Source organism: Oryza glaberrima, chromosome 8 (assembly GCF_000147395.1).
Source record: "Oryza glaberrima chromosome 8, OglaRS2, whole genome shotgun sequence".
Taxonomy (NCBI): domain Eukaryota; kingdom Viridiplantae; phylum Streptophyta; class Magnoliopsida; order Poales; family Poaceae; genus Oryza; species Oryza glaberrima.
The window spans coordinates 22,564,608-22,695,655 of NC_068333.1; the positions used below are offsets into that span (position 1 = coordinate 22,564,608).

A 131,048-nucleotide genomic window follows, 5' to 3' on the forward strand; every position below is an offset into this window, starting at 1 on the left:
TCTTGTATAAATTTTGGGATCACCTATACACTTGTCAATAAATTTTCTTTAAAAATTTGACAAATATAATTATAGTACAATCATAAAGTAATTACACTGTAACTTGCATGTAACTACAATGTACGTGTATATAGATTTCAAAAATCTCTCTGTAACATGCTATTTCGATGAAACAGATGTCCTGAGAACGAATCGTCACATCACACATGTGTGCGTGTCGTGATTTTTTTCCTTCCTCACTTGTACAAATCTTGAAACAAATATAGCAGTTCGAAAGTTACATACAAGTTACATGCAAGTTACAGTATAATTACACTGCGATTATTATATATGTTAAATTTTTAGAACAAAATTTGCTGGCAAATATATTGCAAAACTGTAAATTTTTTCCGCTCTATCAATATCAACTCCACACTGTTTGATGCAAGTCATTAAAAAAATATTCCTATATAAATTTTGAATATAAAAATATTTATATTCAGGAACAGATGAAGTAGTTGAATCAACTTAGACTGTGTTCGGCGGCGTTGATTAAGAGAAAAAAAAACTTATTCGTTCTTCGCGCACACGTTTTCCCAGCTACTAAACGAATCTTTTAAAAAAATCTATAGAAAAATTATTTTAAAAAATTATATTAATCCATTTTTTAAATTATAAATAATTAATAGTCAATTAATCAATGGCTTACCTTGTTTTGTGTTTTTTTTTCTCGTCTCAAACACACCCTTAATGACGCATCATAGCTACCAGAATAGTAATTCTTTTTATAAATTCCAAAGCATCTAGAATGGCCAGTACATACAAACGTTGTAAAATGGATGACCACAAATACACTCTTAACATACGGTCAGTTCTGCTGACTTCACTTCACTCCAGACAGTACAACGTCAGGCCACGAAATCGTGGATCCGTTCCACCTCTTCTCCCGGTGGCCAGCCGGCGTCCCATCGCGACACACCCGTTTTCTCCCCCTCTTTTCACGCGAAATCACGGCAAGCGTCTCGTACGTCTCACACAGCCCGTGCCGGAATCACGCGCCGGGCCGGGGAGGAGGGGAGGGCGACGAAAGCGAGCTTTTGCTGTTTTTTTTCTCCGTCGGCTGGGCTGGCTGGTGGATTTGGAGAAATTTTTATCGATCGCCAGTTTGTCCTCCTCCACCCAAGTCAACAATGGCAACATGAGCGTTATCTCACCAGCCATTACGCATTTACGCAACCCAACGGGGGGGATGGCAACGTACTATGTGTACGTCCCTTTCCGTTCCAAATCTGTTCGAGTTTCAGTCGTGACCTTTGGCCCTGAAGCAGCAATGCTAGCTGTAACACTTGCAGAAAACTGCATTATATAGTAGTGCTAGCTGAACGAGTTGCCTGCAGCCAGGTGACAACTGGCTGGCTGGCCGGCCCTCATACACTTTGGTGCTCACACAAGCATATGCCAAATTGCCAATGCCGAACCAGGGCTTATTTGCTTTAGGTCCTGTTTAGGGGCTGTTTAGGTCCCAACTAAAAATTTTTGACGATGTCACATTGAACATTTGAACACCTATATGAAGTATTAAATATAGGCTAATAAAATAACTAATTGTATAAAATGCAACTAATTTGTGAGACGAATTTTTTAAACCTAATTGCTTCATGATTTGATAATATGGTGCTACAGTAAACATTTACTAATGACAGATTAATTAAGGTTAATAAATTCGTCTCGCGGTTTACTCATAGATTTTGTAATTAGTTTTTTTATTAGTGCCCGAACACCCCTATGTGACACCCTATATAATACCCGATGTGACACGCTAAAACTTTACACCCCTTAGTTACAGGGGTGAAAAGTTTTGGCATATCACATCGGTATACGGATAAACATTTGAAGTATTAAACGTAGTCTAATAACAAAACAAATTACAGATTCCGTCTGTAAACTGCGAGACGGATTTATTAAGCCTAATTAATCCGTTATTGGCAAATATTTACTGTAGCACCACATTATCAAATCACGGCGCAATTAGGCTTAAAAGATTCGTCTCGCAATTTACACGTAATCTGTGTAATTAGTTTTTTTTGTCAATATTCAATACTCCATACATGTATCCAAATATTCAATGTGACAGGGTAAAAAGTTTTTGCGTGGGTACTAATTAGGGCCTTAGTTCTCGTTCTTTTCTAATTAAGATATATATCATACTAGTCTGTCAAAAAAAAAAGATAAACTCTAGCTATGAATCTGGACACGTATATGTCCAGGTTTATAGATAGGATTAGGTTTTTTTGGATGGAGGGGTATACCAGTTTCTGTTTTAGCATACCTTTTAAATGGGATAATTGCTTATTTGATACTGTTCTAAAGCCTAACTACTAATTTGACCTCAATTTTTCAACGTGTGTGTGTGTTGAAGTGACAAAAAATAACCCTGAGTACACAACATCATATCCCTAAATTTATTCTTATCCATTCATCTCTCCGGGGGAGCGGCGTCGCGTTGACAACGACGACGCACTGGAAGTAGCGGCGGGAGCTTGCTAGCGTGCAGGGAGGAAGGCGGAGGCCAGCGCATGGGCGAAGGGAGGAAGGGGGGCCCTGTGAGGCGTGGGAGCTCACCGGCATGCGGAGGCCAAATGGCCGCCGGCGGCGGTGCATGCAAGGAGGGAGGCGGAGTCTAGCGCACGGAGGATGGCAGTGGCGGTGACCAGCGAGCGGAGGATGGCGCGCGGCGAAGGGAGGGATGGGAGCCCTATGCTGTGCAGGAGCTCGCCGGCACGCGGAGGACGGGCGGCGGCGCGGGAGCTCGTCGGCTCTAGGAGGACGGGCGGCGGCGCAGGAGCACACCAGCGCGTGGAGCCCGGGTGGCGGTGGCGTGTACGCTCGGGGAGGGAGCGACGACCGACACACGAACGGTGGGTGGCGAGCGACAGCTAGCGCCGGAGATCTCGTTGGCGCGGGGAAGGAGGCGGAGGCGCCGGCACGCAGACGGCGGGCGGAGGCGCGAGCGTGGGGAGGACGGAGCTCACCGGCTCGCGGAATGCGGGCGAAGGCGCGGGCATTGGGAGGATGGAGCTCGCCGACTCGTGGAGGGCGGGCGGAGGTGCGGGCGCAGGGATGGCGGAGCTTGCCGGCTCGCGGAGGCTAGGCGGCGGCACGGGAGCTCGCTGGCGTGCGGAGGCCAGGCGGCGGCCACGCATGTGCTCAGGGAGGGAGCGACCATTAGCTTGCCTTTACAGAACAGGGTTAGATCTGATCTTCATTTTTAAAAAGAAGGGTCAAATGAGCAAACTTAAAAATTAGTTACACTCTAAAACAGGGTCAAATGCGTAATTGCCTCCTTTTAAATTGTTAAGATATCAAAATGATATATTTTGTGCGAAAACTTTTTTATAAAAGTTGCTTTAAGATATCAGATAAATCCAATTTTTATATTTAAAATAATTAAAACTCAATTAATCATACGCTAATGATTTGCTTGTTTTACATGTCCTATGACCCTTTGGTAGTTCAGTGGTAAATGCGGTACCAGTCCTACAGGGTCTTGTTTGGGGAGCTTAAAATTATGAAAATCTATTGTTTGGTAACCAGTTTCTGAAAATCTGGAGAAGTTGAGTTTTCCAGTTTCTTGCTATAGTTCAATTTTTAGATTCTACAACTACATATTCTCAGAATCCAAGTGATAATCTAAACTGTTTAGAAAAATTGCAGCTGTTAGAACCTCCTTCAAACGGACCCTAGATTTGGCTAGACCAAAACGTTGTGCGTGTTTCAACGATCAGGCCGTATTTGCATCCAAAGCGTACAGTACTACTAGTGGTACGAGTACTACTGCTAGCTGTCACACGTACGACTGGTGGTAGCAGGCGACGCCGACGCGTAACGTGAAACCGGCCGGATGGATGGATCGCGGCATCGCGCGGGCGGGGGGGAATCAGCGATACGATGCGCTGTGCGCGATGCCTGCCTCTCGCTCTCGCGCGAGCTGTCGGCCGTCCGCGCTCCCCCCACACGGCGCGCGTGCCGATCTCGCTCGCAGGGGGGCGTTTGCGCTCGCGGGAAGCGAAAGCAAGCGCGAGACGAGGCGAGGCGTTGCCGTTGATTGATCGCAACCGAAACCGGGGGGTGATTGCGCTAGCGCCGTAGTACGTTGCGCGCGGCCGCGCGGGGCGGGGGTGTGGTGGTGAAACACGGCGAAAGCGACCGAAAGGGTGGACCACAGGTTCTCGTCATCCCCCCCCCCCCCCCCCCCCCCCCGGCTCGCCCGCCCGCCTGCGCGATCCGTGTATCTTTTGCCGGCCACCAACGACGACCACGCAACAAACTGCACCATCTCACATCTCTTCTTCACAGAATTTTCTTTGTTGTTTTTACAAAAACAGTATGAGCGTAAATGTTCAGAACACGTCCTCCCTCCGTGTCATATTATTATAAGTCACTTTACTTTTTTTCGTAATTAAACTTTATTAAGTTTGATCAAATTTATAGAGAAATTTAGTAATATATATAAAATATTAAATTAGTTTTATTAAATTTAACATTTAATATTTTTTGATAATATGATTGCTAAAAATACTATTATATTTTACTGTAAACTTAGTCAAACTTAAAAAAATAACTAGAAAAAAATAAAACGACTTATAATAATATAAAATAGAGGAAATACTACACACTAATCCCTCTAGACACACGCATACACTTTACTCCTATTAACATGTTAAAAAAAACACCTATAATAAATTTATCACATGAATAATTAACCGTAAATAAATGTGAGTCCCCGTCTAAAGTTTAAAGACTTGAACTTGAAAAAGGCAAGTTTAAAAAACTAATCAATTGACGTACTACGTTCATTCCGCATCTCTTTGCAGACTGTGTGCTAGCTACAAGCTTAGCTGCACTCCTGAATATGTATATATCCTGATGATTAAAGCTCTTTTTTGTTAGGTTCGGTTCCTCTGCTTTGGAAGATTGCTTCACCATGGGGCCCGGCCAGTGTGTGCATTTTTTTTTCTTCTTCATCTTTGCGAGGAAATGATGCGCGTAATTAATTACGAATTAACGGTTGTGGGTTCTAGATCTGCGGCATTTGCATCTACCTGTGCTCTCACTCACGGATCACTCTGGCATGCCGATGGGCTGGGCCCACCGTGTCTCCTCTTTGACAGATTTGTGTCGCATTACTGACGATCGATGATGCCTGATCCCCTCCTCTGTCATTGCATCTATGATCTATAAGCAGTTTTTTTAAGGGCCTATTTAAGTACCCAAACAAAATTTTTCACCATATCACATCTGATTGGATGTATCATAGAGTATTAAATGTAGAAAAAAACAAATTACACAGTTCGACAGGAAATGCGAGACGAATCTTTTAAGCCTGACTGCGTCATGATTTAACAGATGCTACAGTAAACATTTACTAATGACAGATTAATTAGGCTTAATAATTTCGTCTCACAGTTTTCTGGCGGAATCTATAATTTGTTTTGTTATTAGACTACGTTTAATACTTCAAATGTGTTTCCGTATATCCGATGTGATATGCATGAGTAAAATTTTTTGCCAACTAAACAGACCCTGAGTGAAATCATCAGAGAAGAGAGTTTCTCCACCTAAATTTTCCATTGATATATATGAGTAAGAGATAGTTCTACAAAGCTCTAGCACAAAGCGCGAAAGATACATTTAGGAGATAGGGAGGGAGAAGACTTGTTTCCAAGTCGTTACAACATGTCTCTCAGAGATTTTCATCACTGCATCGATCAGCAGTGATGAATGCCAACGATTTCTTATCATTTTGATCGATCGATCGATCACTTTTGCTTGTCGTTGTTTGTGTGGGATGACAACATTAGCCGTTCGAAGATTGCCATCGTGTGAGGTTTTTAGTTGAGGCTTACAAGCGATTAAGCTTTTTACAGATTACGTGATAGGAGTCAACAATGATGTTACAGCAGAGATAGGCACATGTATATACAGGGGGTGAAAACCAGTTCCACAAGCTAAACACGCCTATGAATGGTGTCGTGATATGATGATATGTCATTTTCTATCTCTCACTTGTGTGATTGGAAAGGGATAACACGCAATAAATCTTTACCTAGGATATAATTGAATCTCTACATATATATTATGATAGAAAAAGAAGTTAAAACTAAGAAAAATAAATCTGATCTACCAATTAATCAATACTCATATTGCTTTGTGTGAGTGGTACTATTTGCATAATGAATACAAATGGAAGTTCACTTGAACTCATATTGTTTTCTGGAATTGCTAGATTATAGTGCAATTTTTTTCGTTTAATTTCAATCATTTTTATCCTTATATAATTGTCTCTCTTCTATATGTAAGTATACTTCTATCTCTCCTATATCCTCTTTTATATAGATAATAAATTACTTTTAGTCCTAATTATTTTATATATAGTATATTAGAAAAATCATAATGCAAGTATTAAAATCTAAATGTAATTACAATGTAAAATTCAAAATTTATAGTGTAGTTACAATATACAAGTATAAGTGCAAAAATATAGTGCCAAATATAGCTATTCACTTATTTTTGGGGGTAAAGGATGTTATTTTTATCAGGAGTTCCATGTAGTTCCAAAACAGACAATAGTTATCTAGAAGGTGAACGGATATTCGCATCTACTCCTCAATACACATTTGATGGAGACGGTGACGTACAACCAAACAACTGGCAGGTATACTTCACCATTTTACATGAACTGATGATTTAAGTTTATTTGTACATCGATCAAAAGGTATTGTACAATTTTGTGCAGTTCATCTGTCGTTCCTTTTTCACGCGCAAGAAGAATTACATGGTTTTGTCGGAAAAAAAAATACTACTACGCAAGTAGACGTGTTGTGATGGTAAGTGTAACATATGCAACCAGATATATGATTTTCAAGTATTAGCAATATTTTAGTTTTAGAATTCTTTAATAGTCCCTATCATGGTTGGGCCCGCTAGCTTCTTGAACCATTTCCTCTACATCACAGTGATATCTTAAAATGGCCTTGGTGACAGCTGACAGATAGGCTTGGCCTACACTTGATCTAAACACCAAGCACACTGGCCAGCACTATATTTATTGAATTCTCAATGTGAGTTTTTTTCCCAATGAAAGAGGGTATATTAATTACCGATGAATATTAGTACTCTACAAACTAAGGGCATGTTTAGGTCCTGACCAGTTTTTTCACCTTGTCACATCAAATGTTTGGAAACATATATGAAGTATTAATATATAGACAAAAAGAAAAACTAATTATATAGATTGCGTGTAAATTGTAAGACGAATCTTTTAAGCCTAATTGCGTCATGATTTGGTGATGTGGTGCTACAATAAACATTTGCTAATGACGGATTAATTAAGCTTAATAAATTCGTCTCGCAGTTTACTGGCGAATTCTGTAATTTGTTTTGTTATTAGACTATGTTTAATACTTTAAATGTGCATATTCTATCCTGACTATTGCCTTATCATCTGCAAACAGCCGAAAATAATATTAACGAACTGCCCATTATATACTCAGCAATTTAAAGGGCTCAAATTTTGAACAGTTGGATCAGGCCATCTAGACCTGTTGAATAGTACTCCCTCCATCTATTTTTGATAGTCATATTTCCAAATCTGGAAAAGGTATTTTTGATTGGTATATTTCAATCCAACCACCTATCATTTTAATGATTTTCTATGATTTAATACATGACTCTCCATTCTTTCACACAAGATTAACTATATGAGCATTGAGAAATATAAAAGCTCATTAATAACCAATAAATGACTATCAAAAATAGATGGAGTGAGTAAATAATGACTTACAATAGAACATATTGATCGCACCAAAACTCATTAATAACCAATAAATGACTTAAATTCGAAATTACAATATAAATGTTTTTTTAAAATAAGAGGGTAAAATAGTAGTTATGTAGTAATTTATAAGTTACATCGTAACATTACAGTATAAATTACAATATTATAATGCAGCATTACAATTTAATTGCAACCCCTTCTCTCATTCACCTCTGTCATCTTTATAGTCCATACACGGGAGGAGAGAAATGCCAGAAAGTTGCACTAATCGACGTATAAACTTGGATGCAAACGGTGGGACAAGAAAAATATAAATCTAGACATATAACACAAGGGTGAAAATTCCGATAAATTTTGGTGGAAAAACATGTAGGCGCATGCATAGCAAAGCCGGTTAAGTTTAAATAACCCACTCAACCCTTGCTTGGGGAAAGTGTGGGAAATAATTTGATGCCACTTTTAATTTACTTTCCCATTTTAATGTATTAAAAACCAACTATAGTGGCACCAAACATATTTTCGCGCCCAATTGTCGTTTCCGCACGTACGTCCTGCATGGCAAAGGTTATGAGGACACACGTGTATTAACATGACTTGTGCACCTTTTAGCGCCAAGTGCTTAAAACACACCAATAAGATAAAACTAAAAATACACATAGGCACAACGTCATCGCCAACAAAAACTTTAGTCCAAAAGAGAAAACAACTACGTATTTTATTTGGTCCATCTATCATATAACAACAACACAATGACACAACACTGGATAAAAAGAACTAACAAACCTTCTTATTGTCGTTACAATGTCACAATATATATCATTATCATTTATCAACATTGTTATTATTACAATTAAACAATTAACCAAACAAACTAGTAGTGAGAAGCAAAATAAAAATAAAAATAAAAAAAAGATAAACCCACCAACGTGGTGGAGGCGTAGGCAGATAGGAGTAGAGAGGGAGGGAGGAAGGACGATAGATAAAAGGCGAACAAGACGAGTCCGCACTCCACCCCCCGCGGCACTCACCAGATTGAGAGAGAAAAAAAGGCCGAGACAGATCCAATCCAAGCGCCGATCTCCGCCGCGGTTTAACACTCTCGCCTCTCTCCTCCTCCTGATCGCGTCGTCCTCGTCTCCGGCGAGGCGTCGGCGGCGAGCTGCTCCCCGATCCGCCTCTTCCTGCCGTCTCCGTGAACCGGTAAGCCGCCGCATGTGCCGATCTCATCGTCATCATCTCGTGGGGGGGGGGGGGGGGGTTTGGGGGGTTTTGATCTGATGATTGTGTTTTCGCGTGTAGGATCGGGACGCAGTTGGGGGGCAATGGCGGCGGAGGAGGCGGCGAGTAGCGGCGGCGGGGTGGAGGTGCGGGAGGCGGAATTGGCGGTGGAGGAGGCACCGGCCGCGACCTCGGAGGGGCGCGTGGGCGAGGCGGTGAGCGACCCGTTCGTGGTTGCGGGCAGCGATCTCTCTGGGGAGGCCTCGAATCTGGAGGCCAAGCCAGATCCGGCTGTCCTCGGGGAGGGCGGGGAGGCGGTGGAGTCCAATGCAGCACCGGGTTGTGCCGAGACTGTTCATGAGGAGGATGGTGTAGATGGTGGATGTGAGGCTGGGGCGGTGGAGGAGGAGGATGCTCCCATGGCGATCGGGCATGTGCTCCCCGAAGCTCCCGTGGCGAACGGGCATGTGCACTCTGAGGCGGCGCCTGCTACTGAGACAGCTGAGATCGCTGGATCGGTTGAGGATGGGATGAATGGTAGGATAGCGGATGAGCATGATCATCCTGATACGAGTATTGCGGAATCCAAGGGTTGTGTGGTAGAGAAGGTTAACGGTAAAGAGGCTGCCCCTGAGATCGCTGATAGTTCTGTATTGGTAGAAGAAGGCGTGGATGGCCAGGAGCTGGAGGGGGTGGATGATAGGATAGCTGGTGAGCATGATCACACCTATACGAGTACCGTAGAATCCGAAGTTCATGATGACAGTTTGATTAAACAAGTGGATGCGGATGCAACTGGGTTGATGGAGCAGGAGGCCATCAGTAGTGAACAGGATGGTTCAGATGTTCCAATAGAAAATGGGCACACTCATGTAGGCGTAAGTGCTGATTGTGGTGAAGGTGCAAAGTCTGATGTTCAAGTTGATCAAAGCAACATTGAAGAAGCTAATGCCAATTCTGTGAAACCAGTGGAGGAGGTAGCTGCTCTAATTCAGGATGGTTTAGGTGGTCCCGTGTCCAATGGGCATGGTCACGTAGATGCAAGTGGTCATGGTTATGGGACTGGTGCGGATTTAGATGTTAAGGGCAGCAATAGCAAAGGGGAAGACACTGAAACATTTGAGGAGCTGGTTACAGCTACTGTAGATTATGACCGGTCAGATATTGCTATGGCTAATGGACATGATCAAGTGGAGAGGAGTTTTGATTCTGGTGAAGTTGAGACCAAGTCTGAGGTATGTGATAGCAAGGAAAAATCCGGAGAATGTGCTACTGATGCCATGGAACTTGTCAAGCAGGAAGCAACCACTGGAGAACAGGGCACAGAAGCTGTATCTGTGGTCAATGGATGTGATCATCCAAACACAAATGCTGATTCTGATGAAGCTCCTATGCAGATTTTGGTTACCTCCAAGGAAAGTGGCATAGTACAAAGTGTTGTGGAGGTCGTGGAAAGTGTGCATCTTGAAGGAACCCTTAAGATTGATCAACAAACAGAGGGGGATCAAAAGGTAGCTAACAAGAAGGTTACTGAAGAAGAGATCCTTACTAATGGGTATGAGCAGGGGGATGCAAAGGTGGCTAACAAGGAGGTTCCTGAAGAAGAGATCCTTACTAATGGGCATGAGCATGTGGAAGAGAGTGCCGGAATTACTTCAGTGTTGGAACCTTTGGTTGGCGATGGACAGCAGGATTTCATAGCTGTTAATCTGTTGGAGAATAGAGCTGATGACAACAGGGAAGACGCCTTGGAAGACGCATTTACGTCTGGGATAGATGAGGCTGCCATTACGTCTGGGGTAGATGAGGCTGCCATGGAAGCAGATGCTTCGACTGTAGAGAAAAATGATGACACTGCCATTGACGGTACTGAGACAAAAGAAAAACATGAGAAGACAAACGGTGATATTCTACAAGGTCTTGATTTGTCCAAGGATAACGTTGAGTGTGGTGTCAATGGGGATGAGGTCAGCACTTTTCAACCCGTAGAATCGATATCGTGTTCAACTGTTGAAATTGAGAGAGAGGAGATCAGTGATCAACAACAAACATCTGCTTCCTTACAAGACGCTGAGCAGGCGCTCTCAGCTACAAATGGCAATCATCTATCTGATAACAGTGAACTGAAGCAAGAGTCTGATATGGAGGATATTGATGGTGCTAATCTTTGTGCTGATCCTGGAGTGGTTCCTGCTTTACATGGTGAGACAACATCCTCAGATTTGCCTGATAATGATGGGGCTGAAGTTGAAAATTCAACTCCTGCTTGTGATTTGGGAGCTTCAAGTGGTGCACCCACAGGAGATAATGATTCTAAAGAAAACTCTGCTGCTGCTGTTGCTCAAGTTGAAGATGTCCCTTCGCAAGATGATGCTCAAGTTGAAGAAGATGTCCCTTCGCAAGATGATGACAATTGCCCTGCTGATGGGGCACCTGGTGAGATTTGCTCTGAAAATGCAAATGCATTCACTACATCTTCTTGTGTGGCTGAAACGGAATATGTGCAAGGTATGTACTGATTATTTTATTCATTTATTTCCTAAGTTATTAAGTTGTACAATTAAATTAACTATACTTTAAATTTTGTATGGTTACAGATATAGCATCTACAACTGTTGACATAATTCATGATAAGCACAATGATGATGATGAAAACATAAACACAGATATAACTGGAAACCATAGTGAGCCGAAATTAGAAATCAATATCGATAATGAAGACAGAGGAGATATACAAGTTATTAAACCATATCCGGTTTATCTGATGAAAGTTCCAAGATTTATGAGTGAATCTCATTGGGAAAAGATACAAGATGCCCAAATTTGTCTGGATGAGTTGACACAAAAGCGAGATGCAATTAATGTTCTGAGGCAAAAGAAGAAGGTAGAAATGACTTGACTTTCTTTCTCTTCTTCATTTTACAACATGCTTCCTGTTTTAGAATTTATTTATTGTGTTTATAGGCTTTGTGTGATGACTACCGAGAGAAACTGGAAGCTGCACGTCAAGAAGAAAGAGGAGCTAGAACTGCACATGGTGATAAAAGAAATGATTTAAATAGTGTGCAATCAATGATCGGAAGGATGAACAGAGCAAATTCAATTCAAGAAATTGATGACATGGTTAGTCATCTGCATACATTCCTTCAATTTCACCAACATTTTTTTTCTATATATATATAATTATGGTGTAGTTTTTCTTTTGTGCATCTTTTAGCAATTTGTATTCTGGCTAGTGACCAGTGATTATTCATTTTTTATGATTTAGATTGCAATGAAGGAAAGGATCATAGCACATGAATCTATTTCTTTGAAAGAAGAGAAACGTCTTCTTCAAGATATCAAAGAACTAAAAGCTCAAAAAAAGCAGCTGTCTTCCAATATGGGCTCAAAAGCAGAAATGGGTGAAGCATTCGAACAGAAAGAGCATATTCATGAGCAGCAAAAGGTATTATATGAGACACTCTATTTTTACTACTACTCATTTTCATTATTTTTGACACTAGTACTTTATTTTTTTTCTCATTTAGATTCTGAAGAAGGACTCTGATGTACTTCTGACTAATTTGAAGTCCCTGGAGGATAAAACAAGATTTATTAAGAAAGCTTTTGATGATGAAAGAGATGCTCTTAGAAAATTAACTGAAGAACACCAAGCTGCTCATGAAGTACGTCAAAAGGCCTATGATGAGTGGTTTGAGCTGAAAAAGGAACCGGGCAGGAAGGTACGATCCTCAATCAAGTGCCTATGTCTATTGCTTGTATTACCATTCCTTTTGCAATTTTGTCATATGGATTGGAGAAACATTTGAGAAAGTTTAGATTGAATCTTAACCAAATCTTCATTGAAATAGCTACAACTCGAGTACACCTTTTTGATGCTTCACAGTCCACAATTGGTGTGTTACTTTGGTAGTCTGTTAAGACAAACACAATAACTAGTCAAATGATGGTACTGAATCTTGACACACATTATTACACACTGAAACAGATCCCCTTCAGTCAATAGAAGGCAGGGGTACTCTGGTTCCTCACATGTCACCTTAAAAGTTGTAGGCTTGTAGCTATAGAAATTCATCCCATGGTTATATACTTGTACCTTCCAAAAATGTGAAATGATAATAAACTTGAGTGTTGACATATGGAGGAATTGTTCTGAAATTTATTGATCTATCAAATTAACCATTATCTTTTTGTCTGTGTAATTTACATGTGCCATCCCCTATCCTGCATTATGTTATTATATAAATGGATAAATACACTGTACTAATGTTTTACAGAACACAGTGTTTACCAGCTGACGCCACCTAAATGTTCAGTTTGAAATTCCAGTCCTTTGCTTGTTGCAGCACTAGACAGAGTAAAACTGTCTTAATTATGTGTTAAATACAGAAATTGATCATCAAGAGTCCTCTAATGTACTGAAGCAAAAGAAATGTTTGACGTAGATTTACATCGTCTTTTTTTTCTGGGGAGAATGGTGGTTGGTATCATGTGATAGGAAACAAATATTGCCCATTTAGATAAGAAAAAAACATGCTTTATACATTCTCCTGTAAGGCAATTTTTCACACTTACAGAAACACATCGGCACTCCATGACGTATTATATTGACTGCATCATGATACCTGTGCATCATACATTTTCCACTGTTCAGAATATTTTTGGGAATACCACGACTGATGTGCCAACATGTGGTGCATTTTCACCTAAAAGGAATCGAAGCTCTTCTATGAAGCTGAGTAGCTTTCTTCTTATTTTTTGTTTTGCAGAACAAGTTCTTTTTCATGTACAGGAAGGATAGTAGAGCTGCAAAAGAGTATGTAGACAATGGTGACATGAAAGGACTTGTGTTATTTTGCAACAATCAGGTAAGACAGTTGTTTCAGTTTTCTTTTGCTTGATTTACTTTTTCTTCGTCCATTTTGTTGTGATCCAGCGCATCAGGAACAATATTTTAGGAACTCAGCCTAAATGCATGAGGTTGCATCAAATTCACATCCATTTCTGTTTCATTGATTAGTCAATTCCCAACTTTACTTTGTTTGGCAATTTGACATACATCAACTTCAATGTCTAACGAGAGAGATGTCTCTCAAGAAATGGCTACTGATATAATGTTCTATAATCCTAGTATACAATCAGCAGTTCAGCACCAACATTTTGGGGGCCCTTGTTTGACCAGTATTTGCCAATTTTTCTCATACTGTCACCTTCAGGTAGAAAGTTTCATGGTGTTGTGGAACAAGGATGATGATTTTCGCAGGCAGTATGTTGAATCAAACAAGAATAGCACGCTGCGAAGACTAGGGACCTCAGATGGAAGAAAACTTGGCCCTGATGAGGTTCCTCCAGAAATTCCAAGATATTCCAACAGAATGCAGAGCAATCCACCTCTCCTGCCTGTTCCAAGCACACATGCGTCCGCTTCAGCTTCAGAAGCAACACCCGCAAAGCCTGCTTCACCAGTAACAGTTGTAGAAGAGAAAACATTTCCAGTTTTGCAAAGTTCCCAGAGCAGCAAGCCTTCTAAGCCTAAAGTTGTTGGTAACTCTTCCAGTAAAGACACACCTGGAGCTCCAATTCCTGAAAGAGAAGATGTAGAAAAATCTGAAAAGGAAAAGAAGCGTAGGACGGAACAGGAGTTGGAGTTGTCACGGCAGGCGGCAGAGTTGGCTATCAGGGAGGAGGAATTAAGACAGGAGAAAGCTGCAACTGAAAAGGAACGTCTCCGATTGGAGCAAAAGGCAAAAGCTAAGGAAGCTGAAGAGAGGAAGAGGCGGAAAGCAGAAAAGGCCCTGGAAAGAGCTGAATTCAGAGCAAAGAAGGAAGCGGAACTAATGGAAAAGGTATGTAATTCGATTTACTACCATGGACATAATTTTCAATCCTTTTGTATACTCCATGCTTTCCATTTGAGCTATCAAATTTTCTTAACATTTTTTTGTTTAATCACTTGCAGAGGAGAGCAAAAAGGGATAGAACAAGAGGATCAACATCTGCAGACTCCGGAAGTGGTAGTGGTGAGGCCAATGCGGAAGCTACAGTGACTAATGATGCTTATTCTAGCACCATAGAGAACAGTCGAGTAGATCTTTCTCAACATAGAGCTCTGAAGAAGAGGCCCCCTACACTTAAGCAGCTGAATAAGATGGAGCCGATGCCATTGCCACTGCGTAACAAGGGCAGAAGGAAGATGCGTCAATATATTATGGTGGCTGTGGCTGCAGTGATCTCGGTGCTTGCTTTGGTTGTGGCAAGCAAATATGTACCCTCCAATTTTAGGGCATCATCGTCCTAAATATGGGTAAACATGATGACCGCTCTTTTTGCAATTAGTCGATGGGTTGGGGGGGTATATTGACAGATAGCAGAGGGTAATTCGTTTGAGTAATACCCGGTTCTTAGTATAGGCGCTGCTTGCTTGATTGGATTGTTGGTGTCAGCATAAGTATTTATTCTCCTATATAGATTTCATACCGGAAGAACATCGTGTTTACCTACAGTATGGGATGTTTGGTGGAATATTCGTTATTATTATAGTACAAGTACAATAATGGTAAAAGAAAGATTTTACAGATGTGTTTTACCGTGTGTAATTATCGTTTATTCCTGCATCTCCATTCTGGGGAGAAATATGGTTCGGTCATGATGCCTTTGCTGCCGAGTTCTGCCTGGTTCCCTTGAACGTCTGTGGGTCTCGTAATGAAGAACCCCATGACATCCCAGGTTTTGGTTTTTTCTTCAGGAATGTATGCATTAGTTCTGTCATATGCTGTTCAATGACCTTCAGAAATGCACCTCCATTGATGACGAGAGGCCAGCAGAGTGCCGGTGGGGCACAAAATACGAAGGCCATGAATAGGCTCCGTTTTTCTCCTTCTAGATTAGTTTGGACTCAATTATATTTTCCTTACATTTTCATGTTCTATTTGATCCTATTTTCGTTGCTGACATATCATGGATACTACTCATATCTCATACTAGTGTATCTCTTGCTTCCTTCAGTTCTTTCTGTGCCAGCTCTGGATATCTGGATGCTTGTGTTCCATGTGCGCTTGCTGCAGGTATCAAAATATTGTGCCCTCCATATCTGCAGTTAGATCAAGCGTTTATTATTCATTTTAGATAATGGATTATTACTGCTTTTCAGATGATATTCTGGCTGACGTAGCGTCCTCTTGATTTATATTGCACAATCTTTTTAAGATGTAGCTTTGGGAGACTGGGAGCAAAATCCAAACGAATTAAGGCTGCAATCTTTTTAAGCAACTTGTCGGTATGGATTTGTAGAGTGTGAGAGATTCTTTAATTATATACATACTACTCTTGATTAGTATATAAATATACTACTATGACTCGCGTGATCTACATTAGCACCAACTAATGTTGATTCGCCAATTGAACTATCATCACAATATACGTGATAGTGAGGTCCATATGACACGAGCCATATAGACACCTGTCACACAGCTACTCGCCAAATGCGTTTTCTATTTGGTTGGATGCTCCCTGCTCTAATTTTCTTTTTTCTTTCTGGATACATTTAGCAGGTTGGACAACGGTCATCGGCTGACCGATTCCGGGAGCATGTGAGGGGGTACTACTATCCCAAGCAGCAGCAGCAGCAGCAGGCATGGGCATATGCATCTCGCAACATGCCCTCCATTTTGCCCAGAAAATGTGTCCTTTTGATGCTTACACCTCCTCCTCCCTGTCTAAGCTCTAGCTCCATGTTACATTTGAGAGCGAGAGGTTATAAGAGAGATTGCTGCTGCTGCTCCATGTAATGGATTATGGATTATGGATGGACTCCAGCCTTGCCTATCAGAGGGATTTGGCCCGATCCCCACCAGCTCAGACCTAACATGCTACTTGCTACTACACCTCGAGTACGGCTGATTTGTTGGCGGAAAGCCTCAGGCAGGTGGCCTCCCGTGTACGACAACAAATTGAAGTTGTAGTATAAGGGCCTACTTGGAAGTCATTTTCTGAGATAATCAGGTAAAGATACATTGAAATTATAGGAGATGTTTCTTTTCCACTGAAGATGAATATAGAATTAGAATAAAATAAGAAAGTCATTAGCGCATTGATTAACCGAGTTTTAATTATTACAAACTTTTAAAAATATTGATTTATCTTATATTTTAAAACAACTTTTATATAAAAAATTTTCTTACGAAATATAATGTACCGTTTAGCAGTTTGAAAAGTGTGATAACGAAAACCAAGATAAATTGTGTATCTTAATAAAAAAAGAGCGGGGCTAAGATTACACACACATACATATACACGTTTGTAATCTTTGCGGTTAAGAAGGCAAAATAACCTAACCAATTCTAAAAGGCAAAATTTAGAAATACCATCAGAAAGATACTTGAGTTGCAAAATATCATTGTATGTAAGAATACTGACATGTATTTATTCCAACTCTATGATATTTATGTTGGTATCAAGCAAATTGGCTCGTTCTAAAATTAAGTCCTAAAATTACAAATTGCTATGGCTTCAAACAGTCGGACCCTAAAGAGGGTATCATGTAGTATGTCATTGGGTTGTAAATTGTTGTGTATCTTTCATCTTTTAGGGGGGTCACGATCATATTACTGTTCACAACTTAGATTGAAGGAGAAGTCATTGGTCCAACATGCAGGAACATTAAACATCTAACATGATATTATAATAATCCACCCCAACACCAAATGAGCCTTAATCAATTGGACAAGGATGCCCAATTGCCAACAGACCAGTTCTGATTGGAGCAACTTTGTCCTCTACTCGCACATGTTCTTGGAGAGTTTCCCACATGTTTTTGGAGAGTTGCCATGCATAGGGCATGAAATTTGTTACACCTAGGCTCTGGACCCTTTGGTGGAAGCAATTTTCAGACTCTGATGTTTCACCTTTAGGTCTTTTTCGTCCTTGGAGTTATGTAGTATGTTCTCTGCCTGCCATCCACACTTGGGAGTGGATGCTACCATCGAGTCGAGAACTTCGAATTCTATGGACCAATGTCCAACCGCATCTAATAACCTATTGCCCATTGGCCAACTTCCACATCTTTAGGTCCTTTATATGCACATTGATGTGGCTTGTCCAGCAAATATGTGCATATAATATGTTAAATCGTAGGGAGTCCTTCCAATTAATAAGTTAAGCTCGTTACTTTTTGTTTTACCAGAATTGACTACTTTCCAGTGGAATATATATATCATGTAAAAAATGTTAGGATATGTATCACGAAGTCCATGTCAAGACACTTGGAGCAATATTTCTTCGAGGATACCCAATCACAAACATGCATATTCTTTTTTCCCATGATGAAATAGGATATAAGAATACGCATGCTTTCCGACTCATGAAAGCTATAGTTTTTGAAAAAAAAACTCTATACATACAAATTTCTTTAAAAACTGTTTTAATTAATATTTTTTTAAAAAAATCATAATAGTCAATTTATTTGTTTGCACTCTCGGATCATTCATCTATTTAGCACTTCATTTCATTACATAAAAAACATAGATAGAATGACAAGTTCGTCGAAAGAGTTCTTAATTCTAGCCTATGACCATTTCTAAAGGGGGTAGTATTTAAAAAACTACCGTAAGTTTTTTAATAAAAACTTTCAGATGTAATTATATTATAATTGCATTGTAACTACACTGTAACTATGATATAACTTATATAAAACTTGTATTTAACTATTATTTGGTTAGCTAGTACCAAGATCTTACGAATGACATGTGAAAAATTCTTTTTAGTATTTTTTTCTCTTCATACACAAATCTTGACGGGATTCGATGATCACAAAACTGAAAGTTTTGAGGGTAGAAAACTTGCAGAAGATTTCTAGCAATTCCGTTTTTAAATTGGTTCTAGATGGAAGAACGGAGGTGAAAACAAAAGCAAAGTACGGCTATGTTTAGATCTAAAGTTTGGATCCAAACTTCAGTCCTTTTCTATCACATCAACATGTCATACACACACACAACTTTTCAATCACATCATCTCTAATTTTAACTAAAATCCAAACTTTACGCTGAACTAAACACAGCCTACAGTTTTTGGTTCACCAGAGTTGAATTTGGGACCAAATCTACTCTCCTTCCGGCTTCCGGCGTCTATATGGTGGACTCCTTCCGAGCCGCAACAGTGCTTATCCATTCACTGTTTCAGGATGTTTGACGTCCCACAAAAAAATATCTTTTTTTTGTCAAGTCACCGAATTCCCAGGGTCCCACCCACAACCCGCAACGTCAACGTTCAAAGTGCTTGTGCTTGCCTAGCTGTGTTTCGCTAGAAGTAGAACGTACGACACCCCAATGGTGGTTTGTGAAAAAAAAAAAGAACAAGCAATCAAAAAATAATTAAGATACATTTTTATTGAAAATATTACTCCATTATTCTCAAAATAATTAACATTGTTTTTTCCTCATCTTGTTCGTGTCTTCCGTTTTGAACAAGTATATGCACTTGAGTTTGTAAAAGTAAAGAAATGATGACAATTGCATTGGAAGTAGAAAAATTAAGAGTATAAATGTAACTATACTATAGATGTAATTACATTTCTACTTTTTCTACATTACCAAAAAAATGAGGACAATTATATTTGAAATGGCATCCATCTGAACAACCCCATAATTATAGTATTATAAATCAAATGTAATTACATATGTAATTTTGGAACTTACATAATTATAAATGCACTAAAATTACATTTGTAGCAATACATACTGACTTTTTTTTATAAAAAAAATATGGCGATACATTCGTAGCAAATCCAAATAAAAAAACTCGAAAGTGTTAATTTTGGGTGCCCCCAAAGTCAACAAACAAACTATGGAACTCGTCTCTAGGAGAAGGTATATGCACAGTTGCACAGATGTGTCCTCTACGACGCCGAGTGAAGAAATATCCATCACACTAGTAGCACCACTAGTACGTGCATGCATGTGGCTGGTCCGGGCAAAAACAATACGAAAACGGTTCGCGTCTCATGCATGATTGCGCCTTGCCCACCCCCGCGCGCGCGGCCACGCGAAACCCGCGTGGGCTTCGGCGCGCGCGCGCGCCGCGATCCAGGCCGAGACGTGCCGTTCCGTGTCACGAGACGAGCACAGGCACAAGCTAAGCTAGCGGACTGCGGACGCGCGCGTATCCGCTTGCGACGCCAACGCCCGCGCGAGCAAGCAAAGCGCACAGAGGGAAGAGACCCAAAGCGTAAGCGAGGCAGCGCCCGCCCGCTCGCTAGCTCACGCGCCCAACCTTGCACCGTTGCACGTCGTCACGCGCGGCACGGCGCCGCAGCGGGAGCACGCGGGTCGCGATGCCGATTGCTGAGCTATACAGTAGTACGTAGTACTAGCACTAGTGTACACATACACGTCGTACGCGTACGCCAAATTGCAGAGTTAGTTACAAGCAGACAGCGACACACGTAGCAGGACCATACTACTATATCTATACGCTTTCTTCGATTCTCATCGGTTTTTTGTTTCTCCGATTTTACCGCCGGTCGCTGTAATTCTGTAGTAGTACAACAAAGCTTATAGTTGAGATGATATTAGAACTGTATATGTATCATTAATGGTACTAATAGGCTGGTGATATTTCAAGGAAAAAAAACGTACGGCGAGACGGCGCTGTCGACATGTCGTACAGCCGGATGGAAAGTTGAGGCCACCACTGGCTGGCGCACGGTCAGCGATGTGACCGCCGGGGCGAATCCACCATGCACCATGGATGTGTGTTGATCCGATCCGTTTCAAGATGCACTTGTCAGCGCAGTGATTAGAGCAATTTTAATAGTATAGCCAACTATTAGCTCCAAATTATCTATAGGTAATGTAATAGTCAATTTATACAATATTTGTTTACTATATTATTGATATCTAGTCCTACCTGTCATGCACACATTACGTCTTAGAGTCCGTACTACAGCTGGCTACAAATCTGTAGCCCGTTGTTTTTCTCTCTCTCCCTTTATCTCTTTGATTATAGCTGGCCTATAGCGTGCTATTGTACTTGCTCTTAGAGATGTGTAATTTTGATCTTAAAATTCCATGTTCAATTTTTATCATGCTTACAACTTATTTTTTAAGAATGTTTGGAGCGACATCTCTCCCTCCAAATCTCGTCTTTTTATCTGTTCCGTTTCAGCCTTTCAGGATCGAGTCGAGGACGCATGGTGGGCTGCATGGCATGGCGCGCGCAGAGGATCGGCCGAGGTAGACGACGGGGACAGCGTCCTCGAATCGGATCGGATCGGATGCGGACCAGATTCATAACCAACCCAGCTTTCGGAACAAACCATCGACGATCCTGGTTGACAAACGTGACTGTAACTTTCATCGTGCTTAAGTACTGTCTTAATAACACACCAGTACAAAGAACCATTCTGTAAATTAGATTGGCTATTAAAAGTTTGGTTCAATTTAGTAACCAAGCGGTGTAAATGTGCAATCATGGTCATCGTTTCCTTTATATAGTAAGTACTACGGTTCAAACATCATAGACGTTTAGGTGGTATTCTTTTCTTCTGAAGATGAAGATTAAGTTTTTTAATAAAACGATGTGATATTAACGTATAATTAATTGAGTGTTAATTATTACAAACTTGAAAAATAGATTAATATGATATTTTGGAGCAACTTTCATATATAAAGTTTTCACGCGAAACGTATCGTTTAGCAGTTTGAAAAACGTGCCACGAAATCTTAATCTTCATCCAACTCTTGTTGGAGAAAAGAACAAGACCGAAGGTCACCATTATTAGGGACTGTTTAGATCCTACCCCAAAATTTTATACTCTGTCACATCGAACGTTTTAACATATGCATGAAGTATTAAATATAGGCTAAAAAATAACTAATTGCACAGATTGTGACTACTTTGCGAGACGAATCTTGCAAGCCATAATTGCTCCATGATTTGATAATGTGGTGCTACAGTAAATATGTGCTAATGACGGATTAATTAGGCTTAATAAATTCGTCTCGCGGTTTACTGACGGATATTGTAATTATTTTTTTATTAGTGTCCGAACACCCCATGTGACACCCTATATAATACCCGATGTGACACGTCAAAACTTTATACCCCCGGATCTAAGCACCCCCTAAACCTTCGAGACATTGAGATCGTCGAATCGGCGCATATTTTGAGATTGATAAAATCACTATAAACGCATCAATGTTAATGGATACAACGTTATACCACTAAAAAAAGTTAATTAGTCGTAAATATCAGTATCCGTGCAAAATTTATGACATGAACCTGAACAAACAAGATCCATTATAAAAGAATCTAAAGTTACGGTCATTTTACGGTTATCTATGTTAAAGTTCCAGCTGAGGGATAGAGCAAGTAAAACATAAACAAGTCTATGGTTTAAAATTGGGCACTTAATTTTAGGACAACAACATCCTTATACTAAAAAAAAATGAACCACGTAGTCAATCGCTAGGAAACATCCGCACGAGTAAATTGTCCAGGTCATGAGGTAGGTTAATTTGTGGCACTACCGATTCAAAGCCACGCACACGCAGGAGAAAAAAAAAGGCTACCACACGTCCACACTGAACGTACAGACAGGCTACTAGTCATGGAAATTCTACCCCAGATAGAACTCGACAATAAGAAAAAAAAAAAAAAAGCTGTTACGCTGATCTCTCCCGTTTATGGAGTACGTACGTAGCATCAGAATCTATCGCCTCTGGAGCCACACCTATAGCTGATGACACACGAGGGGAAGGCGTTGAGGATGGGGTTGTTTAGTTAGGTGTTACGTGTGCACCGATCACTTTCCTAACTTGATCCGTTGCTACTATACTAATCTACTATACGATGTGCGTGTATTATATCTGTAATTAGTGTGTAGTTATATATAGGCTGCGTTAGTTAGCCTATATTCCTAGGAACAATGCGCACGAACTATACTCCTAGAAACAGTGTGCACGAAAAATGGCGCGGTCCATTAGCACGTAATTTTAAAAGAATAATCAATATGATTTTATTAAACAACTTTTATATATAAACTTTTTTAGAAAAAGAATATATCGTTTAACAGTTTAGAAAGCGTGCGAGCGGAAAACGAGACGGAGGGAGCTGGTAACCAACACGAACGAAAGAAGCCATAGTCTGGTTATTGTTACTCGATCCCGTGGCCAGCTGTTGGCAACGTTGAAGAGTAGCGATTTGACGTTAGCCGTACCGCGAGGAGGAGGAGAGGAGATCGGGAGGAAATGGGCCGCGCGCGCGGCGGCGTCGGCGTCGACGTTTTCCGTTTCACGTGGGAGAGATAACCGGGGCGGACGGGTGGGGATCCGCGATGGAGGGGTAAGAGCTAAGCACGACGCGCGCGTGATGAGTGACAAAGGCGCGCGACGGCCACAGGCCGATGGACACATATTTACCAATTTGGTACATTTTAGACGTGGTAATTAAGGGTATTTTCAGATTGTAGCCTAAATAGATTTTACCAGATTTTAGCAATACCAAAATTTTGATAGTACTTTTTTAATGTATTTATAAGAGTTTGGTAAAAAAAAACTAAACGGATGTACATATTAGAAACTTTACTAAAATTTAGTAAGGTTTATTTTGGCTACAATCTAAACATGCCCTAATTATTTATTATCTACATGTACATGTTATTAACATATGAGAGTCCACATGTCATTGACATATAAGAGATAAAATAGTTAAACGATAAATCTATAAGAGATGCAAACAGTTAAATGTCACGTGGATCAATAGAGAGCCTCGCGCGTGTATGCTGGCTGGCCGGTATGACCGTGATTGAGATCAGAAGGGAGAGGTTGGTGAAATATTGGTTACCATGCGTTGCGTCTGTTTGTTCCAAAAGATCAACAATGATAAAAAGGTAGCACATGAGATCTAAAAGATGGATGTATTCAAAGACAATGAATTAGACAGATTCAGGACATCCCAATGAGAGGCAATACTCTATTGTTGTTTAGGCAATCCGCCATGTGCTGTTTTGATCTGATAATATGATTGTATTTGGGGCTTATCTCACTATTATTCCTATATGCTCTTGGAGGGCTCTCTGCCCACCTTATATAGGTTAGGAGATAGGGTTATAAAGAGAGGAAACCTAGCCGAACATGGTATCGTTTTCCTAATATATTATATGGTAGTAACCGGTTGAGGCTATAGATCCTGCCATATAACACAAGACAACATTGTGGCCGAGTCCTACTCTATTACATAATATATGGATTAAACCCACTTCCTATCTCTAGTTGAATTTGGAGGTCGTGTTGGTATCAGATACCCATATTCTCCACAGTTCCGTTGCACGTACGCTTACACATGTATCACTAGGATGCACCTGTAGTTATGCGTGGGACAACGCTAGTTGAAATAGGCACGAAAATTACTAGTTTCTAGAAGTGACAATTCCGTGTTTTGTTAAGTTTTGTTCTCATTTCTCAAATACACGGTCATATACACAAATTAGCCAAATATAGGTAAGCTTGATAAAATCAGCATGTATTTCTCATTGTCAACCACCATGTATACGTTGCCTATCATAAAAAAAATAGTTGTAAATTCGAACATCATATCGAAAACTCGAACCTAGATGAACAGGTTACACCACCAGCAACCTAATCATAGTTTAAGTTCACCCATAACACGTACAGTTTGTTTGTGCAATTTGGATATTCCACATTACAAAATGCAGTTTTACAAATGGAAATCAAGAAAATGTGTACCATACTAAAGCGTTCCATCCATATTGTCATGTTCTCCTCATCTTTCAAAATTAAGTTTTCCTTATTTCCCCTGAATTAGCGACAATTCTAATCTGATGTCCAAATACCGGCAACATAACACGATTACATTATTTGCTTGGCCTCTCATGTGTATCTTTATCCGCTGAAACATAAATGAAATCTTATGATTAGCCTTTTGTCTTTACTATACTATTCACTTTCATATCACACTATAGTACAAATCGATCAGCTAAACGAACTTGGATTCCAATACAATGCTTCACCTTTGACCTTATGAATCCCCATAGCTACCCATGTACGTACTGCTGCAAAATACTAGGAGGAATTCGTTAGCTATCACCTTGCCCAGCTACTGCCTGCGGTTTGCACCCACAGAAACTGACGTGAGAAAGAAAATAGAGGGTACGGACCATGTCCAGCACTGTACTTTTCTAATCCCCGGTCTCCAAAACCCTCTATCATTGCAGTATAATAATACAAATGATAATTATAACCATGTACGCGCGGTACGATCTTTTGTTTATTGCGCCATGAAGAGCTAGGTGCACAATGGTATTGCACACAAAACAAATCCACATGCTACAAGGACAAAGTCTAAGAAATATATGAAGGATCCAACTGTTTTGACTTGTTAATTAAATTCTATACAAAATAATATCACAAAACAACAACATAAGTTAGGATGTGTTAAAGACTAAGAATTTTATTGGAGCTCATGTTTGAATTTTTTTTGTTCTTTCATAAATATGCACAAAGCTTCATGTATGTATAATTTCTTTATTAGTGCAATCCTATGAGGCTACAATCCAGACACCACGATCCATGACTATATTTGTCGTGGTCTTTTTGGAGCCATCGCACTAGAGGTCCCATTTGTGTGGTGTTCCTGCCGAACTGGCTTCAATGGTTACGGCGGTAGCAAGATACAGACGAATGACTAATTTACAGCTCAAAATTAATCGGCATAATGATCGGTCTCTGATTTCACAAATTATATTTCCTAGTTTGAGGAAGACAATAACTATATATATTTTTATATAACTTGCAAGTTGTTGGGTAAACAACGATTTTGTAGATTCCCATTAACTATAGATGGAGGTTTAGCAATTTGTTAGCTACTCCCTCCGTCCCATAATATAAGGGATTTTGAGTTTTTGCTTGTACTATTTGACCACTCGTCTTATTCAAAAAATTTGTGCAAATATAAAAAAACGAAAAGTTGTGCTTAAAATACTTTGGATAATAAAGTAAGTCAAAAATAATAATAATTCTAATTTTTTTGAATAAGACGAGTGTTCAAACAATAGAAGCAAAAACTCAAAATCCCTTATATTATGAGATGGGTGGAGTATATATTTAGGCTATTATTGTAAGTAGTTTTCTTATTTTTAATCAAACTGTGATTATGTAATTCATAGTTATTGGACCAACAAACTGTAATAATAGGTTATACTTTTTGGAAACAAAGATCAAAATAAATTTTATTGTCTAAAAAAATTATGTTTTATTGTGGTTCTCCATTTCTCATCCAAAACAACACATGTCAGTTTCCTGTCTGAGTACAGAAAAGAAAATATTGCGTTCAAAACAAGAAATGCAACAATTATCAATGTATTTAAAGGGTGCTTTTGCCGGTAACCTAAATCACACTCTTCACAACCAGTCCTCAATCTACAGTCTTTTTGGAAGATCAATCCCTCAATCTACAGTAACGTTGAATGATCAGTCTTTTAACCTACAGCAAGTTCTACACTCTGCAACGATCGTGTCACGATCGAAAAATCTGTCACATCGTTAGCGAGACATTTTTTCCACAGTGCTCTCCATTAGCAAAGCAAGATGCGATCGATCCACCTACAATTTATAAAAGCAGAGGACTGTCCTGCCCAAGAAAAAGAAAACATGGACGAAGCTGTCCTAAACGTACTTGTATACTCTGCTGATTGATACCCAATTTTTTTTTTCTTCTAGACAATGGTGTGTGTTTGCATCAATTGCTGGTGATTAGTCACATGGACATTGTAAACGTGCACATGGAACCATGAGTGAACCCAAGGCCCAGGCTTAACGATGGACCAGTACTGTTGATAGTTTGCATTACTACCGTACGATCCATGTCCGTGATTTTCATTTTGAAGTATAATTTGCCAGGCTATTTTCATTTATATTTTTGTCAAGGTTCTAGAAAAAAACAATGATTGTAGAACTAAAAGTCCCATCGGTTAGCCTAATAAGCCAAGCAGAAGCCAAAATTTAAATTTACGAACTTGATTTTGAAGTTGATTTAAGATACTTTCAACATAATTTCTTTATAGCATTGAATTTTAAATTGCTACGAACAAATATATAAAACTTTTATCTATAAAATAATTTTTATTCTCTCATAAGCCGTTTTGACTCATTAGAGAATATAGGCGGTTTACCACGTGATCATCTATTCAGGTTTGGTAGAATGGTACTGTCTCCACTTTATTGAATATTAGTTCAATCCAAATTGAAGTTTCTTTGGCTGTCAATTTTTTGGGAGTTTCGTCATCATACCTCATGCATCAACGAAGATTATTAGTGATCTGATAAATTATCAGGAAATTTATATTCTTCTTTTTATAGCATCCCTGTTACCACTCGATCGCTTATACTCCATATATCCTCTCGTGTTACTACCGATGATTCGCCTATCTAATCCTAAGCACCTAACCTCGATGAATCACTTCACTCGTCAAATAAAAGGCAAAGGATTAGGCTTTGCCCGCTAGTCCTAATGAGAGGACAGTTCGCCTCTGGATTATTAGATGCACTCATCGTGCTAAGATTTACTGATAACGCTCGTCTTACCATAATATCCATGCTAAGATTCTCGCAAACAAAAATGTAGTACAAGATCGTATTGTAAAGCGCATCTTTCACCTTAATGGCGCGAAAAATTTACATGCAATCTGGCACAAAACTGAATGGTAGAGCTCATAATTAATTAAATATTAGCTATAAGAATTTCTAAAATAGATTAACATAATATTTTAAAGTAATTATTTTTACAAAAAGTATGTTTATTTGTTTTAAATGTATGTGTGCGAAAAGGAGAGAGTACAAATAAGAAAAGTGGACAAAGAACACACATGCAAGCTCAACCAGTTAGTTTCTTGTGGTGCGACTAGATCAACCAAGTTCAAGTTATAGACTTAATATGGGGAGCTCACGTTTACGGCTAATTATAATTTTAGTGGTAAGCGACATACCCATCGTCATCAGTGAGACGTCCGTGGTAACTTCGACATTCTTAAATTATACCAAGTCATTTGGATGTGCTTATATGGGTAGAGTGGTTAATCTATATCGTCGTAGTTTTATAAAGATACTCATAGAGTAGAGTTTGCGTTACGGTTTACTTTATCGTTTTTTAAAGTAAAAACTACTCTATATTGGTTTACCGAAAACCGGTAAAAACCAACGGCTCTAGGTCCGCACGGTACGGCTAATAATGACCAGCTTCCACAAATCGATAAGGCGATAACCAGCAGAAAATTTATAGTCTTTGTAAATTTTGGTGTACGTGTGTTTATAGCGATGAGTAACAAATTTTGGTGTACGTGTGTTTATAGCGATAAGTACGGGTGTACTGTGGTAAATAAAGAAAAAGGCACACCGCAAGCTGGTCCAGTCCGTAAATAAACCAACCGCACGGCCACTGCTGACCAGACACGCGGTACGTACGGGCGCCGAGCCGCGCAGCGAGCGAAGCCGAATAAATAAGGCGCAAATGGGAAGCGAAAGGAGGCAGGCAGAGAAAGTAAAAAAAAAAGAAAGAAAAAAAACGGTGGCGCGCTGTAGCGGCGTGCGGGTGCGGGATGCATCATGCATGGTGGGATTGGTGGTGGTGTCGTACTACTGCTGTTTCGTTTCGTACCGGAGGAGGGAGAGGGAAGGGAGCCGGGCGTCCAGAGGAAGGAATCCCAAAGGACAGCAAATAATTGAGGCGAGACGCGAGCGTGTGGGCCCCACCCGACGTCGTCCTCTCATCTCCCCGTTTTACCCTTCACACAGATCCCATTACCTGCCTGAGCCTGGCCCAATCCGGTCAAACCTTTTGCCTCACGTAGTATAAAAAAAATAATACTGACCCGTTCATCTCATTTCACGTTAAAATTAAAAATTTAATTAAAATTAGAACGATATGATGAAAAAGTTGAAAATTTATGTATAGAAAAGTTTTGATCTAATGTAAAAATTAGAAGTTTGAAGAAAAATTTTAAAACTAAACTCGGCCTCGGTTAAACTCGAGGTGTACGAGCAGTAGCAGCGGGTTGCGTCATGGTGGTGGTGGTATTATAGCAGTAGGACTGTAGGAGTACGTACAATAATGCATGTGCCGTGAGTCACCGTGCACCATCTCCCCGGTGAGGTGCACCGGGACGAACGAACGAACGCTGGTGCACGCCGCGGTACGAGTACGAGTACGTGTGGTGGTGGCCGGAGGAGCGGCCGCGCCCCCACTCGTACGAAGCACGAGTGGTGCTGGGTACTACAGTGATTCGCACCACCACCACCACGCCCCTGCCTCCTCCCGCTAATTACCCGCCGCTGCCACCCCGACTCCCTTACGTTGCCGCGCCAGGACGCCACTACTACGCGAACCCAACCTCCCTCCCTCTCCCGTGCGTGCGTGCGTGCGCGTGCGCGTGCGCGAGATTGCTTGGCTTCCCCTTCCCACGCGTCGCGTCTCCTCTCGTGCGCCGTCTCGGCCTCGACTCGATAGTCGATACCCCCTCTCCTCCTCTCCTCTTCACCTCGGTCTCCGTCTCCTCTTCACACCTTCCTCCACCTTCGTTTCCCCCTCTCCCCTTCCCTCCCCTTCTCTCTTCCCCAGCTCACGCCGACCGCGCGATCCCCCTGGTTGGTTGGTTGCTTCCTTCATCCACTTCTCGCCGCCGATTCTTCCATTTCTCGATTCCGATGAGGTTGACGTGAAGAGGAGTTGAAGAGAGGCTGCGTGAGGTGCCGTGCGTGAAAAGGTAAACGGGGGGGGGGGGGGGGGTTTGTGCTCGAATCGATTGCTGTGGATGTTGTGTGGAGGTTTTTTTTGGGTTGTTGATGCGGTTTGATTTGATCGGGGTGGTGTGGTGGTGGGGTTTGCAGATCCGGAGAGGGGTGGATCGGGTTTTGGCCGGCGGCGAGCGGCGGCGGCGGCGGCGGCGGCGGCGGCGTTGAGAGATGCAGAGGGAGGTGGGGCCGCAGGTGGCCCCTCCGATGTTCCTACACCAGATCCAGCCGCTGCCTCCCCATGCCACGGCGGCGAAGAAGCGCGGGAACCCGTGGCCGGCCGCCGCGGTGGCGGCGGCGGAGGCTAAGGGAGGAGGGAACTGGAACCCCAGGATGTGGGACTGGGATAGCCGCGCCCTCACCGCCAAGCCGTCCTCCGATGCGCTGCGCGTCAACGCGGGGCTGAGTCACCACCAGCAGCAGCAGCAACAGTCGCCGCCGGCGGTGGCTAAGGCTGCTGAGGCGCTGCGGCAGGGCGGCGGGGGTAGCGGTGGGCTGAACCTTCAGCTCGGCCTGCGGGAGGACGCGGCGACGCCGATGGATGTGAGCCCGGCGGCTACTACCGTGTCCTCTTCGCCTTCTCCGCCTGCGTCGTCGGCGCCGGCGCAGGAGCCAGTTGTTAGGCCGAGCAAGAGGGTTCGGTCTGGATCGCCTGGAAGTGCCAGTGGAGGAGGAGGTGGAGGCGGAGGCGGTGGAAACTCAGGCGGTGGCGGCGGAAGCTACCCGATGTGCCAGGTGGATGACTGCAGGGCGGATCTGACCAACGCCAAGGATTATCACCGGAGACACAAAGTCTGCGAGATCCACGGCAAGACCACAAAGGCGCTGGTTGGCAACCAGATGCAGCGCTTCTGTCAGCAGTGCAGTAGGTAATGATAGCTACAGCTCCTCTCGAAAATTTTCATGGCAAGATTCCTTCTCATGATGCCACGTTTAGGAATTTATGTTTATGGTGTGATCGATTGCTACGGCGTGTGTATTGGGCCAGAGAAACTCTCTATCCAATGGTGGTGCTGATGTTTATGTAGGCTAAGAGCATTTAGTTTCTAATAAATTGGTTCTTCTGGTCAATCATTTAGATTTCACCCGCTCTCCGAGTTTGATGAGGGTAAGAGGAGCTGCAGACGTAGGCTCGCCGGTCACAACAGGCGGCGAAGAAAAACCCAGCCAACAGATGTTGCTTCGCAGCTGCTGCTACCTGGAAACCAGGAAAATGCAGCAAATAGGACACAGGATATTGTAAATCTGATCACGGTTATTGCACGCTTGCAAGGTACGTACATCGACTACTGAACTTGACACACTAAGTTATTACCTTGTGATTTTAACCTGGTTATTTTGTTTTCTTTGTCATGGCAGGCAGTAATGTTGGTAAACTGCCCAGCATCCCTCCGATACCAGATAAAGACAATCTGGTCCAGATTATAAGTAAAATAAACTCTATAAATAATGGGAACTCTGCTTCAAAGTCTCCTCCATCAGAAGCTGTTGATTTGAATGCGTCACATAGCCAACAACAAGATTCTGTTCAAAGGACAACTAATGGATTCGAGAAGCAAACCAATGGATTGGACAAACAAACGAATGGATTTGACAAGCAAGCTGACGGATTCGACAAGCAAGCTGTGCCATCAACCATGGACTTGCTAGCAGTTTTATCAACTGCCCTCGCGACATCAAACCCTGATAGCAATACGTCTCAGTCCCAAGGGAGCAGTGACAGCAGTGGTAATAACAAGAGCAAGAGTCAGTCAACAGAGCCAGCTAATGTTGTAAATTCCCATGAGAAATCTATCCGGGTATTTTCTGCCACTCGCAAGAATGATGCTCTTGAACGGTCACCTGAAATGTACAAGCAACCAGACCAAGAAACCCCGCCATACTTGTCACTACGGCTCTTTGGTAGCACCGAGGAGGATGTTCCTTGTAAGATGGACACTGCAAATAAGTACTTATCTTCCGAGAGTAGCAATCCTCTGGATGAGAGATCTCCATCATCATCTCCGCCTGTAACACATAAGTTTTTCCCCATCCGTTCGGTAGACGAAGATGCTCGTATTGCAGACTACGGGGAAGATATTGCGACAGTTGAGGTTAGCACAAGTCGGGCTTGGCGTGCACCACCACTTGAGCTGTTTAAGGATTCAGAACGGCCAATTGAAAATGGTTCACCACCAAATCCTGCATATCAATCCTGTTATACCTCAACCTCTTGTTCAGATCATTCGCCATCAACTTCAAATTCAGATGGACAGGTAAATTTACATGGAAATTTTACAATTGAATGGACTATTATGTAATTAGCCACTGCCTTTTATTACTTTAGTCATGCATTCAATCTGATCTTGTTTGATTTGCCTCTTTATAGGACCGTACTGGTAGAATCATATTCAAACTATTTGGCAAGGAGCCAAGCACAATCCCTGGGAACCTTCGTGGAGAGGTATGATGAAGATGAGTTTCTAAAATGATAAATTGCAACCCCTGTCCCATCCCATTTCATTTCACTCATGTAATTGATTTTTTTTCTTCTTCAGATTGTAAATTGGCTCAAACACAGCCCCAACGAAATGGAGGGATACATTCGGCCAGGTTGCCTTGTACTATCAATGTATCTTTCAATGCCTGCTATTGCATGGGATGAAGTAAGTTTGTCTCTTCATTAGCTACAAAAAGGTATGCAATATGGTTACAGCGTACATATCTAATGTTGGACCTATGTAATGTCTATGCAGCTTGAAGAAAATCTTCTCCAGCGAGTAAACACATTAGTCCAAGGTTCCGATTTGGACTTCTGGAGAAAAGGAAGGTTTTTAGTTCGAACTGATGCCCAATTGGTGTCATACAAAGATGGTATAGATAACTACTGTTGTGTTAATTTTGTTATCTGTTCCTGCTCATTTTTTGTTGTTTTGCCAATGATTTCATTTGGTTGTTTACAAAATGGTGTTTCTTGTTTCAGGAGCAACCCGCTTATCAAAATCATGGAGAACATGGAATACCCCAGAGTTGACCTTTGTCTCACCAATTGCTGTTGTTGGTGGGAGAAAGACCTCCCTCATTCTTAAGGGCCGTAATCTGACAATTCCTGGCACCCAGTAAGTTCAGTTGTAAAGCAGTGGTAGTTTGACTAGAATATCGCCACCCAGTCTTTATGACTGACTGTGAACTGATCAAATGCAGAATCCACTGTACCAGTACGGGGAAGTACATATCAAAAGAAGTACTGTGCTCTGCATATCCAGGAACAATATATGACGATTCAGGTGTTGAGACTTTTGACTTACCTGGAGAACCACATCTTATTCTTGGACGCTACTTCATTGAGGTTTGTATGATTTGAATTTCTCGTTACCATTGAATTGGCTTTGTTCGCACTAGAAGGTGATTCAACTTTCAATGTTGATATATACAGGTCGAGAATAGGTTCAGAGGGAACAGCTTTCCTGTTATCATTGCCAATTCAAGTGTTTGTCAGGAGTTGAGAAGCCTTGAAGCTGAGCTTGAGGGTTCACAGTTTGTTGACGGCTCTTCAGATGATCAGGCTCATGATGCTAGGCGGCTAAAGCCAAAGGATGAAGTTTTGCACTTTCTAAACGAACTTGGATGGCTCTTCCAGAAGGCAGCTGCCAGTACATCTGCTGAAAAATCTGATTCTTCTGGTTTGGATTTGATGTACTTCTCAACTGCACGCTTCAGATACCTTCTGCTGTTTTCAAGTGAGCGGGACTGGTGCTCTCTTACTAAAACTCTTCTGGAAATCCTTGCCAAGAGGAGTTTGGCCAGTGATGAACTATCACAGGAAACTCTGGAAATGCTCTCAGAGATCCATCTCCTGAACAGGGCAGTGAAAAGGAAAAGTAGCCACATGGCGCGCTTGCTTGTACAGTTTGTTGTCATGTGCCCTGATGATTCCAAATTGTACCCCTTCCTTCCAAATGTAGCTGGCCCAGGTGGTTTGACTCCATTGCACCTGGCTGCATCCATTGAGGATGCAGTGGATATTGTTGATGCTTTGACAGATGATCCTCAACAGGTAAGCAAAGTAAATGCTAGTCTGCGTTAGTTTTTAGTTTTTTCACATTTGTAATCCTTCTGATTTTTTGCTTAATTCACTACAGATTGGTTTGAGCTGTTGGCACTCAGCGCTAGATGATGATGGTCAGTCCCCTGAAACTTATGCCAAGTTGAGGAACAACAATGCGTACAATGAGCTTGTAGCACAGAAATTGGTGGACAGGAAGAACAACCAAGTTACTATAATGGTTGGCAAAGAGGAAATTCATATGGATCAATCCGGGAATGTTGGTGAGAAAAATAAATCTGCAATTCAAGCATTGCAAATAAGATCTTGCAACCAGTGCGCTATTTTGGATGCTGGCTTGCTAAGACGTCCTATGCATTCACGGGGATTGCTCGCTCGCCCCTATATCCATTCCATGCTTGCGATAGCAGCAGTCTGTGTTTGTGTTTGTGTATTCATGCGAGCTTTGCTGCGGTTTAATTCTGGTAGATCCTTCAAATGGGAGAGGCTGGATTTTGGTACGATATAATCTGCAGAGGGTGCTGTATTGTAATCGTTTTGTGGTGTTATCAAGGAAATACCTTGCAACAGCCAGAAGGTTTGAAACCAGACAACTTTTGACTGTTTGAATTTCCTTGGAACTTTGATAAGAACGGGAGAGTATATAATTGTAAGGATGAACCCCTCCCAGAAAAGAAGTGTGGATGGATGGGGGCAGAGCATTTGGGGGAGCAGAGAAACCCTGACAAAATATTGGATGAATCTGCGCTGAGTTGGCAAGTAGTTTCTGTGACAAGGAATGTATCAAGTGTGCCCTCACAAGGTGAGATGGGGACGCTATTAGTTCTGGGCTAAAATGAGTAAGTAACCTTGATTTCTTTTTTGCTGGTGCAATTGTGAATCTGCTGCTTAATGTATCACAAGATGGTGTTTAATTACATCGATATGTCTTTACCTCTTTTTTTTTTGACATTTTTGTGTATCTATACGGTGCTTTAGCATGAAACTGTCTTTTGTCATCTTTACATAGTAGCAGGGATAATTTGGAAGGTACCGTTGACAGTACCCATGTAGCTAAATACAAATGAGGCAGATTACAGGTTTATCCTCGTCTATTCTTTTTCGTGGACCATCATCACGACGCATACGTTCTACCCTTGATTAGTAAACCCTCGTCCCCTTTTCACTGTTTGTTTATTCCCTCTGATGAATCTAGTTTCTGTTTTTTTTAATTCAGTATAATTCTGGTTGATTTCTGTTCATGAATGATACACATGATCTGCTCTCTTGTCAATTTTTTTTTGTTGATGTACACTGCAGTGATATTACATGTTGATAAAACCAGTCCAGAAATCAGTGTTGCAACTTGCAGCAAACCCCTGACTCGGCAAAAATAAAGGTATGGTAGGGCAGCGTTGAGGTGTGGCCTTGGCATCGTTTCTGGCTTTGTGCTAAGCTGGGCTGTGCGTTATCCTTGGTCTGGTGGGGCGTCGTGGCGAGAATGAGATGCTTTCCTTGGCGCTTTCCCGGTGGCGCCGTGTGTGTGTGGATCGCCGTGGGGACACGGCGGCGATATTCTGGCGAGTGGCAAGCGGTAATCCTCAAGCCGAGGGCTTGTGCCGCTGTGCGAGCCGCGGCTCCCGAAAACCATGCGCGATACGCTCAACTCGGACGCCTTTTTGCCCGGGCACTTGCAGCGTGGTGCGTGGCCAATGGCTTTCGCTGCCTCCTTCTGGAGTTGGACGCTTTTGCTGGCCACATTAATGGTGATGATGATGGTGCCAACCACCACTGGAAGTCAAATAGTAGCCGGCTACAGCGACCGTCCGGCGAGAGGGTGCACACGTACGGACGGCCCGTGCCCGTGTCGCGTGCCTGGTTTCGCCTTGCCCGTTTCAACTTTGCCAAAAATCATGCGAGAAAAGTCGTCCTTGCTTTGTTTCTGTTTCAGGGTTCACAAATTCGTTCGAGTTTTTTCTCTCAAAATTCGGAGCTCTAAACTGCTAGGTTTGTTTCAGAATTTTGCGAAATCTCTGAATTTCACCATTAAGATTTATGGAAAAAAATTACAAGAAAACACTTATCATTTGAATAGCCTTCCTTGGGTCATTAAATAGATATTCGCCATCTTAGGTCCTGTTTTATTATTTAAATCCAAACTTCAACTTACTTGTTTTCCGTTAGCACGCTTTTTAAACTGTTAAATGAAAATTTTTTAAAAGAAGTTTATATATATATATGTGGTTCTTAAAAAAGCAAATAAATATTTTTAAATTTATGATAGTTAACAATTAATTAATTATGTGCTAATGAGATTTTTTTCTTTTGTCAGCAAAAATTTATCTCCAAATCTGGATGTCGAGCGGGGCTTATTGGGATTCACATTTTGACCCTAAAGTGAGATTGTAAACCCTAGCTGCTTTTGGACGGCTCAGATCACTCGAGACTTTTCTGTGTGAAGTTCTATAATAAAAATCTTAGTAACATTTTTGCGTTGCAAAAATGCCTCACGGGTGTCTCTGGTTCGATCGATCAACAGCGACGGGGTGTGTGATGGTCCAATGGTCCTTAAGCCTTCACGGCCTGAATGGTGGCGATGCGCACACACCCCTCCTCCAGCTGCCGGCCGCGCCTAACAAGATGGACCACGATGCGTACGATGACGACGACGACGTTGCGTGTGGATGCCAGCCAGGCCACACATCCACGCTCGCGAAGGACGGACACATCCGGATCACGACGACGACGACGGAGGAGGTTACGGCTCGTAACGTGCTTTGCTTTTTCCGCGCAAAAAGCGGCCGCCATCTCCGTGCGCCCGCCCGTCCCATCCCATCCCACCCGGGACAAGTAATGTGCAACCGAAGCGAACCTCACCCCTCCTGCCCGTGGGTTGCGACGCAACCCCCCCTGATCGAGAGGCTCACACAGGATAAGCACGAGGCGACTGGGTTAGCTGTGTGCGTCGACACACAAAAAAAAAACCAAGGGATGGACGGACGACGCATGCATGCACCCATGCGTCGGTAGGGAAGTTTTCTCCGTTCAAAGCGATTGCTGCTGCTGCTGGTGTTTGATCTAGATCGATGGAGTAGGAGGAGTACGTGGCTAATTGATTGATTGATTGATTAACGCGAGTGATGGACAGGTAGATCTAGCAGTGGAGGAGCGATTAATTGCACGGTCGCGCAGCCGGAGAATGACACGTACTCCCTCCGTAAAAAAAAAAAAAACAAACAGTAGGTTCTCGTGCCAACATTTGACTGTCTATCTTATATAAAATTTTTTATAATAGTATTTTTATTGTTGTTAGATGATAAAATATTGATTAATATTTTATGCGTGACTTATCTTTTTAAATTTTTTTATAATTTTTTTAAATAAGACGGACGGTCAAACGTTGGATGTGAAAACAGGGTTTATTTTTTTTTTTTACGGAGGTACGTACACGCGGGCGGTGGCAGTACAAGGTCCCGGGCTAAAAACGGGTAGTACCGCGTGTTACAGTAGCAGTGCGGCCACTAGCGCGTCGCGTCGCCTCCTCCACACATGGGGGGCGGGCGATGCGCGCGCCGACACGGCGGGACACCGGACCCCGCCACGGTGAGGCGCGACCGGGTGATGGGCGGTGGCACGCGAGGGAGACCGCCCGGCCGCACGGGGAACCCGCGCGCGTGCGGCGACGTCGCGTCACTCACGCCCGGGAGCGGATCGGATCGGAGGGGACGTCGCGGCCTCGCGGTCGCGGGTGCGGGTGGCTGAGAAGGCGTTTGCTCCAAACAGGCCGGGCCAAGCCCAACCGGTCCATCAAAATATGGAGGGTGATTGTGCCATGGGCCTCACCGTCCTGCTTCGACGACAAACGGTCCGGACGATGTAAATGTTTGCACTTTGGCCTGTTCTTTTCTTAAAAATAAAACTGGATAAACTTTTTAGATAAAAGTGGCACGCTTTTTAAACTGCTACATGGTGCGTTTTGTGCGAAAATTTTCTATATGAAAGTTGTTCTAAAATATAAGATTAATCCATTTTTCAAGTTTGTAATAATTAAAACTCAATAAATCACACGTTATTATTACATCGTTTTGCGTGAAACACTTAATCTTTATCTTTATCTTCAACTTCAGGAGATTCAAACACCACCTTACTTTATTAACTAGATACTGGATCTGATTCGTATCCTAGAATCATGATAGTAAATATCTCAAACCTTTAACTATTAAAACGGTAAAATTTGACTTCCTCGACAGTTTTTGGAGGATGGTTTTGTTATTTGGCGGTGACAAAGAGAAGGGCAGAGAAAGAGAGGACGGCATGTGTTGTACCATGTGTCAGTGGGTCCCATAACATTCTTTTTTTTTATAATAAATGGGTCTTATATTTTTTTTAAAATTCTAATATCACGTCAACGCCATGTTGGATGAAGACCATGTCAACACCTCCACGTTAGTGCCACATCAACAAAATCATCCTCTAAAACTGCCGAGCGAGTTAAATCGCACCAGTTTTAATAGTTAGAGGGTCGAGATACCCAGTATTGTGGTTTAAGGATACGAATCAGATTTAGTCACTAGTTAAGGGATTTAATGTGGACTTAATCCAAATCTAAATCAGCCCAGGGATATTTGGGTCTTCGTCCTGATCTGCGGAAGGAGGCAGCCCAGCCCACACAGATTGGTTCGCACCTTCAAGGTGAATCTGCTGCATAGTCGAGGGTCGAAAGATTTAGCCCACTGGCCATCTCAAATTCAGAGATATTGCCATATTGAGCATTGGCATTTCCATGTGCCCATGTGATTTGGGATTTGGTGAGTATTATAACTGTACTTGTTTCAGGACAACGGTTCAAAATGTGCACATAACAGCTTGAACTTGCTGGCCAAAATGGAGCAAATTGCATTTTCAAAAATACTGACAGCTTAACTGCGCTATAAATATGCAAATTAACTTGCAATAGTGGTATGCAATGCAGAGTAACGTGTCTACTGACGCGAGTGATGAACTTGAAACGAGCACGTTTCTTTCCCCCAAAAGGGATGCATATGCTAGCTTTCCATGTACAAACTGAATTTGTGAACAAGCGAATTACTGTTCAGAGTAATCCGTGAATGCTAACATGCATGAAGAAACTCCTCGCAAAAATATAATAAATAAATAAATAAATAAAAAGAAACATGAAGCAACCATAAATTATCTGCAGGACGGACATCTGTTCTCTCCATATTTCATATTGTACGGTTTGTACCTGGACTGAAATAGGTTCTGTTTCATGCAAACATTCACATTCTACAGATTTTGGATGTACAACAACTGTTCAGATATATAGATACCGTCAAACAAGATGTCGCGCTTACGGGCCTGTTCACTTTGATGAAAAAAAAAACTTACCAAATTTTGGCATTACCAAAATATGAAATATTTATGTCATGCTTAAAGAACATTTTATGATGAATCAAATCATAATAAAATAAATGATAATTACATAATTTTTTTTTGATGGTCACTCTTTCTAGATGGTCACTCGTATCATCATATAGACTATGGAATCGCACAACATAACAAGATTGCTTTAATAATCTGAACGATATCTCAATTTCACTCTTTTTATTTTCCTCCAAGCTTGTCCATGGCTATTAAGTTCCATCGCACTTTCTGAATCTTAATCGTTAAGAGTTCTTGCCATCCTGGAAATAAAAACCAGCAAAATTATGGGACTACCCAAGTCTTATATGGTTTAATCTAGCATCTGATATACACATCACGAGGCAAATTGCGTTCTCTGAATGGAACTAGATAGCAAATCTGAAAAGGATCATGATGAAATTAAGCTCCGTGCCAAGGTACGCCGCACCTTAGCTGGTTCACGACTTAACGAAGGCGACTTGGGTTGGCCGAGTCAAGAACAAATATCCAAAACCGAAAGCAAAAAAAATACTAGTACGGCAACATGCAGGGCAAGATCACGTCGATAACGTAATTACGTAACATTTCAAAATTGGATCGGGATCCTCCGCATTAGAGTACAAAATGAGGAAATTTGCATTAGAAAAAATCTGCAGCATCCATTCATGGTTATAGGCATATGATCAACATCCACAGTATAAATGTGATAGTGCTGGATATAAGGCAAAATATTGATGCTATAGTACCAGATTGATCTGCACCGTTCATTTTTAATCTGACTACTCAAGCGAAACACTGTAACGCATTGCATTAGTAGTTCAACTGGAGAGGATCTGGATCCATCCAAATGTGTCAACCACCGTTGCAGAATGCAGAGTGGACGACAGCGACCCATCCATTCCGGCAGGTGCCAAATAGAATACCATTAAATCAATAATCAAATCATATACCGTAATACTGTATTGACCACTTGGTCCATTGCAACCATTGATCAGCTTTTCCTCGAATTAGCTATCAATAGAAGTTTATGACTTTAGGCGTCTGATGTGAACTGAAAACGTGGGGAATTTCTACCATTGGACCGGACAGCATATAGGGTGCTACTATACCATTTTTTAACGCAAAATATTCCATGAATATAGCTGCTTGTCAGTGTCATAGGGATGCATATGGGCAATCATGCTACCACATAAAAACTCATCTCCATAGTTTGTTTTCTACAGTTAACAGTATAAACAAAACAGACGAGAATTATAACAAGTGGGAAAAAAACTAAGGGCAGGAGAAAAAGACCAGTGGAAATGTTACTCTAGTTCTCTAAAATCACTTGTATAGTCATTTTCTTTTCAGATTTAAAAAAGACGTGAATATTACAGAATGATCTAATATATTCTTAAAATCACTTGTATAGTCATTTTCTTTTCAGATTTTAAAAAAGACATGAATATTAGAGAAATGACCGAATATCAAATAATTAGAAGGACTTGGGCTTCGAAACCCGATCGTCTAGCCCACCACCATGTGGAGCTAGGCGGAACACCCCTTAAACATGTCTCTTCCCTTTGTATGCATATACCTGTGTCGTGTCGTTGTCAATTAGCCTGCACACTGCACGTTGAGGAATTTCCGAATTTGCCGAGCAGCTTCGGTTAATCACCGGTCGCCCAGGCAAGATATACCAACACACCAACTGTTCGACGACGACGACGCCGCAAGATTTCCCACCGCGACCTCGCCGCCTTCCGCTCTCTCGCTCGCTCGCATTGCACTCCGTCACGACGCCCCCACGCGGCCACGCGCCGGCGCGCGCATGCATGGCGTCCGCGTCGCCGCGCCACGTCGCGTCGTGCCTGTGCCTCCTCCTCCTCGTCACCGCCGCGGCCGCGCAGCGGCTGCCCGTGAAGAGCTACAGCTACGGCTCGTTCTACCGGGACGACCCGTCGGTGAGCTCGCTGCTGTTCCGCGGCGCCGCCGGCGTCAGCAACGGCGCGCTGCAGGTCACGCCGGACTCCCGCAACCTCAACAACTTCCTCTCCAACAAGTCCGGCTCCGTCCTGCTGCCGGAGCCGTTCACCCTGTGGCGCCGCCTCGACGCCGCCGCCGCCGCAGCCGGCAATGGCAGTAGTACTAGTACCCGCGTGGTGTCGTTCAACACCACGTTCTCCATGAACGTGTACTACGACAACGAGAGCCGCCCCGGCGAGGGGCTCGCCTTCGTCGTCGCGCCGACCGCCGACGGGCCGCCTCCGGGAAGCCACGGCGGCTTCCTCGGCCTCACCAACGCGACGCTCGAGGCCACCCCGGCCACGAACCGGTTCGTGGCCGTCGAGTTCGACACGTTCAAGGAGCCCGGCGGCTACGACCCCGACGACAACCACGTCGGCCTCGACGTCGGCACCGTCGCGTCGAACAAGACGGCGAGCCTCGCCGGCTTCAACATCACCATCGCGACGAACAAGACGGCGCCGGCGAACTACACCGCCTGGATCGAGTACGACGGCGCGGCGCGGCGCATCGCCGTGTACATGGGCGTGAGGGGCGCCCCGAGGCCGGCCACCCCGGTCCTCGCCTCGCCATTGGACCTCAGCGAGCTCGTCCCGGAGCGAGCCTACCTCGGCTTCACGGCGTCCACCGGCGTCAGCTTCGAGCTCAACTGCATCCTCGACTGGAACCTCACGATCGAGACGTTCCCGGCCGACAAGAAGAGCAAAGGGTGGGTCGTCCCCGTCGCCGTCGCCGTCCCCGTCGCCGCCATCGCCGCCGCGGCCTTCGTCGTGGCGAGGATGGCGCGCGCGAGGAGATCCATGGAGCGGAGGAGGCAGGAGCGGCTGGAGCACACGCTGACCAACCTCCCCGGGATGCCCAAGGAGTTCGCGTTCGAGAAGCTGAGGAAGGCGACCAAGAACTTCGACGAGCGGCTCCGGCTGGGGAAGGGAGGGTACGGCATGGTGTACAAGGGCGTCCTCTCCGCCGCCGCCGTCGACGACGACGACGGCCGGCCGCCGGCGGCGACGGAGGTGGCCGTGAAGATGTTCACCCGGGATGACGCCAAGTGCGTCGATGACTTCCTCAAGGAGGTCCAGATCATCCACCGGCTGCGACACCGAAACATCGTGCCTCTCGTCGGTATGTCCAAAATTTTCAAATTACATTACATTACATTTGCTTAATTTCATCTTATGCATTGAACAAATTTGAATGGTTGTGCTGATATGGGTTTGTAGTTGCTTAAACAAGTCTAGTTTGAACAATCAACTCACATTAGTGCGTTGATAAGTCAACTCGCATTCTGACGCGCTTATGAAATCCTTTGCGTGCCAACAACTTAGGACTCTTATCTGCTTAAGAAAAAAGACAAAAACCTGAAAGCTGGTCAATCATCTAATCTATCTAGTACTTCAAAAAAAAAAAATCCCCCTCTGAATTTTTCAAACTAAAATCATTATTCTCTCTCCGATACTTGCAGAAATGGTCCATTAATTTAAACTCCAGTGATTGAAATTCTCTGATGAATTTGAACCGACAAATATATGCAGTTTTTTTTTAAACCGAAACCAGGCTAAGCTAGTGTTATATTTAGGAGAAGATAAAGTATTTACAATGTCACCAAGAAAGGTGAAAGAAACAAGGAAAACACAAAAAAAGCACACTAAAGAAACCTAAACGGATATTCTCGCAATGTTTTTTTTTGCTCCAGACATTGCAAATACATGCAGTTTCTGAACTTATTTTGTGCGAAAACTTGAAAAAATTGTTGGTCAGGTTGGTGCCACAAGAAAGGGCAGCTGCTGCTGGTGTACGAGTACATGCCCAACGGCAGCCTGGACCAGCACATTTTCCGGCGAGGCGCCGTCCACGAGCAGCGGCCGGCGCTGAGCTGGGAGAGCCGCCGCGACATCGTCGCCGACGTCGCCGCCGGCCTGCACTACGTCCACCACGAGTACGGCCCCATGGTGCTCCACCGGGACATCAAGGCCAGCAACGTCCTCCTCGACGCCTCCTTCCGCGCGAGGCTCGGCGACTTCGGCCTCGCCCGCGTCCTCGACCTCGACCGCAGCTCCTTCACCGACCTCGGCGTCGCCGGCACGCGCGGCTACATCGCGCCGGAGTACTCCGTCGGCCACAAGGCGACGCGCCAGACCGACGTGTTCGCGTTCGGCGTGCTCGTGCTCGAGGTCGTCACCGGCCGGCACGCGCTGCTCGGCGACCCGGCGTGCCCGATGCTGTCGGACTGGGTGTGGCGGATGCACGGCCGCGGCGCGCTGCTCGGGGCGGTGGACCAGAGCCTCGGCACCGACGGGTTCGACGCCGGCGAGGCCACGCGGCTGCTGCTGCTCGGGCTGGCGTGCAGCCACCCCAACCCCGGCGACCGCCCCACCATGCCGGAGGTGCTGCAGATCCTGTCCGGGTCGGCGCCGCCGCCCGAGGTGCCGCAGCTCAAGCCGTCGTTCGTGTGGCCGCCGGATGGCGGCGCCAGCGCGCACTACGACCTGATCGACATCGGCGCCCTCACGAGCGGCAGCCTCGCCGCCGGCGGGAGCAGCGCCGCCGCCGCCGCCACCGCCGCCGACGACGACTCGGCGCGCGCCACGCGGGACACCGCCTCCGCCGGGTTGCGGCCGCCGAACAGCACCGGCGATTTCTTCCCCGCGCTCTCCTCCGGCCGCTGATGACGTCATGATGATCACACGTGTCCATGAATTTAGAAATTTGGACCGCCTTGGCAATGCATTTTGTCGCCAACTCGCCATTGTAAAAGCAACTTATAAATAAAGTAATACAAGTAGAATGCTTTTTTTCCCATAGTTTTTGTGTGTTGTAACATAAAATGTAGATAGATATTAAGATTGATTTTTCTTGTTCTGAAATTTTTCTGTTGTATCATACATTCATACTAGTTAGTATAGTGACCAACCAAAAGTTTTTCTTACAAGGTTGCACCACCAAACTGTGCGGTTTGTGCTACTTCAGATAACTGATCACAGATGAACTTAATGACTACGAATGTGCCTTTTATCTGCAAAGCACTTCTCTGCATGTAACATCATGTGTTCAGACTTCAGATTAGGCTATAAATACCTGGATGGCTGAATAGATTGGAGAAAGTTGATGCTGAATTCCAACATGGAACTGTTGCTTTCAGAGAGAAAAAGAAGAGGGTGTTTTTGCCTTTGGATACCAACCATTCTGGTCTCTAATGATCTGATCTACTAGTTATGAGTTATGACTTGTGACAATGACAACCCCTTTCGCTAATCCCTTTCATTCCATCCCTTGATATGTTCATGGCCCATTCCGGTAGCACTTGCCACTGATCGGTGGAAAGCAAAAGGGACATGATCGATCTGTGCTAGCTCCTGCATTGCTGTTTTAATTATCATGTCTGATGATGGTAATCATGGGGCCTCCAGCTTTGCATCTTTTTCACCAAAATGATTCTCGAGGCTTTGGATAGTTCACATTGCAAAGCAGAAATGGATTGGTCTTTTGATCTTCTTTTTTAGGTGAAAAGGAAGTGCAATGAGCTGAGCAACTCAAGGCTGGTACGGCTATGAACTGATGATTGTCCCGCCATGTACAGAATGCATGCTCAGCGCGATATCAGGCTGGAGAAAATGTCTGAACATGAGCTAGATTTTCCGTCAGAATTGCCGCTCCAATTCTGAATTCAGCCGGAGCAGGAGTATCTTGTTCAGGTACGGTGCTATTAATTTTTCGTTGTAGCAATGTACGTACTAGCATCAAGCTGCTGGAAAATCACAGCGTATGTGCAGAGAAAAAGGAGAGGAAATGATACTGCAAGTTGGATTTGGTTTGGGGGAATGCATGTGCTCTTGAACAGTCCAGTCAGTTGGTGACCAGCGTCCAGCGACCATTTTTAGTCACCCGTGAACGTATGTCTTCCGGCTTCTGTCACTCCATGTCGATTTGTTGTCTGAGAAACACTGTTTTTGGCCGGATCAAGGAGGTTGGCTACGTTCTTTTCTTCGATTCCAAACTCTAGACTTCTCATTTTCTATTAACACGTTTTTTAAATTGTTATAAATGAATGTAGTTTTTTACAAAAATTATATATATATTTTTTTTACAAATTAAACAAATATATTTTAAAAATTTATAATAGCTAATTCTTAATTAGTGACATGCTAATAAATTTTCTTGTTTCTCATGCGATGAAAATCTCCTCCAAACTGAGGGAACCAACGGGCCCTCTGAAAATCTCTCCTTTAAAGAAGAGAATTTACATTCTTGTTCGAAACAACATTTCAGATGCAGCCATTGTGAAAAAAAAAACAAGAAAAAGCGTGTCCTATCCTGCCTGCCCTTGCACCTTCCTCTCTGCAAATTCTGCATCCCAGACTCTTGAGATCTGAACGCGGCTTTGCCACTGCACTAATCTTTTCTTCCTCTGCTTTTTTTCTTGTTTTTTTTTAACTTTTCTCGTCGTCTCTACCGCTAGAAAGACCAACGCGAATCTCACAGGAAACCTGGTCGAAATAAGGGGAGGCGACCGTGCAAACACAACACACACAGTAGCAGTAGTGTGGAGGTCGGTCTCGATCGCCATTGATGGCCACTCGTTTCCTCGTACTCCTCTTCTTGTTAGCCACCTCGGCCTCCTCCTCCTCGACATCCACGTCGCTCGCCACCAACACTACCGACGTCGGCCGCGATGGCGGCGACAATGCCGTCAGCTTCAGCTTCTCCAGCTTCCACGCCGAGGCGCGCGGGGTCAACGTGACGGTGGTCGGCGACGCCAACATCAACGGCGGCGCGCTCCAGATCACCCCGGACTCGCTCAACGACGCGTCGCGCTACCTCACCAACAAGTCCGGCCGCGTCCTGTACGCCGCCCCGTTCAAGCTCTGGCACCGCGAGAAGGGCGGCGGCGAGGCGGTGAACGGCTCCACCGCCGGCAAGAGGGTTGCCTCGTTTAGCACGGTGTTCACCGTCAACGTGTTCCGGCCCAATGGCACGGTTCCCGGCGAGGGGTTCGCGTTCGTCATCGCGCCGTCGGCGGCCGCGCCGCCGGCCGGGAGCACCGGCGGGTTCCTCGGCCTCACCAACGCCGCCACCGACGGCAATGCGACGAACCAGATCGTCGCCGTGGAGCTCGACACGGAGGAGCAGCCGTACGACCCGGACGACAACCACATCGGCCTCGACGTCAACGGCGTCGTCTCCGTCGCCACCACCTCGCTCAAGCCGCTCGGCATCGAGATCTCCCCCGTCGACCCCGTCAAGTACGACGTCTGGATCGACTACGACGGCGCCGCCCGCCGCATCGAGGCGTACATGGAGGTGTCCGGGAAGGCGAGGCCCGCGTCGCCGGTGCTCGCCGCGCCGCTGGACCTCGGCGCCACCGTGGCCGAGTGGTCCTACTTCGGGTTCTCGGCGTCGACGGGGCTCAAGTACCAGCTCAACTGCGTCCTCGCGTGGAACATGACGGTGGAGAGGCTCCCCCGCGACGACGACGGCGGCGGCGACCACGGCAAGGGCCTCACGCTCGCCCTGGCCATCGGGGTGCCCGTGGCCGCCGCCGCGCTCGCCGCCGCATTGGGTTACCTGTACGTGGCGAAGCGGCGGCGGAAGGTGAGCGGCGGCGACGACGGCAGCGGCATCACCGGGACGATGATCCGGAGCCTCGCCGGGGGGCCGAGGGAGTTCGAGTACCGGGAGCTGAGGAAGGCGACGAACAACTTCGACGAGAGGATGAAGCTGGGGCAGGGCGGGTACGGGGTGGTGTACCGCGGCGTGGTGGTCGGCGACCACACCTCCCCCGGCGGCGCCGGGAGCGCGGTGGAGGTCGCCGTCAAGAAGTTCTCGCGGGCGAGCACCCAGGGGCAGAACGACTTCCTCGCCGAGCTCAGCATCATCAACCGCCTCCGCCACAAGCACCTCGTCCGCCTCGTCGGTAAGCAAGCGAATCCTTCCTCCCTCCTCGTCGCCGGCGGCGCCGGCCGCCGGCGACGCCCTTGGCTTAATTAACACTCCATATTACTACTAATTAATCTGCTAATTGCTAATCTTTATTAGATTATGTTTTTTAAATTATTCATCTCGTGATGCTTGCACATGGGGGGTGTGGATTAACAAAGGCCAGTTTCGAGCGCGATTTAATTTAATTACTCGGCTTTTCCAGGCAATGCACATGCGCACGCACATAACAAAATGTTTAGTTTGACCCTTCACTTTTGAAATTTGATATATAGTCTTCAGTCTTCACGGTTCAGTCACTATGTTCATACTTAAACCAACCTGGCAAACTGCAGCCAAGTATAGTTAAGTAGTAACCAGCACTGTAGTACTGTACTTTCGCTAATAATCAACACCCATTTCAACGGATACACCACATTCCAAGCAAGCACAAAGCAGCCATCATGATTAATTCAGGTAGAATTGAATCTGAACAGTGATGAGGTGCATGTTATAAGGTACACAGAAAATGCACACATTGTTGGCAGTTTACATTACAATTACTGAATCCAATCTCTCTTTGGAATAATAAGTACAACCTTGTCAAGTCAAGTAACACACAATGTATAGTACTTCCTCCGCTTCACAGTGTAAATCATTTTAGCATTTCCCACATTCATATTCATGTTAATAAATTTAGATAGATATATATGTCTAGATACATTAACATCAATATGATATGGAAAATGCTAGAATGACTTACATTGTGGAACGGAAGGAGTACAATTGAGTTAGAAATGTGAAGTTGTAGCATGAGGTTAATCTGGTTTAATTGCCTTGGTGAATGCAAGGATTACCACTCGGTTATTGGGTTTTTGGCCTTAGAGCAAGTTTAATAGTATAGCTCACTACTATCTCCAATTTATCGATTCATATAATAGTTGCTTAGGACAAGTTTTATAGTAGAGGTGACTACCACATCCAAATTCATACATGACATATATAATAAAATTAAGAGGTGACATGTATAATAGGTTATCTCTACCAGACTACCACACAATCCCCAATATCTCTAACACTCTCACATGTTTATTGAAGTTTGTGTAGGGGTTGTCCCTTGTATGAGAGGTGTCTATTTCTCTCTCATCTTTCTTCTCGCCCCACCTCACTATTTAGTTCTATGTGACATCTTGGGGCTTGTGCTTGGATGCCCACAGTACTTGTCCTTACTATACTATTAATACATGGTCCCACTTGTCATATGCACATTGTGTTTTGTAGTCCGTGCTACAGCTGGCTACAAATCTGTAGCCCGCTACTCTTCTCTCTCCTCATTTATCTCTTTAAAATATGTTTGTAGCTGGCTTATAGCCTGCTATTGTACCTGCTTTAATTATTGAGCTTATTCTCATTTTGAAACCTCTCAGACCAAGTTCAAGAAAAAAAAAATCAATTTTCTAGCAAAATTTCGTTCAACTTTAATCGATTATCGTGGTCATTTGTAAACTGAAGTGGACGGTGTATATGCAGGGTGGAGCCACGACAATGGCGAGCTGCTGCTGGTGTACGAGTACATGCCGAACGGGAGCCTGGACCAGCACCTGTTCGGCGCGGCGACGACGGCGGCGGAGCGGCGGCTGCTGGGTTGGGACCTCCGGTACAGCATCGTCGCCGGCGTGGCGTCGGCGCTGCACTACCTCCACGACGAGTACGACCAGAAGGTGGTGCACCGCGACCTCAAGGCCTCCAACGTCATGCTCGACGCAGCCTTCAGCGCGCGCCTCGGCGACTTCGGCCTCGCCCGCGCCATCGAGACCGACAAGACCTCCTACATGGAGGAGGCCGGCGGCGGCGTCCACGGCACCGTCGGCTACATCGCGCCGGAGTGCTTCCACACCGAGAAGGCCACCCGCGAGTCCGACGTCTACGCCTTCGGCGCCGTCGTCCTCGAGGTCGTCTGCGGCCGCCGCCCGCGCTGCGACATCGACGGCTTCTGCTTCCTCGTCGACTGGGTGTGGCGCCTCCACCGCGACGGCCGCGTCCTCGACGCCGTCGACCCGCGCCTCGACGGCGCGTTCGACGCCGGCGACGCCGAGCGGCTGCTCCTCCTCGGCCTCGCCTGCAGCCACCCGACGCCGGCCGAGCGGCCCAAGACGATGGCCATCACGCAGATCCTGCTGCGGTCCACGCCGCCGCCGGAGGTGCCGCCGTTCAAGCCGGCGTTCGTGTGGCCGGCCATCGACGGCGGGATCGACACGACGACGTCCACGGCGTCGAGCCACGTCAGCACGAACATGACGTCGACGTCGACGTGGAGCGGCAACTTCATGAGGGGAAGCCGGAGCCACGCGCCGCCGCCGCCTGAGCAAGACGCCTCGGACTCCGTGGTGTGACGGCGATGGCGGCCGCCGGCGCCGTGACACGTGGCGCTTTGACACGTCGGATGATCGTTGCTGCCGTGGAGTCTAATTGTCTAAACCGGGGTAATCTCCACGGTGGCAAGAATGAAGTGCTATAGTACAGCTTTATTCTTGTGGAATTAATTGTGTTTTATTTTGTTCAAAATTTACTGTAACTACGTTTTCAGTAGAGTTCATGCTGATTTTATTCGGAAATGATCAAATTAAAGCTCAGATTTCAGGAGCCTTTTGATCCTTTCACCTGAATCTCGCAACTTTTCTCCGGATTTTTTTCTTAACCGGCTGGGAATGCTGAAAGTCCCAAACTATTTTTTTAACTGCAAAGTCTCAAACTTAACTGCATTTTCATCAAAGGTTTTGGTCATTGTACTTTGCAGTGTACACTGTGTTCATTCGCTTGATCGCCTCAGGCCCATACACCGGAAAGCTATGAGTTCCAATCAGCTGGCCCATTTGTTCTCATATTATTTAAACCAAAAGATAAATCCTTACTAGTTTCAAATGCTCACTAGTGTAGTAGCTAGTTGGTTGACCAAACAACAACCTTGTAAAGCCTATATGATTCTCCTGTCAAATGATTGATTAGTGTATTCGTTTATCTTTATCTGCAAGATCTATAACATTCTAACCAATTCAGCTAGCTCATTGCGGAGCTTTTGTTCTGACACAGTTTTTCAAATATATTCCACCTCCTGTGCCAGCTGATGATGTCGCCAGTTGGAAAAGTTGGGTGGCTCTTCTGTCAAGCATTTCATGGTTAGCCAGCTAGGGATGCTTAATTAACTTCTTTTTAGCTAAGTAACCGTAAAGTAATCAGCATCCAATTAATCGAAGGGTCACCAATCGAATTGTGGTCAGCTCAGTTTTTGGCACTTGACAGTTTGACATGATAATGGTGAACAACTGAACATGGCATGATGACAATGCCTTAAACACGTAAACACGACAAATTCTTTTTTTTTTTTTGCCTGCACGGCCCGAGGTTAATCGGGCCGGCATGGCCTAACCTACATGCCGAGCCGTGTCGTGCTAGCCCATAGGCTACACATATGGCCCAGGCACGGCCCAATACGACTTGGGCTGTGCCGAAGGCACAACAGCCCATCATGCTTCTCCACAAAATAAGTCTATTTTCATCTCTCAACTCTGTTGGCTATGCCCATATGACTAGAAAATAAGTACATTTTGTATTCCTTTTCTTTTTGGCCTTACCTTATATGGTTATTTAAGTCTATTTTGCATCCCTATACTATTTTTCTTCGATCGTGCTGTGTCGGACCGACCCACCGTGTCGAGGGTGCAGCCCAAACATGGCCCGGATGTCGGGCCGAGCCGGCACGGGCACGACCCTAATCGGGCCATGCCATGCTTGGGCCAGACCAAAATGGCGTGCCTTGGGCCGGGCCGGGGGTCTCAGTCCATATGGCCATCTATAGGTGCAAGGTTAGCATAGCACGTACTCTCCTTATCACAAAACAAACAAATCTAGTAAAAGAGATAATACACCTTAATACTATAAATTTGGACATGAACAGATTCTTACTATTCTTCACACTATAAGCCTGGCCGTACACTCATTCTTACGATTTCCATCCCAAATCAGCAGAATTCTGTTCTTGTGATTTCCTCTGTTCAAGGTTTAGGGCCCCTTTGAATCGCAGGGATGGAAAAACAGAGAAATAGGAAAAACGTAGGATTCTGACAGGAATGCAGGTGTAAAACAGAGGATTGGAAAATACAGGAAAAGCACGGGAATGACCGTTTGATTGGACCACAAGAAAAAGGCAGGAATCGGATGAGAGAGATAGACTTAAAGGAATTTTTCCAAGAGAATGGACCTCTGGTTAACTTTTCTCCAAAATCTCTATAGGATTAGCCATTCCATATAAATTAATACTACAAATAGAATTAATCTCGACCGTTTATTTTAAAGGGTAGATTAGTAATCTAGTAATATATATTAGGGGTAATTTTGGTAGGAGCTGATTTATCTGTCTTAGTTGGACGCAATCTCGCCCGACGCACGACCACTGATCGCGAGTCCTCCGGCAGGCGGCGGCACGGCGTGGCGAAACCCTTCGGCGGCCCTTCTCCCCCACCCCTCACCTATCTATCCGTTCCCCTTCCTCTCCTCTATTCCACGCCAGCATCCCGATTCACCGCCGTGGCCTTCCGCGGAGGAGCACGCCCTCTCCAGCGCCAGAGAACACAGGAGCTGTTGAAGTAGCACTTAATTTGTAGCCAACTAAATAATTAGTAGCACTAATAGTACTGGATGCCTATATCACCATACTACCTCATGCACGTGCAGCATGCAGCTGTGACATGCTTGATCTGAAGTTTCTGAACTTCTATCTGAACCGGCCAGATTTTATTTTAGAAAATAGATTAAAACGGGGACTCTACATATAAAACAGATGTACACAGCCAATCTGAACTGACAATGAGGTGCAAGATGCCAAAAGCACAAACTTATCTCTCCATTGTTCAGAGTTGCAGATGAGGATGAGGTCCATGAGGAGGAGAGGATCCTGAATTCCTGATTCCTCCAGCCTCGGAGATTGATGCACGAGGGAGGCCACCATCGCCATCACTATGCTTTGCTTGGCTGCAGGAATGTGCGCGACAGGAATCTCCGTCATCCTCCTCCTCCTCCCCTGCGTCGTCTACGTCCTCTTCGCTGCCGTTCCGGTAGGACGCGGCAGCGCCCGAGAGGGAGAGAAGTCCCTGACTCAGGAGCGGCGTCTGGGTTTGAGAGTGAAAAGTACAAAAATACCCATACACATATAATTTTTCTTGGACTAAAATATCCCTCCATAATTTTACTACCATCAAGTGTGCTGGTAGTAGAAATATATCTGAACCGTTATATCAAATACGATCAACGGTTCAGATTATTTTCTACTACAAGTAGAAAGCACCGGAGTGAGACTCTTGTTTTGTTTCAAAAGCTTTCATAGGAATTTTTTTCCATAGAATTGAAATCCTTCAAATTTTCTATACTTTTCATACAAATCAAAGGGGCCTTAGTGGGCACATTGTTCTTGTGATTCAACGAAGAGAGACCATTTAGGCATATGGTAAGTGACCAAACCTCATTTCTGTTTTTCTTTTCTTTTCGATGAGCTAGGTTGAGAGCAATTGCTCGGCTTCTTGGATTGGTATTGATGTTGTGCAATGTAATATAATGCAGGTTCGGTCCGGCGATTCAAGAGAAGTAGCCGCGGTGGCTGAGGCCTCTGCAGTCGGCGAGGTATATATACTTCGCGCAGTGTGGCAAGTGCAACATGTTCTGATGCGCCTACTGTCTCCAACGAGGCCAAGATCGTGTTCCTCCTTTTAGTTTGAACTATGTTGCCTCTTGTAAAGCTGGAAACCCCAGCATTCTGTATTCTCTGATATGCTTTATGAAAGCTGGGCGTTTGCCTTTTCTCCAAAAAAAAAAAAAAAAGATCGTGTTCCTCAACGAGAGGCCGCCGCTGGCCGGTGCTGCGAGGTGTGTGGCCGTGGCCTGCTCGACTCCTTCAGTTCGGCTTCTGCTCTCCCTCGGATGCAATACGTGCTCTGACGACTTCGCATGAACCACCTACCCACCGACGAGGCGACGATGCACAACTGCAGTTTCGGCCTTGATTTCATAATTTCACCATTTGAATTCTATTGATTCATTTGGTTAGTAACAAAACTTTGAATCTTTTTCAATCGCATTTATGCATAATTGCATTGGAAGAAGAACGAAAACACTCCGAAGTGGCAGTCAAAACCGTGACAGTAGTACGAAAATAACGGCCACGTATTGTTCAATTTATGACGTTTATGCAGCTTGGAGGCAATGAATAGTAAGCTGGGCTTGGAACCCAGAAAGGTCTGGAGGACGGCGGCTGGCCACGCGGCGAAAGAGAGCGCGGCCATACTAGTCCAGCCATGAGAGTAGGAGACCATGATATCAAAATTAAATCTTACGGAGTAGGTTGTTTGGTTCATTTTTTCACTTTACCAAACTATTAGGTAGGTGTTTGTCTAAAAAATATTTTAGGCTCGCAAGTTATTTTTTTACAACCATATCACATTATGGCACACTAATTCATAGTCACAATTTTATGCCATGTTACACTTTACGATTAGTTGTGGTAAACTTAGACACCAACTAAACAACTTTTTACTCTCGTGTTAAAATGTAGCTATCTATAATACAATGGAACTGGTCCACTGGATAGATTTTAAGTAGGTTTTAGGCGTTTTGGGCGGTGCAAATGAGGCCCAAAATTCATTAATATTTCTAGCCCTTGAATAGCAGAACTCTAGGGTTTCCGACTTGGCACTCTCCTCGATTGTCGTCTGTGGTCTTCTGCAGGTAATGTCATTTTTGGGGATCTGCTGGGAGTGTAGTGTGGCTTTGCCTCATCTCTCTGATTTGTTGGAGTAGCTTTTTTTTTTTTTTGAGTTTCTTTTCCTTTTGGTTTTATCTTTCTTCCTCCTGGCATAGGCCTATCTGGCTGATTGCGTTGTGTAACAAAAATTTTTTCTTCTAATATATTGACGTGCAATTCTTTTACGCGTTCGTAAAAAATTCCAACCCTTGGACACAAGAAAAAGATCGCTTTTTATTGCAGTGAGCGATATAAAATGTTCCTACTCTTGCGCAAGCGTGCATACAATGGGACATAGTTTAAATACAAGAGATTCTGAAGATTATTGTACTTTTACACCGGAGCACACAAAGCATACATGTAAAAGAAATAACAAATATCAGATTCAGATAATCAGAAGGTGAGACCAGATCCTTTCAGCTTCTCCTCAATAACGGCATCTAATTTCTTGGCCATCTCTTTGGTCAAGTAGTTTTTCCAGTCCCCCACTTTACCCTTCCTAAAAAACACCGAGTTCTTCATTGGCCGCTCGTCGACGCCGACCCGACCTGCCACCCCGGAGTTCACCGGCAGGCAGCTCAGCTTCTCGAAGCTGCACAGCCTCACCACCTCCTCGACGACGCCGGCGTCGGCCTCATCGTCGGTGAACGGGACGCGGAGGAACTCGGCGAGCTTCTTGACGTGGCCGGCCGGGTCGGCCATCATGTCGTCGTACTTGAGGAAGAGAACTCTGTCGGGCTCCTCGACGTGCTTGTTCCAGTAACCTAGGCAGTGGTTCCAGATCGGCCCGAAGGGGGAACACCCATCGACAAACAGCTCGAAGGCCTTGTCGAAATCAATGGAGAATCCTTCTATTACCTTGTTCATGAAGTGCCACGTGGAGATGACGACGTCCTTGGGCTCTCGACACAGGTAGACGATGCGGCAACCGACGCGCGGGGGAAGAAGATGGTGCGGCATATGGGTGCCCAGCAGCCTCGGGGAGGAGATCGCATCGAGGGCCGCCGCGAGCGGGTGGATATGGCGGAAGGGCAGCTCGATGAACGGCACGAGGTCATGCGGGCTTTGGGTGATCAAGGGGTGGTCGCCGGCGCCGACGACGTGGTGGCGGCGGCGGTTGGTGATGGCGAAGGCGAGCGCCTTGAGCCAGGTGGTGCCGCACTTGGGGTAGGTGGCGAGGAGCACGTCGTCGTCGCGTGGCACGAACTGGGCACGCACCAGCGACACGCTCATCGCTGCCTGCCGGTCCATCCAGCAGCCGTCGTAGAGGACGAACGTCGTCCACCATCCTTCCCTCGTCTGAAGCTTATTGGATGATGATGACATTGACAGGAGGAGGCTCTCATCTTCCTCTTCTCCGGTAAGGACGCTGTCCGCCTCGAGTTCAACTTGAGCCATGGCGGCTAAAACTCTTTTCTCTGTTTACGTAGCTAGCGATTGGGAAATTTATGGTAAGAACAAATTAAAGAAGCTGGGTAGCTCCTAGCTAGTGATGGGGAAGAGCAAGTCTATATATATAGGGAGTATCTATGCATCTTTCGAAAGATTTTTATGATCGTATCACACAGATTTTAATAGACACAGTAAAAGGCAAAAAAACAACTAAGAAGCACTATAATAGATACTAAATTACCATATCTTCAAGAAAAAGACAAAATCCAATGCAAATTTCAAAATTTATATGTGAAGATTCAAAAATTACACTGTAAATTACAAAAGTTACAATGTAAGTTTCATAAATTACACTGTAACTTACAATAAAATTCACCGTAAATTTAAGTGAGAAAATCAAGTGAGAGATAAGAAAAAATCATTCGAGTGAGATATAGCAAAATCGATATATATACTCCAGTAGAGCTAGATGCCACATCTCCTCAGGTCACTTCTTTAATTTCTTTAATTTATCTCGACCTACCTGATGACAAATTAAATTTGTCAATATTAAAGAAGCGACACATTATATCATATGTCAACTACAGTGTATTAATTCCAATAATTTTATTTTATTTGGTTGTTCAATCTACTCTTCCTTTTCTTGCAGTGTAAATTAACTTGAAATGGAAACAAACAAAATAAAGAAGAACGCATGCATAGTACGGTTGTATTCCAGAGTAGTACGCATGCTGGTATTGAATTTGAATGCAATAATTGCACACGCGTATCATGCGTAATTACTTAATATTACTTTGTTTCATATTATGCCACGTAAACAATTAGATATTTAACTTATAGTTTCATCGAGTACAAATGAAAACGATGTACAAATGATTTCATCGAGATAAAACCCACTTTATCTGTCTATTAACATCACCCTATCTCTATAAGTGAAAGGTTAATCTAAAAAGCCATCTGATTAATCAACGTATGAAAGAAAATCTAGATCATCCGATGAAAGTAAAAAAGAAAGAAAGCGTAGGATTTTATCTGTAAAAAAAGAGGTCCTGGATAATTCCAGCACGTCCGACGTCTCCGGATGAGACGAACGAGCGACGGAGCACTGGTAGAGAAACCATATTTGGTTGATCGGTCCAAATTCATAATAGTCCCGGTTCCATTAAAAACCGGGACTAAATTTTTAGTCCTGATTTATAAGAGTAACATGACTAGAGGATCTTTATTCCCGGTTGGCAACATCAACCGGGACTAAAGATGATCTTTAATCCGATGATCTTTAGTCCCGGTTGGTTTCATGTCAGACCGTGTCAGGCGCCTAGGATCTTTAGTCCCGGTTTGTAACACCAATAGGGACTAAAGATCTAACTTCAATCCCGGTTGGGATACTAACCACCAGGAATAAAAATCAACACGTACTATATAATCCCTATTACTTATCCTCTTCTCTCGTCCACACAACAAACGCTTTCTATCTCTTTTTTTTATCTCTATCTCCCTATCTCTTTCCCCTTATCTCTTTCTTTTTCACAGAGGAGCTGGATTGGATTGGAGTGATAGCGAGAGCGGGCCGGCCAGGCAGTGGCCGGCGTGGGGCGCGGCGGCGGGCAGCGGCGCAGAGGGCGGCGTGGCAGCGGGCAGCAGCGCGAAGGGGAGGCGGCAGCGACCGGCCGGCGCCTCTGGGGATTATTTTTTCTTTAGAATTTGTGATTTATCCTGTGATGTATTTGATTTGTGTGTGATGTGAACTTGTGATGTATTTGCGATGAATTTTGTAGAACTTTTGATGTAATTTGATTTGTGTGTAGATTTTTTAGGATTTGTGATGTATTTGATTTGTGTATATAAGTAACTTTAAGATTTGTGATGTGGATTTGGGATGTTACTTTGATTTGGGATTTAGGGTTTGATCTGGGGATATGCATGCCACTTGATTTGGGAGAAAATAAAAGGAGAAAATAAAAAAGAAAAAAAAGGGATTAACTGGACTGCCGCCTGCTATCCTCACCAACCGGGACTAAAGATCTGTTTTTAGTTCCGATTATTTCATCCGGGACTAAAGATAGCGATCTTTAGTCTCAGTTGGATAACCGAGACTAAAAGGAGGTTACGAACCGAGAGGAAAGATGGTTTCTCCATCAGTGGAGCATGACCGAGATCAAATTGGCATGGGGATAGATATATCAATGTTGTTTTACGTTTTGATCTTCTGTACAATTCATTTTACAAATAAGTCCTTAATTTGATACGTTCAAATTGTAAAACTTACTGATGCATGAGTTATACTTTGGATAAGACTTGATAATTAGTGTTTTAAAAACTTATATAGTTTAAATTATATAAACTTACAAAAGTATAATATACTAAATAATATTTTAAAATGTAATACAGTGCATGACATCAACATTTTAAAAATTAATTAACTTATTGTAATAAATTATCCTTTTGTACTCCCTCTGTCCCATAATATAAGGGATTTTCACATTTTGCTTGCACTATTTGACCACTCATCTTATTCAAAATGTTTGTGCAATTATAAAAAATGAAAAGCTGTGTTTAAAGTTCTTTGGATAATAAAGTAAGTCAAAAAAATAATTCTAAATTTTTTTAATAAGACGAATGGTGAAACAGTGCAAGCAAAATGTCAAAATCCCTTATATTAGGGGACGGAGGGAGTATATAAATAGCTTATAAAGTTCTTATAAAAAAAGTCTTATTGTGGCAATATAAGATTTCCAACTCTTACTCGAGCCGTCGAGCGTGCACATATTTAGACACGGCTTGATTACAATTCTGAAGGTTGTTGTCCTTTTTTACAAAAAAGCACACTGAGCCTACATGTAAAACAGACCAACAGATATTAGATTCAGCTAATCAGAAGGTGAGACCGGATCCTTTCAGCTTCTCCTCAACAACGGCATCCAGTTTCTTGGCCATCTCTTCAGTCAAGTAGTTCTTCCATTCCTCCACTTTACTGATAATTGGACACAACTCAGTTACAGCTGAAGATTACTGTTGTACTTTTACAGGAGCAATGCATGCATAAACAGCAAGCACGAATCCCCCATACTCAGAAGCTGAGACCAGATCCTTTCAGCTTCTCCGCAATAACGGCATCAAGCTTCTGCGCCATCTCTTGAGTCAAGCTGTTCTTCCAGTCTCCAACCTTCGCCTTCCTAAAAAACGACGAGTTCTCCATCGGTCGTCCGCCGATCCGATCAACCACCCCGGAGGAGTTCACCGGCAGGCGGCTCAGCTTCTCGAAGCTGCACAGCCTCACAACCTCCTCCACGACGCCGGCGTCGACCTCATCGTCGGTGAACGGGACGCGGAGGAACTCGGCGAGCTTCTTGACGTGCCCGGTCGGGTCGGCCATCATGTCGTCATACTTGAGGAAGAGAACTCTGTCGGGCTCCTCGATGCTCTTCCTCCAGTAGCCTAGGCAGTGATCCCAGATCGGCCCGTAGAGGGAACAGCCATCGACGAACAGCTCGAAGGCCTCGTCGAGGTCGAGGAAGAAGCCATTGCCTACCTTGTTCATGAAGTGCCATGTGGAGACGACGACGTCCTTGGGCTCCCGGCAGAGGTAGACGATGCGGCAGCCGAGCTCGGCGGCACGCGGGGGGAGGAGCTGGTGCGGCAGGTGGGTGGAGAGAAGCCTCGGTGACGGGAGCGCGTCGAGGGCGGCGAGCGGGTGGAGGTGGCGGAACGGCGTCTCGATGAACGGCGCGAGGTCCTGCGGGTGGGTCGTGAGCAGCGGGTGGTCGCCGGCGCCGGCGCCGACGACGGGGTGGCGGGAGCGGTTGGCGATGGCGAAGGAGAGCGCCTTGAGCCAGGTGGTGCCGCACTTTGGGTAGGTGGCGAGGAGCACGTCGTCGGGGCGCGGCGCGAACTGGGCACGCACCAGCGACACGCTCGTCGCGCCCTGCGGCGTCATCCAGCAGCCGTGGTAGCGGACGAACGCCGTCCACCATCCTTCCCTCGTCGGAAGCGACGCGAGGACGACGTCGTCTCCGGTAGCGGTAGGGACGACGACGACGCTCTCGGCGTCGGGTAGACGACCTAATTGAGCCATGGTTGCTTACACGTACGCTTGAATTGCTGGACTGGCTCGAGCGGAGCTTAGTGGTCTGGAGCAACAACGTACACAGCGGCCCCAGCATGTGAGCATCCTGTGTCTATAATTATTATATCAATCAATTATTATATCAATCAACACAAGCATCCAGCCTAAGAGCAAGGCTAATAATACAGCCGACCCGTTGGCTATAATGTTTTTTTAGCCTTCTCTCAGCCTATCTATATACTCCCTCCATCTAATCTTGATTGTCATATTTCATCTTGGCACACAAACCAAAGATAAGTAATTTTTACTTATCATCCATTTAAACATGCTACTAATTATTCCTCGTAAACAAGCAATTCATTTCTCGATGCCCATATAGCTAATCTTGTGTGAAAGAATGGAGAATCACGTATTAAATCTAAGAAAGTCATTAAGATGATAAGTTGTTGGATTAAAATATGTCTATCAAAAATAAAATTTTCAGATTTGGAAATATGACTATCAAAAGTAGATGGAGGGAGTAATAATTAGCTCTTTATAATTATTATAGGGCCCACTTGTCTCTCTCATATAGTTTCTTGGTTCTTGTGTCCAAGCCGGCTTATAGCCTACTACTCCCTCCATTTCACAACGTAAGTCATTCTAGCATTTCCCACATTCATATTCATGTTAATAAATCTAGACATAAATATCAATATTTTTTCGAGGGGACAGGCAGGGAGTTCCTGCAATTCACTATAGAAGAAGAAAGTTGATCCAGTTTATAAGGAAAACCGGACCCAAAAACCTTACAACGGCACGGTTAATTTATGGAAAACCAGCGAAAACCCCGGCATTGACATACTGAACCTAAAAACTAAGAACAGCAGTCCGACAAGGGATAAAACTCCTAAAACGAAGCCTTCAAGAAGGATACGCCGATAGAACGGCGACAACGTCCGATCCTAACGAATCTAAGGTTTTCACCCGGAGAAATCCCTTGAAGTGGGGTTTGAACGAGGGCTCCAATAGCAACGCCTTCAAGAAGGTAAACGGCACTCAAGGGTGTCGCCGTTGCTAGCATCGGCAAGCCGAGCAAGGCTTTCGCCTCGGAGTCCCATCCAAACATAGCGTCCGCGACGAAAGCCACCAAATGCCACCTGCACACCGGGTACCTATACTATGCACACAACCACCTGCACAATGGCCGGACAACATCGATGATGACCTGCTCAGCCACCTCACCGGACCGACGGAGCACCACAAGCTGCAGAGCTCGTTGGCACCACCGGACCGTCGGCGCCACCCAGGCCCACCTGTCATCGCCACCGCCAACGAGGTCCGGTCCTCACCTGACCCCAGCTTGGACATGCCGGATCTAGACCTAGAGGGCCAGATCCGGCCGTTCCCCATCCTGCACCTTCGCTGCCGATCGGCCTTTCGCGTCGGGATGCGCGGGAAACTGCGGAGCTCGCCCTTGCGCAACCCTCATAGCCGCCGCCGGTCCGGAAAGGGCCGCCGCCGCCGGGCCTCTCAGAGCCCGGATCCCATCGGAGACGCGCCGGATCTGGACCTTGGGAGGTCAGATCCGGCCGTCCCCCTCGTCGCCTGCCCTGGACACCGGCGCCGGACATGGAGGAGGAGGAACCAAGCCCGGGCCGACGCCTCCCGAGAAGCCTCAAACCTAGAAAAGAGGGGAGGGAGGAAGGAGAAAGAGAGAGGGAGAAGAGGGGGAGGGGGAGGAGGGCGGCCCCACCGCCGCCGGCCACCACCGCAGGCGGTGGCGTTGCCGGCGGCGGCGAGGCAGGCGAGGCGCGGCGGGGTTGCCTGGGTGCGGCCTTTTCCTCTCTTGGGTCGCCTGAGAGGCGACACGGGAGTCTTGCCTCTCAAATCCTGCAGAATTATCGATCGAGTGGATGGATGGATAGTACTAGAATGACTTACATTGTGAAACGGAGGGAGTATTATACTCCGTCTATACTAGTAAAGGAAGTCGTTTAGGACAATGTTTAAGTCAAACCTTAGAAATATAAATCATGAATAACTCTCAAGTTGTTAAGTTTGAAAATATAAAAATTATATGAATAGATTTGTCTTAAAAAAAATACTTTCATAAAAGTATACATATATCACTTTTTAATAAATATTTTTATAGAAACAAAAAGTTAAAATTGTGTTTTGGAGATCGTGTCGCTGTTCTAAATGACTTCTTTTACGAGTACAGAGGGAGTACTTGCTCTAAGCATGCACTATCCATGAAGGTATAAAAGAATTATATCTGGTGCTACAGTTTCGCTTATTCTTGATTGAACGTAATATAGTAGTTGCACTCGTGCACTGTGTGCATGAATCTAAGAACCTGTTTGCCACAGCTCCAGCTACAGCTCCACCCCTCCTGGAGCTGGAGCTCAGCCAAACAGTTTCAGCTCCATTAAAACTGGGAGTGGAGCTGGGTGGAGCTATCTCACAAAATGAACTAGAGTTGTGGAGCTGGGTACTCCACTCCAGACCTAACTCCTGGAGCTAAATTTAGGAGTTGGAGCTGTACCAAACATGCCCTAATTATCTAAAGCTGGGGCTTGTGGCGCCAGCTGATTGGTTTAAACGTTGGTCCTTCAATTTTTTGACACGTGGAACCAAGAGATGGGCGAAGGCCTTCTTTAGTTACCAGAATATAAACTTTTTACCCATCACATCAAATTTTTGGGCACATGCTTGGAGTATTAAATATGGATAAAATAAAAAAACCAATTACACAATCTGCGTGTAAATTGCGAGATGAATCTTTTAAGCCTAATTGCGCCATGATTTGACAATGTAGTGTTACAGTAAAATTTTGCTAATGACGGATTAATTAGGCTTAATAAATTCGTCTTATAGTTTCTAGGCGGAATCTGTAATTTGTTTTGTTATTAAACTACCTTTAACACTTCAAATGTGTGTCCATATATCTGATGTGACAAGCAAACCCAAAATTTTTCCCAACTAAACAAGGCCGAAGTATTCGCGTTGCGATAGATCCTCCATCGGAGAAAACGGAAACGTTCGCGGAATAAGTTCATTTGAGGTCCCTTAACTTGTCAACGAATCCGATTTTCGTCCATCAACCAGGTCCCTCAACTGTCAAAAACTGGTGCAAAAAAAGTCCCAAGGCGGTTTGGATGGCGGTTTTTGCCTACGTGGCTAATTTGACTCGGTCTTCATCTCACATGACATTGACATGGCGCTTACGTGGACAATTAATTAGGAAAATAATAAAAACCGTCGGGCCCACATGTCAGTTACACAAAAACAATAATTAAAAGAAGGTGGGGCCCACGTGGGCCCTACATGTCAATCTCACTCCTCTCTTCTTCCTTCTCACTCCCCGTCTCCCCTCTCTTCATCTCTCTCTCCCCCTCTCCTCTCTCAGACGCGATGGCCGGTGGGCGGTGGCAGGCGGGGAGAAGGGGAGGCGTGCGGCGGTGGCCACCGTAGGAGGAGGAGATGCGGCCAGGGCACCAAGACGAGCAGCGGCTGGCGGGGTGGACGGTGTAATAGGTGGCGAAGAGATGGGCGACTGTCGGTGAGGAGGATGGCGCGACGGGTGACGACCGGCACGGAGAAGGGGTGGCACGCGGTGGCCGACTGGGAGAACGGGAAGGGAGAAGGGGCGGCGTCGGCAGCCAATGGGGAGATGGTGCTCCGGGACAAGTGGCGACCGGCGGGGAGAAGGGGTGCTGGGACGGGCGGCGACCGGTGGGGAGAAGGGGCGCCAGGACGGGCGGCGGCTAATCGGGAGGACGACCGACGAGCGGCGGCCAGCGAGGATAAGGGGTGGCATGCGTGAAGACCTGGGCGGCACCCTTCCTGCTTTGAGCGAGGACAGCGAGGATATAGCAGCCGGAGCCCTCACACACGACGGTGGTGGCGAGGTCGGTGAGGTCCCCTCCTCGAGGGGGATGCGGGGCAGCACGGCCGTGGGCGGCAGCGGCTGCTGCTGGTGACGGCGTCGTCGTCGTCACTCCATCTTCCTCGCCGCCGTCGCGCTAGCTCCTCGCCGTTGTCGACTACGGGGTCAAGAACTGAGCCGTCGAAGTGCCAAGCTCCCGCCATCGCTGCCATCGGTTCCTGTACAGGTCTGCCACCGTGGCCGCCGTGGACACAACCTGCGTCCACCACTACCCGAGCTCTGTCAGTTGGAGAGAGAGAAGAGGGTAGTAAAGATGACGTGGGGGTCCCCGTGGGCCCACCATTTTTTATTATTTTGTATGTGCAACTGACATGTGGGTCTCACATGTTTTATTATTTTTTAATCTAATTGTCACGTGCAATCTTTTTACTCGTTCTCGGACAAAAGAACTGATCGTTGGGTGATTCGGTCGTCAGTCACGTTGCCTTCCTTTCCCCACCCGCCACCGACAACCGCCGGCACGCGCGCGCGGCCGACGGCGTGGGACTGTGACTCTATCCATGAATGCGTGCGTGCGTGCATGGCTCATCATGAACCACACGCGTACACTGATTACCGTTGCTTCCTCTCACCCAGAAATATGCACAATTAAGCATCATGAATGCGCGCATAAGCTGCACATTGTGCACGCACGCATGCGTTCGAGTTAATTTGACCGAGGGCTCAGCCACACGATCGATTATTTCACGCATATGCGTCCTTCTACACACATTCAGAAATTACTAACAAGTACTAGTTCTTCAATCATATGACCCCCTCTTTTCTTTCAAGAAAAAAAAAAGAAGAACTAATGTGATCCTCCCAAAAAGTTGCTTCACACAGTCACGTGATGCCAAGTTTTTTGTTTGTTGATGACGAGACGACGCGATGATCACTACCAATTCACCGTACCAAGCACGCGTCCGTGTGTCATGTGTGTGGCCCAGGGGGTCACATGCGGTTTGGGCCTTTGGCGCGTCGTCGGCCGGCTGCTATTAACAAACTCGGAGAAACCGATGGACGGGCGACCGCCTCGCATCGCACGCGCGCGTCCGTCCATCCATTCGACCCGGTCGGTGATGCGTGCCCGTCACCCTATATTTTGTGCCCGTGACCCCCTTTCTTCCATCGATATATATACTCTAGCTCCATCATATGACAGCAACACTTTGCATGTCTCTGCTGCATTTGCACCCGTATAATATATATAATGCCGTGTGCCGTCGTGCACTGTACATGCATGAACGGATTCACCTATACACATTAATTAGATGATACATACTACTTGAGTTTTCTTTTTCTTTTTTAGGGAGGGGTAGTGGTGGTCGATTTCGTGTGCACTGTAGGATCGAGTTGTGCCTAATTGCGATGTGTTCGAATGGTGGTCGATTCGGGGATGATTCTGATGGCGAGGCACCGATGATGCCTTGTGGTCATGGAGAAGCCAAGTGCCTAGTAGATCGAGTAAGAAAGCTGTAGTCCTAGATATTAGATATGTCGGTCCAATCTTTTATAGGTGTTTATAAATATGGAGGAGTAAATTGCGTCTATGGTACATAAAATTGATAGGTCGATGCGATCTAATAAAAAACTTAAAAAATAAGTATATAGGTGCAACAACTTAGCTAGTGTGCACGTTTTTGGTTAAAAGATCAATATTCCACATCATACTTTTTATGCCATATAAAAAAGCAGCCACTCACGCCATCTCCAAAATGATCTACATGTATTATGTATTGCTTTTAATTTGTTAGTTATAATAATAAAATAATCAATCGATTTGAAACCAAAGATATATAATTATCAAAAGTAAGTGCATGCAAATAACAAAATTTCCGAGCGATTTGATTAATCAACGTATTCATTATAACATGAACATGACAAAACATGAAATTGAATCCATGAACCAATGGTCTAGTAGTTAAGCTTATAATACCAGGATTAATCAAAGGTATGCATCAATATTTTTGACTAAAATGCACGTGGTTGTCAAGTTTATATACCAGTCTACTTATTTTTCGAGTTCTTGCACTAAATCACACGCACCTACCAAGTTCTTGTACCGCGGGTGCAATTTACTCAAAGACGAGGTATGTGTGTGTTTACAAGATTGAATATACACGTGTTGTGAGCATCAGGAGTGGATTTTGACCCTCGAGGGGATATCCCTTTGTTGTTTGCATGTCGCTTAATGGTTATGAAAAAATTTGAGAAGATGTATTAACATGTGATATATCACTCCACAAACAATTCAATTTCTACATCTTGCAACGAAAAAACAAATTTGACTCTGAATATACGTTAACTAGCTGCGGTTTATCTTTTTTCATTGCGATATGTAGAAGTGGAATTTGAACCTGTATGTTTGTGGAGTGTTATATCACATGTTAATATATATTCTCATTTTTTTTTCATAACCATTTAAGTGACATGTAAATAACGAGGGGATATCCTCTCCAGGGATTAAAATAGTTTCCCGTGAGCATTTGGGTTTGTATTGTATTTGTACTGTGTTTCTTTAAGAGAAAACAATTGACACGTTGCTGCTAGCTGCTGATGTTGTTGTGATCATCGTCGTGGTTGTTGGCGAAAAGCAAGCGATGCGAAGGCTGCTTCTGCCGTCGTCTCTGCATGCGCTGTAAAGTGTCGGCAGGTCCAGCCCCCTCCAGCGCCGGCGCACATCAGATGCAGGACGGCTCGCTCGTGCGCGCGCACCGTTGAAACCCCGCTTGGGTTTCATCGCGTTTTTGCCGTTGCCGTTGCGGCTTTTGGGCTCTTTCTTGGACTCGTTGAAGGCGCTCGCTTCCCGGCTTTTAGCAGCAGCTGCTGCTGTGCTGCCTTGCTGGCCGCTGCTGATCTTTCGCCTTTCGCTCGATTGCTGCCTTTACCCTCCTCAAGTTGATTAGTAGTAGTAGCTCACTCCGTCCCATCCATCTGCTCTTTTGGCCCCCCCATGCATCCCTGTAATTCGATCCCATCTTTGCCTGCTTCTTCTTAATTTAGTTAAAGTTTAATTTAGTTAAGTTTATGGGCACCGTCACAGAATCTGTTTGAAGAGCTTTTGGTAGCTGCAATAATTAGGAGCTAGCCTCTTCTACTGTTTTTTATTAAAAAATAGCCGCAACAAATTTAAGAATATACAACTCTTCTGAAACGTCCAAATTCTTGCACCAAGTCAAGAAAAATCCATGTCGCGGCTACTCGCCAAAATACAAGACGAAATCAAACTATGTAGCATGTGTAGAACAAAAGACATTGCGAGAATATTCGCTTAGGTTTTTGTTTAGGGTGTAGTTCTAATTTATGTTTTTTTTTCCTCGCCCCCTCTGATTTCTTTCACCTTTCTTGGTGATATATACTTTCTCTCCTCTTTAATATAATTCCAACTTAAGCTGGCTTCGGTTTAAAAAACAATTATCGCACCACATTTTAAGATTTAGTAGTTTTAGAATTTAGAAATTAATAAGCATAGAAGCTAGAAACTAAAGAAAACTATCTTTTCCAAAATTTCACCAATTGGATACTTACCATTTGTTTGTTACAATAGCATAAACAGGGCAGTGGTCTATTAATAATTGGAACAGGCTTACTACGTATACGAACATAAACAAAATGCATGTCCTATTAGGAGCTGCTATTATTTACTGACCACTTTGACTTTGGTTAAGCAAGAATGATGTGGTTTTTAAGAAAACAATTGCATATGAATATATTGATGACTGTATTAGGGGAATCTTCCTTTGATAGTTTGATTGTTTTAGTTTAATCCAGGTTAGTTACTCTACCTAAACCCGACATGTGCTTTAAGATTCATATAGGAGCAGAGTAATGTTTATTCCTTTAAAAGAAAGTTTACAGAAGCAGAAACCTACTTGTAAGTATTCGATGGTCAATGCTATGTTTTTGTAGAGCATAATAACCAATCAACATACCCTAAAAAAAAAACTTACTCCATGAACCATATACTGCAGGACCAGCTATGTATACATGAAGTACGTACCCATAGTCTAAGCCATTTTGATTGCCCCTTTTCCAGCTCTTTCGATCAAAGAGAATCCAACCATTGGACCGGCGAAAAGGGAATCCTACCATTTGTCGTTTTTTAATGTCACCTCACCTCTCAATCCATGCATATGTATGATGTTTATCTTAGACACCATATGATATGCGTGATATATCGACGTCGGCGACGTGCTATTCTAGCACATCAACTGAATTCTAACCGATTCAGACAACGGCACATCACCTTTTTTTTCTTTGTTTACACAACCATCAATATTTATGTTAATCATGCCACGATCACTTTCGGTGTACCAACCAGTGTTCACGCAAATCGATCAGAAATTTAAACGAATTGCATGAAGACGCAAGCATATGCTGAATAATGCAGCTAAATCACACGCACGCAGATGACTGACGATGGCACAGTTGTTGTGGTGGTTGTGGCTTTATTTGCTTAAATGGACCAAGAAGGAGGCCAAGATGGTAGCAACGGGCAACCTAATTCTCATCTGCCCGTGCAGCCACCTACTAGTAATCTCTACTACTTGTTCTCATATCCTTTTTGATTTTTTCTGTAGAACAGCGCTGCGATTTCATCACCACTAAGCCATCATTATCGCCACCACGCCATTATTGATAGCAGCTCGGCTTTCTTTGTTCTTTTAATGGAGGAAAATAGGCAAGCAGCTGGGAGGGACAGAGGGACGACACACTTGATGCCATTGATCGATTTTTCTTTTCTTTTTTGCTTTGCTTCCTTTTAAACTCTGCTTTCTTTGGTCATCCTTTTCCTGACCATATCTTCATGCAGGTTTCATTTGCTTTCCTTTGCTTCTTTGGCCTTGTGGGTCACCACCTCTTCTTGCTACTAATCCTACCCTTCTCATCCAGTCTTAAATATCAGCTTCCTGGCCATTATTATCTATCAGCATAGGTTGGAGAAGTAGTACTGGCAACCAGGAGTCCAGGACATCTCCTGCCCATCATTTCTGCTGTTCTTCATTATTCTTGTTGTCTCTAGTACCAAGGAGAATTTGCATTCCCTTCTGTTCTTCAGACCCTTTGCTGAGTTCTGTAGAAGCTGGGGGATTGGAGTTGGGAGAGAGAGTGAAGATTTCTCATCATCCAGACCAAGCTGAATCATGGCCTTCTTCTTCTGTTCTGCTCATTGCTAGCTACACTGCATAGCAACAGCTCATGATATATCAGCCTGGTAAGTTCATTAGTTTCGGTAATTGGATTATTCTTCTACTTCTTCTTCAGTTAGCTATGGAGAACTGAATAGGATTGCAATACTTTCTTGCTCTTGATTGCTGGTAGGTTCTTGGTGACTGAAGCTCAGTCTAGGAATCCATGGAAGACACAGCATCAGAGGTGTTCATGGAAACAACCATTTGTTGTGCAGAAACACCAAGAGCTAGCCATTCATCTTCTTATCTGCAGCACCTTCACTCGAGAAGGTTAGCAGGCATACACAATCTTTTCAGCAGGCTGCTGATAAATTTTGTTCTTCTAGGCTCGTACAATTTCTGCAGAAAGCATTTGTGAGATAATAGCAGCTAAAAGAAAGCAGAATCGATTAATGTATAGATAAGCAGGGCAACTCTAATCGTTTTTATCAATTTCCAATATATTGTTCATCACCATTTGGTTGCATCATAATTCAGAGGCAGCAGCATTTTGCTGCATCAAGCCTCCCTTTTTTTTCTGTGTTGCGGTGCTGTGTCATTTTCTACACCAACTCACTTGACAAACTGTCAGGTGAGACCGTGAGACATGTTACTGTAAATGATGTTGAAAGTTGCTATTCTAGAAACAGCAAAATCCCCCCTTTATTGTGAGCGTGAAGAAGAATAGCAGCGTACACAATTGTACTAGCAAATCATCCAGCACACTATCTGTTCCTATTGTCTGCTATCTTTGACTACAAAACATCTGATTCACTATTCTCAGCTGCTTAGCTTTCAGTTTGTTTGAATGATTATTCTGATTAAGCAGTGTTCTTACTTTCATTCTTGTATTTTCAGCGTTGTAAGCACACATGGAAATATATTGGACATATCGCCTCGATTCTCTTATCACAAACCTGTGGGTAATTTAAATTCCCCATTTTGTTAGTTCTTTTGTTAATAACTTTTCCCCGGTGTCTTGTTTCAAATAAGCAAAAGTTACTACAAACTTCAATTACTACTTTCTTACTGAATTTTGCTTTAATGATATTATTTTCATGATTGTGCAGACAACCAACAAAGATAAGATGCTCTGCAGAAGATATTCTCTTAACCTGCCAGAGCATGGCGTGATTACAAGTCCAGAACAAAGTGAGAAAACCATATCAAAGGTTTGCTCCACATCCTCATAAGTTGCATAGTATTTCATGATCTCAAGGTCCTATTTGTTTCCAAAAGCTGAAGAAAAGCTGTTCAGTTCAGGTTTTATACCCGTACTTTTGTTCTAATCATCTTGCTTTTTTTCAAAATAGCTTGAGGCCTTAAGAACAGTAACAAAGGTCATGTGCCAGTGCCATAATAATGATACTCTGAAAACAGTGTTCCAACTTTAAAATTCAAAACGAAGTGAAAAGGCAAATGAAATTATAAACATTTAGTTATCAATATCTGATCACTGACCTTGTGGTTCCTGCAGTCTGTTGCAGACTTAGTTTGGGAGATAGCAGCCCTTGAGGAGGAAGTTGTTCGCAAGGAACTGCATTTGCTTTCCCTCTACAGGGCAGCATTTGATCAACACCTAGGTGTATCCCCTCGTGTTTCTACCCAGGTACATGCCTTGCACCTTGGATGGATCAATTTTCAGAACTATACTGCACATAAATTCAGAGTATACAGTATATTTAGGTTTACAATCATGATCAGGTGGATCAAGAAATACACCATCAGAAAAGCAGAAAGAAAGCTGATGAAGGTGCCCTCCGATTGAGAAATATCAAGGAGTCTGCATCCTACAACTTGCCAACAGTTTCAACAGTTTCAGATTCTAAACGTGTATGAACAATCTCTTCTTTTAGTTCTGATAAAACCTACCAGTTTGTGCCAGTTTCAGTTATACCTTTTCCCCTTCAAAGTACAGGTTTTAGCTCAGGCAAGAACATATGTTTTGTGTCAAAATCTCCCAAACTGAGAAATCTATCTTTCATGTTTTTCACAGGGGCTGTCGAGATCATCTTCAGGGCATTCTAGTCTTGCAAATTTCTTGAGTGCTTCGATTGCTGAATATGTACCAAAAATCTCTTGCAAACTTTCAGAGGACATCGTAAGATGCATTTCTGCAGTATACTGCAAACTTGCAAGCCAGTCATCACAAAATTCGGCGGATTTTGAGACTTTATCAACTCCTTCATTCTCCTCTTCATCAAGTACATTTTCTTTAAAGCACCGGGTTGATAGTTGGAGTCCCCGATGCCATTACAATGTCAACACAAGCTCTGACAAATATGATTCATTGAATGAGAAAAGTGAACAATACAATGGGATGATAGTATGCCCAAGGATATATATAGATGCAGAAAAGTTTGAATATGCCTCTAAAATGCTAGAGACTGTCAGGTAAGCAACTCTGCAATAAAAAAAAAATCCTAGAAAGCAGGAAGTGCTATTTATTTACTTATTTCACCTTTTGTATCTCAGATCGCTGATAAAACGGCTTGAGAAAATTGACCCAACAAAAATGGCACATGAAGAGCAGCTCTGTTTTTGGATCAACATCCACAACGCTTTGGTGATGCATGTATGCACAGTAGTCACAACATTTTTTTATGACTGACAACAGTTGTCACCTTCGCTATGTTCTACACTTCAGTGTTAAACCCAGAATGCATGCACACCTAACCTGCAGTCTTTTCTGAATATAACAGGCTTTTATGGCTTATGGACTTCAGGAGAAACGCATGAAAAACACAGACATGATTCTGAAGGTACACAAATATCAAATTTGAACAATGATACTGTCATCATTTGAAATGTTTTGATATATCTTACATACTTGAACAATCTGTTGTCAGGCTGCATATAATGTGGGTGGGCTTTCAGTAAACGCCCAAATTATCCAGAACTTAATTATTGGATGCCAATCCCATCGCACTTCAGTGGTATGGTTTACACCTGCACAATATTTTCCACCAATAATACAAAGACAAACACATTTAAGGAGGAAAGACACTAACAAAACAATTGACGTGCAGTGGGTATGGACTCTATTTACTCCACTGAAAAAATCGGCATCAGGGAGCTCCATACATCCATATGCTCTTCATCCTCCAGAGCCACTTGCTCATTTTGCTCTTTCCACTGGAGCAATTTCAGATCCACCTGTAAGTAGAATAGATATGCTAAAATTTTGACTGCAAAGTGATCACAATATTCTTACTGTAAAAAGTTCTGCAGGTGAGGCTGTACACTGCCAAGAAAGTGAATCATCAACTGGATCAAGCCAGGACTGAGTTCATTCAAGCTAGTGTCATAGTCAGAAAGCAGACAATCTTCCTACCTAAAGTTCTCCATCATTATGCGAAGGATGCTGCTCTCGAGTTGCCTGACTTGGTTGAGATGGCATGTGAGATCATGCCTGAAGCTCAACAAAAGGAAATCAGACAATGTCTTCGGAGAAGAATAGACAAGTGTGTTGAGTGGATCCCCTTCAAATCATCTTTCAGATATACTATACATAGGAGTTTGGCTGAGTAGGCACTGTTTTCCCACTTTCCCCAATTGTGCTTGTAAGTAATGAACAAATAACAAATGATTGGTGTATATGTGTAGTGTAAATAGGTGATTGTGATAGTTTCCAAGGATAGCAATGCTGTAGTAATGTCTCCCCCTTACTGCTGTAGTGGTACAACTCACTTGGGCATTTCAACTGAGAAGAGCATGCCGACAAGAAAATTCATATGCTTTGCATTGCTTTCTCTTCTGCGAATTGATGCAAGGTTATACATTAATCATGACACTAAAAGAGGCAAATTTGCACTTGACATTCCAGAAAACACCCAGTAAAGCAAAATGCTTTGAATTCTCGATGTCCAAAATGCTAGTACATAAGGAAAAACTTTCACCTGAAAAATAAACATGCTACATGGGAACTGAAGAGATGATGCATGCCTAAACTGCTGCATGCAAACCAAATTTCATGGCAAACTTCTTCTGATTACAGTCAAGCATCTCACTGAGGCTGCACCTTGAATTCATCTGCTTGAGCACCTTGTGGCGGTACTCCAGGCTCCTCTTGAGACCATGGCGAAAGAACTGGGGGTAATCCACCACCTCACCCATGTCCCGCCCCATTTCTTCAACAAGGAACTTCATCCTAGGCTCCAGGCAATGCTTGACACTCTTGATGAGAACAGGAGGGTATCCAGCCACCAACGCCATGACCTGATCCTTGCTGAAACCGCAGCTCCGTAAGAATGCCAAATTGGGCCGCAGAATCTTATCGACATCTCGCGACAAAATATCAGGAAAACTCATGATCACCCTCTGAAGATTTGACCCCTCAAGCCCGACCGCTGACTTGAGGAACTCGGCAGTAGGACGAAGGCGCTTGTCAACACTGTAACCCATGATGTAGGGCTCCTTTGCCATGATCTTGCCAATCATGCCCTCCTTGTCAATGCCAAGGCCAACGAGGAAGTCGACCGTCTGCGAGAACTTGGCCTCAATGCTGTAGCTGATGAGGCGCGGGTTGACCATGAGTAACTTAGCGAGCTGCTTCTCAGAGATGCCAAGCGTCTGGAAGAAGGCGAGGAGAGGGCAGAGCTTCTCCTCCACGCTGTGGAACAGTATCTGGGGGAACTTGACAATGGCCTGCGCAACCTCCCCGGGCTTAGCCTGCAGCGTGGTGAGGCACTGCACCGTGGGGACGAGCTTGTCGTCGACGGACAGGGTGAGCACCTTGGGGCACTTGGTGACCACGTACCGGAGCTTCCGCCGCTCGATCTTGACGACGTTCAGGAGGTAGTCCCACACCCCGGAGGCCTCGCCGGCGTCAAGGCCGTGCAGGTTCTTGCACCGCCTCGACATCCGCCCGATGGCCTCCTCGTCGAACCCCTTCTCCCTCAGCCACTGCGTCAAGCTCCCGGCATTGCTGCTCCCACCACTCGCCATTGGACGACCTCCTCTGCTCAACAACCATAAAAAAATCACTCAAATTTCTCAGCGTGTGTTCGGACATCTAGTGCACTCAGTGCAAACGGTACCCTAGCGTACTCAATCAATCAAGAAACTATCCATTGCGGCAATTCATCGAACAGGAACAGTGCAGGTCGCCAACGAAACCAGAAATTATCCGAGCAAACTCGGGTGCAAGAATGGAAGTGAGGCAGGATGTCAAAGATTGGGACTCACCTTGTTGATCCAGACCGAGGAAGGCAGCAGAAACCAGGAGCTGGTCGTGTAGCCGGGGAGGAGGAAGACGAAGGGAGGGGATAAGAGGAGAGAAGAAGATGAGGAACCTGAGCAAGCGAGTGCGCTAAAAACGGCTTATCTCTATGACTTTGTCCTCCTGCTTGATTACGTCTCGGAATCTTGGGCCGAGATAAGGCCCATGGGCTCAGGTCGATCAGCGAGTCATGTTTTTTGGTCATGTTTGATACTCCTCCCTCTCTCTTAAAAAAAAGAAAAAAAAAACTCCCTATGGTCAAAAATATTTTTTTGACTTTTTTTTAAAAAAAATTATACTACAGTAGTTGAAGTTAAATCTTAATTTTAAAGATAGCTCCATCCATTTTTAAGTAGCTGTCAACAGAATTAGTCATCATCAAACTTTGACTACTCCTGGGAAAGAAAAGCAAACACTTATGTCATGTTTACAGTGTATTGTATCTTAGACAAGAGTATGAAATTTTGTTCATCGTCCTCTTTAACTAACAAGCGGTCGAAATGAAATACTAATAGTCACCACTAACAATAATCTGAAAACGGAGATAACAGTATTTTTTTCAAATTTATGTTTTGGATACACGAACAATACGTTTAAGGTTTTTTCAACAAGTTATAAATTCTTTTATATTACATAATCATCTCCACTTCTTCAGTAGCGCACAACCTTCTCTGACACAGAGACACATTTTTCCTGTGTGCAACTGATGATTCTAGCTACAGCTTCATCTTTTCGTCGGGGCATACCCAATTTCTGAATTCTGATAAATTTGTCGTCAATTGTCATGGTACGCTGTTCAGCAGGTAGCCGTGAGCTCTGAGCGAGTCGACGGCGTCGTCGAACATCTCCTCCACATCTCTGAACTTCATGCCCAGCTCCCTCACCTTGGCCGTGCTGAAACCATAAGTCTGCTCCCCGTAAACGCACGGCAAACTACAGATAAATCCCAAGACAATGTCATCTTCAGAAACACAGACACAAACCAATGAATCGATCAATCAGCAGAAAAAAAAGTTCCATTTTGCCGGGAGTTCTTGACCTCTTTGGGATGGGGTACGAAGGGAATCGCCTAGCGAGCAAAGTGACCAGCTCGTTGACGTCCAGGACAGCCGAGTTGCAGATGTACCTCCCGGCTGCACGGGGTGTCTCGTAGAGCAGGATGTGGCAGCTCGCGACGTCGTCGATGTGGACGTACCCCATCCTCCCGTACATGGTGAACTTTGTTGTCTCACCTGCAATGCGATTTCATGGACATTCACTCAGAGGACAGAATGCAGAGAGCGTCTTCGTAGAAGTGCTTCTGAAAGATTACGCTCCGTTGAAATGCAGGAGTTTCATATGAGACAGTTCATGATTCTAACTGAAATCGAAGAAAATTATTCGTATTCAGGGTTGCGTTTCACGTACCTTGGAATAGGCCGAGGATATCGGTGGTAGTGGGGCTTAATTCATGAGACAGATTGGGTCCAACCACGAAGGTTGGAAGAACAGCCACAAGGTCGATGCCGTTCTCCTTGGCAAACTCCCAGGCCGCCTTCTCTGCAAGTGTCTTGGCAATGGCGTACCATATCTATATGCAAAGATAGATGTTCAGAGCAGCTGAAACTAAGCCAAAAACCTGCAAATGTATATATCGGATTGTGCTGTGTTCACCTGCAGACTCTCGCAGAACTCCATGGAGCTCCATGCTGTCTCATCCAGCAACACGTTAGGTGGCAGGTCAGCTTCATCTTTGAGCCTCACGGTTGATGATGAAGAGGTGAGGACTACCCTCTTGAGGGATGGGTTCTTCTTACATGATCTCAGAACGTTCAGGGTGCCGTTTATCGCTGAATCAAGCACTGCTGCCTACAAATGAAGTAGCATCACATCTGTTAAAAGTTAAACTTACAACCAGATGGCATCTTATATCTAGAGAAACGTTCAGGGGTCTTCCGGCTAGCTCCACAAGATAGTGGGCTAGCCGACCTAGGTTCAAAGCCTCACTCCTTCTAATTATTTGATATTAGGTCCTTCCCTAATATTCACGTTTTTTTTTTCTTTTGCATCTTATATCTGAATTCCAAGATAAAAAGGAGAGTTGCATAATTGCAGGGTGAAAGTGGTCTTCACAGTTAGTGTAGCATGCCTTGCTGGAGTCAGTTTCGGTGATGACAGGTGATGCAGTATGGAAGACACCCTCACAAGCCATCACAGCATCATCAAAGCTCCCTTCTTCCAAGAGGTCAGCTCTCACAAGCTCCAGCCTTTCCTTTGCACCTGCTAAATTCCACAGGTGCCCTACTTTCTTGTGATTGCCTGCCAAAGTAACCAAAAAGAGAAAATTTAAGCTCAAATTAACAAGTCCATCCATCACCATGAAATAAGTAAACTGAACTCAATTAGAACAGAATGAAAGATGGACCTGGGTCTCTGACTGTCCCAAGAACATGATACCCTGACTCAAGAAGTCGCTTCACAAGCCAAGAGGCAACATAGCCAGAAGCCCCAGTGACACACACCTTGCCCTTAGTAGTGTTCTCCATTCTCCCAAGCTGAAACTGGAATTGCTCCTGAAATTTCACCCTCAAGATCTTTATATGAACTGTGTAAGTGTATATCAGGAGTACCAAAGGCAGAAAAAAAAAGCATACTAAAATGTCACTCCCTTTTGGTGATTATATTTGGCAGGTAGAGAGTAGGATAGATTTCACAACGGCCTGTGAGGTTCACAGCTTCTTCATGCTGAAGCAACAACTCTATAAAACAGTTCTTAGCTAGGAGTAACTTTCAACACATACTCAATGACTCGATGTGACTAGTTGTGCAATGCAGAAGAGAGTTTATTTCATGGATAACTTATACTGATTACATTCCGATGAATGGCATTTACTGTAGCTCAACCAAAATTACCACAACAACAAAAGAATTACAGTCTTAATGTACACAAAAATGAGGGGGAGACAAACTCCCTGAAGATTTTGAGTACGCAAAATGGATGTTATACACTTGCTGTCCCCTAGGAACCTCTTCTCGATTTAGAGCAGATCCCAAATGCTAGGAGGTAAGGAGGAACAATGAGGAAGACATGTATATCTGGAGATAAGCTTTGATTGCAGCGCAGATGTTCCCTCCAATAGGCAGCTGTCGCTGGCAAAACTCTACAAACTGTAACAAGCATGGTGGCATGCAAGTACGGTCAAAGTTTGCTTCTAGGGGGATAGACCGAAAGAAGACGCAATTTCTAGCAAGTGCTGCCCTGTTGAATTGGTTATGAATACTATAGGGACTACAGGCTGAAACATGATTTCGTTGTCGTCCAGTTCAAGGTCATAGCATGTTTTTAGTTCCATTGCTTTAGATTCTGCAGCTTCAGCTTCTTTCCGCAGAACCTCAACCTCTTCGCTATCATCTGTTTCAGTTGCAGCAGTCAATTCTGCTCTAGCAGCAGCAGCATCCAACCTAAGTCTTTTGTAACTTGTCATGGCTGATTCTTTTTCTTTGAGTATAATAAGCCCTTCGCATTCCTGTATTTTGTCAGTGGTAGCTGTGATATCCTTTTCGATTACCTCCAGATCAGTAGCAGCTTTCTCAAGTTTAGCATGAAGTTCTTCTTTTTCAGAGTTAAGCGCTTTAGCCTCTGCAGCTATCCTTCCAGCTTCCTTGAAATTCCTTGCAGCGGCAGCAACTCTCTTTTCAGCCTCTAGTTCAGGGCCCCTTTTGTCAATAAAGCTCAATTTCTGCTTAAATGTAGCTATATCTTGCTGAATGACAGCCTTCCTTGAAGATATCTCCTGCAAGTCATCAAACTCAATAAGTACAAACAAATATTTGTGTTCTTACTTACACCATGTCCTCTAAAAATTAAACATGATGATCTGTTTTATCAACATGAAAAAGGATTAATGTACCTGAAGACTGATTCTTGCATCTGATGTTTGTTGCCTGAGCACTTGGATATCTTGCAAAATTTCCTCCTCCATTTTTAACAACCCAATTCTGTCCTCCCTTGACTTCAAAATTGACGATGCAAGCTTCCTTCTGATTTCTACTGATTGTTGGCAAGCTTTTGCTTCAGAGGAACAGGCATTGATACTTTCCCGTAATTTTGAGTCTTTCTGTTCTGCTAAGGAGATGAAACTATCAATTTCATTCTTTTTTAGGGCAAGTGCTTGAGCCTCTGAGTCCATTTTAGTTTGTGCTTCCTGAAGGGTTTTGAGCTTTAGGTCAATATCTGTCTGGGATCCATAAAATCTGGAGACAACGGCAGTGATCCTTTCTTGAACCTCCTGGATCCGAGCATTGTTTTCAGCTATCTCTGCTTCTTTCAACCTTACCAATTTCAGGAGCTCAGTTAACTCCTCTGCAAGGGTATCTCCTTTCTTACTCAGCATGTCCTTTTCTCTTTTGTCATCTTCAACCAAATGTTCTATCGAATCTTCCAATCCTGAACGTGCTGCCAAAACCAATTCACTTTCTACTTCCGTCTCTAGTTTCTTTGTTTCTAGCAATTCCATTGATTCTCGCCACCCTTCTATTTCTTTCAATGATATTTCTTCTGCCTCCTTGCTTACTGAATCAGTGTGATCAGTAGCATCCTAAAAAACAGAGTTTTCATGTTGATAAGTAATAATCAACTAGAAGAACAGAACACAATGCACTGATACTTTGAAGCATACAGTGCTGCTTTTTATCACTGAGGTTTAACTTACAAACTTAAGCTAAAATATCTTTTCACGGCATTTTCAGTTCTTTTTTTTATGTACTTACTACTACAGTCTATAGTTCATGATGATCAGATGCAATGCCACAAGACAACTTTTGTATGAGAATATGACAACTGTGCAAATGAATTTATGACAGTGAACAAGATATTCAGCATAGACTAGGATATCGTAAAATTTGCAAATGCTATCATATCTGGAAAATGAAGCCTTATTGCCTTATTGGACCATGCGTTTAAAATGTATTCTGCAATGATTCATTACTAAGCACTAAGAATTAGGTCATGCTTGAATAGCTATTTGAAAATATTAGAGTTCAAGTAGGGAAACTTCAGGTGGGTATCGGTTTCCAAGCAATGGCTGCTTGCAGGTGAGCCTGGATTCCAGGATGTACATATCTTGTCAAGAGTCCAGACCAGAGTCTCATGCAAAGTGCGTAAGAAGAAATTCAGCTAAATTACCTTTGCAAAATGCTCCAGGAGTGAAGCAGCTTTCTCCTCTGCGGCAATGCGGGAATCCAGCACATCCTGCAACTCCAAATCCACCGAATCATAATTGAGCTCCGCATCACGCAGCGCTGTCAACAACCGATCCTTGTCCTTCTCCAATGCCGCAAGGGAGTCGCTGATCTTCTCGGCCCTCTCAAAGTCCTCGGCCTCGCACGCCTCTTCGAGCTCCCTCTCCAAATCCTTGTGCCTGGATGCCGCACACCCCACATCCTCCGCAACCTTTCGCCGCCTACCAGCTAGCTGCCTCCTCTTGGCAGCCACAGCAGTGGCTCTCTGCTGGATCGACTCGAGCTTACCGGAGATTTGGGATCTAAGAAGAGCCAATCTCTCCTCAATCCCCATTGCTTCAGCCCCCGCACCTCCATCCTCCTCCAATTCACCATCCTCTTCTTTCACATGAAGAGAATTCTCATCCGGATCCACCACCGCTACCGCTGCAGCCAGCTCAACGCCATTATCAAGGTGTTCGAGGTGGTGGACTGGGATGGTCGGAGCGGATTGATGATGCATCGAAGCATCGGGGAGGATGCTGCCATGGATTACACTAGCGGTAGCAGCTACGGTGGTGGTCGTAGCACGAGGGGAAGGAGGCGCGGGTTGAGGCGAGCGGCCATACCCGATGCGCACGGCCCTCTTCTTCTTGCGGAGCGACGAGGAGGCCGAGGAGGACGCCTGCCGGGCCAGGACGGCCACGGGAGCAGCCGGAGCCGGCACCGGCGAGGGGGGCGCGGCGGCAGAGTGGTCCTGATCTTGACCTTGGTGGGCGCCGCTCAGGTCGACGGGGGACTGCGGGGAGAGGAGGGTGAGATCGGAGAACAGGTCCTCATCCAGAGGCGGCGGCGGCTGCTGCTGGGAGGCCGCCCCGTCAGCTCCGGCGGCGGCGGCGGCGGCGGCCTCGTCGCGAGGGGTGGGCGGCTTGGGGTCGGGGGCCTCGGCGACGGGCGGCTCGGGATCGGGATCGACGGAGAGGGACGGGGTGAAGAGGACCATCCCCTCGAAGAGCGAGTCCCCATCGCCGCCACCCCACGCGCCGCCGCCGCCGCCGTCGTCGTGGGACTCCATCGGCGGCGAGGTGACGTGTCGGGGAAGAAGACGAAGACGAGAGGAGGGTGGAGTGGGGAGAGGAATAGCAATGGATGCCACTGCTTAGATCAGCTTAGAAATTTTTAAGATGATCAAAATTATTTTTGGGTTGATCTGTTCGATTTGTCGCGTTCCAGCGAGGAGAAAAGGAGGATTAGAGAGAGAGAGATGGATTAGATGATGAACTTTCTGCGTGATCTCTCCTCTTCTCGGCGAGAATTTGTTTAGAAAATGCCAAACGATCCAGACGTGTAAAGTAGAGCACGACGATCATGTGTAGTATTTCTACTCGAGTACCGTATTTCTCAAATAGTTTACATATATTCGAATTCGAATTTGGAAAGCGAATTTGCTAAGAGTTTTGGGGATTTGAGACTTTGGTGCATATGGGCTGAAGCCCCAGTCCATGATGTATTATGTGCAGTACTTCTGTATTTCTGAATTCCCCTGCCTAGAGAGCTATCCTTTCGTATGGAAAATATATTGTTTTTCGTGCACATCATTTCCTAACTACTAAAAAGTTTGTTTTTTAAAGAAAAGTATATACAAAAATTGCTTTAAAAAAAGTCTTATTGATCCATTTTAAGTTTAAATTAATTAATCATACACTAACGGCTTATCTAGTTTTACGTCTCTAATCATGTTCGCTCAAAAACTCCATAATGTATCATGTCTATATACCTTCTCTTTCTCTAAAAAAATATCATGGTTTTGCCATAAATTAGGCTCCCCTAATGATCAGGGTGTTGGCACTAAATTATGCCGCCACACCTTAAACATTTTGCATGCGTGCAACCCGCAACAGTATCCAGAAAGGCACCCACTGCCGTAGAAAAAGGTATAAATCACCGAACACATAAAAGAAACCCCGTCAAGGTGAATGCATGTCAATTTGTCAATTTGTCCTCAGCTCGACAAAGCTAGCTAGGATATCCTCAAACACCAAATAGATGAGAATCGACAAACAATTTAGGGATTATATAGTAAAAAGTACCAGCACACAAGTAGATATCCCGATATACGCATATCCCTAAAGCCAGGGGCGGAGACAAGTATGGGCAATTAGGGCTTGGGCCCTAGGCTTAGGACCAAATTCCCATTAAAATCTTATGTAAAATACTTTAAAAAGCTGAAGATATAAAGAGTTTTGCTAAGAACACATCAACTTAGCCCTGCTCAGCCCTAGACGTGATCAATTGTTGGCTCCGCCACTGCCTAAAGCATAAATAATATCTCCTTTCGCGATGTCTACTTGTGTGCTGGTAATTTTTTTATTAGGACTGAACTTTTTTCTAGCGGCCTTAGAGTGGATCCAAGGTAGGGGAAAGACGCACTCTTTAGGTTGTTTTGCGACTAGGAAACCACGGGCGGCAAACAGCAAAATATCTTCATTATATTGGGATGAGGTTACAACGCCGAACAGCGGCTTACAAGAAGTATATATATGAAGGTGAAACCCTAAAAGGATAACGATGCGTACCGTGGGGGCTTCGCCCCGCACCCCCTGGCGTCCCCGGGTGCACAACACAATGGCCCAGTTTCGGTTTCTAGTTCACTCCATCCGAAGTTGGCCTTTATACATGTGCAAATAAATTTGGATTACAACTCAATTTCAAGGTACGCAAAACGCCACCCCAAATGCAGAGAATGTTCTGTGATCATGAACTACCTCATATGAATGAAATTCGTGTATTTCAATGGAGCGTAATCTTTCAGAAACACTTGTACGTTTACGCTCTCCGCATTCAAAGTCTGACTCTGAATGTGCATGAAATGAAATCGCATTGCAGGTGAGACAACGAAGTTCACCATGTACGGGAGGATGGTTTAGTTTACGTCCACATCGACGACGTCGCTAGCGGCCACATCCTGCTCTACGAGACACCCCGTGCAGCCGACAGGTACATCTGCAATGAGCTGCTGGTCACCTTGCTGTTCTTCTTCTGTGATTTGTTGGTTGTGTTTGTGTTACTGAAAATGACATTGTTCCGACTCTGTATTTCTGTCATCCTGTGTGTAGTTTACTGTGCGTTTACCGGGGTACAGATTTATGATTTCAGCATGTCCAAGGTGATGGTAAGAAGTTCAGAGATGTGGAGGATAATCTACAACGATAGATCTTTTATATATATATGGGAGTATACTGTATCATCTAAAATAGAACAAGAAGATCCCTGGCTTCTTGTATAAGAATGAGATGTTAACGAGTACTCCCTCCGTCAAAAAAAACTCAATTCCTAGGTTTTTCGTGTCTAACGTTTGACCGTTCGTCTTATTTGAAAATTTTATAAAAAAGTTTAAAAAGATAAGTCATGTATAAAGTATTATTTATGCTTTATCATCTAACAATAATGAAAGTACTAATCATAAAAAAATTTCATATAAGACGGACGGTCAAACGTTGGACACGAAAACCCAAGAATTGAGTCTTTTGGGACGGAGGGAGTACGTACAGTATCTATCTATATTTGTAAACTCTCATGCGCCCAGAACACTTTAATCTCTTGGATGACCGAAGGGAAGTTATGCCAGAGCTAGAAGTAGCCGTGTGTGTTGAAATTATAAGCACATAATGATTTAATTTATTCCATAAATAAATCATGACATTGCAGATGTAAACTAGTATAAACACATCATTGGATCTACACATGTAAACTAAGCAGTAAAACATGAACATATCAAATATGCGCAATATGTTGTACACGTACCGAGGTTGCCAGAAGATCAGTTGCTCAGCAGGAATTACTCGCGGTTGTGGGCGTTGACGAAGACGCGCAGCACGCAAGCGAACAGGAAGACGAGCCGTCGTGGACAAACAGGGAGCAGTCGCGCGAAGCGTTTCCCAAAAACCTTATTGCCGCCTTTTCCCGGTGCAGGACGTCGAAGGCAGAGGTTCCAGAGACCTGCTCTCCCGATTGCTAGTGCACGCCGGCGAGCGGAATGGAGTAGTCTACGAGCGACGGTGCAGCACAGAGTAGGAGGCAAACACTAGATTGATTTTGCGTATGTTGCGTGAAGGCGGTGGCTCGGTTTATATAGAGAAAGGTCGCTTGATCAGGGCGCCCGCACAATCTCCACTCCGCGTAACCGAATCAGATAAGTCACGCGTAACTTATCCGGACTCCACGCCATTTTCACGCACCGGATTTTTCGGAATGTTTCCAAAACAAAACAAATTCGAATTTCCCTCAGCAAAACAAAACTGCGTAACTTATCCGGACTCCACGCCATTTTCACGCACCGGATTTTTCGGAATGTTTCCAAAACAAAACAAATCCGAATTTCCCACAGCAAAACAAAACTGCAAAAGGAGGCTGCATCTGCGCAAGGGTGAGAAACAAATTTGGTGGACCATTCGACGCGTACGTCGTGCATGCGCGCCGCCTGCTCTGCCTGGCGAGGCGAGCACGCGCGTGTTCCTCCTCTTCTCTCCACCTCACATGCTTCAAGTGGCTAGGGGGTATCCTCCCTTTTAAGGAGGTCCCCCTCTACTAGAATAAGTAAGGTGGGTACTAAACTCCCCATGCATACCATCCTATGAGGTGGGCTTTTCTGATTTTCCAAAGAATTAATCTTCGAGAGGGCTAAGGCCCATCTATTAATTTCAACAGTGTGTGGCCAATTCTCTCCTGTTCTTCTTCGCCAAGAAGAAGTCGGGACACTTGCTCTAGATCTTCAGCTCCGAGCAACCGCACATCTCGGCGTAGCCCAGTGTCCTCGCCACCGTCTCCACCGACAAGCGCTCCTCGAGTTTCCGGGCGCACATGAGCTTCAGCCCGTCGAGCTTGTACTCGTGCGCCGCCGCCAGCAGCCGATGCAGCATGTCGGTGTTGGCGTCGCTGCTGTCAGGCGACGTCGACGATGACGAGTGGGCTCCCGCCGGCGGGAAGTCGCTGGTGTACATGAAGTGCAGCAGAGCTTCGAACGTCGCCGGCTCGATGTCGTTCAGGGTGATGGTGCAAGCTGCTGCCTCCACCGTGGAGCCGAGGAGCAGAGCCTGGAAGACTGGCGAGCGCGCGGCGAGCAGGGCCCGGTGCACGTGGAACGTCTCGCCGCCGATGGAGAAGAACACACCGTCGGAGCCGTTCAAGTGGTCCACCATGGCTGCAGAGTCGTCGTTGTAAGTAGCCACGGTCGAAGTCGATTGCCTTGCCTGTAGCCTGTAGGGAGCGGCGACCGGGCAAACGCGAGTCCATCGAGACCGTGCGCGCGACAGGGAATGCAGGCTACAGTTTTGCCTTTGCTTATATCGAGATTTTCACTGACGACGAATCCGAGTCAGAGTCACCCTGGTACGGGCCTCGGGCTGCACCCGGCCTGCTAAGAGAGGGGGAGAAAGCAAATACGGCCATGGAGGGAAGATGTGGTAGCAAAATATTTTGGTAATAAGTTCACCTAAGGTCCCTCAATTTGTTGCCCAGTGTAATTTCGTCCCTGGATGGCAAAACCGGATACAATGCGTCCCCCAACTTACAAAACCGTAGAAACGAGGTATCTTGGTAGTATTCTGCTCGATTTTGGTTGACATGGTGCCTATGCGGCTCATTTGACTAGGTCTTCGTCTCATGTGACGTTTACGTGGCAATTCAATTAGTAATAAAACCCGTGGGGTCCACGTGTCAATTACACACTAAATAATAAAAAATGGTGGGCTCATGTGGCCCCACGTGTCATCGCTACTCATCCCCTCCTCTCTATCTCTCTTACCCCACAAGGCGGAACAGAGCGATGGCTCAACCGAGCGAGCTCCTGGAATGGAAGACAACCGCGGCGAACACCTTCGCTGCCACGAACACCGAACTATCTGTGCGCAGCGCACGCTGCTTCCCCCCTCCCTGCGCTAGCGGCAACCCCACCTCGACCACCCCGACAACAATATTGTCACCATGGCCACCCCCTTTAGCCTCAGCGCCGCCGCGTCGTCCCTACACCTCACCCCCTCCACCTTTGCCACCTCCACCCCAACACCAATCAATCGCCTTACAAACACAAACAAGTTCAACCCAAATTAACTAACTTTGAACCATTGCTCCACCTCAAGAACTGCACGAACCGCTCCATGGGTCACCAGCAGCGAAACCAAGCCACCAAACCAAGTGAGCTCCCGGAGAGGGCGGCGACCTAGATCTACGCGGACGGGAAGGGCGAGCGGCAGACGGGTAGGTGGACGCCAAGGAGAACGACGGAGCAGGCGAGCAATGCAGAAGAAGGCCATCTCTTCCACGGGTGTGGTGAGGAAGAAGGCCATCTCTGGCATTGTCAGCCACCCGTGCGCCCCTAGTCAGGATCGCCGCCACTCCGTTCAATGCTCCACTATCGCTCCACCTAGGCTCGCCAGCCGCCTCTTGCCCCCCCTCTCCCGCCTCCACCTCCACCTCCCACAGAGGTTGGGCGACCTCGTCGGTGGAGATGGCTGATGCGCGGTTAGCCATGCGCCCGCACGATCAGTTTCATCTCTTTAGTCTCTCCTCTCTCCTTTCTATATGTATATACGCATAGAAAGTTTATACGTATATATATAAAGTATATACATATATATAATACATATAATATGTATACACTTTTAGTGAATAAAAAATATATACACATATATAAACTTTGTATACAGACATGATGTAAAGTTGAGGGACACAAAGTGGACTTATATTCCTTTGGAATTAAAATGACAAGAATGGACCTAAAGTGGACTTTATTTTCTATCTCATAAACGGCCCAACAGTGGAGGGCAAAGATAGCTTTTGGATTCGTGCAGTCGTATCACCAAAGGCTAGCATCTCCCGATCCATCCCCATCCCGGCACACGTGTATCGCGGCCGCCGCGGCCGCTCCATCCCCCAACCCTCGCGCACGTTCTCCCCATCCCCCACCTCCGCCCCTTCCTCCTTCGTTACTCCTCTTCTTTATCTCCGGCGAAATTTCCCTGCCCCACCTCTCCTCCCTCGTCTCCGGCGGCTCGCACGGCCGCCCCCTGCCTCCTACGCTCTCCGACGAGAAGCCTTCCCAGCCTCCGACGCTGTCCCGCCACTATCCTCATCTCTCGATCTCCCACCCCAGCCTTCGGCGTCCCCACCCAGCCTTGTGTGATGGATCTCGTCTCCAATTTCGTTGAGCACAAGGTGGAATACCTAGAAATCCAGAAGCTCGCCATCGGACAGAGACTGCCAAAGCTAACAATCTCAGTGGGGGAGCACAATGCAAAGTCTTCTATGGTGGCTGTCTCCGCGTCAACAAGACAATGGCGAGTACCTCTCTCTCTAGCGGTGGCGCTGCTGAATGAGACCAACGCCAACACCCACCTCGTCTTTGAGATCTTCTTCATGGGCAAGGATGGTTTTCCAGCCGCGCAACATTCCCAGAGGAGTCTACTGGTAAGGAAGGCATCCCAAGGCTTCCGCTTTGATGCCTGGTGGCGCTTCGTTAAGCTGAGTGAACTTGACTCTCGCTATGTGATCAATGGGGTGGTAAAATTCATATGTGGCCTCATCATTCTGCGCAACCACAACGAACCTATTGCAGTGCCACCTCCTAACCTGGGGAACCAACTCGGCATCATGGTGGGTAGCGCCAATGGCTCGGACATCTCCTTCTCTGTTGATGGCGAGATGTTTCATGCGCACTGGGCTGTGCTCACCGCGTGTTCCCCGGTGTTCCATGCAGAGTTTTTTGGTGGCATGGCAGAGGGTTCCATCTCATGCGTCACGCTGGATGAACCCGTGCGTCACGCTGGATGACCTGGAGCCGGCGACGTTCAGAGCACTATTTCATTTCATATACACCGACGCCTTGCTGCCATGAGAGACGACAAGTGAATTCTTCGAAAGCTTGTTGGCAGCAACATATAGGTTTGCTCTGGAGAGATTGAAGCTCATTTGCGCCCAGAATCTATGAGAAAAGATGACAGATGAATCATTTGCAGCCACTCTGGGATGAGCTGATATGTACAATTGCATTGCATTAAAGAAGAAATGCTTTGAATACTTACAACAACTTTAGGAAGATTGTAGCCATGGAGTGAGGGTTACATTGACTCCCCATCGGTGTTAAAGGAGATAAATATGCTCCTTAACAACCTTCCTTAACAACCTTGACCGTAGCTCTTTTTCCTGGTAGCTCTTTTTGATATATAGCTATCTATTTTCTCTGGTTAGTTGTCTGGTAGCTCTTTTTGATAGATAGCTGACGAACAGGTGCCAAGGCCATGGCTATGGTGGAATAAGGGGCACCAGATGTAGAGTGTGATGTTGTTGCATGTGAGGGAGAGAGACGGCTGGCAGAGGGGATTGGGAAGGAGAAGAATTTTTGAGACATTACAGTGTTGCTGCCTAGAGCTGATTAGGTTCCTCATATGAATGACTTTTGTTGAAGCTAACTGTTGTGACGATCCTAGCTAGTTGTAGTATTCATTTTAATTTCTGCTCTTCGCTTGCCCTTATGTTTAGAACTTTAGATGCTTCGATTATTATGGTACTAAATATGTAAGTTTTAGGTCATGCTAAACAGATGCCCTTGTGACCTTATGTTGGATGTTGTATTAAAATTGTTTGAGAAGCTTTAATAGGTTCCATTATCACTATTGTGTAACGACTTTTCTATAAATATAGAGCAGGAATCATTTGGGGCTCTATTAAAAAATTTGGCTCTATTACAAAATTTTGTAGTTCTATTAAGGCATTTTTTTCTACCTTGTGTTGTATAAACAGAGAAGGAATCATTTGGTTTTATTTGATATAGTTTGCATTATGCAGTATTTATCTAAAGGAAAAAGTCCAAATCCCCCCCTAGACTATGCCCATGAGTCCATCTAGCGCCCCAAACTATAAAACCGGGTATTTAGCCCCCCAAACCTTATAATCCAGTCCATTTAACCCCCTAAGCTGTTTCACAAGGTGGTTTTGCACACGTGGCGGGCTGACTGGACCAAAATTTGCCATGTCGTCATGCTGACCAGGCGATTGCAAAGCAACAGGAGGGAAAGGTGATGCGATCGCGAAATAACAGGAGGGAGGGAACACACATCGCTCCATATATCATTCTTGCCTCATCGTACTCCCTCATCCCATCTCCTAGGTTTCTTCTCTCGAGTGTTGCATCCATGGCGACCATGGCTGCGTAATCACGCACGGACGGGAAGATCAAGGTGATCGCGGAGTACATCTTGAAGTAGGTTAGATCCCTGACTCCATTGTAGTGTTTGATGCAAGAAAGTTTCCCCCGTTTTTATCTAGGGTTTTGTGGTGATTGTTTTACTCACATTGGTTGACAGCCTCCACGAGGAAGGCATGGAGACAAGATATAATTAGCTTTGATTTCTTTAGTTTTGATTTTTTTTAGTTCCGTCATTGAGGTTTAGGGCTTTGATGTTTTTCTGTCGCATAGTGCAGATCGATGTGTGTAGGATGATCTTTTTTAATCTTGTCAAATCTAGTATAAATTAAATTAATTTCGTCTTTTATAATGCAGCACAAGCTAGCAAGGATGAATAATTTGGAGATACTTCATGTCAGATTCCATTATAATGGGGAGTTCGTCAATTCTAGAAGGATTGTGCAGTACGTTGGTGGAGATGAAGGGATGTCATATATAGAAAAGGACAAGATTTCTATGCCTGAAATTAGAGGGCACCTTGCAGACCATGTCGATGTCAAGGATGCCATGCAGCTCCACTGGTTGTTTCCTGGAAAAGAATTAAGCACAGGATTACGTTTACTGACAGATGACAAGGCATGCCTTGATATGTCAAGTTGCATTGCTGAAGGTGGAGTGGCTGAAATTTTCGTGGAGGAAACAATGTCAGATTATAATTCTGAAGAAAGTGATTGGGAAACTGACAATGTGAAATCTGCTGAGATGGAGAACGTGGAAGGGACACAATATGATGCAAAAAAAAGAAGGAAGCGTGGGAGAAGATAGTGACACTACTGATAGTGACTATCAACCAGAAAGTGGAAATAGCTCTGCAGATGATGAGGAGGTAGTAAACCTATGAAAGTTTGCTGAGATGTATAACAAAAAGTTAAAAGCAATGAGGCTAATTCTACAAGATCCTGATGCAAACAGTGTGCCCGTTGAGTTAATAGGTCATGGAGATGATAGCTTGAATGAAATAACTGATGAACCTGCATATGATTCTAGTGAAGATTATTCTTATGACGATGATAGTGGTGAAGACAACGACCATATAGTGAGGAGAAAGAGTAGGTGGACAAGGTATGACTCTAATTCTGCTATTCCCCATTTTTCGATTGGCATGACTTTCATAGGGAAAGAGGAAATGAAGAAAGCTTTACTTAAGTATGGAATAGTGACCAAACGGCATATCATGTTTATCAAGGATGAGAGAGACAAGATCAGGGCAAAGTGTTCAGCTCCTAGATGTCCTTGGCTGATTTATGGTTCAAAGAGAAGCAAGTGTGATTGGTTTCAAGTTGGTACTCTCTGTGATGAACACACTTGCCCACCTAAGCTAGACAATAGACTTGTGACTGCAAAGGTTATTGCTGATAGGTATGAGCATTTCTTTCAGGCAAATCCAACATGGAAAGCACAAGATATAAAAGAAACAGTGTTAAGGGAGATGTCAGTAGATGTAAGTTTGTCTAAGTGTAAACGAGCCAAATCAATCGTCATGAACAAGGTGTTCGATGCCAATAAAATTGAGTACTCAAAAGTCTTTGATTATCAACTAGAATTACTTAGAAGTAATCCAGGGAGCACAGTAGCAGTGGCGCTGGACCCAGATGTATTGCTAAAGCATGTTTTTCAGAGATTTTATGTGTGTTTCAATGAATGCAAGCAAGGTTTTCTAGCTGGATGTAGGAGAATAGTTGGTCTTGACGGGTGCTTCTTCAAAGGAGCATGTAATGGAGAGTTGCTTTGTGTCTTAGGAAGGGATGCAAATAATCAAATGTATCCCATAGCCTGGGCTATTGTTGAGAAAGAGACAACGAGCTCGTGGGAATGGTTTTTGGGTTTGCTGATCAAGGATCTAAACATTGGCAATGACGGAGAAGGATGGGTTTTCATCTCTGATCAACAAAAGGTAATATAAAATTCACTACTCAATTAATGTTTTAGTGACTTGTAAGTACTTTCAATTAATATGACCAATACATTTTCTTATGTAGGGCTTGCTCCATGCAATCAATACCTTCTTGCCAAGAGCTGAGCACAGGATGTGTGCTAGGCATATATATGCCAATTGGAGGAAGAAATACAAAGACCAAAAGCTCCAAAAACGATTTTGGAGATGTGCTAAGGCATCAAATGTGGAGGATTTCAACTACTACAGAGCCAAGCTTGCACAAAAGACTGTCCAAGGAGCTAAGGATATGATGAATACTGAACCAAAACATTGCTGTAGAGCTTGGTTTGAATTAGGGTCAAACTGTGACTCGGTTGACAATAACATGTGTGAATCATTTAACAATTCTATTGTTGATGCCAGATTTTATCCTATTATCTCAATGCTAGAGGCAGTTAGGCGTAAGGTAATGGTCAGAATTCAAGAGAACAGAAGCAACGCAAATAAGTGGCAGTGTATAGTGTGTCCAAATATATTTAAGAAGCTCAAGATGAACATTGAGAGGTCAAGTCAGTGCCATGTATTATGGAATGGAAAGGATGGATTTGAGGTGAAAGAAAAGGAGAGAAGGAGGTACACAGTAAACTTGCAAAATATGACATGTTCTTGTAGATACTGGCAGCTATCTGGACTGCCTTGTTGTCATGCCTTAAGTGCTATTTATAAGTCAGGACAGGCCATAGATGGTTTTATTGCTCAATGCTATTCAATTGAAGAGTACAAGAAAACATATGATCACTGCATAGAGCCTATGGAAGGAGAGGAGAGGTGGCCTACATCTGATCACCCCAAGCCTTCACCACCTGGTTATGTCAAGATGCCTGGCAGGCCAAAAGGAAAAGCTAGGAAGAGGGAGCCTGGTGAGAAACCTAAAGCAACTAAAATGTCAAGAGTTGGCACAGTTATGAGGTGTGGGCTTTGCCATAAAACTAAGCATAATAGCAGGGGTTGTCCACTCAATAAAGATAGGGGCAAGAAGAAAAATGCTCTTGTCATAGGAGCTAATAGAAAAAGAAAGCAACCTGATGGAGCAACATCATCGACTGTTCATACAGAACAACAGGCAATCACATCTCCCTTTAACTAACTGCAAATTTAATTCTAATGTGATCCTGTGTGTTTCAAATAAATGAGATTATAGAGAAAATGAGATTCTATGTGATTTATGTACATTGCAGGCATCACATAGCTTGCAAGGAGCAGGGGAAGGAACAATTCACAGGCTAGGAAAGATACCTATAAGGAGCTCCAAGAAGGTTTCACTGAAGGGCAAGCCAACTGGACCAACAATCTGATCAGCAATGTTTTTTGTGTTTATACCTGTATTCTTGTCAAGATCTATGTTGCTTACTAGTTTCCTACCACTTGTGTTAGTACTCTAAACCTGAAAAACAATCAAATTTGTTGGATGTACTCTGAACCTGTAAGCTTGATCTTGAACATGGCCTTACTTCATTCCTGCACAATTCTCCTGATTACAGTAAAATTTTAAAGGAACAATATCCAAATACAATCACATGAAAAAATTGAGAAAAATCCGAATGAGACAATCCCGAAAGGATATAATGTTTGAATTGCATAATAATTTGCTTACTAGATTATACAATATCAGTTGGGTAATCTCCATATTACAATCAACATGGCCTTACTTCGTTCCTTGATCTTCCCGTCCGTGCGTGATCACGCAGCCATGGTCGCCTGATCAGCATGACGACATGGTAAATACGGTCCAGTCAGCCCGCCACGTGTGCAAAACCACCTTGTGAAACAACTTAGGGGGTTAAATGGACTAGATTATAAGGTTTGGGGGGCTAAATACCTGGTTTTATAGTTTGGGGTACTAGATGGACTCATGGGCATAGTTTAGGGGGGATTTGGACTTTTTCCTTATCTAAAACCTATGTGTGAGAAAAAGGGGAAGGGTGATGGTGGTTTTTTTATTATCCTTCGAATCTTAATGAGATAAATGTTATTACTTCAGCGACTCAATTTATTATGGATAGTAACAAATTGTAGCATGCATGCTTAGCTGAAGTCATGGAGAGATATATGCTGCTTGTGAAATATGAATGTGATGTTTGTAAATATTATCTCTTTTAGTGTAAAATACAATAGGAGTTTCTCTCCTAATATTTTCGGGTAAAAAAGGACAAAAAAAAATTACATGTGAATTTGAACTATCACAAGTAAAATTTCATTGACCAAGCCTATCTCAGTTTCTCACAATTTTTCCTCAAAAAGATTATCTCGCTATACACTTTAAACACTAGACTTAGCTCTATATTTATATGCAAAATACAAAAGGTTACCCCAGGCGAAACCCCCAAATTGCCCTTTTATTTTTATAGCCACCACTTAAGCTAACAACAGTCGTACGTCACTTTCATGCTGATTTGCAATGAGAAGCTTCTGGGTGAGTGACACATCATCTCATACCTCCACTACTTTTCACAACACCTAGGTTTGATTTTTTTCAGAAGAACAATTCCCGCTTGTAAAAAAAACTAGAAGCCCTAGTTTTAGCCCCGCCTGCAAGAATAGATTTTCACAAGCGGTAGATTAAAGAGGGTTGCATGGAAAAATAAGGATATTTTTACAAGTGGTGTGCTTAAGGGACCGCCTGCAAAAACCAGCGAACCATCATGGCACGGTCGACAACCGTAACATATTCAAAGTGTCGTGATACAAGCCATCCCTCACCATTCATTTCTCAATCTCATCCTCCCCCTCTCCCTCCCTCCCTCTCTCTCTCTCTCTCACCAGTGCAAATCCCTCCTCTCTCGGTCTCTTTCTTGGTGGCACACTTATGCTCCTCGCCGTCCTCACGCCTTGGCGAAAGACCGGCAACAAGCTCGACAACGACCACGACGAGGGTGGGAGCTCGGGAAGGCAACGGCGACAATGACCGCTCAGGGGTTGCAGATTGGTGCGCGACCCCAGACCACCGACGGGAAGGTTAGATCCGGGTGGCATCGATAGTGTTGCGGGAGAAAGGCGATGGCGATGGGAGGCGGATCCAGTGGCGGGATGGGAGGAGATCGGCAACGACGGAAGCAGTAGAAGGGGCACCAACAATGGCTCCCCAACTCTCCTCTCCTCCTCTACCTCTTTCCAGATATGGCCAGTGGGGAGGAGGCCACTTGCGGCGGCAACAACGGAGGAGGCAGTGGCTCCCCACTACCCTCCCCTTCCTCTCCCAGATTTGGCTAGAGGTAAGGCAGCTGGTGAGTAGCAGCGGCAGCTCGTCCACGACGGCTTCAGTGGCCTCCAAGGTCATCGATGAGCTTGTCCATGGCAGCAGTCCAAGTACAAGTTCGGAGGGGAGCTCGTCCATGGCGGCGGGTGATGTGCATTCGGCTGGCTCCAGTTCTGGCTAAGCTAAGTCATTCTTCCTCTCCCACTCCACCTACGATGATGACAACCAGCACGGTGATAGTCGACGGTGCCGTGACGACGAGGACGATCAATGGCTGACGATGCTATCTTATTTTGCATGTGTTGATGTTTGCATGTTGAAAATGCATGGAGAAATAGATGTAGTGCTGTGGATGTGGATTTGAATTGATTCGATTATGGATTTAGATGTGTATTTGTAAATGCAGCACTAGCTCTGAATGTTGATTGAATTTTTTTTCTTTTGCAAAAATAAGATTTCGCTGGCGGTCCTTTTAATAGTTCCGCCTGTGAAAATCAATTGTCGCAGATAGCCCCCGTAAGTATTCCTAGCTATATATGTGGTCGCTACCTCCCATGCGAGCACGTGCATGCTCGCCTCCCTGCACGAACTGCTCCAGCACCTAGGCCAAGGAAGCCTGCTATATGGAGACGACCTTCCCACGCAGCTGTGTCCGTTCATGTTGTCTTCTATAGCTTATCACTCGACATCTTTTATCATTCTAAACTTAAGCTTGTCTCTAAGTTTAGTCTCGATCCATCATTGACTAAGGTTAATCTCAAGTACTTATACATTATTAGACCAAACATATACCGTTTCTGAGAATACAGGTATTACAACTCGACCTTAGGTAGTCACAAATACTAAAAGCCATTTGCCAATTTTCCATTAAAAAAACCAAAATCATACTTATTTCACACATAGGTATCTCAAATTGGAGTATTTTATTCATATTTATTTTGATACAATGGCTACGATTGATGTGTCCATGTTGCAAAATAATGTGTATTTTCTTTTATAGTGAACAATGTGTGAGTAGTGTAGGCTAGTAGCCTTTCTTGTTTGCAGGCAAAAAAATTGTGTAAATTTCACAAAACTATAAATATTTTGATCAAACTGTTACAAAATTATAGATTTGAGGTAGTGTATTATAAATCTACAAATTTAACGTGACATATCTCATAAACTACATATTTAAGATGGAGGGTCTATTAGTACTGTGAAATAGTTATGCAAGCCAAAAATTAAGGAGCGTGCACCAATGAGTGTCCCGTTCCAGATTTATTTAAAATACTACAGTACATGATTAGCATGCCATTTTTATAATAGAAGATCATGCCGTGCAAATAGAGCAAACAAAAAAAGGTAGTTAATCAAATAAACTCAAAAAAACTGGAAACATATTTCTACTGAAGAAACAACTATCAGATCTCTTCATTAACTATCCCTCATGTGCAAACTAGCAACTATCCCTGAAGAATGCCAAACTGGCCGGCATCATTTATGAAAAAGAAAAAAAAAAGATCTATATAGGCATTGCTTCTTGTATGTGAGTAACCACACCCTATATGTTTGGTACCACACAACAATAAAACAAACAGTGCGTATTTCAGTTACTCTTTCCGTTCCAAAATATAATAATTTTTAATTTTTAGAATTTGTTCCAAAATATAACAACTTCTTCACTAACATTTCCTTCTCAACCACAACCATCCGCCGTTCAATTTTCCCACCTACCTCCACTTCTTAACCAATCACAATCTTCCACAATTTAATTTTACCTATTTTCTTAATAACCGTGTCCAACTCTAAAATACCTTATATTTTGATATGAGGGTAGAAACTTAACACCAAACTGGTTAGCCGTGTACATCCAATTGGATGCAAAGGCCGGGTTTATCCTATTTTCTAATAAAAACAACAAACAGATATTTAGCAAACATTATGTAAGATGTTACTGAATATCTAGGCCAGTAATAATGGGACATTATGTTTTTGTGTAATTAATAAAACAACAAAGAAATACTCCTACAGCTTAAAAACATTTAAGCCACATGCCAAAATAAACCATAGAATTAAACTCATTGAGGAATCAGGAGTCCCATAAATGGTATGCTTTGTGCTAAAACAAGTTCAGGCCGGAAAGAACATAGACAGGAAATTGCTTCGGTTCAACCATTCGCCACTTTTTTTTTTTTGGGGGGGGGGGGGGGGGAGGAGATATACACTAAAAACATCCACATCTAGAGATGTGAAATAAGATTACAACTAGGGTAAAATACACCAGCGGTTCTTAAACTTGTCGTGAGGTTTCACTTAGGTCCACGAACTTATAAAACACACATCGAGGCCTCTAAACTTGGTTTATTGTATCATCTCGGTCAAAAGTCTCGTTTGACCGTGGTCTTGCCTACGTGGCACGTCACGTGGACGATGACATGAATTTTTTTTTTCTCCCTCCTTCCTTCTTTTTCTCTCCCTTCTTCTCCTATTTTTTTCTCCCTTTTTCTTTTTTTTTCTCTCTGGCGGCAGCTACACCGCGAGCTCTATAGCCATGCCTCATCTCCTTCTCCATCAGCCTCCGCTCCACTCGCCAAGCCGCCGTGCCGGAGGCGAGCGCGCGACGGGAGGGAGGACAGCGGCGCTGACGGGAGGGAGGGGAACGGCGTCGACTCGGGGAGGACGGCGGCGCTGACGGGAGGGAGGGGACGACGGTGACTCGGGGAGGACGGCGGTGCTAACGGGAGGGAGGGGGACGTCGGCACATAGATGTCCTCCTCGATCTCCTCCAGGGTGAGCGCCACCAAGAACAGCGCGCGCTTCCGATGGCGGGACGAGGACGGCACGGGCACCGCCGCCGCCCACGACATGGAGGCGGCTGTGCGATGTTGCGTCCGCTGTCGCAGGTTCCACGGCCTCGCTGCACCGTTCGCTTGCGGCTGTAGCAGGGCGAGAAGTGGAGGCGGAGGCGGCGCCTTGAGCTCGGGCTCAGAGTCCATCTCCACAGGTAGGCTCTCGGGCTTCGTCGTCGTCGTTGGCGGCAGCGGCGGCGGGGTTGGGGGGCTAGGCTGGGGCACGTGGAGATGGTTGGCGGGTCCAAAAAACAAGGGAGAAAAAAATTCCATGTCATCGTCCACGTGGCGTGCCACGTAGGCAACACCATGGTCAAATGCGGTTTTGAACCGAGATGATACAATAAACCAAGTTTATAGACCTCGATGTGCACTTTGCAAGTTCGTGGACCTAAGTGAAACCTCCTGACAAGTTTAAGTACCGCTGGTGCATTTTACTCTTACAACTATTATCCGGCCAAAACGTGGTTAAAGTCTCGCTTATGTCTTCTTAAGGTTAAACCATTCGCCACATTTTAACAAATGACTGCAAACAATTAAGAGATGCACACATTATAATACAAAAACGCACACTCCAATGCAAAAGTTACAAAAATTAAACCCAAATACTAATTGCTGTTGCACCAGTTTTAATACTTGGAGGGATCAATATCTTTGGTATTAAGGTTGAGGCATAGGAATCAGAATGGACCTATATTGTGGGAGTAAAAGTAGACTTACTCCAATAGAAAATCGTAAATTGGTAAGGCCCGCTAGCACGTTAGCCGATTAGAGATTTTGCACTTCATGGGCCCAACTGACCGTGATGCATACGTACTCCAACAGTTATCCACGACTTGAACTTAATCAAACTTATCCGCATTTTTTTAAGACTTACAAGTATCTTCGAAGACTGGGCCGCACACTCATCCCTATGAACACACGCACGCAAACCCTACCCCTATGCGCATCTTCAAAGACTGGGCCGGCAAATCCTGGAGAGATTGACGAAGTCATCACAGGCGCCTCGCTGTCGACGGATACGTCGCTTACCACTGAGAGCATAACACCGTTAAATCCTAGAAAATTCGCTCCCATGGAGAGTCGAACCCATAACCTCATATGCTACTGAGGCTCTTGTAACCATCAGACTACAATCGGTTTTAGTTAGATCATATCATTGAAATCGGTTTTAGTTAGATCATATCGATCGACGAATCAATTATCCCTTGAGCGTGCCATGTTCATCGATCGATCGATCGATCGGCAACACGAACATGCTGGCCTCCGGTTTCGTCGAGTGCAAACTCGACTATCTAGAATCCGAGAAGATCGCCATCGACGATTCGTTGCCAGAAACAAAGGTCTCGGCCGGGGAGCACCATGCGCGGATCCGTCTCTACCCGCGTGGGATCGAGGGCGGCCATGGCGAGCACGTCTCGATCTTCATGTTCATCGATGACGTTGACGACGATGACCCCGGCCAGATCGACGCCGTCTTCGAGGTCTTCTTGACGGACAAGCATGGCGCGCCGTCGCCGCAGCACGCGAGGAGCACGGAGGTCGTCGGTGATCGAGGCCGGCGGCACGCGCGTCATGGGGTGGCACCGCTTCATCAGGCGTGGCGACGTTCGTGTGCGGCCTCGTCGTCCTGCGCGACGACGACGACGACGGCGACGATCGCCGGCGGCGGCGGCCGTGCATAGCCGTGCCGCCCCCCAACCTGGCCGCCCAGCTCGCCGGCATGGTGGGCTGCCCCGACGGCTCGGACGTCTCCTTCTCCGTCGGTGGCGGCGGCGAGACGCCCATCCACGCGCACCGCACCGTGCTCGCCGCGCGGTCGCCGGTGTTCAGGGCGGAGCTCCTCGGCTCCATGGCGGAGGCCACCATGCCGTGCTTCACGCTGCACGACATCGAGCCGGCGATGTTCAGAGCTCTACTGCACTTCGTCTACACCGACGCCTTGCCACCTAATTCGCCTCCGACGACGGCGGCGTCGGCGGCTGAGTTCTTCCGAGGATTGCTAGCGGCGGCGGACAGATACGCGCTCGATAGGCTGAAGCTCATGTGCGCTCAGAAGCTATGGGAGATCGTGTCGGCGGAGACCGTCGCGGCGACTCTGGCTTGCGCGGAGATGCAACTAGATGCATCGACTTCCTCATGGAAGATAGCAACTTCAAGAAGGCAGCGGTGACAGATGACTACCTGCATCTTATGCAGAGCTTCCCGTTAGTGATCAACGAGATAAAGGCACGTACGGCTCCAGGCTAGAGACTTGTGATAGGTACCAGTGTTGCACAAGAGATCATGTTAGATGAACATCTTGTCCTTTTATTATCTTGATATATAGTGAATTGTTTTGTGGATATTTCATTGAACGGATTACAGAATCATGGATAAAAGTGGGGCTACCCATCCTCCACACTCTACTAGTATTAGTCAGGGGCGGAGCTAGAGTATGTGAGGCGGGGTGGCCAAGAATACGACCAAGAAAATTTTTTAGCTATACCTCACATATTTTCACCATGTATGCACCCTCCTCAATACAAATTTAGATACTTGCATCGGCTTGAACTTGATCTAAAGTAGAGTAAATTGAGCAAGTGGCACCTCTTTCATTTCGTTCTAGCTCCGCCCCTTATATTAGTTGACTATTGGCTATTAGTCCATATATATTATAGGTAGCATATCTAATAAGTTAACTATAAGGTTGGCTCTACTTTTTCTCTCATCTCTCTTTCTCTAACTATGAATTTAATGTAGTAAATATTTTGGAGCATATTTATAGCTAGCTTTTGCATAAAAGCCAACACTTTTCAATTTTCTTTATCTCTCTCTTTTACATAAGTTATAGTTGGTTTATAGCCAATTATTATCCTTGCTCTTGGAGCTCTATTGCATATCGTGTACATTGATGCCTTGTCACCAAGAGCCTCTTCGGTGCCTACAATGACGAGGACTAAATTGTTTGAGAGTTTGGTAGTAGCATCGGACAAATATACATGCTCGATAGACTAAAGATCATGTGTGCGCTCTAAAGCCATGGGAGAGTGTATCGGTGGAGACCGTCGCGATGACTTTGGCTTGCAACAAGATGCACAACTACACGGAGCTCAAAACCAGGTGCCTCGACTTCTTCATGGAAGAGAGTAACTTCAAAAAGAGAGTGGTCACCGACGACGTTACTTTTATCTTAGGCAGAGTTTTCCACTGGTGATTGACGAGATAAATGCATAGCTTGAGAGTTGAGACCTGAAATATATAGCGCAAGAGAGCAGTTAAGTTTGATATAAATTGTATTTATAATATTTTGCCATGTTATTATCATAGATATACTTGTTCTTGGATGTTGAAGTCTCTTAAAGCTGGTAAGCGGCAAATCCATGGCAGTCTCCTTTCATCTCGATCTCTGGTAATTTTACCCTAGAAGAACAACGTTCACGTAGTAAAGTGACAGCTGAACGCCGCACATCGGAAACAATTCAGTTTTCAGAATTGAAAGTTTGCTTTGAAGCAGCTGAAAATTGTACTGTTTCTTCACAGAACCTGATACAAATCATTTCTAACACATCAAAAATCATAATTCTACACTAAATCTACCCAAATTCACCAAAAAAAACTAATTCTGCGAGGAAAAGCTAGCTCTAATTCATCCAAATTCCAGATCACACATTCAAACAAAATTCAAATGCACCGCTAACGGCGGATGCAGATGAATGAATGGCTTCTATAGAGTTGAGATGCACTTGATAGTGTAGTGGCAAGAGTTGTGTGGTTTCAACTCTAAGGTTCTGCGTTCCGAACACGCTCATAATTTCTTCTTAAAAAATGTTTGGAGGGATGTCTCTTCCTCTCATTTTTTTTCTTCGAAATGCATCGCCTTATCCATAGCGCTTGGAATCATGCACACACACTAGATTATTATTACGAGTATATCGCTACATGCAGCATGCTGTGTAGTACACTAGCTCTAGTATAAGAGCTCGTTCAGATTGGTGTCATTTTGAACCATATCATTTTTTGATAAAATCGGCAAACATGTGGATGTATTTAGTTTAGGGATAAGTCCACATTAGCCCCCCTCACCTATTGCATTATCTAAAACTCACCTTTAACTTTTAAACCGAATATAACTCACCCCTCAACTTTCAAAACTGTCTAATTTACACCCCTTCGTTCCTGATGAAGGTGGTTTTTGCCCATGCGGCGATGAGCCGACACTCCGGTCAACCAACAAATAAACAGAAAAGAAGATGGACCCACCGTTCATTCTCATTACCTTCTCTTTCTTCTTCTTCCCCTCTTCTATCTTCATCCTACCAGATCGGAACTCGCCGCCCTGCAGAGATGGGGTGGGGAGGATTTGCAAGGAGAGCCGAATAATCAATCATTATTTCCTTAAGCTATACTGTATATGCTGCTAGCTCTATACATTCTTGATTCGTGATTACTCCTTTTGTTCTACAGCTAGCACTTGCATCATGGTCATGGGAGAAGAATACCCTAGTAGTAGTGGATGCAGTAGCGTGTATGAGCAGTAGGTGAACTCTCTGTAGTCTTTGTGGCCAGATTCAGCGATGCCGACCTCGTGGTAGCCGATCCGCGCTCTAGGGCCAAGGTGGGTATGAAGCCCACGGCCGTGCTCATTGTGCTCTGTCCCCCGCACACTGCACTGCTTTCGACGCCTTGCCGCTGCTCCTTCCCTGAGCCGCACCTGCACATGTACTGACGCACATGGCAGCCGCTCGCCGCTGTTCCGTCCCCATGCCGTCGGCGCGCGTCGCAGGCCACAACATCTCGCCGCCTCTTCCACAACCAACCATAGGCCTGACATGTAGCATTTGTACAGGTGGCATGCCTGTGACTTCCACGTGTACCAAAACCAGCACAATACCACTCAAGGGGTAAAGTGTCCGGCATTGATAGTTAAGGGGTATCAAATATCCTCTTTTGTATTTTGAGGGTGTATTTTAGACAAAGTTAAGAGTTGAGGGGTGTAAAATGGACTTATCCCTTTAGTTTATTACTTTTGGTAATACCTAAAGAGTTTTAGCAGTGGGAGTACCTATGCATCTTTCGAAAGATTTTTATAATCATATCACACAGATTTTTAATCTTTGGATTAAAATCCAATAGACATAGTAAAAGGCAAAAGACAACTAAGAAACAACATAATGGATACTAAATTACCATATATTTAAGAAAAAGACCAAAATCGTTTAGCTAACATATATAATCGATTCTACCGAAATTTAGTAACGTACTTGCCAAAATTTTAGCATTGCCAAATTTTAGAAATGTTTATTTTGGCAGCAATCTGAACATGCCCTAAATTCTCCCGTCAGCTAGCTGTTCATCCCCTTGCAACAAACATACGCCGCCGCCCGCCGGCAACATGCTGGCCTCTGGTTTCATCGAGTACAAACTCGACTACCTCGAATCCCAGAAGCTTGCCGTTGGCAAGTATTTTCCCGGAATAAGAATCTCGGCCAGGGAGCTTAATGCCGAAATTCAGCTCTTCCCTCGTGGGCTTAAGAGCGACAATTAATGGCGAGTACATCTCTCTCTTCGTGGGGATGAAGAACGACCCCAAAATCAGCGTCATCTTCGAAGCTCTCCTGATGGGCAAAGATGGCGCACCATCATCATCCTCGCACCATGCAGACAGGAGTACGCAGATCATCAGGATCCAATCATCCAACAAAACCGAAGACGACGGCCGATTATTCTGAGTCGTACTTTCTGAGTCTTTTTTTTCTTTGGTCTTTTGTTTCCCTTCTCTCTTGACATAAGTCGGTCTGGCTTAATGCGTTGTGTAATGAATATTCTTATCTTCTAATATATTGACGTATAATTCTTTTGCGTGTTCGAGAAAAACAACCGATTATTCTGGCGCTTCCTTGGCTGGTATCGCTTCGTGAAGCGAAGTGCTGTGGATTCGCTCCACGCGATCGACGGCGTGGTCACGTTCGTCTTCGGCCTCGTGATTCTGCGCGACGATCGCCATCACCCCATAGCCGTGCCGCCGCCGAACCTGGGCGGCCATCTCGCCGCCATGGTGGGCAGCGCCGACGGCTCCGACGTGTCCTTCTCCGTCGGCGGCGAGACGCTCATCCGCGCGCACCGCGCCGTGCTCGCGGCGCGCTCGCCGGTGTTCAGGGCGGAGCTCCTCGGCTCCATGGCGGAGGCCACCATGCCGTGCGTCACGCTGCACGACATCGAGCTGGCGACGTTCAGAGCTCTCCTGCACTTCGTGTACACGGACGCTTTGCCACCGAGAGACATACTATCTCCTTCGTTTTTCAAGAAATTGTTCGCGGCAGCGGACAGGTTTGCGTTGGACAGGCTGAAGCTGATGTGCGCCCAGAAGCTGTGGGAGAGCGTGACAGTGGAGACGGTGGCGGAGACTCTGGCCTGTGCCGAGATGCACAGCTGCCCGGATCTGAAGAGCAGGTGCCTCGACTTCTTCGTTGAAGAGAACAACTTCAGGAAGGTGGTAGTCACTGGTGGTTACCTGCGTCTTATGCAGGGTTTCCCATCTGTTATCGATGAGATAAAAGCGCGGCTTGAGATCTGAAACCTCGAGTTTTCTTCAATGTTTTGATCAGTTTCAATATGCAAAACCTCGAGTTACTATTGTATTCATGCACTTCTCTTTGGTACTCAATGTTTACTTACTGTCAAGTTGTCAGTTCTCTCACCACATAGGTCGGATCGCTCGTGGAATTCTCGGTATAAATGACATTGGAGTTTGAGTAGAAAACTGCGAATAATCCATGGCAATATCGTCATGCACTTACCTTCGGGCATGGCTAATGGACGGCGATCACCCCCATCCCCGCTATACACTCCTCTCCCTCTTTCTCCTTCCCTTCTTCTCTTCATACTACACCATAATTTTTTTAAAAAAAAAAGAAAATAAAGTTAGAAAAATTTATGTATGAAAATACTATATATAAAAAATATTTGAATTCAAATTCAAATTTGGAACGGGTATGTAAACTTTTGACTTATAAATTTTTGTCCTATAAACTTTAGGTGTACAAATTTTAGATGTATAGAAATACTATATATAAAAATATTTGAATTCAAATTCAAATTTGAATCGGGTATATAAATTTTTGACTTATAAACTTTGGATCTCTAAACTTTAAGTGTATAAAATTTAGATGTATAGAAATACTATATATAAAAAATATTTGAATTCAAATTCAAATTTGAATCGGATATATAAACTTTTGACTTATAAACTTTGGGTCTCTAAACTTTAGGTGTATAAAATTTAGATGTGTAAACTTGAGGTGTACAGGTTGCATAAATTTATTAAAATAGAAAAGTAATGTGGTGTAAAAAAAAAAAAAAAACACGTGAAGGAGGGGGTGATCGCTAGGGGCGATCGATTGCCCGTTAGCCTTTTCACTTACGTTCAGCAATTTTACTGCCAATATTGCCACAACAGCCCACAGTAGAATAGAGTAGTCCACGGCCCAACTTTCTCTTCAGAACCCTGTGTGACTAACCGGCCCATTAATACTCAAAATTGTTAGGTTAAATTAGCCTGGAAATGCAAATTATTCCCAACCTGATCTGTTGCTGCCGGCCGAGACGCCGTTTCTCATGGCAAAATTGTCATCCATGGCGTTGTCACGGTTGGTGCCGGATGAAACATGCTGCATATCACACCTAATCCGATTGGAGATCCTTACTTCCATATTACTCGATCTGGGACGCTCAACTTCCATGCTGTTTCTATCAAGATCCTGAACTTTTGTGTGTTGCAGCATGAAACTGCCAGCTAGCTAGGTAGCTGTGCATCGTTGCATATGTTCATCTTTGACTAGCTTGCATTTTTTTTTATCCACCGATTTGAGTTTGGATTGTTGCCGTTTGTTCGTTTTAATGTGCTTCTGAAGGTTGAACACGGTTTGGTCGATTGGCTCATGTATAATTGCAAACTAGTACTATATTAGACAACTGTCTCTCTCCTGCAGGTCAATTTTCGTTATGCATTATCCAATTTTCTAGATGACCAACTTCGTGTAAGTTTGGTCGAGCTGTTAATTTGGCATTATACGGATATTATTGTGTCGACTCTGATGTCGACTCTGGCTCTGAAGTCTTGAGTACACTCCTCCTAGACAATCATTTGTAGCCATCTATATACTGGAGTGATGTATATCAGTAATCAAAACAAGTTCAGGTTTTTTCAAATTCTAGTGTAGATTAGCTGGTGCCATACACATAGGCAGCTTAACTAACTTCATGCTAGCTGGCTAGCTGCAGACAAAATTTTGACTGTCTGAACTTATCTTTAGCTACCCAAAGAGCTGTGATGATCTGGTCCTATATAATTAATCAAGAGCTCAAAACTATTAAAGAAAGACACCCATTTAAGATAGGTGATGAATAATCTGATTTTTGTAATAGCTATTTGAAGGTGTAAACGAATAAATTTGCTACAAAGAGAAAAGTATTTCAAGAAAAAAATTATATAAACTTTCTTTGCACAAAGCACACCATGTAGGAGCTTGCAAGCGTGCAAATAAAAACCCATAGTGTGTTTAGTTCACGCTAAAATTGGAAGTTTGATTGAAATTGGAACGATGTGACGGAAAAGTTAGAAGTTTGTGTATAGGAAAGTTTTGATGTGATGAAAAAGTTGGAAGTTTAAAGAAAAAGTTGGGAACTAAACCAGGCCAAAATCAGAAAAGAACATGCTGATATGATTTCAAAATAACCATGCACACACAAGTAACCAAAACCAGACAGAGTTCAAAAGTAGTAGTACTAGTGTATTGGAGTACTGGAGGAGTAGATATTAATACAGTCAGTCATCAGACTGAATGACTGAATGATATGCATGAGGCAAGCTAGGCGCCCAAAACGGCACAGTGTGCAGCCTCCATTTCCAGGCACACAGATGGTCATCAGCCAACCAAAAGCCAAATCATCCAATTGCACAAACACATATGCCATGACAAACAGATGCAGCCGGGAGAGCAGACAGTCATGTCCAACGATCTGAAGCCCAAGCATGCAGACGAGAAAGACGCATCTCATCTTTCCTTCTCTCCGATCTCTCGAAACCCCCCCTGAAAATTTGACTGAACATCAGAAGAGAACGAACACTACTAGCTAGCTAAGCAATAATTTCTGCACATGCCCTACGTACGTACTGTACGCACCGAGGAATATCACAGCAACGCAAATGCAGACATAAGCTAGCTAGCACAGCATGGTGGTAGACAGGAACAAAGGAATATCACTGATTGATTTTGCCCAAATGCCATATTGATAGGATTATAATTGGTTTACACACGGTTTCAGTATATTCAGATGAGGATCGATCGAGGAGGGTGAGTTGCAAATAAGCATGCGGCGTGCAGGATTCGATCTTGGCTGCTGGTCAGTGGGCTCGCGGGCGGCGGTGGCGAAGGCCGATTGATCGCGAGAGCTATCGCTGTTGGGTGTGTCACGGAGGTGATCGGATAGTTGTCTCCATGTGATCAGATTTTCATCTGATTGGCTATACCTGCTGCTGCCATGCATGCATGCAGATCTGAAGAAAACTCGATCTATCTGCCGCAGGTGTGTTTTCGGTGCCCACCGATGGAACAAGGTAGTGTATCAAAAATGATCACCTTGACGTAATTGACGCAGATTAATTAATAAGAGAAATTTTATATTTCTTGAAAAAAATACCGAGGTCCCTAAATTTTAAACTGAATCTTTTGGTATCCCAAGATACTAAATTTTACAATAAAAAATATGATACATTCCGGTACTTTTTTAAGGATGGTAAAATTACTCAATTGATAAAGCTTCATTTGGGATCGGCAAACTGGTCAAAGTGATGCAATTTTGTTGGAAATATTCCAACGAAATAGGAGTGCTGTTGAATTGATAGCTTATGTGGAGATTGGATTATGACCGAGTTAGAGCCATTGCGTCAGGTATGACGAGGTAGACAACAATAACCTATAATACTTATTAACCTTGGCAACACAAACGTGATCGACAGCTGAGAGAGCTTAACTGGGTCCTTAAAAAAAATACTTCGAGATACTTAAATTTTACATTAAAGTTTTTGATACCTTAAGATACTTAGTATTTAGAAACACTAAATTTTACACTAGAAAGTATGGTACCTCTCGGTATTTTCTCAAGGATAGTAAAATTACCGAAAAGCCTTACCCAATCTCTAACTGGTGCCACTGGTGCCGATGATGTTAAGGTCTATGGGTGTCATTTTCCGCCAACTTAGAGATGTCGCTGTGGTGGTTCTCTACTGATCTCTCTTTCTTCAGATGAGAAATCCGATCTTGGTGTTCTAAAAGGGTATTGACAGCGTCATCGATCATGTATCCTTTTTGCCTATTGTGTTCTACTTCACAATTGGGGTTTGTGGATATCGTTTACCGACTATCATAGAAAGTCAAAGCTGCTTGTTCATTTGCAATTTGCTGGACAACGATGACTTGCGGCGGGCAGTCTCAGTAGTTGTGTCACTGCAGGTTTTTTATTTTAATTCTCCATGTGGAGTTTTTTTTTTCTTTCAATTAACTGTGCCAGTTTCCCTTATAAACAAGGTTAACTAACTTTTCGGGGTTTCCTAAAATTATAGCACCACATTTTTCACTTAATTTTAGTCACTTTTCCCTCGGTAATTACTCTCTCCTATAAGTAAGTATATATGCTTCTATCTCCTCTTCCAAGTAAATAATAAATTATTTTTAATCCTAATTCTCTTATACATTATGTGTTATAAAAATTACTATGTAAATTTTGAAAGTTACAAATTTATACATTGTAATTATTACGAATTAAGTGTAGATAATTTATAGTGGTATAAAAATGATTTGACTGTTCCTTATAAAAATATAAAGCAGCAGGAACTATATATCCCCTCCCTCCTTCTTGCATTGAGGTCTTCCTTAAAAAATGAATTTATTCCAAAGAAATCATGGATTTGACAACATAAATATGAGTATTGTTGTATGCATCCTATATATAGATGTAGAGGCTGGGATGCAATATTGAGAAAAAAAACTTAAACTTGAGATATGGAAATCCAGGAGAAACACCCAGGGGTTTTCCGGCTAGCTCCACAAGGACACAAGGTGGTGGGCTAGACGATCTGGTTCGAAGTCTCACACCCTTCTAATTATTTAATATTAGCTTATTCCCTAATATTCACGTCTTTTTTATATGGAAATTCGAAGCCCTGTTGATCGAGATGTCAAATGAAAAAAAAAAAAGATCGATAGACAACGACTGTACTTTGAAATTGAATTCTTGCAGGTTTACATAGCGTTAAATTAAATCCAACACATCCATATATATGGTTAGATCGGTCGATCGTCTGAACTTTTTGTATGTAGTTGCATCGGTGTGGATATATTGATTTGGATTGGTCCTGATTTGTGTGGATCTCCAATACTTCACCAATTAATAAACTTGTAATAATAAATACTACCGCGTCCAAAAGGATTTTGTAGTAATTGTCCTACGGCAAGCATGCATGCAAAGAGGCTCAATCGATGTGGACACGGCCGGGCCCTGTTCCCCTGGACACAAGGCATTTCTCTATCGCCTCACTGCACACTTTACTATTCGGATCACGCAGCAGCTAGCCATGGCGTACTCCCTCCCTATTTGTAAATAAAGTCGTTAGTTTTGGATAGCGACACGGTCTCCAAAACATAACTTTGACTTTTTGTTTCTATAAAAATATTTATTGAAAAGTGATCTATGTGTATACTTTTATGAAAGTATTTTTCGAGATAAAACTATTCATATAATTTTTACATTTTCAAACTCAACAACTTGAGAGTTATTCATGATTTATATTTACAAGTTTTGACTTAAACATTATCCTAAACGACTTGCTTTATGAGTACGGAGGGAGTATATCCATTGCATGCATGTAGATTGTAGCTGTAGCTCATGTTAATTTGGACCTCGATGACATAGGCGGAGCTAGCTAGGTGACACGGTAGGTTATGGACCATATTAAGATTTTAACTCAAGGCTAAAATTGTAGTAGATATCTGTCTAAAACTATAAAAAAAAATTATATGTAATTAACCATCTTTTCATTTGACTCATTATATTTAGATAGATTATTTTTACTCTAAATCCTAGCCACGTCACTGGACGATCCTATGCATGTGGCCCCTCCTCGATCGAATACCATATGGCATAGCTTAATTAAGGGGAATTTTACAGTACCCTTTACTTATGCGTATAGTAGCGTAGTAGGATTATATCTGACCGTTATTTTTTTTTTGGTATTTTTTTCCCTGTAATAATTTCTCAGACGACTCTCCGTGCCATGTCGATCATTGTGTTGCTCCTGTGTCAGATAAGTCACAGGTTTAATTTGTCAGTTTCTGCAAACTCAAATCCATTCTTTAATTAATTGATTCTAGCTTGTCTATCATACTAGGAGTACGTATTTCTTTTTCAAGCCAAATGATTAAGCCGAGGATAAGATCAGTAGCTAGCTTGTTTGGAGCTAATGCATGCATGACGAATAAGACACATTAGCCATCAATCAAGCGTGTACGGGTCTCTCGCCAATAGCTAGAGTGCAGACAACCAAATAGTTAATTAAACATATGCCGTATAGATTAGTGATTAGCTAGTAGTAATAAATATTAGCAGTACGTGATGTTATAGTAGTATCTTAGTAAAAACGATCGGAATATGGATCCTCCATTAGATACGCAATAACATCGACCGTAATTAATTAATAATCTTTTCTACCGCCGTGATATTAAAAATAAGAATCCCCGTAACACCTTGCACGCACGTACTAGCTAGCTAGCTCGATCGATCTGATACGCACGTACGATCGATGTATATAAATTAATTTGCAGATGTATATGCTCTCTCCGTTTCATATTATAAGTCATTTTGACTTTAGTTAAAGTTAAACTACTTTAAATTTTTCAAAAAAACTAATTTAAATCTATAATTGAATATATTTTTATAATATTTACAACATCAAATTAGTTTTACTAAATTTATAATTGAATATATTTTTATAATATACCTGTGTTGGATTGAAAATGTTAATATTTTTTCTATAAACTTAATTGGTCAAAGTTGGAGCAATTTAACTACTTTAAATCTATAATTGAATATAGATTTATAATATTTACAACATCAAATTAGTTTTATTAAATCTATAATTGAATGTATTTTTATAATATATCTGTGTTGGATTGAAAATGTTAATATTCTTCTATAAACTTAATTGGTCAAAGTTGGAGCAATTTAACTTTAACTTTGAGCAAAATTAAAACCACTTATAACATGAAATGGAGGGAGTATGTAGATAGATATTATCTCTATCCCATAACAATTATATTTCTACGATTCAAATTTATCCCGACATGATTGTTACAATAGAGTACTAATCATCCCAGAATCACTACTCATTCAAATTTATTCATATTTTACCCTCAACTACCTTCCCACTCTTACCTTACCATAGTTTTTATCTCAAATCTTAATATACGCTAAACAAACTACAATTGTAATATTTTGGGAAGGATGTAGTAGATAGATAGATAAATGCAGCTAACATCCGAACAAAGAAATCAATTAGTCAGCTGGTTAATTAATTAGATATCCAAAAGAAGATATGATGATGGTGCGTACTTAATTAGTAATGATGGTCCTAACTCTTAATTTAAGCACCTGCTTAGTACGCCCAAATTAATGTGTCGTCGTAGGATTAAATTTGCTACGGCACGAGTTGTTTTCGACTTGTATAAATACAGTACACACTACCTAATAAAAATAAACTAGTATAGGATCCTAGGCCACCGTACGTCGTACGTTCTTGTATACAACGGCCAAATGTACGGCTCATATGTACGTATATATCCCCCGTCGTAGATGCATACATATATTGTACGCCCATGTCATAGGATTCGCATTTTCGGAATGCAAAACAAAACGAAGGACAGTATATTGATTCTAGATTTTTCAAAAAAAAAAAAAAGGCAAACAAAATACGATGATCTCTAGAAATTTTTTGCTGAGTTTTGAATAGTTGTGTGCTACATGTACATTCACAATTTCACAATTCGGCAGTGTCCATCTTACAGCCGTAATTTACAATAGCAGCTTGTAAGTACTTTTACCTATTTATTACTATCTCGGTATATATTTAAATCACATTACTAAAAATCTGTCGTCATGTTTTTGCGTCCGATTTTAGTCGAAGGTGTGGCCGTCCGATACGCTTATCTCGGTGCGCATGGTTCCCTCCCCTTTTATCTCTTTGTTTTTTTTCTCTTTTACATTAGTAAATAATCATTCCTAGCCCTAAATGTCATATAGTATATACAGTGAGTATTAGAAAAATTACAATGTAAATATTAACATTTACAATGTATAAGTATTTAAATTTATACTGTAATTAGAGTGTAACTATATATATTTTATAATATAAAAAATGATTATTGTTAAAAAGTTTGGCACCATAAATATAGTTAGCCCCTTTTTTTAAGGGAATTTTTTCAGGGAAAGTTAGTCCCTATTTAAATATATGGCACTGTTAATTTTATTAATTTGGTTTTATGTGCAACTTTAACCATTGTTTTCTATAACAATAATATCTAACAAAATTGTAATATCGTAAAACTGTTTGTAAAGAAAATCTAAATATGATCCTTTTTATTTTCAAACTAAATACTTTGAGATATTTTAAGGACTATCGATGGTCAGAGTTTTAAAAGTTTGATCAAATAAATTCAATAGTACCTTTAAATACAGAGGGAGGATTATTTAACAATCCATACAACTTATGGAGATGCAACATGTTGTGTTAAACTGTATTACCAACCATATACAGCAGCTAAAACAACCTCTAAACCAACAAAAGGCACATAATGCATATACTTTGCCCGAATTCCAAGGCGGCCCCTTGTGCATTGTAGAAGGTATCTTTCCCAGCACATAGAGATGCATGTTCGATTTATCTATTTTGCTCCACATCATGATGTAGAGAGAGAGAGAGATGGATCTATCCTATCCAACTTTGGAGGAGGAAAAAGAAAGAAAGAAGGCAACATAGGATGGTGGGGGAGGAAGAAGAGAAGAGAAGCATCAGTTGACAGCCTTTCCAGCTGCAGGCTTTTGGTTTAGTTTTACTAGTACTCTCCTAACATGCAGTCATCAGCAGCAGAGGAGAGGATCATCCTAGATAGGAGTGAGAATGTGAGTGAGTGACACCACCTTGTTGGTTGCCATGGCATCCTATGCATCTATCCTTTGGTCTCTTTCTTGTGTGTGCTTGCAGCTGTACTGTATACTGCCCAAAAGGCATTATTATGTGAGTGGTCAAAAGGCTAAAAAAAAGTCTCAAAGAGAGGAGGCCAGGGGAACATGGCATTGCTTGAGTATCAAGATATGGAATTGTGCCACTCACTCAGGCCGGGGATCAACCCTCATGAGTGTTGCTTCAGTTTTAAGATGGAAGGAGGAAAAGGGTGATAGTGTTAGCTAGTAGTACCCTGCTATTATACCTTGCTGAAAGTACACATCACAGGTAGCTAGCTGCATTGGCACAACTGGTAAAATATTTGGAGTATGTTTTAAGAGAAAAAAATATGGAACTAATTGTACTTTTAATTACTTTTTTTTATCTTATTATAATGTGTTTTGTTTGAGCTTTGTACTACTAGTATAAATGGTGTGCATTTTGCTTTTGGTTCTACTGAGATCTGATTGCTTCACTTCACTTCACTTTCCACCCAATCTGTCCTGGGAGAGGCTCAAAAGTACTACAGTGCTGCAAGCCCTGCAACACACAGCGATGCAGCTTGTGTGTGCTTCAAGTTTTTTTTATGTGCATGTGGGTCCCAGTGATCAATGACTAACTGCAGGAGCCAACTCTGTCAGTCTCACACACAGATCAGCTGATGTTTGTTGTATGCTCCCTTCTAGATCTGCCATACTTCGATCATCCATCCATATGCAGGCAACTCACTCCTGCTGTGATAGTGGATCTCCTCTACTCATGTCACTTCACTACAACCCCCATTTGCATCTCTGTTGCCACTTGGCAAGAATGGATCAACAAATATAAAACAGATTAATATGCAGATCAAATAAAAATTTAAATGAAATTTCATATAGTATTACACTTATTTATTTATTTTGCAAAAAAAAAGATATACAAACAAAAATAAATGGAAGACATCTTTGGACCCACGATTCCCGTCTGAATTTCAACGACATGTTCGAATACTAACAACATTTCTTACATTTTTTAAAAAAACGAAGATCAGATATTTGCTTTAAGATCCGTGCAATGCAATCCTCTGTAAAACTCTCTCCCTCAAACATACTTCCATCCAATTAAAAGGGAAATGCCATGGGATTCCATGCATCAAAATGAGCCGTGCTGCATGTACAAAGATCTTGTAGCATATCACAGGGTTTTTTGCTTTGTGGATACGTACAAGTAGTGATGCATAAACATGCAAAGATACCTTGGCCAAATAGTGGCTATCTACCATGGAAGGGAAGCTGGTTGGAGGGTAGAGGGTACTACAAGGATGGATGGATGGTAGTAGTTGGGTTAAAGTGGCCACATTTTGGATCTACACAAGCTGTCTTAACCCAACAACAATTTTTTAATTAACTTATTGAGGGAGAATCATATGGGAGGAGGTGGTTAATGCTTGCATTGGATGCAAAAGGCAGCAGTAGTATAGTAGTAGTAAGCTTAAAGTGAAAGATGGCACTAGTCTCAGTCTCAGATCCAAATCCTGCTTACATCACCCTTTAAAAAAAACACACAGAAAGAATTGGTTAGTTAATCATCTTATCTTTATCTGCAATGTACATGTCTGCAATGATGCAACCAGAGATGGTGAAAACACATTGGTAATCAGCAGATGTGTTGTACTTTGGTTGATCGAAATGGTTTAGATCTACTACTACTACTACTAGTACATGCCAATGACCACTGAACACAGCCTGATTAATCAGAGCAGCTAGCAGACAGTTTAAATGATCTGATCTCTGAACAGATTTGATCAGCTTACGGTAAACAAGTGGAGGATAATGGTGTGTGGCTGCGTCTGTCAGAGAGAATGTTGTAGTACATCAAGCTAGGCTTGCAGGGGTAGTAGAAATCTCCCCCCTTAATTAGGAGTATATTTACTGCTTCACCAGGTAGTACATACTACTGCTGCTCTTAATTACCCCGCACGCTGGGTGCAGAGCTAAGATGATTAGGACAGTATTTTTTTTTTTCTTTTACTGCTGTTGCAACGGTTCATTCGTGCAAAGGTTCAGAAAATGTCAACGCAGCGCATTATCTCATTCCCAGGAATCCTAGGTTTGTACATTGTATATACTGATGATGTTGTAGTTGTAGTGGCAGATAAGAAGGTGAGATGAGATTCAGAGATGATAATCTACTTGCCCCCATTGACTTGTTCACCGTCTCTGACATTCATCGCCGGTTTTAATTAGGGTTAGTGGTGGCACAACCAAATCCACCTGCAGACACACAGTTGCTAATTCATTATTAGCAGCAAAGCAGCTCTGTTTTGTTATACGGCGACCTGCCGTTTCAATTTCTTGGTTCTATCACTTTCTTTTACAGGTTTTTTCTCATGTTCTGCTCACCAACTCTTTGGTGCCAAGTTGCCATCTTATAATCACACAAATTGTACATGTAGTTAAACCGAATCTTAACCATGAATGAATCCCTGATCAGTGACAGCCGCAAGATTCAACCAAGTTTACCACGAAATTAAAAAAAAGGTTAATTAATCACCAATGGCAGTATAATAGTACTAGTAATTAGTAAACTGCAGGATGTCAGTTGCAGCTCATGATTGGAGGAGAAGAGCATGTATAGCCATTAGCATTACAGAGAAGCCTTGGTTTGCTTTGCTTTTCTTTCTTCTCTTGCCGTGTACTCGCCTACCACTTTGATATCCCCTGCACATGCCCATGTCGCCACAGGAATCTCTTCTCCACATTTCATTACCACAACACGCAACCACCACACACAAACCACTCCTCCTCTTCTTCAATGCAATGCAAAAATGCAGAGGAATGCACAAGATGAGACCCCCCCCCCCCCCCCAAAAAAAAAAAAAAGGCCAAAATGCAATGCAAAATGCAGTGAAAAATGCAGAGGCATTGCATGTCCAAAGGAGAAGAAGATGCCTTCTCCTTTGCTCTCTCTCACTCACTGAGACCCATGATGGCTTTTGTTTCCTGAAACAAGGAGGTGGTGAGACCTATTCCAGAGGAGGCAGGGGCTGTCTGTAACTGATAAACTGTAACTGCCCATGTGACCCCAACCCATCCAAAGCTTCACCTTCCGTTTCTTTCTCCCTCCCGGACGGACCGGATCATCATCAAGAACACAGTTTCTCACCTCCTCCTCCTTCTCCTTCCACAATTCCATTTGCCCGTGACATGACAGTGTCACAGTGACAGCCAAAATTGGCTCATCTATCTATCACCTGTCAATTGTGTGGTTAGCTGAACATTATCATCATCATCAGCAGCAGCAGCAGAAGGTTAAATTACTATACTGTTTGGGGGTGTGTTAAAAAAGACAACACAGGACTACTAGAAATTTACAGAGATGATGGGGGGAAAGAAAGATCATGTCTTGTTGTTCTCATGAATAGAAGATTCTCTCTGCAGTGTTGTTGGCTTATCATCCTCACACACCAGTATTGCTGCTGCAGGGACAAAAGAACCACAAGTACATACATCCACAGACCACACACACCCTCTGGATTTTTCTTCACCTCAAACAATGGACACATTTTTCACATACATGTGTAAGTGGTAGTACTTACTAACCTGAATCACTCAATTAGCTCCACTAATTCTGGATCAGCAGCCTAAACACAATGTCAGAATTCAGTTAAAATTTGGCAGATCTTTGTTTGTTCTTGGGTCCACCCCAAGTGTTATGCCATTTGTCACAATGTTACCTATAGTTCTTTCCCTGTGTGGTTCAAATAAATTTGAGGCAAATTTGGCACAAGAACCAAGGCTCAATGAACAGAGAGAAACATCAGAAGAGGAATTTGAGCATGTAAATCTTAGAGCTGTGAATTTAACTATACTTAATAAATAATTAACAAGATCTCCGGGAATTTCTCTTACAACTCCTTTCTCCTTTTTTCCCCATTTCACCTATAAATAATTCTACAGTTTCTTCTTCACACAAACCTTCTAAAAAAAGAAGAAAAAAGAACTAAAAAAATAAAACAACACATTATTTGCACCAGAAATTAATTATACCATGGCCGTGGGAACCATGCAAGAACCAGAGGAGAGAGAGAGGAAGAAAAAAAAAGTGGCAGAGAAGGAAGAGAAGATCACAAGAACTCCAAGAATTCACCGAGGAAGTGGATGGATCGAACCATGGAGCCCCATAATTTACGCCCAATTGTGCTGCTCCGGCGGCGGCGGCGATGTGTGGGTGGGTAGAGATCATCATCAGCCGGCGCGGATCCGCTTCTTGGGCGGCAGCGACCGGAACACGGCGGCGAGGTCGCGCTGCACGGGGAAGAACACCAGCGTCGACGGCGACGACGACGGCGGCGGCGACTTCCTCTTCGCCGTCCGCGCCGGCTTCCTCGGCGCCGGCGGGCACACGGTCGGCGCACGCAGCCTGCTCTCCTCCGACGTCGGCGTCGTCGGCTCCTCCTCCTCCTCCTTCTTCAGAGGCGCCCTCGCTTCGTCGGACGGCGCCGGCGAGGCCGTTGACGACGACGTCCGCGCAGGCGGCGGCGGCGGCGGCGCCGTCGTCTTGATCGGCGGCAGCGGCGGGAGGACGAGGTCGCCGGGCGGCGCGGCGGCCGGGGAGCTCATCTGGGCGCGCGAATTCTTGGCTCGCGTGTGGGAGATCAAGGCGTGGTTGAGTGCAAGGGAGGCGAGGCGAGAGGAAGGAGAAGACAAGCGAGGGCGAGAGGCGGTAGCGCCATGGCTGTTAAATAGTCGCCCAAGAGAGAGAAGGGAAAAGAGAAAAAAAAGTTAAAACGGTTTTTACATGGGGTGAGTTAATTAGTTAATTGATTAATTACTGCATGCGCGCCTTTTTGCTGGTGCCTGTTAGAAAAAAAAGGAACAAATAAATGGAGTGGAAATTGGTGTTTTATTTTTTCCACTATCTGATTGGAGAATTTGGAGTGGTGAGATGTGATGCAGGAGGGGATTTGTAAGGTCTTTTGTGTGTGGTTTTATTATTGGGTTATTTGGAGATGTAAAGAGGTTTTAAATTGTCCATTATACTGTTGGAATATTTTAAAGTTACTTTTTAAAAAGATTGAATTGTGCTCTTGTTTTACTCTCCAATATTTCATCTGAAAATGTTTACTTTTAGACGATGACATTTCCTTTTCGTTAGCAAGATAACTGGATGATGCAACGCAATGGTGCACTGGTATGGTAGTACTACGATACACAAATGTTAAAGCTGCAATTTGTTATGTCGGAAATTCCTCTTATGTAGAAAAATATGGAACTTTTTAAAACTTAAATAAGTGATATTTGCCTTGTGATTAAATATCACCATTTATGTTCTACATTCATATCTTCGTGTGCAAGTTTTGCATACTCGCTATGTTTGTGTCTTTGTGGTAAACACATTTTTTCCCTTTCAAATTACTTATGGCGATGTAATCTAAAGCCTACCACTCAGAGAGAACATTGAACCTTTCCAATTAGGCTCATCTAAATTGAGTCTGTTATTTGGATGTCGTGGACTCTTAAGATGCAATAACATAATTAAATGGATTTAACACTATTTATAAGAATAAAGCATTACCACATAGAGAGGTTTTTAATTATGATAAATATGCCAGCCAAAATAAGTTATTAGTTGGTAGGAGCATAAAGAGAACTTTTTTTTTTCATATGGTTAGCATGAAACCAACATTGAAGCATGCATATCATGAGATTTTGTTCTCTCACATAGGAAAGCATGAACATTTGGCTACATTCTCAACCCCCTCATGCCTGTGGTGTGGAGCATGCATGAACATTGCTACATTGATGCAAACACATCCTTTTGCCCCTAGCCTTATGGTGAAACCCAATGATAATATCTTGTGAGAGACAAGAGAAAACACATAGAGGCAAGCAAGCAAGTAGGGCAGGCAATGATGGTGTGAGGGAGAACAATAATTATAACAGAGTGGTATGGTAAACCAAAAAGGCACACACCTTGCATGCAACACAAGGTAAGGTAGTACTGTACAAAAAGAGATTGTGAGATGGAAACTGCAAAAGGGGTTGCTTGGAAGCAGCATATTTGCATGGTTTGTGTGGTTGCATCAACCCATCAACAAACACCTTAACAGCTTGGAATATATGGTGGTTGGCTGCAGTACTTGCATGCAATACACTGTGTGTATGTGTGTGCTTCTAGCAGATCTAGTAGGGTTGGGCATAAAGCAAAATACAGCAAAGAGAGGAGGAAAAATTTTTTGCAAAGGATTATGCAAGGTTGGCACTTGCAAGAAGCTTGCAGCCTAGTACTGGTATCTGTTAAAGAACACACCGACGATTTGGGCTTCTGCTCTGCTCTGATCAAACCAAATCTTAGCATGAGGTCATACTTCTCTGTGTGTGGGGTCCCTGCATATATGGTAAAGATTTTATCTCTTTCTTTAAAAGTTGAAAAATGGGTGGTCTTAATTGTAATTAGTTTGTGGACTTAGCAATTGCATGCTAATTGAGACGTAGTGGAGGGAATACTAGTATTATCTCTTCGTTTTGTTTTTCTTCAAATCTTGCAGACTAGTATTATTGTAGTAGATTGGACTAATTTGGAGTAGGATTTGCGTAGAAGCAAGCCTCTCTATGAATAAAGACAGGCCGGTGATGTAGAGCCAACAAATCCACTAGTAGTGCATGGTAGTCTACTTTCTTTTCTTCTTCTTTTTATTCTTTTTTTTTAAGAAGACGAAGAAGATGCATTTGATGACACACTATATATCAATTCAGAAAGGAAAATTCACAGCTCCTTTTCTTTTCTTTTGTTTTTTGCATTCTAGCTGCACTAATAACACTCCTACAACTTGGAGTAATTAACTTAAACAAACTAACTATAAACAGATTTTTTTTTTCTTCTTTAGCTAACTGATGTTGCTTGCAGTGAAATGCATGCGGCAATGCCTTTCTTTTGTTAACTTTATCTCTGTCAAGAAAACGACGAGGATATGTGTCTGGAGGAGAAAACTTTACCCTCCAATTGTGAAAAAATTACATTGGGATGCCACTGGCTTGGATGAGAAGGGAAGTGAGGACCAGATCTCTCAATTCCTTCCATCCGGCCCACACCAATGCAGGGTTGGTTGGACACAACAAAGGCTAGTGAGTGATGCCACATGGGATCAGTAGCTTGGCTTCTTCCAAGCCTTCAATTTTTAAAAATTTAATTCTAGCCTTTCCAAATTCTAATTAATAGCCCAATTAATTAACCAGTTTTTTTTTGCTTTGACACCCTTTGGCATTGATTATTCATCAAGTCACCATTTATGATAAGGGGAAAAAAAAATGGGCCATGCTTTTTTCTGACCGGAATTCATTGGCTTGTATATCCAGCTTGTGCTTGCTTGCTCTCAATTAAAACCTTCCAATAGTTTAGCAATTCAAGTGTCGTACCGTGCATGTTGTGTGCATTACTATATGTTGTGGGGGCATATTGGCATTGATCCTCCAAGCCTGAATCCAGCGATATACTGCAAGGTTTTTTTTTTTGCCCGCTAATATATTAGCTGCATTTTTATTTCATATGTCCTAATTTTATATTATATAAGTCATTTTGATTTCTTTACTTATTAAATTTTTTTTATGTTTAATTAAGTTCATAAAAATTTAGCAACATCTATAATACCAAATTAGTTTAAATAAATGTAACATCGAATATACTTGATAATATGTTTGTTTTATATTAGAAATATTGCTATATTTTTTGTAAATTTGATTAAACTTAAAAAAGTTTGATTACGAAAGAGATTATAATACGATGGAACAGAGATATGAGAAAATTCAGATTTAACAAAAATTTTCATATTATAACCTGCCCTTTTAATTTGATTGTACATATATATGGTTCTTTGTTTTGTTTTTGTAAAGCTGGCTCACATGCAGCATGATGACTTAATACGGATCTCCACTTTGTGAACATGCATAATCTTTCTGTCGAACGGTGCATAACCAATTATTATTTTAGTATCCAAGATGGGGACTAATACAAAAAGTTAATGATAATTATTAATTTATTATATTTATAGTTTTATGAACTAATGAGAATGAGAATATATATATTACAAAGGTGAGGTGAGGTGGGCCCACATGCAGTCGCATTCTCATGTGGGTATGGATATCATGTGGGGCCATGTGCATACGTGACAATCATGGGCTGCCCTATGCGTCTCATTTGTCTTTCCATTGCAAGGATCCAATGCTCATGGCACGTACAACACACTTTATAATTAATTAAATAAAATCGCCAGATAGATTAAGTGGACCAAAAAAAGAGTTATTTTTATATTGGTATATATATAAAGAACCCAACCTAATTATATGGGTTCATGTGTCACTTCACATTTCATTTCAAAAAAATAAAATAAAATAATATATCAGTTTGTTGGTAAGGTGAAACTTCTCTTTTCGATGGATCGATCACTACAAAGGATCTGGGGAAATGTACGGCCGAGAATTAACGGCAGAGATCACGTGAATTTTGCAGCAGAATTTCTGACATATTTGCATGAGGCTAGCTACCAGTTGGTTCGTACGTATTTCATACCTACACGGTATAATCAGCAACAGCAGCGATACTGTATGCCCATGCGCCTAACATTTATACGCGATGAGCTAAACTAGCTACCATTTTGTTCTCACTGAACTAATGCAAATGTACTATGTTAGTACCATGCATTTAGTTGGGTTTTTTTTTTTTACTGTCTTGCTGTTGGTATACATTCAGATTTTTTACGCTTGGTATTTCTAAATTACCCGAGTTTGATATAGCATATTTACCGACATCGAATTAGTAAAAATGTGTATATTGTTACAATACTAATGGGTAAAGAAAATATTAGATTTCTATGTGCAGAGAATGATGAACATAAAGGTGTTTGGAGGAGATTCTACCATCTGCAATTTTTTCTATAATCTTCGGCTCTCACAATTGTCAAGTACTTATATGTATTTTGGTAATTTATAATTGTAAAATTTAGAAAATGAGTTAGAAAGTAGAACCCAGCTGAAGATGCAAATCTAACTTTTCATATTCTCGCCGCTAGATACTTACCTATTGGTTATTAAAATCTCAAGTTCTCCAAACAAAACCAAATTTGCCTCTCCTTTTTTTTTCTTTTGTCTCTCAGTGTATCCATTAATTAATTATTTATTGTGTGCATTACAGATTTGTAGGTATAGACATATCAGTGCGACAGTGCGAGAATTGCACTGCCTGTGAAGATGGACACAGCACATATATGTTATACATAGTGAATCGATTTTTACGAGGTGCACAACAAAACCGTTACGTGCATGGTGGCTTTCGATATGATATATGGACCACCTGCAGTACAAACGCAAAGAAGAATGCAGCTATTTCCTGTTCATTGGTTGCACTGCGTAAACTGCAGCAGTAGCTTTAGCTGCATCTGCCTGCGCATGCAGCAAACTACTGCGACACTGCACTGCCATCGTGCATGCATGCTCGATCATAAATTACAGTAAGAATTCTCCCACCGTACGTGACACATCTTGTGTCGTGTGGATCGATCTACATTCAAAAGTAGTATAATTGGATTTGATATTGTAATTAATCCACGTTTGTGTTTTCATAAATGAAATTATCTCTAGAATAGATACTAATTCAATGGCGGGTCCAGAAATTTTTTAGAGCATGAGCAAACACACGCATAAACAAATTAACATAGGCCGTGTTTAGTTTCCCCCCTATTCCACTGGTAGAGAAACCATCTTTGGTCGGTCGACCCAAATCCACAATAGTCCCGCTTCCATTAAAAACCGGGACTAAAAATGATTTTTAGTCCCGGTTAATAAGAGGAAGATCTTTAGTCCCGGTTGTTGTTACTAACCAGGACTAAAAATCATCTTTAGTCCCGGTTGGTAACTCCAACCGGGACTAAAGTTCATTTTTAGTCCCGGTTGATTCCATGTCAGGCCGTGTCAGGGCCCTATGATCTTTAGTCCCGGTTAGTAACACCAACCGGGACTAAAAACCTATTTTTAGTCCCGGTTGGTGTTACTAACCGAGAATAAAAATCAAAACACACTATATAATCTATAGTACCGATCCTCTTTTCCCGTCCACACAACAAACTCCTCCCTCTATCTCTTTTTTTTTCCTCTCTAACTTCTTATCTCTTTCCTTATCTCTAACTCCCCTCCTCTCCTTCCTTTTTTCCTTCACCACAGTGCAGGCGGCCGGCGCGGAGGCGGCGACGCGGGGGGCCGCGCGGCGGCGGCGGTTGGCGGCCGGCGCGGCGGCGTGGGAGGCCGCGCGGCGGCGCCGGGGGCCGCGCGGAGGCGGCGGCTGTGGTGAGCGGCCGCTCGGCGGCGACCGGCACGGCGCCGGCCGGCCAGCGCGGAGGGGAGGAGGGGAGGCGGCAGTGGCCGCCGGCCGGATTTTTTTTTTTGAGATGTGAATCTGTGATGTATTTTTGTGTGAGATGTGAATCTGTGATGAATTTTTTAGAACCCTGTGATGTAATTTTTTTAAGAGTTTGTGATGTATTTGGAGATGATTTGTTCGAGGATTTGGAGATGTTCTGTAATATGTGATGATTTGGATATGGGAGGGGATGGTGTGAAATCAATATTCAATATTAAAAGTAGAAAAAAAAGAAAAAATATCTTTAGTCTCGGTTGGTGTTATCACCCATCTTTAGTCTCGGTCTCCCATCTTTAGTCCCGGTTGGTAACAACCGGGACTAAAGATTGATTTTTAGTCCCGGTTATTTGAACCGGGACTAAAGATAGCGATCTTTACTCCTGGATTCATAGTCCCGGTTGGAAAACCGGGACTACAAGGGGGTTACGAACCGGGACTAAAAAGCATTTCTCCACCAGTGTTCCCAACTTTCCATCACATCATATCACATCAAAAACTTTCCTACACGCATAAACTTTCAACTTTTTTTCTAAACTCTTAACTTTCTTCAAACTTCCAACTTTTTTCAGGAACTAAAATCACCCATAGTTGTTGTTGAAACTGAAAATATATAGTGATGTTGATGTGCCTCGGAAATTGGATCCACCCATGACTATGGCTCTGTTTGGCCTTTGGCGGCCATCGATCGCTACCGTAGCCGCTGTGGCTGTCATTGTTCAAAAATGTTGCAAGCCTCAGCAGTTTTGAACTGCTGCAGCTACAGTAGCTGCTGAAAAATACCCATATATTGATATTTTAATATACTATTGTATTCTCTTTTTTTTAGCAAATAGGTTTGCGAAAAGAGATCGAAACCACCAAAGGAATTTGAAATCTATCCCTTCCCACATAATCATCGGGCTTGACTTTCCTTACTTTCCCAACCCCGCTACTATATATTAATCCTAGCCATTCATTATTTTCACCTCATTTAATTTTAACCATCCACTCATTTTTATTTCCCAATCGCATATTCGCATCTCCCATAACCCCATTTATCAAATGAGGCCTACATAACTATATCGACCATTTTTTTATTTTCACAACACAATTGTAATATAGACCATCCATGATGAAACGATTTTTTTTTGTCAATTAGCATGATAACTTTCTAAGCATCTGGGACAAAAATTTTGACCAACACCCAACCCCCCACCACCCAAAATATATTAGCTCCATCCACAAATATAAACATTTTTGGAAAATTAGCTTGCCTTGCTCCTGATTAACTAGCAAAAGAGAGTAGCTGCTCTGAGGGCTAGCTCTTGATTGGTGGAATACTCTAGGAACGAATTCTATAAGACAAATGCTGAGATGCACTTTGGTAGTGCAATGGAGTGTGTGGTTTTAGTCCCGAAGTTCCATATGCAATCCCAATACGCTCACAATTTCTTTTAGAAAAATGTTTGGAAGGACATCTTTCCCTCTAAATCTCTTGTTTTTTATAAGACGAAAATGCGTATATTTATGACAGAGGGAGTAGATTAATTTCTCTGGCCTTTCAAATTTCAGAAGAAACAACATAATTTCCAAAACAATTACTAAAAACATCCAAGTTTGAATTGTAGCCTCTTTTGCTGGCTAGCTGGCTATAGCTGCAGGGATGGAGGAGTAATTGAAAAGATTGTCATGCATGTGCTGGAGAATTGAAATCTTTTGATTTCGGTGGCTCCAACCCCAGTCCATGAATTATTTGCCAAGGGCATGGCTCCAACCGTTGTTCGGTTAGAGCAGATTATGTCTTCTTCTTGCCTTATCTTGTCATATATTTTTTCAATTTTTTTATACTCTCTCGTTGTCATCACGCTCCTTTAATTAGTTATAGAAATCTATAGCTATAAATTCGCTAGCTTGTACTCCTATTTGATTGGCTGTTTGAATGGTAGTGCAGCGTGGGCCACAGCTGCTCGATCGATCGATCGATCATATTATTAGATTAGATGGGTTAGTAACTTGGTACAGTGCAGTACAGTAGAGTTGGTTATTAGATATATTCAAATTAAACATATGTCTGCCTGGTTCTAGCCATGCTACAGCATCCAACTAATTCGATCAGTGGCATAAAAGGGGAAGCAGAGATGGCCATGCATCATTAACTCAGATTGATGTTAAATCATGACATCGACGTTACGTAATAAGTCGTGGTTCAAATCGGATTGCATAATGGTAAACAGAGAAAACTTACTTAGAAAACTTAAATTTCATGAAAAGAAACGGTTGGTCCTTTTTCTTGGATCTGAATTTTGACAGACATTCAGCTCTGAATAAATCAAACAGTTTTGCTGTTGCATCCTGGAGCTAAGCTAGAATATCAGACAGTCATAACTCATAATCTGCTTAATGGGCCGTGATCCGATACATGTGGATGGGCTGGTACTGAGGCCCATATAAACAGGGCTGGCAATTAATATCGCATTAGGCCCAGTTAAACGCTTGGGCAACTGGGCATGGCTGCTTTGTGTGTAGGCCGTCAGCAACAAACGGCAGCCATAATGTTGGCTCGATTTGAGATTGGCACATGGTTTCAGAATTCAGACATATGGAGGGTCAGGACTCAGGAGTGACCTGTCTGATGATCATTCTTCTTCTTTCTTCTCTTCAATTCTCTTCACAAGATTTTTTAGGTTGACTTTTGTGCTCTAGAAAATAAATATACTAGTACATAAATTCATAGAGAAGTACATACAATCTGTTTTTTATAGCTATTCGAGGGTTTTTTAGATAATGAAAAAAAAATACATAATGGAAATAGTTTACATCTCCGGCCTCTACCGACAGGCACACAACCAAATGAACCTTAGAACTGAAAATGATCGTACCAAATGTTCTTCTATAGAACATCATTCCTTTGCCTGTGCTGATCTTCTCTGGTACGCGAAGGGTCATGCTAAATGCAAATTCTTCCTCTGGTTTGCATTTTAGTAACACTATTGGACGGCTGATCTCCTCCAGAAGCGTGGTATTGATAGCCACTCGGTCTGCCCCTTTTGCACTTAGTAGCTTGAGACGGCGAACCACATCCTCCTCGACTACGTGTTTGCTCGTTAGGTCTGGTTACGAGTGCTATCACCTCCTGGCTGGGCTGCCCTCTCTCCCCTCCGTGGCAGCTGGCTCCAGGACGAGTGGCCATCTTCTAGGGCATGTTTACTTGATCACCTCCGTGCCAGCTTCAATTCCCTGGTCCTTCTGGTCTCTTGGCAACTGTGGAAGGAACGAAACTCCAGGGTTTTTGACTTTGCGCTTTTTTCGGTCTCAATGGTTCTAGAGTCCATCCTTTCGGAGGGCCGGTTGTGGTCTTTAGCGGGCGTTGCTTCCTTTGGGGATTTGTTGGGAGTGTAGCGTGGCTCTGCCCTCTCCCGCTGATTGGAGTAGCGTTACCCGTCGTACGAGTTTTCTTTTTCTTCCTTGGTTTTTGTCTTTATTTTCTTCCTTCCCTTGGCATAAGCCGGTCTGGCTGATTACGTTGTGTAACAAAAACTCTATTCTTCTAATATACCGACGTGCAATTTTTTTGCGCGTTCGTGAAAAAGAATTGAAAATGGAAGAAAAAAATTGTTATTCAAGGGTATAAACAAATGAATATAACTACTATAGACGAACTAAGTAAAAAAGTGCTATTTGAGGTTATAAATGAACAGATTGAAAAAATGCTTCTGAAAAGTACTCCAATAAAGTTTTATAGAAAATTATTTATACAAAACACACCGCTTAAGTCAAACGAAAATCCAGAATCTAGAATGAGAAAAGAACGTGAGGCTGAAACAAACCAAAGTCAGAGCTGAAAAGGATGTCAATTTGCACACCACATCTGCAGGAGGCCTAAGTGCTGGATCACCTCACCTAGCTCTCTACCTTGTGCTTGTCCTGTTGCCATTGTGGATAGTAGTTGTCCACCGATCGAATGATCGTTAAGCCAACAGATTACAGATATTCTGAACCCAGCTGCAGAAAAAAGATTTCATCTAGCTATCCACCTTTCTTTTTCTTCGTGGCTGACTGACCAAATTAATGGCCAGGAGAGGAGACCAAGTGTGGCTGCAAAAGATGAAGGATTCAGAAGAATATCCAGGTGTTCACAGGAGCAAGAAATCCCAACGAATTATGAGATTCCAATCGCCCAATCCATGATATATCCACTAAGCTACAACCAAGGGGGACCGTGGCATGTGACAGCAAATGGACAATTGCAATATCCAAAAACCTTATCACCACTTTGCGTTTTCGGATCAGATTCTTCTTTTCTTTCTTCTTCCTCATAGTGCTCGCTCGCATGATATTCTTGACCGTCTACACGCCACTCTTTCCTTTCGCTGGCCGGGATATTTTGGACCGGCAGGATGGGGCCACCTCCTCAAGTGCGTGCAATCTCAGCCGTCCAAACAACCCCAATGACAAAGTGCAATTTCCAAAATTATATCATATCTGTCGAAAAAAATCATTTTCAGTGTGACATGTCATCATCCTTCACAGGAGAATGTAACTTAAAACATGCAGAATATACGAATCTTGAGAGATGGATTTGTCTCCAACTCCAGCAAATCGGTTGTTTGATTAGCAAGACAAGCCCAAATCGAGCTGGTGTGATATGATCCATCCATCCTGTGACAGGGTCACAGATCAAGAGGACTGGAACAGATGAGCTGGCCTGTATTTTTCTTTGGTTGGACGCATTGAATTGCAGACCAAATTTGAGACAATTTAGGACAGGAGATCTAACATGGTGATTGCTGGAAGACAGATAAGGAGATAAGTGGGGGACAAAGCAGAGGAGAGGATATGGACCATGATCAACGGCACAGCAGCTTTGACGAAACCACAAGCCTGAAAAAGATTGATCAGTAGCATCTTCAGATTAATTATTATACTGTTAAATTGCCCAGTGTTAACCCTACCCATGTGCAAGTAATCTCTTTTTTTCTCTCAGAGATGTAGAACACATGATCAAGTAATCGGAGCAACTAAACAAATGTAGTAATCTGTTCTTCTAAGGATAGTAAGTAAATGGGTTTCAGATTCAGACCAGTGCAGCACAATTGATGATGGCCTCTCTTTTGTGATTAGTAGTACTAGTAGGACATGATCTGACGCATTTGCCAATAGTTAATCAACTGCCGGTTCATTAATTATGGTTGTTAGCGAATCATGATCCTTGACCCAAATCCAACCCCACAAACAATTCCCCTCCTTTTTTTCTCTCTTTAGACAGCACCATTGGGAGAACAACAATATTTATATTAAAACACAAGATGCTCAGAATATCTCATCGGTGACACAACCCCAATTACATGAAAGAAAGTCACCGATAAGCTGAATCACACTAACTCTCTTAACTTTACTTTATCTTAGTTAGTGTTTGACTTAAAATATTGAGCTGCACTTTGCGTACCGTCCTCATCTATATCTGATGAAAAGAGTACGTGGTGGAGTATATTTATAAGAGTTGTTGTAATGTCAGTTTGTTGGAAATTTCTCTCTGTTTTTCTTCGAGATTGAAATTTCAGAGTTGACCAGATAACTTTGGAGAATGATCTTGAATAATTAATTACTTATGAGACTTTGATATGACTTGAGGTAGGAAAATAATAAAGGGAAGTCATTGGCTTCCCTATATTATGAGGTGGCTTACACTTTCTTAATTAAGCTATTTTAGTACTAATTATCGAATACAAACCAGAATTATACATACATCTCATGCAACTCTATGGCTAGGAGATTTGAGGCAGTGTAAATCAAATGTCATTAACTTACATACTAGAAAAAAGGAAATGGTTCAAGTCCTGAGGTTCATGTGCATCCTAATTCTAGAGGCCATAAGCAACACTTTAATTATTAAAAAATACAATGGAAAAGTGCCTGAAAGTCCCATAACGATAGTACTCCTTAAATTGTGGTTGGCATAAAAAGGACACTAGTAGATAATACTCCCTCCATCCCAAAATACTCCCTCCGTTTCAAAATGTTTGACACCGTTGACTTTTTAGTACGTGTTTGACCATTCGTCTTATTCAAAAAATTTAAGTAGTTATTTATTCTTTTTATATCATTTGATTCATCGTTAAATATACTTTCATGTAAACATATAGTTTTACATATTTCACAAATTTTTTTGAATAAAATGAATGGTCAAACATGTGCTAAAAAGTTAACGGTGTCAAACATTTTGAAACGGAGGGAGTATAAGCATTTCTAGAATAGTGCTAAGTCAAACATTTTTCAACTTTAACTGTTAATAGCAAAAAAAAGTTAATCATATAAATTTGATGTTACTAGATTTATCATTAAACAAACTATCATAATATATAACTCTTTTTAATTAAAGCATCTTAACTTTATAAATATTGTTGGTCAAAATAGCATCTCGAAAACTGTGTTGAAATTCAAAATGCTGGAGGGAGTACCTAATATGAATATACATTTAACCTGTTAGTCATGGGAAATTGCAAATGCAATGCTAAAGCATTGCGAATAAAATAAGTTAACATGGGATTCTCTTGCAGATTTCCAACATTGGGCAGCACCTAACATGCATGCACGGCTTATTGTGATTAACTAGTACAAAGCCTACGTATTTTTTTTTGACGAAATAGTACAAAGTTTACGTCGATCTAGCCAAAATATAATTTAAACTAATGCTAACGCTAACTCCAGTCAAGATGTTGGATTGGATTAGTGCTCGGTCATTATGATTATCCACCAGACAATCCCCATCTACAGTCAAATTATATATTAAAAAAATGATCTGGAGACATGCATGCACCGTGCAAGCATATAGTTTAAATTACTTTTAAACTTTTACGTACTGTATATAGTTCAAAAATGGGCTAAACGGTTCAATCTTGGATGAAATCTCATGTGATGTCCTGTGATTATCGATGGGGTTGAAAACAGTTACGGGAATTCCTGATCGACCTACGCTTCCCGATTTTTACCAACCAAACCATCTAAAAATGGTAACTAATAAAAACATAAAAAAAGTAAAAAAAACAAAAACGAAAACATAAACGTTTTGCTGTTACACCGGCTGTCTCACTATTTTACTATATTTTCATGAAAAATACCGTGTTTATAATACGGTAATTACCATATTTAATATTTGTGGTTTGTGTGTATCGAACCTATAGTTTAGAAGCCCATCAACTTCTCAATGAAATCTTTAATTTGAGTATATGCTTAAAGGAGAGACAATTTGTAATTTAATATAGTGTAAGCTTTAATTTATTTGGTCATATTATACAATCATGTTATGTTAAGTTAACTATGTGATTTTTGTAGTTCAATATTTTTCACATTCATTACTGGCCCGTTTTCGATCGATACCAACATTTTTTTAGTTATACCTTTTTATTCTGTTTTCAAGAAATATATGGTTGCGGAAATTATTAAAACTATTTTCTGATCATTTTCATCTCTAATTTTCGTCCATATTCTTGTTTTTTTTGGAATGATAACTTGTACAACCGCGACATATAATGACGGCCTCAGATCATCAATAGCACTCCCAATCATATCTCTCCCACGCGAGGGAGGAGCACCGCGCGAGGAGAGCGCGCGATATATTCCGTGCATATAGAGGAAAACGGAGAATTATGTTGGTAGTTTAACATAAGGGCCCACCTTTTGTTTTTTTACTTCTTATTTTTAGTTTAGGAAAACTAAAAAATAAACTTTTGGGAGGAGATTGTACGTAATTTCTTGGTGATTCTCTTATAGGCCGTAATTAATATGCTCATGACGTGTGAGTGTTATATATATATATATATATATATATATATATATATATATATATATATATATATATATATATATATATGTGAAGTAATAATGCAGAATAATATATTTATCATAATTTATTGTCCAGAGAAATGCCGTCCAATTTTTTATCACCTTTTCAAGATGTGTGATTGACAATCATCTATGTTTTCAAAAACAATGCGTGTCAAAGAAAAACTGTACGACAAAGTTTGCCGCAGGTCATATATTGTGGTTCAGAAATCACTCGTGCACACCTAAGAAAATAGATCTAACTTTTGATTCCAGAAACCACATCACTTACAAAGTTACAACAGCGACAATTAACTAAAACTCCCATGAATAAAAAATCTCAGCTAACTTAAGCGCTCTGACAAACCATAGAATCACTTAATTAAGCCGACCAAACACGTCTCTGTCAGTAAAGACAAGGCTAAACCATATTTAATCATGCAGTAATTTCCTCTGAATTTGCTTCATCAAACGCATGGCCCCCCACACACACGATGGTTGAAGAACAGCTGATCATAAACCTTCAGTTTCTGTGGTCAACAACACATGCATCACACCAGCAAATCAGAAACGAGACTGAAACCACAAATGGTTTTTTATAAAACCGCCGTGGGCAAATCTTGGATCGATCAATACCGCTGCACAAGCAGCATCTGAAACCGGCCGGCCGTCGCCCTCTCTTTATCATTCAGGAAACCTACAGGTGAGCGAATGGATAATACCAGAAAATTTTGTTCCATTTGCATTGTTATCCTTATATTAAATAAACACGCAGCACTTTGTTATATATAAACATCACCACTAGTTAATAGCACATTTTTAGATCGGAGAAAACCAAACACACCTAATACTACGAGTATATTTTTAGCATCGGTTCGGTTTTGAGATGAAGTATATTATTATACGATAAGTTATATTAGTCAAATTATTCGTAGTATTAACCGATAACGTTGTACTAGATGTCTATTTTAGTATCAGTTCCAGTTCGAGTAGAAAGATATTAGTATATAATAACTCGTAATTTTATAATATTAAGTACATTATTCATACTAATTATTACACATATTTGTACATTTTCTTATCCCACTGAACAATGGTATTATACTGCTCGTACATTATACATAGGGCTTGTTTTGGCAAATATAATGTCAAAACATATACTAATTTTGGTAGCGCTAATTTTTTTAGCAACTTATGTAGGAGTATCTTATTTACACATTTTAATAGCAAACCAACACTAGACAAACTACTATTCAAATATTCTCTTAGTTTCAAAATATAATAAATCTCAATTCAAAATATAAGAGATTTTGTGTAGATGTGATAAAATGAATTTGGACAGATAATAAATCCGGTTAAACCAGATTTATTGTATTAAGATATATCACATGGCACCATGTGGAGAGAGTACAATGCATGTATCCATGAGTGAATTCAGGTCAGCCGCGTCCATCTCGCATTGCCCCTGTGG

At 43.1% G+C, this 131,048-nt stretch overlaps 11 protein-coding genes, 2 long non-coding RNA genes and 3 pseudogenes across 18 annotated transcripts; 8 read left to right on the top strand and 8 right to left on the bottom strand.

Annotated features, from left to right (window-relative positions):
* The first annotated feature begins 8,817 nt into the window (after nucleotides 1–8,817).
* On the top strand, nucleotides 8,818–15,614 carry LOC127782394 (uncharacterized). Its single transcript, XM_052309574.1, has 9 exons — nucleotides 8,818–9,016; nucleotides 9,116–11,542; nucleotides 11,632–11,918; nucleotides 11,999–12,157; nucleotides 12,303–12,482; nucleotides 12,565–12,759; nucleotides 13,807–13,905; nucleotides 14,254–14,883; nucleotides 14,997–15,614. The coding sequence occupies exons 2-9, from the start codon at nucleotides 9,139–9,141 to the stop codon at nucleotides 15,333–15,335; spliced, it is 4,293 nt and encodes a 1,430-aa protein (XP_052165534.1). The 5' UTR covers nucleotides 8,818–9,016; nucleotides 9,116–9,138; the 3' UTR covers nucleotides 15,336–15,614.
* A 431-nt stretch (nucleotides 15,615–16,045) lies between these two features.
* LOC127782423 (uncharacterized) lies at nucleotides 16,046–17,118 on the top strand. Its single transcript, XR_008019174.1, has 3 exons — nucleotides 16,046–16,101; nucleotides 16,188–16,313; nucleotides 16,588–17,118. It is a non-coding gene; the product is annotated as an uncharacterized LOC127782423 (long non-coding RNA).
* Nucleotides 17,119–29,418: 12,300 nt separating this feature from the next.
* Nucleotides 29,419–36,367, top strand: LOC127782395 (squamosa promoter-binding-like protein 15). 2 transcript variants are annotated; one of them, XR_008019171.1, is made up of 12 exons: nucleotides 29,419–29,807; nucleotides 29,932–30,704; nucleotides 30,915–31,108; nucleotides 31,195–32,090; nucleotides 32,204–32,278; nucleotides 32,373–32,480; nucleotides 32,571–32,688; nucleotides 32,798–32,933; nucleotides 33,019–33,163; nucleotides 33,251–33,871; nucleotides 33,957–34,719; nucleotides 36,192–36,367. XR_008019171.1 is itself a non-coding variant. In XM_052309575.1 (11 exons), exons 2-11 carry the CDS (start codon nucleotides 30,007–30,009, stop codon nucleotides 34,386–34,388), a joined length of 3,423 nt encoding a protein of 1,140 aa, XP_052165535.1. In that variant the 5' UTR covers nucleotides 29,419–29,807; nucleotides 29,932–30,006; the 3' UTR covers nucleotides 34,389–34,972. The 2 variants fall into 2 exon arrangements, 1 of the variants encoding a protein (XP_052165535.1); XM_052309575.1 differs by lacking the exon at nucleotides 36,192–36,367 and having other exon boundaries at nucleotides 33,957–34,972.
* Nucleotides 36,368–40,744: 4,377 nt separating this feature from the next.
* On the top strand, nucleotides 40,745–44,067 carry LOC127782397 (probable L-type lectin-domain containing receptor kinase S.5). Its single transcript, XM_052309577.1, has 2 exons — nucleotides 40,745–42,388; nucleotides 43,025–44,067. Exons 1-2 carry the CDS (start codon nucleotides 41,077–41,079, stop codon nucleotides 43,930–43,932), a joined length of 2,220 nt encoding a protein of 739 aa, XP_052165537.1. The 5' UTR covers nucleotides 40,745–41,076; the 3' UTR covers nucleotides 43,933–44,067.
* A 1,491-nt stretch (nucleotides 44,068–45,558) lies between these two features.
* LOC127782398 (probable L-type lectin-domain containing receptor kinase S.5) lies at nucleotides 45,559–50,036 on the top strand. Its single transcript, XM_052309578.1, has 2 exons — nucleotides 45,559–47,177; nucleotides 48,710–50,036. Exons 1-2 carry the CDS (start codon nucleotides 45,833–45,835, stop codon nucleotides 49,570–49,572), a joined length of 2,208 nt encoding a protein of 735 aa, XP_052165538.1. The 5' UTR covers nucleotides 45,559–45,832; the 3' UTR covers nucleotides 49,573–50,036.
* A 4,151-nt stretch (nucleotides 50,037–54,187) lies between these two features.
* LOC127782408 (cytosolic sulfotransferase 5-like) lies at nucleotides 54,188–55,431 on the bottom strand. Its single transcript, XM_052309590.1, has one exon. It carries the CDS (start codon nucleotides 55,365–55,367, stop codon nucleotides 54,363–54,365), a length of 1,005 nt encoding a protein of 334 aa, XP_052165550.1. The 5' UTR covers nucleotides 55,368–55,431; the 3' UTR covers nucleotides 54,188–54,362.
* Nucleotides 55,432–58,039: 2,608 nt separating this feature from the next.
* LOC127782407 (cytosolic sulfotransferase 5-like) lies at nucleotides 58,040–59,535 on the bottom strand. Its single transcript, XM_052309589.1, has one exon. It carries the CDS (start codon nucleotides 59,434–59,436, stop codon nucleotides 58,432–58,434), a length of 1,005 nt encoding a protein of 334 aa, XP_052165549.1. The 5' UTR covers nucleotides 59,437–59,535; the 3' UTR covers nucleotides 58,040–58,431.
* Nucleotides 59,536–68,659: 9,124 nt separating this feature from the next.
* On the top strand, nucleotides 68,660–72,267 carry LOC127782402 (uncharacterized). 3 transcript variants are annotated; one of them, XM_052309583.1, is made up of 11 exons: nucleotides 68,660–68,799; nucleotides 69,367–69,431; nucleotides 69,579–69,680; nucleotides 69,986–70,117; nucleotides 70,195–70,341; nucleotides 70,505–70,902; nucleotides 70,984–71,083; nucleotides 71,211–71,270; nucleotides 71,358–71,444; nucleotides 71,538–71,666; nucleotides 71,740–72,267. In XM_052309583.1, the coding sequence occupies exons 2-11, from the start codon at nucleotides 69,381–69,383 to the stop codon at nucleotides 72,037–72,039; spliced, it is 1,506 nt and encodes a 501-aa protein (XP_052165543.1). In that variant the 5' UTR covers nucleotides 68,660–68,799; nucleotides 69,367–69,380; the 3' UTR covers nucleotides 72,040–72,267. The 3 variants fall into 3 exon arrangements, with proteins under 3 accessions (XP_052165543.1, XP_052165541.1, XP_052165542.1); XM_052309581.1 differs by having other exon boundaries at nucleotides 69,367–69,427; XM_052309582.1 differs by having other exon boundaries at nucleotides 69,367–69,427; nucleotides 70,213–70,341.
* LOC127782421 (uncharacterized) lies at nucleotides 68,766–70,518 on the bottom strand. Of its 2 annotated transcripts, none has more exons than XR_008019173.1 (3): nucleotides 70,406–70,518; nucleotides 69,970–70,160; nucleotides 68,766–68,868 (listed from the first exon to the last, which is right to left on the bottom strand). It is a non-coding gene; the product is annotated as an uncharacterized LOC127782421 (long non-coding RNA). The 2 variants fall into 2 exon arrangements; XR_008019172.1 differs by having other exon boundaries at nucleotides 70,381–70,518.
* Nucleotides 72,128–73,814, bottom strand: LOC127782409 (transcription termination factor MTERF6, chloroplastic/mitochondrial). Of its 2 annotated transcripts, XM_052309592.1 has the most exons (3): nucleotides 73,696–73,814; nucleotides 72,408–73,468; nucleotides 72,128–72,264 (listed from the first exon to the last, which is right to left on the bottom strand). In XM_052309592.1, exon 2 carries the CDS (start codon nucleotides 73,453–73,455, stop codon nucleotides 72,454–72,456), a length of 1,002 nt encoding a protein of 333 aa, XP_052165552.1. In that variant the 5' UTR covers nucleotides 73,456–73,468; nucleotides 73,696–73,814; the 3' UTR covers nucleotides 72,128–72,264; nucleotides 72,408–72,453. The 2 variants fall into 2 exon arrangements, with proteins under 2 accessions (XP_052165552.1, XP_052165551.1); XM_052309591.1 differs by lacking the exon at nucleotides 72,128–72,264 and having other exon boundaries at nucleotides 72,346–73,468.
* Nucleotides 73,815–74,229: 415 nt separating this feature from the next.
* LOC127782412 (tetraketide alpha-pyrone reductase 1-like) lies at nucleotides 74,230–76,401 on the bottom strand. Its single transcript, XM_052309593.1, has 6 exons — nucleotides 76,134–76,401; nucleotides 75,858–76,027; nucleotides 75,383–75,577; nucleotides 75,137–75,299; nucleotides 74,769–74,961; nucleotides 74,230–74,662 (listed from the first exon to the last, which is right to left on the bottom strand). The coding sequence occupies exons 1-6, from the start codon at nucleotides 76,252–76,254 to the stop codon at nucleotides 74,512–74,514; spliced, it is 993 nt and encodes a 330-aa protein (XP_052165553.1). The 5' UTR covers nucleotides 76,255–76,401; the 3' UTR covers nucleotides 74,230–74,511.
* Nucleotides 76,402–76,530: 129 nt separating this feature from the next.
* On the bottom strand, nucleotides 76,531–80,150 carry LOC127782396 (uncharacterized). The gene is made up of 3 exons (XM_052309576.1): nucleotides 78,894–80,150; nucleotides 77,620–78,306; nucleotides 76,531–77,502 (listed from the first exon to the last, which is right to left on the bottom strand). The coding sequence occupies exons 1-3, from the start codon at nucleotides 80,001–80,003 to the stop codon at nucleotides 76,921–76,923; spliced, it is 2,379 nt and encodes a 792-aa protein (XP_052165536.1). The 5' UTR covers nucleotides 80,004–80,150; the 3' UTR covers nucleotides 76,531–76,920.
* Nucleotides 80,151–83,608: 3,458 nt separating this feature from the next.
* LOC127783129 (uncharacterized) lies at nucleotides 83,609–86,677 on the bottom strand (annotated as a pseudogene).
* Nucleotides 86,678–97,388: 10,711 nt separating this feature from the next.
* On the top strand, nucleotides 97,389–98,382 carry LOC127783130 (BTB/POZ and MATH domain-containing protein 1-like; annotated as a pseudogene).
* A 3,112-nt stretch (nucleotides 98,383–101,494) lies between these two features.
* LOC127783160 (BTB/POZ and MATH domain-containing protein 1-like) lies at nucleotides 101,495–102,734 on the top strand (annotated as a pseudogene).
* Nucleotides 102,735–115,198: 12,464 nt separating this feature from the next.
* On the bottom strand, nucleotides 115,199–116,088 carry LOC127781466 (proline-rich receptor-like protein kinase PERK9). Its single transcript, XM_052308419.1, has one exon. The coding sequence runs from the start codon at nucleotides 115,987–115,989 to the stop codon at nucleotides 115,615–115,617; it is 375 nt and encodes a 124-aa protein (XP_052164379.1). The 5' UTR covers nucleotides 115,990–116,088; the 3' UTR covers nucleotides 115,199–115,614.
* Between the last annotated feature and the right edge of the window lie 14,960 nt (nucleotides 116,089–131,048).

Bases quoted from the DNA above. Each gene is read 5' to 3' on its own strand.
- LOC127782395 (XM_052309575.1), top strand. From the start codon at position 30,007: ATGCAGAGGGAGGTGGGGCCGCAGGTGGCCCCTCCGATGTTCCTACAC. The intron at 30,705-30,914 runs GTAATGATAGCT...TCAATCATTTAG, and splicing joins TTCTGTCAGCAGTGCAGTAG to ATTTCACCCGCTCTCCGAGT. The intron at 32,689-32,797 runs GTATAGATAACT...TTCTTGTTTCAG, and splicing joins ATTGGTGTCATACAAAGATG to GAGCAACCCGCTTATCAAAA.
- LOC127782402 (XM_052309581.1), top strand. From the start codon at position 68,693: ATGGAAGACACAGCATCAGAGGTGTTCATGGAAACAACCATTTGTTGT. The intron at 69,681-69,985 runs GTTTGCTCCACA...TGGTTCCTGCAG, and splicing joins GTGAGAAAACCATATCAAAG to TCTGTTGCAGACTTAGTTTG. The intron at 71,445-71,537 runs GTATGGTTTACA...ATTGACGTGCAG, and splicing joins AATCCCATCGCACTTCAGTG to TGGGTATGGACTCTATTTAC.
- LOC127782396 (XM_052309576.1), bottom strand. From the start codon at position 80,003: ATGGAGTCCCACGACGACGGCGGCGGCGGCGGCGCGTGGGGTGGCGGC. The intron at 78,307-78,893 runs GTAATTTAGCTG...TCTGTTTTTTAG, and splicing joins TCCTGGAGCATTTTGCAAAG to GATGCTACTGATCACACTGA. The intron at 77,503-77,619 runs GTACATTAATCC...GATGACTTGCAG, and splicing joins ATGCAAGAATCAGTCTTCAG to GAGATATCTTCAAGGAAGGC.
- LOC127782408 (XM_052309590.1), bottom strand. From the start codon at position 55,367: ATGGCTCAAGTTGAACTCGAGGCGGACAGCGTCCTTACCGGAGAAGAG.
- LOC127782409 (XM_052309592.1), bottom strand. From the start codon at position 73,455: ATGGCGAGTGGTGGGAGCAGCAATGCCGGGAGCTTGACGCAGTGGCTG.
- LOC127782407 (XM_052309589.1), bottom strand. From the start codon at position 59,436: ATGGCTCAATTAGGTCGTCTACCCGACGCCGAGAGCGTCGTCGTCGTC.
- LOC127782412 (XM_052309593.1), bottom strand. From the start codon at position 76,254: ATGGAGAACACTACTAAGGGCAAGGTGTGTGTCACTGGGGCTTCTGGC. The intron at 75,578-75,857 runs GCATGCTACACT...CTTCATTTGTAG, and splicing joins CCGAAACTGACTCCAGCAAG to GCAGCAGTGCTTGATTCAGC. The intron at 74,663-74,768 runs GTCAAGAACTCC...ATTTATCTGTAG, and splicing joins TCGTACCCCATCCCAAAGAG to TTTGCCGTGCGTTTACGGGG.
- LOC127782397 (XM_052309577.1), top strand. From the start codon at position 41,077: ATGGCGTCCGCGTCGCCGCGCCACGTCGCGTCGTGCCTGTGCCTCCTC. The intron at 42,389-43,024 runs GTATGTCCAAAA...ATTGTTGGTCAG, and splicing joins AAACATCGTGCCTCTCGTCG to GTTGGTGCCACAAGAAAGGG.
- LOC127782394 (XM_052309574.1), top strand. From the start codon at position 9,139: ATGGCGGCGGAGGAGGCGGCGAGTAGCGGCGGCGGGGTGGAGGTGCGG. The intron at 11,919-11,998 runs GTAGAAATGACT...TTGTGTTTATAG, and splicing joins TTCTGAGGCAAAAGAAGAAG to GCTTTGTGTGATGACTACCG. The intron at 12,483-12,564 runs GTATTATATGAG...TTTCTCATTTAG, and splicing joins ATATTCATGAGCAGCAAAAG to ATTCTGAAGAAGGACTCTGA.
- LOC127781466 (XM_052308419.1), bottom strand. From the start codon at position 115,989: ATGAGCTCCCCGGCCGCCGCGCCGCCCGGCGACCTCGTCCTCCCGCCG.
- LOC127782398 (XM_052309578.1), top strand. From the start codon at position 45,833: ATGGCCACTCGTTTCCTCGTACTCCTCTTCTTGTTAGCCACCTCGGCC. The intron at 47,178-48,709 runs GTAAGCAAGCGA...GTGTATATGCAG, and splicing joins GCACCTCGTCCGCCTCGTCG to GGTGGAGCCACGACAATGGC.